This window comes from Centruroides vittatus, unplaced genomic scaffold, assembly GCF_030686945.1.
Source record: "Centruroides vittatus isolate TY-2023 unplaced genomic scaffold, ASM3068694v2 contig_975, whole genome shotgun sequence".
Taxonomy (NCBI): Eukaryota; Metazoa; Arthropoda; class Arachnida; order Scorpiones; family Buthidae; genus Centruroides; species Centruroides vittatus.
In genome coordinates, this window is record NW_027122648.1 from 1 (window position 1) to 122229 (window position 122229).

The 122229-nt window shown below is 34.8% G+C and overlaps 3 protein-coding genes, 1 long non-coding RNA gene and 3 other non-coding genes across 7 annotated transcripts; 3 read left to right on the forward strand and 4 right to left on the reverse strand.

Annotated features, from left to right (window-relative positions):
- Window positions 1-3498: 3498 nt before the first annotated feature.
- Window positions 3499-3880, reverse strand: LOC136985652 (uncharacterized). Its single transcript, XR_010882369.1, has 2 exons — window positions 3745-3880; window positions 3499-3673 (listed from the first exon to the last, which is right to left on the reverse strand). It is a non-coding gene; the product is annotated as an uncharacterized lncRNA (long non-coding RNA).
- Window positions 3881-14171: 10291 nt separating this feature from the next.
- Window positions 14172-14242, reverse strand: TRNAG-GCC (transfer RNA glycine (anticodon GCC)). Its single transcript has one exon. It is a non-coding gene; the product is annotated as a tRNA-Gly (tRNA).
- Window positions 14243-14691: 449 nt separating this feature from the next.
- Window positions 14692-14762, forward strand: TRNAG-CCC (transfer RNA glycine (anticodon CCC)). The gene has a single exon. It is a non-coding gene; the product is annotated as a tRNA-Gly (tRNA).
- Window positions 14763-15301: 539 nt separating this feature from the next.
- On the forward strand, window positions 15302-15372 carry TRNAG-UCC (transfer RNA glycine (anticodon UCC)). The gene has a single exon. It is a non-coding gene; the product is annotated as a tRNA-Gly (tRNA).
- A 2610-nt stretch (window positions 15373-17982) lies between these two features.
- Vti1b (Vesicle transport through interaction with t-SNAREs 1b) lies at window positions 17983-18784 on the forward strand. Its single transcript, XM_067283036.1, has one exon. It carries the CDS (start codon window positions 18030-18032, stop codon window positions 18702-18704), a length of 675 nt encoding a protein of 224 aa, XP_067139137.1. The 5' UTR covers window positions 17983-18029; the 3' UTR covers window positions 18705-18784.
- A 13868-nt stretch (window positions 18785-32652) lies between these two features.
- Ube3a (ubiquitin protein ligase E3A) lies at window positions 32653-94927 on the reverse strand. The gene is made up of 10 exons (XM_067283014.1): window positions 94692-94927; window positions 76562-77112; window positions 65825-67044; window positions 60456-60600; window positions 54053-54258; window positions 48718-48885; window positions 40971-41126; window positions 38848-38921; window positions 37214-37357; window positions 32653-33354 (listed from the first exon to the last, which is right to left on the reverse strand). Exons 1-10 carry the CDS (start codon window positions 94739-94741, stop codon window positions 33234-33236), a joined length of 2835 nt encoding a protein of 944 aa, XP_067139115.1. The 5' UTR covers window positions 94742-94927; the 3' UTR covers window positions 32653-33233.
- Window positions 94928-108861: 13934 nt separating this feature from the next.
- LOC136985653 (uncharacterized) lies at window positions 108862-109662 on the reverse strand. Its single transcript, XM_067282977.1, has one exon. The coding sequence runs from the start codon at window positions 109660-109662 to the stop codon at window positions 108862-108864; it is 801 nt and encodes a 266-aa protein (XP_067139078.1).
- Window positions 109663-122229: the final 12567 nt, after the last annotated feature.

Sequence of the window (122229 nt, forward strand, 5' to 3'; positions counted from 1 at the left end):
AATATTATTTCGATTTTCCGGAAAGATTTCTCGGTCGCCGTCGGGGTTGCCGGGTTCGCGGATTAATGTAACATCACAAACTGGATAAAGTTTTAATTATTAAAAATACCGAAAAACCTTTATAATACGGCCGAACCGAAAACCAAGTCCGGGGAAAGTCCCGACACATAGGATTTTTTTTAAAGCCAGAAATTCGAGGAGAAAGAATGGTGGCTTGTCCCTGGCTCAATCTGTTTATCCTATGTGTCGGACTTCATTTTCGTTTGGCCGTATTATAAAGGTTTTTCGGTATATTTAATATTAACTTTATCCAGTTTGATGTTGCATTAATCCGCGGAAACCGGCAACCCCGACGGCGACCGAGAAATCCTCTTATGTATCGTGGCAAAACAAAAGATACAAATTGTTGAAATATAGTTAAATGTCATAAACAAAAGATGATACAAATATCTATCTTGAGGAACACCGTGTTTTGTATGTTGCGTGTCGTTTCTTTTCTTTCGAAGACTACTTTGTACTTGTCCACAAACGAAGTCTTACGTTGGAGAAACCGGCAGGAAGTTGGAAACACGTTTAAAAGAGCACGAGGCAGCAATAAGATTAAAATGAGAAGAATCGCCGTGGTACCTACATTATAAAAATAAATTTTGTAAAATAGATAGAAATAATGTGAAAATACTTTATAAAGAAGAAGATTGTTTAAAACGTAGAATAATAGAACATTTTTGTATAAAAGAATATGCAAATTTAATTAACCTGAATGACAGTATGCAGATAGATGCATGCTGGGAAAACATCACCCAGCATAAAAGGAATGGGTTACCGAGACTCAACTACCCACTGATGAGGCGTTGCGAAATGCATTTGGGAAATGAAATAAAGAAGTTGATCAAAGTATAGCATTTTTTCGTTCTTTATTGTCTAAATAACTCACTCGAAGTCGGAGCTAAAGAGTAGTTTATTTTACTTGGATTATAACCTAAAGTTTTTTAGTGTTTTTAAAGAATTAATTTGTTTTAGTTGTGCTTGGTCTTAATACTGTATTTTATATTGTACGGGTATTATTCACCTGCTGAGATTGTATGGAAATTTGGCTCGGAGATTTGATCGATTGATGTGATATTTAATTTTTAAGTTTCTTGAAAATTACAAGATTTGTTTTTTGATACAATAAATTTTGTTGTAATCCTGATGTCTTGCTTTACTCCAGAATCATAGCCAATCATGGGCCGAATTCGCAAACACTACGTTACTAAGAGAAATGTGTTTATTAAAGCAATTGATAATTTATTTCCAATTAATAATTAATTAACAACCCCAATATTGTATTATGCATTAATATTAATTGTAGTTAAACGCAAGCGTTTTCTTTTTACGAGAAGTACAGTCGTCATCTCAGCTTTTTTGTTGATGTTGATCGGAAGTATCAGCAACATTCTCATATTTTTTATTTTTATCATAAGAAATTGCTATAGATGACAAAATATGTTATTAATTAACTGATAATTTGTTTTAGCAGGTCACGTTTGTTCAGTCAAGTACCGAGCGACTGTTTGCCAAAATTTGTGTTCGAACACCGAATTGTTCGAGTACCGAGATATAGCCGTATTTCGTTCGTTATTTTACTCATGATTAAAAAAGTTTAATAACACTTATCGAAAAGTGTTTAACCTTCGTATTTAATAAAGTTTATTTAATCTATAAGTATAAAAACAAAACATAATGACGGTCTGAAAGCAACGACAACAGCATCGGTGAATAGAAGAGCTAGTGCAAGGAAGAAAAAATTATACTATCAGTTTTCATTAAAGCAAACCCGACAAAAGGCACAAAACAAACTGAAAATTTCAATATTCTAAAATCTATGGGCAAATTTTAGACGACACACGTGCTTGCTTGAATAAAAAGAAAATCGAATAACGGAGTTTACACTTAAAAATTGTGAAATTTTGTACGGATTTTCCAAACTGTGTCAGAGCGAAACCGAAAGTCGTATTTTACGTGGGATATCCCCAATTTTCCTACCGTGTTAGAGAGAAACCGTGTTGTAGAAGTTACCGTGTGGTATGAGAAATACCTGCAATTTAATGTTATTCCACTTTTAAACGAAAAACTATTATTTTGCCAATTTCTTTCAAACTTCACTTTCACTTCAGTTCCGTTCATACGGAGGTTCTAACCCTTGGTCTTATCCCCCAAAATTGACGCTCAAGTAAGTATGAAGCAGCCTATATGGCAATAAAGAGCTCTGGCACAGTTCTATGCTTACCAGATAATCACAAAACACTACCTCCATCCATATCTTCCCATCATACTCAATGTGCAAACTGAAAATCGTGAACACTATAACCATATATATACGTAGGGTCTAACTCATAATCCCTCGAGTTAACTGGAAAAGACTCGTCTTAATTTCTTCCATATACACTCTGGTGAACGTATACCCTTCGAGTGTTATATTTGTTTAAATATTTCTTGTCGCTTCCCATTTTCTGCCGTCTTGTTTATTACTATCCACGTACAGAACCACCATATCGGCTCTTCAGTCCGATGGTCTTGATTTTGTAATTCTGGACTCATCTACAATATATCAGACTTTCGGTTTCAACATCAACTGTTAAACTCAAAAATTCCTATCGACACATCGGAGAGGTCGCAACCGTCGTATTCAGCCTAAAACGTGAACGGCGGGTCGATAAATCCCCAGAAATTTTTCAAAGGATGGTCCGTCCGAATATGTCGGGCCCCGTCCCTCACCACTCGGTCGCCCCATTGTGGGACTGGTTAAACCCATAATAGGATTGCTTACGGCAGTGGCGTGCCGTCATTGGAAGCGCTGGAAGCAGCGCTTCCACCGAATTTTCTAAAATATAAATTTTTTATATTTTAACGTAGTTTGAATTAATTAAAATTAATATTTTATTATAATTGCATTATGTATCTTATTACAAATTTCTATACTACATGTGAAATAAATGATAAGATTCAGTGGCGTGCCGTGTTTGATGGCAGGGAAGCTGCGTTGCTGTAAAAAGCCGACTTCTAGAGGCAATCAGTTAATTGCGCGTCAGTGATGGTCTAGGGCAGGGATGAGCAACCTGCGGTCCTCGGGCCGCATTCATATATTTTGCGGCCCGCGACGCATAAAATGTGAATAAATATATCAATTTTCCAGCTTAAGACAGTTCTCGATGAACAAAACCAGCTGCCATGATGCTTGTATGATGAAATATACGATAAGCACGAAGATCTTTAACGAGTTAGCGATACTGAAATACGAGCGAGATTTGTGCGCAGATAATTTCTTACCACACTAAATTTAACAGAAAAATTCATCACAAAACGATTATTTATGCTAATGTGTGAAATTCCATTTAATCCATGCAAGAAGTGTGATTACCAGAGCCCCTTCGGCCGCCAATTTAAAGTACTTTAATCTTTAAAATTGGCGTTTCCACTTCCCGGGACGAGGACCCAGGGGTTGGATTTGTGGGAAGCGAGTGTTCGGGTTGTTTCATTGTGTCGAATTACATACACAGAACGAGGCGCTTGATGTGTAAGTGCGTGAGTGCGAGAATTCGAGTAAAGCTTAAACGGTGTATATCTTCGTGTACAGTGATGTTATGTCCGTGTGTGTGTGTGTGCGTGTGATCGAAGAACATTTTCGGCATGTCTAAAAACAGAAAAACAGTAAATTACGTACGAGAATAAGATGTGTTGAAAATGAAACGAAAGAGATCTTACCATCGGAGACTTCGGAAAATATTCACTTTTACGATAAATGGCCACTTCGTCCTCTTCGTGGTAAAGTTGGGGAGGGAGAAGTATCTCCCTCCCAAATGTTCCTACAAAACACAAAGACAGTGAGAAAAGAAGAAGTTCATTCATTTATTATCTAAGCTCAACATTATTACCTGTATCAGCTAGTCTTTCTTCCCGAACAGTGTCATGAGGAGAGCGAAGGACCTGACCTAACCTAACCGGAAGCTCAATCCTCGTAACAGCTGTTTGGGAAGAAAGGTCGGTCAAATGTCACGTCCGGTGAGTAAACGTGTCACGTCCGGGTGGTCAGAATCGGGAGTCAAATCCGTTGTCGTCTATCGAGTGTCACGTTCGGGAGACAAGTCCGTGGGTCACGTCCGGGTAGGAGACAGTCACGTCCGGGAAAAGGTGTCGAGTCCGGGAGAAAAGTGTCGAATCCGGTCAGAATGTCGCATCCGGGTGCAAAGGACGAGTTGGGGAAAATCGAGGAGGATCACCGCCTAGGCCAAGGGAAACGCAGCCACCCGCAGCAACAAAACCGCGGTCCCTCGACTTCGGCGGCGCTCTCCTCCGATTCTTCCCCGTTCCGACTTCCGAAAGACGATGGCGACGACGTCGCGAGCGTGGACGAAGAGGCAGACAACCCGAACATACGAAGTAACAACGAATTCCGAGAAACCTCGTAGGTGTTGTTACGCCGTACTTCTTCCACAACAAGGTCTGTGGCTGGCTGATCCCTGACGACCTTGGCCAAGTGGAATGGACTCAGAACTCTCCCGCCTCCGGGAGAGTGCCACGCCACACGCACTGGGGGAAGGTCGTCACCACCCGCTGCCTCTCGCTCGACGGTCTCCAACGACACCGAACATTCGGCAGAGACCAAGTCCACCACCGGATCCTCGAACGTCTCATCGGAGCCGTCCGAGGAACCCCCTCCCTCCGGCGCCACCGCATTCTTCCGTCGGAACCTCCGGCGAAACCACTCCAACATCTTCATTCTGAAAAAAAAAGTTTGCAATTAGTCGATTAAAACAAAAGCTTAAAAAATTAATGTCTAAATTCTTCCGAGAAAAGCAAAATGCTCACCGCAGCTGCCTTTTTAAATCTAAAAGATTCGAATCCGAAGCGCAAACGGACGACCATCGAACGATGTGCCGAGATGTCTTCTGGGACCGATTAGCGCAGAAAAAGTCCAAGATTATACTCACGACGAATCGGAATTCGGATAGTTTGCGTTAGATCCTACCGGAAATTGCTAGAACGTTCCAACTGTATTTGCAGTAGAGACGACCGACCCGAAACGAAGAAACTCTCTTACGTGTAATTTGTATTTGTACGACAGTAAATTAAAGACACGCCGCACGTAGCCACGAGGAAAAGGCACTCGAGCCAGAGTCGTAACAAGTGTTTCCTTCTAGAGCAATTTACCCTAACGTGTACGTCACATAAACGCAACGACGGCATTTAAAGAGTTTCGTACAAAGAAATTGCCAACGAGTCGACCAAAACACAAGAGAAACGTACGAAGAAGCGAAACGTGCCCACATCCCAACTCGCCATTCGGGACACGAACGTTTAACTGGCACAAAGCATTGGCAGATCGACTGTACTCAGAAAAGACCACCTCGTGGAAAGAGACAAAGAGCCTAAGGAAAAGAATTCTTTGTGTCCAGCCTGTATAGATAACTGTTAAGTGTATTAGTATTAGATGTGTTTGCAGACAATTTAATTCTGACAAAATAAGCCATTGAAAAGCGTTGTAAGTAGTACATAAATTGCATGGAAAAGTCGGAGGTCAAAGGGCGAAAGTTTTGACCTGTCCAAGGAACATCCCATGCTTCGGAATACGGTCTCCGTCCATCAATGTTACCAGAGTATATTTCAGTTAAAATTACGAGGAATTCTATTTAAACTTAGTATTAAATAATTTTTAATTGAATTTCTATAAATAATCCTTATTCTTTGACCGTGTTTATAAAATATAAAAGAATTAATTACGAAAATAAACCAATGAGCAAATACTTAATCCGTTTCCGGCGCTTCGGTCGCTTTCCAATGTGGCGGCTCGTTTAAAAGTCATTTGGGATCCTGATTCACAAGCGACGTCTGTTCGGAGAAAGAGCATACAAGGCTAACATCTCCATATAAACCAGGAAGAAGAAGAAGAATTCACAAGCGACGGCACATTTAAACGCAAATACGCCGGCCGATGTCGTCTTTGAAAGTTGGACTAAACGAAACGAAAATAAAATCTTACAGCTAGCTAAATTCTAATTAAAATCTTACTTGGTATAATGTAGGCGTCCAAAAGTCTTCTTAAAACCACGTTCCGGTAGCAAAAAACACAGCGAAAACAAGAGCACAGAGCGCACACGTCCGTCCGGCAAGCGAAAAACGTGCAAAGTGACGCAAAATCGTGTTGCAACAATAGAAACGGCAATTGTTGCCGTTTCTATGGAGATTAGAAAGCGCCTAACGAATTCGAATGCGATTGACGTAATGGATTCTTTTTCAATTTTAAGGCTAAATATCTGCATTTTTTACGTTTCTATCCCCCGAGTGACGACGGATTGGGATCGAGAGACTCCCTACCACCCTCCGCCTTCGGTTTCCATTCTCCACAAGGGGTTAGAAGCAAGATTTTCTATAATCGAACGTCATCTTTACCTCGCCACCCCCAAAACTAGAACAAATCATTCCTCTCGTTCGTCCAGTATTCTCCGATCGACCGACAACGCTATTGTTACCAAATTTCCTAATATTTCGTTTGTTCAACGCCATTTTAAAAGCACATAAGGAAGAACATATAAAATTAACACGAAATAAACTTGAAAAATCTTTTAAAAAATATCATAAATCTTTCGATAAACTAATTCGAGCTTAAATTAATCCTTAAATTCTTCCGAGAAAAACAAAATGCTCACCGCAGCTGCCTTTTTAAATCTAAAAGATTCGAATCCGAAGCGCAAACGGACGACCATCGAACGATGTCTTCTGGGACCGATTCTCCAAGTAATATTAAATAAATTCTTACGTCTAGGGTCAATATGGACTAAGACTTACCTCAAAAATCTTCAGTCTTCTCCGCAACAGTCCGCAAACCGCAAAAAAATCCAACGCAATCCAAGAGCACAAGAAAAGCACGTCCGACCACAACCAGAAACACAATCGAACTGCGAATCGTCATGCGTGACGTTTTTCGAACAAACGTTAAAAGACGCGTCAACAATGTTCGAATAACGTAAAAATTCGAATTTAAAAAATCAATTTTATTTTTTTTAATTCATTTATATATATATTTTTTTTCTTTTTAAATTTTGCTTCAGTCATTTTCTTGTGTTCGGAATTTGATAAATAAATTATCTTCTGCATTTACATAGTGCAGAATGTCCAACGTGGAGATCTTTTTCAATTCTACGTCTGGAGGCTTGACCATCTCCGAAAATCGCCCGAAATTCGTTTGAATAAACATCTTTTTCGTTCATTTTCGGCCATGGCGTGAAATAAATCAAATTCCTAGGATTTCGCCCAATATTATTTCGATTTTCGGAAAGATTTCTCGGTCGCCGTCGGGGTTGCCGGTTTCGCGGATTAATGTAACATCAAACTGGATAAAGTTAATATTAAAAATACCGAAAAACCTTTATAATACGGCCAAACGAAAATGAAGTCCGACACATAGGATTTTTTTTAAAGCCAGAAATTCGAGGAGAAAGAATGGTGGCTTGTCCCTGGCTCAATCTGTTTATCCTATGTGTCGGACTTCATTTTCGTTTGGCCGTATTATAAAGGTTTTTCGGTATTTTTAATATTAACTTTATCCAGTTTGATGTTGCATTAATCCGCGAAACCGGCAACCCCGACGGCGACCGAGAAATCTTTATGTATCGTGGCAAAACAAAAGAACAAATTGTTGAATATAGTAAATGTCATAAACAAAGATGATACAAATATGTTAAACAAACTTGATGTTGCAGGTGTAATTTATAAATTATCTTGTACTTGTCCACAAACGAAGTCTTACGTTGGAGAAACCGGAAGGAAGTTGGAAACACGTTTAAAAGAGCACGAGGCAGCAATAAGATTAAAATGAGAAGAATCGCCGTGGTACCTACATTATAAAAATAAATTTTGTAAAATAGATAGAAATAATGTAAAAATACTTTATAAAGAAGAAGATTGTTTAAAACGTAGAATAATAGAACATTTTTGTATAAAAGAATATGCAAATTTAATTAACCTGAATGACAGTATGCAGATAGATGCATGCTGGGAAAACATCACCCAGCATAAAAGGAATGGGTTACCGAGACTCAACTACCCACTGATGAGGCGTTGCGAAATGCATTTGGGAAATGAAATAAAGAAGTTGATCAAAGTATAGCATTTTTTCGTTCTTTATTGTCTAAATAACTCACTCGAAGTCGGAGCTAAAGAGTAGTTTATTTTACTTGGATTATAACCTAAAGTTTTTTAGTGTTTTTAAAGAATTAATTTGTTTTAGTTGTGCTTGGTCTTAATACTGTATTTTATATTGTACGGGTATTATTCACCTGCTGAGATTGTATGGAAATTTGGCTCGGAGATTTGATCGATTGATGTGATATTTAATTTTTAAGTTTCTTGAAAATTACAAGATTTGTTTTTTGATACAATAAATTTTGTTGTAATCCTGATGTCTTGCTTTACTCCAGAATCATAGCCAATCATGGGCCGAATTCGCAAACACTACGTTACTAAGAGAAATGTGTTTATTAAAGCAATTGATAATTTATTTCCAATTAATAATTAATTAACAACCCCAATATTGTATTATGCATTAATATTAATTGTAGTTAAACGCAAGCGTTTTCTTTTTACGAGAAGTACAGTCGTCATCTCAGCTTTTTTGTTGATGTTGATCGGAAGTATCAGCAACATTCTCATATTTTTTATTTTTATCATAAGAAATTGCTATAGATGACAAAATATGTTATTAATTAACTGATAATTTGTTTTAGCAGGTCACGTTTGTTCAGTCAAGTACCGAGCGACTGTTTGCCAAAATTTGTGTTCGAACACCGAATTGTTCGAGTACCGAGATATAGCCGTATTTCGTTCGTTATTTTACTCATGATTAAAAAAGTTTAATAACACTTATCTAAAAGTGTTTAACCTTCGTATTTAATAAAGTTTATTTAATCTATAAGTATAAAAACAAAACATAATGACGGTCTGAAAGCAACGACAACAGCATCGGTGAATAGAAGAGCTAGTGCAAGGAAGAAAAAATTATACTATCAGTTTTCATTAAAGCAAACCCGACAAAAGGCACAAAACAAACTGAAAATTTCAATATTCTAAAATCTATGGGCAAATTTTAGACGACACACGTGCTTGCTTGAATAAAAAGAAAATCGAATAACGGAGTTTACACTTAAAAATTGTGAAATTTTGTACGGATTTTCCAAACTGTGTCAGAGCGAAACCGAAAGTCGTATTTTACGTGGGATATCCCCAATTTTCCTACCGTGTTAGAGAGAAACCGTGTTGTAGAAGTTACCGTGTGGTATGAGAAATACCTGCAATTTAATGTTATTCCACTTTTAAACGAAAAACTATTATTTTGCCAATTTCTTTCAAACTTCACTTTCACTTCAGTTCCGTTCATACGGAGGTTCTAACCCTTGGTCTTATCCCCCAAAATTGACGCTCAAGTAAGTATGAAGCAGCCTATATGGCAATAAAGAGCTCTGGCACAGTTCTATGCTTACCAGATAATCACAAAACACTACCTCCATCCATATCTTCCCATCATACTCAATGTGCAAACTGAAAATCGTGAACACTATAACCATATATATACGTAGGGTCTAACTCATAATCCCTCGAGTTAACTGGAAAAGACTCGTCTTAATTTCTTCCATATACACTCTGGTGAACGTATACCCTTCGAGTGTTATATTTGTTTAAATATTTCTTGTCGCTTCCCATTTTCTGCCGTCTTGTTTATTACTATCCACGTACAGAACCACCATATCGGCTCTTCAGTCCGATGGTCTTGATTTTGTAATTCTGGACTCATCTACAATATATCAGACTTTCGGTTTCAACATCAACTGTTAAACTCAAAAATTCCTATCGACACATCGGAGAGGTCGCAACCGTCGTATTCAGCCTAAAACGTGAACGGCGGGTCGATAAATCCCCAGAAATTTTTCAAAGGATGGTCCGTCCGAATATGTCGGGCCCCGTCCCTCACCACTCGGTCGCCCCATTGTGGGACTGGTTAAACCCATAATAGGATTGCTTACGGCAGTGGCGTGCCGTCATTGGAAGCGCTGGAAGCAGCGCTTCCACCGAATTTTCTAAAATATAAATTTTTCATATTTTAACGTAGTTTGAATTAATTAAAATTAATATTTTATTATAATTGCATTATGTATCTTATTACAAATTTCTATACTACATGTGAAATAAATGATAAGATTCAGTGGCGTGCCGTGTTTGATGGCAGGGAAGCTGCGTTGCTGTAAAAAGCCGACTTCTAGAGGCAATCAGTTAATTGCGCGTCAGTGATGGTCTAGGGCAGGGATGAGCAACCTGCGGTCCTCGGGCCGCATTCATATATTTTGCGGCCCGCGACGCATAAAATGTGAATAAATATATCAATTTTCCAGCTTAAGACAGTTCTCGATGAACAAAACCAGCTGCCATGATGCTTGTATGATGAAATATACGATAAGCACGAAGATTTTTTAGTTAGTATAAGTTAGTGTAAGTGAATACGGTCCTCGTCAGATTGTCGCGTGTGTGCAAGATAACTGTTTTTGAGGACAAACTTTTAATTCCTGTATATATATAAATTCTGGAAGTTGTAAAGTTGGGATCCTATGTAAAGAACCTGTTCAGAGAGAATAAAACTACTTTGTATTAAGTTTTATTTTGTACCATTTCGCTCGCGGGATCGTGTACCTCTTGTTACGAACACCACAAATGGCGTCCGCGACAGGATCCCAACTGTAACACGAAGACATTTTGTCGTATATCTTTCTCCTTGTAATATCCCATTGTAATTTTAGTCTATCTTATTTGTATATATACGTATTGTAATGGCCACGAACAACCAAGTGGGGAGCTCGAATTCTGGTGAAGGTTTCGATCCGAGCCCACCGTTAGTCGTTACAGGATTCTTGGGCATGATCCCTATGTTCTCTGGAACGCAGGGTGATACGGTCAACATTAAGCAGTTTTTCCAGACAATAGAAAATATAGCTAAGTTGGCCGGATGGAATGACGAGGTCAAGGTAGCGGTACTGCAGTCGCGGTTAAAAGGTGAACCATTGGCCACATTCTTATGTTTGGTAGAGCAATACCCTGGAAAATACAAGGAGATAAAATGTGATTTAATAAAATGTTTTGGGAAGAGAGAGGCTGCAGAAAAGGACTTCGTAGATAAGTTGTTAAGTTTGAAGCAAGGGCATAGCGAGTCCGTAACGGACTTCACGATCCGTACAAAGACGTTACTGGCACGGGCTACCAGGGAAAATAATAAAATAAGCGTACTGTGTGATGATATAATCTTGGAGCGATTTATAAAGGGATTGAGGGGGAACCTTAAGGCCAACGTACTAAGGAGAGCGCCAAAAACGCTGGAAGAAGCTTTCGAGGTAGCGGAAGGAGAGGAAAAAATAGAAATGGTGTGTGGTGGCAGGTTCGAACAAAGAGGGGCAAATGTGAACATTGGGGAACAATCTGCCGTGGGTGCCGAAGGATGGGAAGATCCAAGAATTCAGGATAATAAAAATGAGGAAAAAATTAAGGGGTTGGAAAAGAAAATCGAATCATTAGTAGAAGCAGTGAATAAGATATTGGATAAAGGGAATCAGGATAGGAGGGTGAATGATAAAAGATGTTACGTATGTGGTGATGCTAGCCATTTTGCCCGTAACTGTCCAAAACGTAAAAGGGAATCGGTTAACCTGATAAAGGAGTGCCATACAGGCCGGCATAGCGCTCCTTGTGTAAGAATTAAGCTGGCCGACAAAGCTTTTAAGTCACGAAAAGGTCTTCCACTAATTAATGGTGAAGTTGAGGGTACTAGACTGTGCTTTCTTATAGATACGGGAGCCGAAAGGTCAGTCTTGAGTTCCACGGTAATGAAACGTATCTCCAGACAAGACATAGCTAGGGCAACTATTGAGGGTGAATTTTTAGGGATAAGAGGCATAAATGGCGAAGTAACAGAATGTGAGAGAGTTTTGTACACCGAGGTGGGATATAGGGATAAGGCATCCAAGATAACCGTAGCATGCATGCAGCTTCCTGGACACACAGAATACGACGGTATCTTGGGAATGGATATACTCGGGAGAATGTATGAAATAATCAGTAGTGTGAGAAGGGCAATGGAGGAAAGTGCAAGCAGTAATGGGGGAAGTAAAGGTGTGTACGATGATTATGCAAATGATACTATAGGTAACATGAGAAACCACAATAAAAGGTTAATGAGGTGGTCAGCAAAGATAGCGGACTGTAATGTTCAAATAAGTCACATAAAAGGGAAGCGCAATAAGGTGGCGGATACTTTATCACGGATGAACGTTAATAGCAATAGGGCTGAGAAGGTGAATAATAATGTAAGAGAGAATAAAGAACTCTGGAGTAAAGTAGTGGAATCACAAGGAGATGGAGAGTTCTTAAGGAAGACGAGGGAAAACTTTAAGGGTCATATCGGAAGGGAAGACATCAGGAAAGTTGCATATGAATTAGGAAGGCAACGTAACCTAAAAAATAGGGGAAGAGAAAACGAGGGTAGGAAGGAAAAATTATGGGAAGAAGGGCAGCGGGTATGGTTACTCCGGAGAGGGAGGAGAAAGAGCACCGGAAAATTTTCTCCAAAGTACTTGGGCCCATATAGAATAGTACGAGTGTTGGGTCCTGTAACTGTTGAACTTGGTAGTAACCGCCAAGATGAGAGATGGGTGGTACACACCGACCGGATCAAACCATGTTACGCTCCAATATATAAAGAAGGTAGGAGGAGGAACCCTCAGTATGTGAAGAGAAGAGAGTCACCCGTAAGAGATGAGGAAGAAGATGAAGATCCCACTGATTACATACGGACATGGTTACCCAGGAGAAGACCCGTACTAAATTCACCCACACAGGATGTGGAAGAGGTCGAGAACGAGGGTGCCGGTGAAAGGTGTACTGAAGATGATAAAGAAAAAACGCCGCAACACCCCTATAATACGCGTAGATGTAAAGTCAACTACCGTAGATTGCACTACGGAGTGTGACTCTTATGAGGGGGGCGTATGTGGCCGTCGGCCATGATATTGTATATTTTGTATATTTTATATTGAATTAGTCTTAGATTTTCTTTGTTCCTTTGTCTAACTCTTTCTAGAACTTTCTTTGTCTAACTCTTTCTAGAACTTTCTTTGTCTAACTCTTTGCCCTTGGGGGAGGATTATCTTTCCCTCAATAGTAAGAACAAAAGAGGGAGTGAGGCCCTGAAGCAAAACAGACAGAAAGAGTGCCAGTCTGGGTCGAGCTCTTGACGAGAGAAGGTAGAGCTCCAGATCGAGTGTCCGACGATTGGAGGCTACGAGGAGCCAAGGAATCGATAGGAAGGAATTCCTATAAGAGAACTTTGAAGGAAGTCTGGGTTGGAATCCCGAAGAGGTAGGAGCTGAAAAGGAGTGCTCCAGAAAGGGAGAAGGGTGATCTAAGAGGATAAAGTGCAGAGAGAGATCATCGAGGAAAGACGACTCAGTCTGAAAGAAAAAGATTATAGACGAAAGATCTATAAGGAAAAGGGCTACAAACGTAACAAAAGAGAGAGATCCGAAGTTGTTCCCCACCAAAAGACACATCGCAAAGAAACCCGGGTATTTCTACTACTTTTCTTATCTTTCCTTATTTCTTCTATTCTTCCAATTTCTTTTAGTTTTAAGTTAGTATAAGTTAGTGTAAGTGAATACGGTCCTCGTCAGATTGTCGCGTGTGTGCAAGATAACTGTTTTTGAGGACAAACATTTAATTCCTATATATATTAAATTCTGGAAGTTGTAAAGTTGGGATCCTATGTAAAGAACCTGTTCAGAGAGAATAAAACTACTTTGTATTAAGTTTTATTTTGTACCATTTCGCTCGCGGGATCGTGTACCTCTTGTTACGAACACCACACTTTTTCTAATTATTTTTTGGCGACTTCGTGCTTAAAATCTGCAATGCAGGCACAGATACGTTCAAACTGCGCTTTTGCAGAGTCACAATTCGATGCTGTTTGCTTTGTTATTAAATAATTTAACAATACGTTTAACGAAAAAAATGTAACAAACTTCTAAAGAAAAAATGCATTTTGATAAAACGAAAGCGCCACGCGTTAACAGCAGGTTAGACAAAACGAAACGCCAGCACGCTGCATCGGCCGGGAATCGAACCCGGATCACCCGCGTGGCAGGCGAGTATTCTACCATTGAACCACCGATGCCTGTTTCTCAAACCACTGACTATTTATTACTACTGTATCAATCTCGATGACGTTCGCGTATAGTCAGTTAGAGCTGCAACGTACGAATATTTAATGCTCTGCTGGTGTGTCACCGCGATTGTCGTACATCGAACTGATTCAGACGACGCAACATTCGAAGCTTGCTCCAACGACTGCCACGTATTCATTGCTTGATATTAATCTGCCTGCCAAACTGAAACTGAAAACTTATAACAGTTTACTCTTCAACTTTCGAACTGCTGTAAGAAGGAGGGAAAAATTGAACGCATTAAATTAATTTTACTGATCGTTTTTGTGTTTCGGGTAAGAGGAAATCGCTGCAACGCTTAGCGAGCCGTCTTAGTGGATGGTTCGACAATGAAATGCTGTTGGTGAAAAGTCACTGACGAGTTTAAGTCGAATTTCTTGTAGAGATGACAGCGCGAAGAGCATTGGTAGTTCAACGGAAGAATACTCGCTTCCCAAGCGAGTGATTCGGGTTCGATTCCCGGCCGATGCATGCGGATAATTTAACTTTTGCGGCTTTGTACGATTTTCTTCGCTGAAAGTAACGGTATTTTGCAGAAATTCGACCGCGTGGTTTAGCTTCGTTTTGCATTGTGCAAGAAAATATGGCGTTCCGGACTGGAAATTGCAAACTGGTCACGACCGATGCAGAAAAGCATATCTGGTGTTTAATTGACGGACAGCGAAAGTCGACAGAAGGGTGGCCGCTGACGATAAGCTTAAACTTATACATCTGCTTTCAAAAACACAAAGCAACACTTGCTGGTTATCCGCAACGTTCGGACCGGCTCGAAATTGGATTAAAGTTGTATGGCTAACTCTGGAAATGAAGCGACTGACGATCTGACAAGATGCAACGTAATACGAAGTGACACGGGCTTGTTGACACCAATTCTGGATGATGCAGTGAGTTTAATAACGCGAGTAATAACGTTAGTGGGAAGGTAATGTACAGTACGTAAATACATATTTACGGCTAAAGCATCGGGCCGATTTTACCGTCATATGACGAAGCAAAGAATCCGAACAGACGCATCGGTGGTTCAATGGTAGAATACTCGCCTTCCACGCGAGTGATCCGGGTTCGATTCCCGTCCGATGCAATCGGAGCTTATTTTTCGATTCGCCCAGTCGAATTCGTTTACTTTTATGGCACTAACGAGTCAACCGATCGAAGACAAGTGCAAAGCAGATACCAACGAGCGCAGAGACGGTTTACCTTTCTATAATTTTGCAGGTGAGGAATGAGCAGTGTTTCGCAGTTCGACATTGCTATCAAGTGATTAAAAATTGAAGCCCGGCATTGTGACGATGCCACCATAAATAATTGCTCATATATTGAACACTATCCATTTTCGCGACTTTAAAAAATATATCTTCTTCACATTGACGATATTTCGATGGCATTTAAAGTATTATCAATTTCCTGGTTATTTTGTCGTACCTAATTCTGGGCCTAAAATGTACCGCAGGCACTGCACTTCTGATATATTCAATTAACATTATCTGTATTATTATTTCACTTCTCTAGTCGACGATAATTAAGAGATTTCATTCTAAACGCTATCTCTATTATGAAATCCATAATTATACACCCATAAAAAGAATACGGAGGAAATATAATATATTTACAAGTATTGTGGTTCCTAATCGTTTATAATTTGTTTGTCAATCACTTTGCTTCCATATGCTGAATTTATTTGTAGTAGATTTACTTATATTTTCATAGTCTAGTTAGCGGCTTAGTTTATACTACAGTAGAGCATCGATTATCCGACTCCCAATTAACCGTCACATCGGTTAACCGACCGCGTTCTAGTCGGCAAATTCAATTGTTGGCTAGTGATGTGGCGCTACAATATTTGGCTATGTCTTGGCTACTTTAATATTATTTTTGTTAAAATTTTGCGTGTTTTAGCTGGCAACACTAGCTCGACCATGAAACGGAGGCCAGTATTTAAACGAGATTTAATTTTCTACTTTGTCTTTATTTTTGTATTTATTTTGTGCAAAATAAAGAAATAATTTAACGATGATTATTATTTAAAAAAAAGTTTGTTCGTTTTAACATCGATGAAAACTCAACGCGAAGTAGGTTTTTTTTTCAACTCTTTCCGCCCTGTGGGCACTAAGAGGGCCTTTTTTTAGAAGGCCTATTATGGGTTCGGCCAGGCCCACAATGGAGCGACCGGGTGGTGAGAGATGGGGCACAACATATCCGAACAGACCACCCCCCGAAAAATTCCAGGGGATTATTCGATCCTGGGTCCCCCAGAGCGGTTGGCTGCCACCTTGACCGCTCGGCCATCCGGCCGTTTGACGCGAAGTAGGTTAACAGCGATATACTAATATACTAATTACATGGGATATACTAATATATCCTATATACTATACTAATAATGTATTTTTTCATACATTTCGGTTATCCGTTTTTTCAGTTATCCGACAAACCCCAGTCCCCCAATTGAGTCGGATAATCGATGCTCTACTGTAATAGCTATAGTCTTTAGCCCAAGAGCTTAACTAATTAAAATACAATAGTGATATTGTATTTAAAAAATTATAGGCGCAGTTTAAATGAAGAGATTATTCACCTATGAATACCACCCCTCGGAACTAGGGAAAAAAATCTTACACATTTTTAATGAAAATGAAAAATATAAAGACGTTTCAATTTAACATTCTATCCGAAGATATTCAATTTTGATATCTTATTAATCGAGAAATATTAAGTTACCTACGTTACAAAAGTTTTCATTATTAAAATTTATACGAAAAATGTTAAAATAGAGGGAAAAATAATTCACAATTTCCTGAAAACGTTCTATTCCAAGATGGCGCCGGCGATACGAATTGAAACGAATTCGAATCGTCAAACGTTGCAATGCGTCACGCGTTACGTCACAAGTTCCACGTCATAGATGTAATATTTCAGGTGTTTTAATTGCATTTTTTAAAGAAAAGCTTCTTTTTAACAATTTTTTAAATGTCGGATTTGGCAAAATATTTGTTAAATGTAAAACTTCGTTAAAAAGAAAATTTATTCAGATAAACGTAATAAAATCACACAATAAAAATAATATCTAATAAAATACGTGTTAGTATTTATTTTTTCGATTCTAATGCGCATCTTTTTTGGACTTTTCTGATGTTCAAAATTAGGGAGGCTCACCAACGGCCAAGCGGTCTTTGTTCCCTGAACACTGGCAGCCGATTGCAGAGACAGAGTTTACGTTAAACGACGTTTAACAACAGAACGGCCTATAGACGTTGGCTGGCTGAACCGCGGTTTAAAATGCGTTGCAAAGATGACGAGCGTCTATTTCCAAACGTCCTCTACACGAACTTCGGCAAAACATTGGCTCTTACTTTCTTGGCCATTACTCCCCTGTTTTAGGAGTCGTTCGGCTAATCGGGTTATTCGTTTGTGACGTCAGAAAAAGTCGCCAACTATATTCCGAAAGCTTCCGGAAATAAAATCTTAAAGCCGTCAACAACCATTGTTCGACAGTTAAAATCCGAAAAACCAACAAATAATTTTCAACTTGAGCGTTCAAAAAATATCTTATTAGCAACTAACCAAACTTTAAGTTATTAATATAATTTTAAATTGTGTTAATAATAAAATACTAAGAATTTTAAATTTTACGATTAAATTTATTAACTTATTAAACTAGAGTTTAACAACCGATAGAGGGATTTCAAATCGAAGTCATATGACATGTCGAAATCGGAAGTAGATGTTTATTAAACGAAGAAAATGTCTTCGGAAAAATTGGAGAATTTGCAAGAGGACTTAGTTTCTGCTTTAGAAAAGATATTTCAGAAATTGGAATATCTTCAGAAATCTGTAGGTGAATCGAAAAAGGTTCTTTTGAGAGAAGTGGAAAGAGAAATAGATGAAGTTGATTCCGTGCTGAAAGAAATACAGACAGAAAGTGATAGTGCTCCTATCTCTTACAGACAACAAGTCAATCATAGAATCAGACAATATAAAAGTGATCTAGAGCGAGCCACCAATAAATTGAATGTTTTGTCAAATAATTCGTCGCGTAAAGAGTTGTTCGGGCAAAGAGCGCAAGCTGCGGGACCTGCAGATTTTGGAGAGAGATCCAAAGTTTTGCAAATTAATGAAACTCTCACCAATACTAGCAGAGGAATAGAAAGAACTCATCAGATTGCGGCAGAAACCGATGCCGTCGGTGTTACCGTTATTAGCGAATTGGATACGCAGAGAGAAGCGCTTCTACGCACGAGAGAGAGATTAGACGCCACAGATGTAAATATGTCGCGAAGTAGGAAAATCCTGAGATCTATGTATCGAAGAGTGATTACCGACAAACTTATTTTAATTGTCATCATATTGATCGAATTGGGAATTGTCGGTTTGCTTATTTATCTGAATGTGAAAAAGCATACTAAAAAAAGTTCGTGAAAAGTGTTTCTATTCCGAGATAGATAATTTCAATACATTTCAAATTAATGAGAGTATAATAAAATATTTTCAATATCTAATGTACAAGGATATGATTTACAATTTATTTTAATGATAATGAAAAACTTCAAATAAAAATTATTTAATGATATGACCTGAAAATATGATGCTATCCTTTTGGAGAATTTAATGAATTTTATTTGATATGTCTTTTTGTATAAAATAATTACATTTATTATTGAGTACAAGTAGAAGATTACAGGCTTATTTATTTCATTAACTAAATGTTAAATGAAACAATTTGTTATAACTGGCATCTGCTTATATATAAATTTTACCACTAAATATTGTAATTATGAATTTTATTCATAATTATTTTTTAATATCTTTTACCTAAATTTCATTATATACAACATGTTAAATAGTTATGCTTTAAGATTTCATAATGAAAGCCTTTTATTTAAAAATCTTAATCCAGCTTGTATTTTAAATGATGAAATAATTTAAATTAGAATAAAAAAGCCTTTTTTAAAGAAAAAAAAAGGCTTTTTTCTTTAAAAAAGGATCAAATTACAAAGACCACGTACACATCAAGTTGGAACTTGTAAATTGCTCATGTATGTATACATGTCATACATGCATGTTCATACCCATCGCTATAAACGCAGCGACATAAAATAATAGGAATAGTTGTATTACATTTTTTATACTGTCGGTATTTTCTTAATGTATAAAATTAGTGCAATGTGATTATATAATAATTAAAAAAATTTACATTTATAATTACAGTAAAAATTCAATTAGTAATAGTAAGGCTTACTGTTATTATTCCTTTGGGTGGAGGGGTTGTGAAATATTAATTTATATTTATATTTACTATTTGGGGGGTTGCGGAGCTAAAAAGGTTGAGAATTGCTGATCTAGAGAATGGAGTTAGGTAGATAGGAAAATTGAGACAAGATATGGAAAGCTTAGGGAAAGGAGGCCCAGATTTAACTATATACGAACTTCCAATTCAAAAATTTTCCCCTGAACAGAGTTAGATGATTGTCACAACTATTGCTAATAAGAAAAGTGTGATGTGCAGGAGCAAGACAACACTAAAAAAAAAAACAGAACATTGTGATGAAAAATTGCAGCTGGCATTGTGACTATATTACAATAAATAATTGCTCATTATTTTTTGGATTTTCCCAAGAAATGTATCATTTGCAGACATTGTTGCATTTAACAACAAATTAAATATTAAAAGATAATATCTTTTATTTTTATAAAAAAAGCTATAACTGATAAAATCTTGAAAAACTATTGTGTTGTATATGTACTGTTCATACATACATGCATATGTTAAACTTAAAACTGTATTAACTAAATTGTAATATTAATACATAAGCTGAAAACATCTTCAAGTTTGTATGTGACATTTGAAGACTGTTTATTCATTTACATATCTTTTTCATATAAAACAAGTGCTTTTTTTCAAGGAATAAATGTATATTTGCATTTTAAGTATTCAGAAGTTATAATTATATGATGATTGTTTTTTTTATAAGTGAATTTAGTGAAACTCTTTTTTTTAAACTGTAATTGTCATATTTTTATTTTTAGCTTTTTTTTGTAATAATTAGCTTATCTCCAGGATTTTTTAGTGCTTTTTTAAAATAACTAAGTAATTTTCATTTTTTCTTTCTTTACTGAATAACATAAGTAAGTTGCATTCCAGAAATATTTGGTATTTTATCTTTTCCATATTTTTAAATGTTACTGCAAGTAGACTACTATTCTTTGACTTGAAAAGCATTTTATTTTAAAAAATTCTTCAAAAAAATCTTTTCAAAACAAGAAATAATACATTCAATAAGAAAATGATGATAAAATTTTATATTCAATAACTTTGTATAAATATTTTGTAAGAAATTTGAAGATATTTTATTTTAATCACAGATATATTTTGATTGATGAATTTTATTTTTCTTTTAATAACATTTATCTATTCAAATGTGTATTACTTGTTTCATATTTAATATAATGATATGTCAGTTACATCATATTATCCATTAATTAAAATATTTCTATCTATGCAATTTTGAATAGTTCATTTGTACATCAAATCATACCTAATTAAAAATATACATAAAGAATGAGTGAACTTGATTTATTCTAAAATACGGTAAAGCTGCATTATCTGAATTCCTGCTATAACAAATGATATTTTAACACATGTTGCAACAAGAAGCATAATTTCACCCTTCCAGAAAAATCTCAAAAGTATAAAAAAATATAACACTAAGTAATTAAGTTAATTTGAATATAATATAATTGTATTATGCTTAAAATTTTTATATGAAAGACATTTCTAATGTATTTTTAAAATTGTGCATTTCTTGTACAAGATGTCCCACTCGGGAGTGCAACTTTAAAAATGCCAATTACTCGTGAACGCCTGACTATGCTGTTTTTTACTGTGAAAGGCTCCTGGATATTAATAATATCAGCGTGAATGTCTTTCGCTGTTTTCATAAGCACTGAACATGCTGCCTTGTATCTTTGTGCGTTTATCTGCAGAATATTAAAGAGGTTTCCTATTTTGTTATTATTTGTAGAATTGGGGTTCCTCATATTCAGGATCATGCAGTAGATTTTCTCAGTATGATGCAAGTCTTCGAAATACCGCCCCTTAAATGTTTTTATGCCATCCCCTTATGGTGCCGCCTGATGCAGCTGTCTCTCTGCATCATAGCACGGCACGGCCCTGCTCATATTATTTCTGAGTTATGTTGTCTTGTATGTTACAGGTTATAGTCAGTGGTTATTATAGCTTGTTCCTTAAGTTTCTCCAGTATCTGGCATTGTCAACTAAATGTGTTATGTGTTGTGGTTAGTTGACCTTTTCTTGTTATCTTTTCTTGCTACATTTGTCTTATAATTTTTGCACATTGGTGTGTGATGCCTGTGTGTACAGTCTTTATACATGTGTGTCTTTGCACAATGACTACATCACTGTTCCTGGGTGCAGTCTCTCATATAGTGATTGAAACCACAGCATTCAAAACAATGCGTAACCAGTATATAATCGTCTACATACACATTTCTCCATGACATCAAGATGTGCCTGTGTTTTATTAGTATATTTCACACTTTTGGAGGGACTGTGATGACAACATGTCTGTTATTGTGCTTGACCTTTCTTATATTTATAATGGTACTTATTTTGCATTCCTCTTTTAGTTTGTTTGTGTCCAAGTCTCCTCATATATTGTTTTGTTCTAGTAAGACTTGAATTATTTTTTCGTCGATAATAGACTCAGGAACATTTAGAAGGTTGACTCTTGGTATTCTTCCTTTGGATGTTCTACAGGTTATTTTGTTTTTCAACTCTGGTATAGCTTCGATGGCCTGTTTTAGTGTTTTTCCATCCTCTTTGCTATCCACCAGAATGCATACTCCTTCACTTCTGACTCTCTTCACTTTGATTTTTAATTTATGGGGGTCTATTTTCTCCATAATTTTGAGGTAACTTCTTCCATATTAGGTGCTGGCTCTTCTGTTGTTTCCTTGGGATATAAAAGGACAGCATAGCTTCTGCCGTTGCCCTCGTTTTCCATTTTTGTGTTTAAGGATTTTGTAATGGTTTTCGTGTTTTGGCTTGGCCTGATCCCTGTTTTTGTGACCTCAGAATATGTGCGTGGCTGGTGGATTTTTTTTGGTTGTTGACACTGTGTTGATCGTAGTTCACGTGAAGTAGGATTCCAAAGAGTTGGCCTATGCAGGAATGCAGAAGAAAGACCCTCTCCTTGACCTCCTTCATCTCCTCAGTTCTAAGATTAGATTTGTGAGTGGCCGGAAGGTGGTCTAGAATCATCTGCAGTTGTTGTCTGGTTTCGGAAAGGACTGTGTCCTCTGGTGAGGTAACTTGGGTGTCTGAGAGTGTTGAAGGTTCAAAAGACTCCATCGTGAGAAAAACACCAAGCGAAAACAAAGCAAAGCCAAAATAAGTGAGATAAAACCACACAGGGGTAAAAGGAAACCTAACCGTGTAAGTGACCTGAGAAAGTAGCTAGAAGCAGTGCCGTAACTAGCCATTCTTTTGCCCTGTGCAAGAACTTGCGTTTAGGCCACTTAATTAATTAGGTTTGCGAAAATAATAAAACAAATACATGCATTTTGGGGCCCCTTCCAAGTGGGCCTTGTGCGGGTGCACCTGTTACACCTGCCTAGTTACGGCTCTGGCTAGAAGGGTGGTTGAAAGGATGGGCCCAATTGCCCAGGAAACTCTACACGGAACAGCTGTGCGCTGAACTGGAGCAGAATGAAAGATAGGATTCAAAGCGAAAAGAGACCCATCAGACAAAGTACCACCCTGCTTAAAAGGTAAGAAAAGATAAAATCCAATACAAAATAAAGTAGAAACAGCTTAAGGGCCGAAAACCCCGCTTTACGACTTAAGCTCGCAGAGCGACCCCATCACTGCCGTAATAGGTTCGATCGGAGTAGGTCATTGACCTTGACGACTACTCCCGACAAAAAGCGTTGAAACTCCTAGGGTGCGTTCTTTTATTCCTCCATGTAACTCCGCGCGAGCGACATCCATTTAAAAAATCCTGCGGAACGCGTACCTAAATTCCGGTGGGAGTGCACGCCGTCGAACGGCAAAACCGGTTGCTTGTAGCAGTAGTTTACGGTGGAAAGCAACATGGCGTCATCCATGGCTTCAGATGGTTTCGTTTTGGGATCCATTATGCGGTTTTATGAATGAAAATTTAGAAGTTGTGAAAGCGTAAGTTAGTGTACACAGTGATGTAAATGCCTTTTCGAATTTTTTTCGTGGCTATTTTGAATGCTCTTTCAACAAATAAGCCATTTTATGGTTAAATTTTACAATTGGGACCCTTCTTTTGCCTTTAAATGCTCATATTTTAGAATTATAGATTCCTCCATCATGATACTATCGATAGAGCGGGCGCCGCCATCTTTCTTTCACCGTCGTTCGTCTGATGCCTACGAACAGCAACGCACTCCCGTAGTAACGGAGACGCAGAGCGACCGCTATTAATGAACGCACCCCTAAACTAATTAAGCTAGAAGCGTGAAACTTATGCTAATTATAGCTAAAATTACTACAAAAGGCACACCCAACGTACGGCCCGCAAACGGCCGCATTGGGTGTGCAGGAAACCCACAAGCGACCCGCGAAGCGCAAAATTACGACCTTAGTAAATGGCCAAAAATTAGGCTTAACTTAAAACTAAAAACGGTTTTCAGATCCGCATAATATCTACTAAGCGTTAGTAAAAGCCTTTCCGGATGAATTAAACAGGAAACGAGGAATTCTAAAATGAAGTTCGAAAGTTGACTGTTAACGCTCGCCGCATAGAGGTTTAAAAACGGCCTAAAAACCCAAAAAATTGGGTCGATTGAAACAATTTAAGCGTTAGTATTAGCCGGAATACTTCAGCAACAGAAAAAAACCGATTAACTTACAGAAAGGTGCAAAATAATTCCAAAAACGCAATCCAACGCAGAGCCAATGTTTAATCATAACCGAACCAAGAAACCCGATCCCGATTCCAAGCTTGAAGAAAGTTGGAGGCATGCTTTTCAAAATGTCTATTACTGATTCTGATGTTTTACCAATTGTATTTGGAATGTATAATTTTCCTGCATATAGTCTTGTTAAAAACATAGAGTTTTAAAAACATTTTTTTCCTATATAAACATTTACTGAAAATGTATCAAGAGACATTATGTTGTATGAAGTTCAAGTATTAAAAGTGTAAGATTCGCCGACTTTAAAGGGGGATACAATTAATCCCGCGTCACTGACACCAGTGTAAGATTTGGACTGGTGTAGACTGGGCTTAAATATCCCGCGTCAGCGGCTGGATGGCCGAGCGGTCAAGGTTAGCAGCCTGCCGCCCTGGGGGACCCGGGATCGAATCCGGACGGGTCGAAAAGTCCTTAGGAATTTTTCGGGGGGTGGTCCGTCCAGATATGTCAGTCCCCGTCCCTCACCACCCGGCCGCCCCATTGTGGGCCTGGCCGAACCCATAATGGACTTGCTATAAGAGGCCCTCTTTGTGCCCACTGGGTGGAAAGAGTTAAAAAAGAAAATATCCCGCGTCAGGATGAGCTTAAGGAAACCCATGTATGTGGGCGGTTGTGAAGGAGGCAAATGATGACAAGTGTTTACATGCGGAAAACCATTTATTTGGGCGAATTCATGCTTACATCGGTTTGATTGTTCCAAATCTCAGCGATCTTCAGTAACGTGCACGAGTTCGGTTGGTCGATCTATCTAGTCCCAGGCAGACGAGAAGTGCTGTTGGACAATGGTGACGGGCGGTGACACACTTAAAGTTCCAAGTGACGACACTACACACACTGTCTTAATCCACAAGAGGCATGTCCGTCCTTCCGGAAAACTTCTCCTTTGACCTTGAAGTCCCAGTTTTTATACGTTTTTCTCGTGTACTATCCACCTTGCGGATTGGTCCCTCGTCCCTTTCCTCGCTTTCCGATTGGTCTCCCCTTTGTTTTCAAGCACAAAACGAGACCATGTCGGGTCGTGGGAAAGGTCAGATTCGAGGTGTCTATTTGACACCCTTTGACGACTATGCTCCAAGATTGTTGATAGAACCACAACACCTGCACTCATAATTTAATCTGTTGTTTGCAATTAATGTCATTTGGGAATTCTGACAATCACGCGATATTTTTCTATCTCTTCAGTTTTTCTCCTTTTCTGAAATTGTTTTCCTAAGTTCAATTTTTTTCCTTGAGTACTTGTGTCAAACTTATACCTCTTTATGAGCGCGTATGTCAGAGTATTACCTTTGGATTGAACATTAACAGGTCATTTAACACATGTTGACATCATCCCGAGACTCGTTGTTTACATTTTTCGTTACATTGTTTTGATTAAGAGTTTTTTTTCTCTCTCTCTCTCTCATATAATTTATCGTTATTTTTTTTCACAACAGAATTCTGCATTTTTTTGCGATTTCGGACCTCGTCTGGGTCTTCACAAAAGCTAGGAGACTACTGGAGACATTCTGCAGGGTATCTGTATTAAAAACAATTTACACAAATATATATATCAAACAAAAAAAAATGTATTCAAATTCATAAGATGTAATTGACAAATGCGTAATCTATGTATATAATCGAGACGAGTTGATAATAATAATAATAATAATAATAATAACTCTCCCGGGGTCACCACCTGGTCGTGGTGAGAGAGCCCAGTAATTTTACTGATCCATAGGGCAATGCAGGCTGGAGCACAAGCTCCTGATAGGGACACCCGTGCCAGTAAGGTCTATGGGGAGAAATGAAGCTAAAAGTGACCACACCCACATTCTGTGGAGATATTTATTATAGTAATAACCAGATCAAAGTGTGATACCGGCACAGACGTCGCCCGGGTTAACAAGGTCTGCATTCGTGGGTTAGGCAGAGGCTCACAGTTCGAAAAATAGGCCACAGTCTCCCTTGGTTACCGGTGGCGAAAGCAGCACCGGCCTAAGCATGGCTACTGCAATGCCCTCAATAGATGTGAGGAACCAACCCAGCCTTGGTGTTTCTGTGGTAAGGCATCCACAGACCACAAAGGCTAGAAAACCACGCCAACGGATGAAATGGACAGTAGAAATGAACGAGTTTATCATCCATACTTACTACACCATCAAAAAACTTAAACAAACATGACAGCATACAGACAACAACTACACCATAGATTCACACAACAGTGTGAGAAAATTCCTGAATACAGACACACACACTGATACACTTCTTTAATTTCTGTTTTGGTTACTATGCCTTGACTTTGGTCCGGCATAGTACACAGCCACCGGTGTTAACCGAGTATATCTCACTTAACCCAACATAATAATAATAATGGACTCACACAGATCTTGAGCAACTCCAAAGGAAAACAAGAACAACACTTACTAAGCATAAACAACATCATCCTAAATATGCCACAGAAAGATTAACCCTTCCACGTAAAGATGGCGGACGTGGCCTGATTGACATAGTTAACCTTCACTACAAACAAATACAGTCACTGCGAGAGTTTTTCTACAAAAAACAAGAAACATCACAATTACATAAAGCAGTAACTCTAGCAGACTCAAATAACACACCATTAAACTTACACTCACATCATATGGACACAACACAACATATAAAAAGCATAGACACCATTAAGCAATCGTGGGCTCGAAAGGCACTCCATGGCAGGCATCCTTACGATCTGGCCCAGGATTTTGTTGACAAAACTGCGTCAAACAGCTGGTTAGCTCGGGGATGCCTCTTTGGGGAGACGGAAGGATTCATGATTGCCATACAGGATCAGGTCATAAATACTAAAAACTACAGAAAACACATACTCAAAGATGCAACACTCACAAATGACACATGCAGAAAATGTCACATCATGCCAGAAACTATACAACACATCACCTCTGGTTGCAAGCTCTTGGCACAGACAGATTATTTACACAGACATAACCAAGTAGCAAATATAATACACCAAGAGCTTGCAAAGAAACACAAATTAGTAGACATCCATGAACCATACTACAAATACATTCCACAGACAGTATTGGAAAACAACACGCACAAAATGTACTACGACAGAGCCATAATCACAGATAAAACAATTTACCACAACAGACCAGACATCACACTCATTGACAAACACAATAAAATCACATACATTATAGACATATCCATTCCAAACACTCACAATATACAAAACGCATGCACTGAAAAAATTAGCAAGTACACAGAACTCGCCCAAGAAATAAGGCATCTGTGGAGGATGGATAGGGTGCTTATTGTACCTGTTGTTCTCTCCTCTACTGGTGTCATACCACACACACTACATAAAAGCCTGGGCACGTTACAATTGAATAGAAACACATACATCACACTACAGAAGGCTACACTACAGTATATTGAATACATGTCATATTGTGAGAAAATTCCTGAATACAGACACACACACTGATACACTTCTTTAATTTCTGTTTTTGGTTACTATGCTTTGACTTTGGTCCGGCATAGTACACAGCCACCAATGTTAACCGAGTATATCTCACTTAACCCAACATAATAATAATAATCAGTGCTCAGCCCAAATGGTCAGGGGTTGAAAGTTGAAATTTGGTACATAGTTAGGGTACATCACGAGAACGCACACTAAGAAGGGATTTTTCGAAATTCCTCCCCACAGGGGAGAGGGACAGGATTAAGTCTTAACACTTCCATCAACGATGGAAGTGTTACGTAACAATGAAAGTGTTAAGAGAAAGCGACGTGCAAGACGCAGATGCAGTTTTTTCGTTTTTGCATGAAATCGAACATATTTTTAGACCTATCTAAAAATTCTGTAATTAGTCTGGAAACAGAGAAGACCCAATTCTTGCATCCTGTGAAAACGGGTAAGGTTGACTATAACGTAATAATCTTAATATTCGCTAAAACGGTTAGTAGTTGAAAGTTGAAATTTGGTACACAGTTAGGGTACCAGATTTAAGTACCAAAGTGTTAAGTAACAAGGATAGTGTTAAGTAACAGTGGAAGTGTTAAGTAACAGTGGAAGTGTTAAGTAACAATGGAGAACAAGAGAAAGCGACGTGCAAGATTTACGGGCGCTGGAAAAAAAAAGAAAGAGTAATATGTTGGAACATATTCGATTTTCAAATTTAAACAGATTAGTTCGGTTTTTCTCGACCTTTCTTCTTTAGAACATTCGATGAAAATCGAACGATATAATCAGAACACGTCGTGAAAATCGAACAATATTAGAACATTCGATTCAAATTCGATCTTTCTTTAGAAAAACTTAGTTCGTTGATGAAATTATTACATTATAGTCACAAAAAAAGAGGTAATCTTAATCTTTGCTATCGTTACTTTTGCCTGAGCAACGCCGGGCCTACTTGCTAGTTAGTATATAATTTTTGACTTATGAAAATAAATGAAAATTATTAGAACTTTTTACAATATGAACAAAATGAAATTTGGAATGAAAATTTGCATATACGAAGGCTATTTTTTAAATAAGGTCCGTTTTTTAATAAGAAGAAAAATACTGTAAATATCGTTAAAATATATTTTTTTCCATATTCTACATACTTTTATCTACTGTTTCTACATAATTTCCATTTTGTTTAAACATTTGTCATACCGCTCAACAATTTTTTGAATTCCGACTTCAAAGAAATCTGCCGCCTGTCAAGAAGCCCAATCCACGACTGCAGTTTTCACTTCTTCTTCGTCGTTGAAATGTTGACCACCAAGGAACTCCTTTAAGTATCGAAACAAGTGAAAATCACTGGGTGCAAGGTCTGGACTGTGTGGATGATCGTATCGAGTCAAAACGATAAAGCACTGTTTAATCTTTTTGTTTTGTGATCGTCAGAAAGCAGTCTTGGAACGCACCGAGAAAACAATTTTCGATAATTCAGTTTCTCCGAAACAATGGTATACAAAACTGATCTTGAAATCTGTGGAAATTCAATTGATAACGTTGAAATCGTGAATCGTCGGTCCTCTCGAATTTTGTTATCCACATCACGAATCAAATCTTCAGAAATCAGAGAAGGTCGGCCAGGGCGTGGCTCATCATGCACATTAACTCGCCCATCCTTGAACATTCTTACCCATTTTCGAACTTTACTGTCACTCATAGCATTATCACCGTAAACTTCACAAATCTGACAGTGAATTTCCGCTGCTACCAAGTTTCTTGCACTCAAGAATCGAATAACAGATCGTATCTCACAGTCGGCGGGAGATTCAATTTTCTTAAACATTTTAAACTTCTACAGCTCAGCATACAGACAGACGATATGGCTACAAATGGCGTCAAAACGCGCGCCAAGCTTGCTCGGAGCAGAAGCGTATGCATACTGCCGTGATTGCACATTATTCTGACTTTCATTCACAAACGGACCTTATTTAAAAAATAGCCCTCGTAGTTTATATAAGTACTTTTTAGTTGAATTTTTCTCATAATGTTATTTTTTTTAAAAAAATACAATATGTATATATTATTCATTGCAGTTTTTTATTTCTTGACATATATATCTAAATTGATTATTATTATAATTTTTCCTCCATTTGAATACATTGTGTAAAGAATGTTTACTAAATTGATATATAAAAAGGATGCAAAAGTAGGTATACAGTTGTTATTATGGAAAAAACCATACAGGAAGAAAATAGGAAGAAAAAACATTTATTTTTATGTAAAAATTAAATCACAAATAAGGAATACAAACTAATAAAAGATAATAAAAATAATAATAAACATCAAACATTTGTATTTCTCAGATTCTCAACTGTATACATACTTTTGCACCAACTCTGTATATATATAATATACTAGCTGACCCGGCAAACGTTGTTTTGCCATATAAATTATTTCTAGGTAATTTCTAGCTGACCCGGCCACGCGTTGTTGTGGCTCAAAATGTATCTATTATAAATGTATAACACTTCCCCCGTGGGGGAATTTCAAAACATCCCTTCTTAGTGTACATTCTCTTGACGTACCCTATTAAAACGCAATCAAAAACGCATCTAAAATAGTATAATAAAAGCCGAGTTCTTCACAGTAAGCCTTAATCCCATCACTTTTCCCGCTGGGGAATATCGAAAAATCCCTTTTTAGTGTATATTCTGTTGACGTAACCTATTAAAACGCAAGTAAAAATGCAAAAAACCGCATGTAAAATAGTATAATAGAAGCCGAGTTCTTCACGGTAAGCCTTAATCCCGTCCATCTCCCCGCAGTGGGGGGAATTTTCGACATGTATATTATATATGCAATGTTGTGTCAAAATTTCAAAGGAATCGGTAGGAACAAACGAACGTTATATTTTATTTATATAGATAGATAGAAAATGATCTGCTTCAGTCCATTCTCACAGAAAAGCATAATGCCTCACAGAAAAGCAAACTTAGGTCGTCGGAAGTTAGCGCCATCTGTTGGACATAAAAGCCTTAATCCATATATAAATATATTTTTGAAAGGGGGAAATGGTGTAGGGGTATGAAAAATAGATAGTAGCCGATTCTCAGACCTACTGAATATGCATATAAAATTTGGTAGAAATCAGTAAAGCCGTTTCGGAGGAGTAAGGTAACTAACATTGTGACACGAGAATTTTATATATAAGATTATCAGTTAAAATGTTCATCTGTAGTATAACATGGTAGATAAAAATTAATCACTTTTTTGACATTTCCATTAGAAAGTGTGTTATTTCAATATTTCAAAAATCACAAATTGCAACCACACTATATGTGTGTGTGGATATACATAAAATATTATGAAAAAGTTGATACTGGTTTGGTAATCATATGTTCAGTGATTATGTTATTGAACTGTTAGATTATTCAAAAGTTTAAAAAAAGTGATTTATGTAATACGAGGTTAGAAATCAAAGTTGGCTCCAAAATATGTAATCTTCATAAGCAGAAATTTCTGTTTTGAGTTCAACTCTAAAAATAAAAATTTTCATTTTTAAATATCGATCTTAATTGTTTCAGACATAATTTTAGTATAAAAATTACATATAGTACCATTTCTCTATTTTTATATGATTTAACACACAAGTTACCATTATTACTGCCAATCATATTTCTATATTTGAAAGTTATAATTATTGAATTTTTTTTATTTAACAGAAATATGTTGCAATTAAAAATGTAATAAGCTAGTGTATGGATACTTTGATATAGTTGGTAATTTTATTAACACTGTTGCTGTCACCACTGAAAAAAAAAGTTGCACCAAATAAGCTGATTTTTTTTTTCCTCCACAAAATATGTCAGTTATACACAAATTAAGAATAATAGAAAGTTATGTTTTTTTTTCCACTTTGAGTAATTTTTATGGAATTATATGTGATGATGTGAAATTCGAGTCATTGGCACCTACTCAAGGATATAAATGAAAAACTTTTATAATTAAATATGTAATGGAAAAGTAAGAAATAAAATATAATCTCTAAGATGTTTCATACACTTCCAAGTAGTAAACGACATCCAAACACACAATTTACCGAAAACTTCCAGCATCCAAATGATGCAAATCACATCATCCATAACTGTAATGAAAGTTGCATGACACATCACAGCAAAAGTATTAATAAAAATAATTTATGTATGTAAAATGAAATAGAATCTTTAACAAGTTGCCACTACACATTTTTCATAATACTACAATTCTCTTTCCACATGAAATAATTTATTTAAAAATATTGTAATAAAATTTATTGACAAATATAGACATATAAGCTTTTTCTGTTTTAAATATTTTTGTTATTATTGAAAGTTGTTTATTTGATCATACTACAATATAAATAAAATAAATAGTTTTTTAGAGTCACATTACTGTTATGTAACATTCTTTTGCATGCAAAAAATGAATTGATTTGTTAGAAATTTATTAACATTCTGAATGAGAAATCAGAATCAAAGCATCTTAAATATAAATAATTGTTTGTGTATAACACACATTTGTATATTTCTTATCAGAATTAAAGTAATAGTAATTTGATATAAGGCATGTATTATGAATTAATGTTATTACATTTGATTTTGATTGATTCAAAAATTAAAGGTTATTATTTCAAAAATTTCAACTTTTATTAGGCATTAACAGTTAAAATTTTCATCTACAGTATAACACTGTAGATAAATAAATTTTATCACTTTTTTAACATCATAAATTTTTATTATTATATAAAGAACATATCTGTTTGGTAACATGTTAAATAAAAATGACTAAATACTTTAAATATAAAAGCACATCTTTTAAATTTTTATTAATAAATTGATATATGAAAATTTTTTGCTTTAGATGTGCTTAAGTAAAAAAAGTTTTAATTATATATAATATTTATATTACAAGAAATGAATATACAATAAATTTTGGTTTTATGTCAACAAATTTATTTTCAAAATTTCTAATCAATGACTAAACAGCACAAATTGTACATAATCTATATACATGTGTCTGAATCAAGACACAATTCCTCTGAGTATACCAATAAACTTAGAAGTTTAAGATATCTTCTGGCAATATATTTATGAATTATTTCTACTTTTGTTATATACAAAGAAACATTATAACAAAAGTTTCTTTATCATCATGTTACACATTTGATGATAGCAATAATTACAAAGTTTTTCAAATATTAATTTCATTTACATAAAAGTTTTACTTAGGTTATGTTAAAAATATAACATCTGTACTTGGGAAAATGATTCACACAAATTTTGTTAGTGACACAATTGTTGATACCTAATTGACAAAATACTTTTGAGGAAAATATAGGTTTAAATTATATTGTCATTTTAATGTGCAGAAAATGTAGGGATGAAGATTATTAAAAATTTGAAATTTCTACAGGAAAAAAATTTTTTTACACAAACAATTATTTAATTTATGTTAAAAAAATTTCACAGTTCCTATATATGAAGCAATTTCCTACACAAATAATTGTGTTATCAGAGCATGCCAAATCCTTTTGAATAATTAATTGCTTTCAGAAGACGTTCTTGTAGTTTTTCTTTACTGGAGTATTCTGGAAGTAACAGTACATTAAAACACGTATGAGCAGTAGGTAACCTGTAAAATTTGAAAATTACTATATTAAAAAAATTGTCATTTAAATTCTTTACAATAAATTATTCTGATTATTATTTTATAAAATATTTTCAGTTTTTTTAGTTTGATCAAAACAAAAATTTTCCTACACCTTATAAATCTATAAAATTAGGATATTATATCAATACTTAGAAAGTAAAGTAATATAATGTATGCTATGCTAAAATGTCCTAATAGTAATTACATATTACATATTATATGGCAAATTTTTGATTTTTGAACTATCAAGATAACTTACTTAAAATTTCAATTTTATATCTGATTTCTTAATTTGCCATTTTAAACTCTGGATAGCCATTTTTATGTTGATTGAAACTACAGTAACAAGGAAGCATCAAGTCATAAATCTCCTGCCAAGGTCACCCGGAGTAAAGTATAGTGTATTTGCACTTGTCATTGTCTTTGATGTTGTGCTGACAAGCAGTAATACTTCATTTAAGCATAGTGGAGCACCATGTTTAAATGAAGTAATTAGAATTAACACTGCAAAGTACACTTACAAAACAGGCCTTTTTCACTATTTTCTTGGTGCAATATTTTATGTAATTATATTAAAGGTTAAATATGTTTAAAATTAATATTGTTGATGTTTTTGAACAGTTAATGTTTTACTTCAATTTACATAGAAGTTATTAAACTTTTTCCCTTAATGCTTTTATCAAAAAGGTTAAACTATTACATGTATACAGTAGATATGCATATCATGCTTACATTTTATGAACATTTTTCTAACAAATATTTTACAATTCCATGTTCTAAATATTTTTAGACAATGTAAAGAAACAATTCAATTCAACTTTTGTTTATTATTATTGAAAACTATCAGAAATTTTGTAATTTATTTAAATTCTATTGTTATAAATATATATACACATTTTATTTATACAAAAGTTTCATTATAAACAATTTATAACAATTCATTTATATTATTTACATTAAAAAATTTTATGTTTATTTTCTTTCTTTGCTCTGGTTATTAAACAACTTCAAGCAACAGTAAATTCTGAGTCTAATGAAATGTTTTAAAAGAAAATCTTTAGGCATACAGGACACTGGCATCACAATATGTTTCATGTATATATATTATGGAACTTACTTTTTCCTTTATGAGCATGTCTAAAATTTGCCATATTTTTTGACAGATAAATACAATCATGTTTCAGTAAATCTTTTCTTTTCAGGTTTATAACCCATTTTACATACACTATTTTAAAAATATCTGTGCAAGTTATCAATTTAGAAACTTTTATAACTCTTTTATTCTTTGCAATTCAAAATTTAAAAATCAGAACAGCCCGATCACTAAAGTATAAACTAATTTTTATGTAAAAAGAATGCAGAATTGTAGAGATTTTCATTACCAAAAATATATCCCAAATAATACAGTAATAAAATAGTATAAAATACAAAAATTTATTTGATTCTGAATAGAAACATAATTATAAATTTCATTTCTAGTAATCGAATTGATACTTTGTCTTCTATTTGTAAACCAAAAATTCAGTTTTATTTTAAAATATCATTTTTTATAGCCATGTCTCTCTATTAAACACTTTTTGATATATTTTAATTAATATTCTAAGTTATTGATTTATTATTAACTTAATACAGCAATAATAAAAATAATTAAAATTATTTTTCTGCATCACAAGGAAAATTGAAATACTTTTATCTTAATTATTTACTTTATAATTATAACAATTGACAGCTAACAATATCTTCTGTAACTTTTGCCATTAAGTCAATATTTATTCAAAAAACGATTAACAAATAATTACAAGACAAAAAATAATAAATACATGTCAGAGAAGAAAACTGCTCAATTTGAGACAATTAACTATACAATAAACTCCAGATACACCATTTTAATATCTTACAAAATGGTGAATACAGTCATGCACATTGATAACTTATCAGGTAGAAAAGCCCGGAGTGCAAGTACTCTATACTTTACTTTGGTCATCTCCTGCAACATATCATCTGAAACAGCATGTAAACAATAGGGCATAAAATTACTTCCCCTGTAGCTAAACAGCTGGAGTTTGTTTTGTTTGAAAGTAGATATATATATATATATATATATATATATGTTACTGGCAAAACCCGATTTTATGCCAAACTAGTTTGGCGAAAGTGTGTCAGGCCAAACTAGTTTAGAATTATTATTCAAGTATATTAATGGTTAATTTAAGTTCATCATAAACACAGATAAGTCCATTTTAAATTTTAGTTTGATTTTAAAAGTTATTTTTATTATTTGTTTGAATTTTTGAAAATATTTTCGAAAGTTAATTACCTTTAAAAGTGCATGGCTTAATTTAAAAAAAATACAAACTGATAAGTACTGATTGCCTTATTTTTATTTTATAGTTTTGTACAAGTGTTGTGTGACTTCTAATCAATATCGTTTTTGGTTAATGTTACCCTAGGTATCGAAGATGGCGGCTCGTCTTCGATTCCAGCGATCAGAAGACAGGAAACAGTGGAGACACATGTTCTAACCTAACCTAACCTATTCTAATAATTTGGTTGCTAATAATTATGGTAATTTATTATAATAGGTTAGGTTAGGTTAGGTTAGAACATGTGTCTCCACTGTTCCCTGTCTTCTGATTGCTGGAATCGGAGACGAGCCGCCATCTTCGATATCTAGGGTAACATTAACCCCATTTTTTATAATTAAGTAGACTATGTTTGAATAAATATTGTTCATCTAATTGATTGCCTTTTAATTTTATTTTAATTATTAATATATTTAACCATTAATATACTTGAATAATAATTCTAAACTAGTTTGGCCTGACACACTTACGCCAAACTAGTTTGGCCTAGGCAAAACTAGTTTGGCGTAAAATTGGGTTTTGCCGGTAACATATATTCTCGGGATGCCCCCTAGTGGGCGTTCTAGCAGCATTACAAATTCCTATAAAGTACATTTGATGCACTTAAAACTTTCATATATTAATTTTTAAAAGTTCGATGCACTTAATATATATAAATGTATACAATTCTTCATCTTAAAAACTTAAAAAATCAATACACAAACAGCAAACAGTATTTCTATATTAGAAAGTGAAGATATTCTTTATTCAAAATAGTTCAAATAAATAGAATTAATATACTTAAGAAATCAAGTATAAATATATACAAATTTTCATCTTAAAAACTAATCTTAACAGATCAATACATTTGTTATTCACCATTAGTGCACATTACAGGCATTCTATGACAATAATAAATTCCTATTACAAATATACTAAATTCTTTATATTGTTATTGGCCAAATGAATAATAATAATTTATATTGGTAATTTAAATAATAATTTATATTGTTAATTTAAATGTTTGAAATATGACACATGATAGGGGCGCCTCTAGTGCCTGTTTTTGGCATAACATTACACGGACAGACACGCATTCAATGGGTTATATATATAGCTGTATATAAGGTTTAAGTAGCAAATAAAGCAGATATTTTTAAATCAGTTATTTTTTTCTTGTTCTTTGAAAATTTGAAATTTAAATATTACTTTAAATCCAAATTATATTATAACTTAAATAACCATAAACTGTCATATGTTTTTGATAAAAAAACAAAAAACAGATCAATTCTAGTGCAATTCTGAAGCAAGATATCACAATTTTAAAAATCTCCCTGCAGTTCTGCTAATGTTGAATATTACTTTCATTTTGCATATCAATTTATAGTGAAATTTATTTTATTGATATTTAAATTAAAATAGTTATCAATGATTAATTTAATAACAATAATAGTAAGTATGATTTATGTAAATGAAATAGTCCTTTTAAAAATAATTACCTGTCAGAATCAGGACCATGTCGAGCTATTACCAATTTTAATTTTGAAAGACCACCAACTGGGACTCTGTCACTACCAGTTGTAAACTGTAACAATTTTCTTTTCTGTTCCAAACTAAAATCATGGACAATTCCCCAGAATGATCTATGAAGAAAGAAAAATATTAAAACTTCTTTTTAAATTAAATTTTAAAAAATCAGTTTATATACAAAAATATTTGAAATTCAATTTCTGAATTTAAGTGATTACTTTTAGTAAAAAGTTTTTTTACATTACTGAAAATTTAATGAAAAAATTCAAACAAACTTAAAAATTAGTTATACAGATTTATATAAATTTTTTATATATATCAGAATAAATTTTTTGGGAGAAAAATGTAAATTATAATTATTACTCTAATTTTATACTTTTGTAACCATACAACTGATATAATTTTAAACAATATTTACTATATTTGCAAATACTACTTAAATCAAATAAAATACAAACTGTATATCATATTTACTGTAATGATGTAACACACATTATTTTGCAAAAATTTTTTTTTCTTCTTGAAGTGTTTTATAATGTAAAATGTTGTTTATATGTTTTGCATTTATATGTTATTTATATTGGTCCCAAAAAATTCTTATTCCTTTCAATAGTTGAAATATTTCATTTAAATGTCTGAATTCATTATGAAGTTTCATTTACACATTATTTCTTTTCTAATGAAAATAATAGACATTGCAATATTCTTTCAGAAAAGATATGCAAATGTCTATTATGCATTCTTTGTGATATTTTTGCACTCCTCTCTAAATTAATTCCTAAGTTAAATGACAAAATTGACTCCACTGTGTATATTCTCTCTTGGAGAAGAATGATTAGCATCTAATAATTGTCTAATGAGTGTGAAGTGATCAAAATATAGAGGAACTCTACATGTTTTTAGAATCTTGTAACAACAAAAAAATTTATAAAGAAAAATGAAAGAATGTCCTTTTAACAAAATTAATTTACAGGGTGTTTCACAGCCTCTCCACAAAGTTTTTTTTGAATAACTTTTTGAAAATTCGAATTTCTTAATGAAATTTTCAGCAAAGATAGAAGATGAAAAAGGAAATTAATGCAAGATATTTTCAAAATGTCTGCGCTCTGTTGAGATGCATTAGCACAGTCTCTCTTGGAAATTAGCAATCACATTACTACAGGTCTGATCTGAGATGCCCTTCATGATGCTTTCTCTCATCTGACTTTGTGATAGAAGCAATTCCTTTTTACTCAAAACGCCACCTACAAAAAATTGAGGCCGAAAACTGCGTGGTTCAAAAGTTATTTTAAAAAAAACTTTGTGGAGAGGCTGTGAAACACCCTGTATTTCAGTAACTATTTCAATGATTCTAACATAGAGCTCCTAATGGTTCTTTTACACATTCTAAAAATAAAAAGTTTGAAAGCAGTATATTATCTATTACCAGTGCCATTTTAGTCTTGAATAGGAAAAAATCATTATAAAATTTATTACTCTTACTCGGGTACATGAATTATGCTAGTCAACAATAATCTACTGAGACTTCAAAAATAAAAGACAAAAATTACGACATTAATTAAACGATGATTAAAAAAAATACATATAAATAATAATAACTAACCTAATAATAGTTGTATCAGAAGTATAGCCACCATCATATTCAGTTGTTTCTTCCAAGGCATTAAAGTCAAAATTCTAAAAACAAATATAAAAAGTATTATTATTATATTGGGTTAAGTGAGATATACTCGGTTAACACCGGTGGCTGTGTACTATGCCGGACCAAAGTCAAGGCATAGTAACCAAAACAGAAATTAAAGAAGTGTATCAGTGTGTGTGTCTGTATTCAGGAATTTTCTCACAATATGACATGTATTCAATATAGTGGCCTTCTGTAGTGTGATGTATGTGTTTCTATTCAATTCTAATGTGCCCAGGCTTTTGTGTAGTGTGTGTGGTATGACACCTGTAGAGGAGAGAACAACAGGTACAATAAGCACCCTATCCATCCTCCACAGATGCCTTATTTCCTGGGCGAGTTCTGTGTACTTGCTAATTTTTTCAGTGCATGCGTTTTGTATATTGTGAGTGTTTGGAATGGATATGTCTATAATGTATGTGATTTTATTGTGTTTGTCAATGAGTGTGATGTCTGGTCTGTTGTGGTAAATTGTTTTATCTGTGATTATGGCTCTGTCATAGTACATTTTGTGCGTGTTGTTTTCCAATACTGTCTGTGGAATGTATTTGTAGTATGGTTCGTGGATGTCTGCTAATTTGTGTTTCTTTGCAAGCTCTTGGTGTATTATATTTGCTACTTGGTTATGTCTGTGTAAATAATCTGTCTGTGCCAAGAGCTTGCAACCAGAAGTGATGTGTTGTATAGTTTCTGGCATGATGTGACATTTTCTGCATGTGTCATTTGTGAGTGTTGCATCTTTGAGTATGTGTTTTCCGTAGTTTTTAGTATTTATGACCTGATCCTGTATGGCAATCATGAATCCTTCCGTCTCCCCAAAGAGGCATCCCCGAGCTAACCAGCTGTTTGATGCAGTTTTGTCAACAAAATCCTGAGCTAGATCATAAGGATGCCTGCCATGGAGTGCCTTTCGAGCCCACAATTGCTTAATGGTGTCTATGCTTTTTATATGTTGCGTTGTGTCCATATGATGTGAGCGTAAGTTTAATGGTGTGTTATTTGAGTCTGCTAGAGTTACTGCTTTATGTAATTGTGATGTTTCTTGTTTTTTGTAGAAAAACTCTCGCAGTGACTGTATTTGTTTGTAGTGAAGGTTAACTATGTCAATCAGGCCACGTCCGCCATCTTTACGTGGAAGGGTTAATCTTTCTGTGGCGGATTTAGGATGATGTTGTTTATGCTTAGTAAGTGTTGTTCTTGTTTTCCTTTGGAGTTGCTCAAGATCAGTGTGAGTCCAATGTATAACTCCAAAAGAATATGTGAGTACTGGGATGACATATGTGTTTATTGCTTTAACTGTGTGTTTTGCATTTAATTGTGTTCTGAGAATAGCATTTAACCTACTTTGGTATTCTTTAATTAATCTTTGCTTTATTTGTGTATGTTCTGTTAGTTTGGCCTGTTGGAATCCTAAATACTTGTAGAACTCGCCCTCTTCCATGGATTCAATAATGTCTCCATTTCCAAGTGCAAAATCTTCTTTCTTCAGGATTCCTTTTTCTATGTGAACTGTTTTGCATTTATCTAGGCCAAATTCCATTTGTATGTCCTTGGTGTATGAATGTGTGATTTGTAGGAGTTGATGAAGTTGTTTTTGTGTGGATGCATAAAGTTTTATGTCATCCATGTACATGAGATGTGACAGTGTAAACTGTGTTGTTTTTTTGTGTCTGATATTGTAACCATATTGCGTGTTGTTTAACATGTTGGATAATGGGTTCAGGGCTAAGCAGAACCAGAGAGGACTCAAGGAATCTCCTTGAAAAATTCCTCGCCTAATAAAAATTTGGTTTGTTTGTATGGAAGTGTTATGGGCCCTGAGATGTAGTGTTGTTCTCCAGTGCTGCATAGTGTTTTGAAAGAATGCAATGAGTGATGGATGTATTTTGTACATGTGTAGGATATGTAGCAGCCAACTATGTGGAACACTGTCGAATGCTTTTCTGTAGTCTATATATGCCATGTGTGTGTTTCTGTGTTTTATTATTATTATTATTATTATTATTATTGATCAAACTTATTAATACAAAAATCTAAAATGATACCTTGCTTCCACAGACTAGTAATTCAATTTCTTCTGGTCGAAACAACATTTTCAAAGGACTATCATCTGTCACCATTTGAAAACCTCTTCTAAATGCTTTGAATTGTTTCTCCACAGATTTATTGAGCAAAAAATCTGCATAGAGGTCCACAAATTCCTGTGTAAAAATTTTTTTAATATTTAATTTATATATATATATATTGAGGATAAAATAAAAGAAAACTGAAAAATACAATCCATCCTCAATCTATATAGAAGAGAAGTGTGATTCATTGATGGTGAATGTCTTTTAAATGCAGGACTTGCTAATCAAAGAGGCAATTTACTCTTCCTGAAATCTGCTTTATTTTTTCTGTTTTTCTTCAGTGTGCTTTGTTGGAGCCATTGGAACTTGAGTTTTTAAAAATAACCAATGCGAGAAACCAAGAACACACACGATGACCGCACAAAGCAGACTGATTAACTACAGCTAGCTGACAGTATTGCCAACTCAAAATTCAAATTTATAGTTAAACATTTTCAATTTATGTAATAAAACAAATATTATTAATTACTTATATAGTTACAGTAAAATCTCACTTATTTGACTACCTTTAAGATGTACAATTTCTAGCCACATAAGTGAGGTCGTCACTTAGGGCAGGGTTTTGCAAAACTTTCTCTACTTGCGGCATACCAAAATATTATTACCCTAAAATACATATGATACGATACTATTAATAGAATTACATAATGCCACTAACCTATTATTATTATCATTCTTCTTCTTATCATTATTATTAAACAGACAACACCTGTGAGCAAATTTATTTTACATTTAATTTCTTAGAATACATAAAAATACATGGCTTGTAATAAAGAATAAACAAACATCATCTGTTCTGTGGCAAAGAATGAAATACAAGTATAAGAAACACAGTAACTGTGATAAAAATATATAAATAAAACTTGACAATTAATAGAATATGTAAAAGTTCATGTCACCTTTCACCATGTGACGGCACACTGGTTGCAGAACACTGACTTAGGGGATTATGAATAAATTGACATACAAAACTATAATTAGAACACCATGCTGATAACTATTTAAACTTTAACAGAAGTTATAAAAAAAATAAAAAGTTCACATAATACCATGCATCCTTTCATATACAGTTGAATGCAACTGTCTGCATTAGAGTTAACTCAATTACTACTAAACAATTCCATTTAGTATTTGTAAAAGGAGCCAATATGTCTATGAAATGGTAGTAAAAATTTTATTCAAATATTGTATTTTAACAGGAAAATTCAGAATTGCCAATCATTCTGCATAATAATGTTCACTGACATGTATCTGCCAAAGTTAAGGATAACTTAATTCTTTGCAGTGGGGCTGGAAAGTACCAGAACAGCCTTCTTTCCTGATATGAGCCATTATGACTAATTTGTTTGCAGAGATCAAAGAACTCTTAAATGGAAAACACTACATGACAGAGATGAAATCATTCATGCTTTCAAAAAGCCAGAGCAAAATAATGAAGGAGAACTACATAGAAGGAATTCATGAATAAGTGATTTGTATAATAAAATTTTATTTACTGAAAAATTCTGATGTCATGACTTAATTCAAATTCACAGCCTTCATAATAAAAGAAAATGTCTAACATAAAATGCTAATAATGTGTAAAAATGATAAATATCTGAAAAATGTTTAGCATAATCTATCATCCAGTAATTCATTTTCATTATGCAAAAGAACTGATGACAAAAGTTAGTAATGGTATAAAAAATTTAATGTATTCACTGATTATTCTGGTTAAACAGTAAAAATGAAAATTGAAAAAATTTTAGTTCAGTTGAATTCCAATTCCATTGCACAGTCAAAATATAATTTAGTCAGAGTTTGTTGTTATAATAATTGTTTTTAATGTCATGTGAAGGCTGTTATTTTCAGCTTATCAGTAAATACAAGGCATGTTCAATAGAAAACATAAGTATTATTTAAAATTCAGGGGGGTGAGAGATATCTTAGTAATTTTGACATGAAACCTCCCAGTCAGATTTAATAGTACAGTAAAACCTTGGTTTTCGTTGACTTCAGTTATCGTTGGTTTCGGTTTTCATCGATTTTTTTCGCTAAAAAATTTGTCTCAGTTTTCATCGATTGCTTCAGATTTTGTCGGTGTGCCCAAGTGACTTCACTGCTAATCTTGCAAAAACAAAGGGCAACCCACGCATTTTCCGGCTCAGTGTGGCGTTATTTCTCATTGTGTGAGCATTACCAACCATTGGCCAACGGTTCCCTGAACACTGGGAGTTTGGTCGTGGGATTGCACTTTGCCAGGATGGGCTGGCCATGTCCTGGTAAGGTTTTACAGGTTTTCTCCATATCTGTAACACCTGAAGAGGGTCCAGTTACCCTTAAATGGACCTCCCGGAAGGCATTATTCCCCCACTGCGATACGACCATCATAAACTCATAGAACTACTATTACATGACAATTACGTCACACTTTACCACGGGGAGATATAGGCTAGAAGCTCATTCCAACTAACTTCTACAATACAAGACATTACCCATCATGTCTAGCCAAACAATTCCATTGCTTTCCTTTAGATTAGTTTTTTAAATTAATTTCTTATTGCTTTTAGTATTTAGCACTATATTAATTCTCTATAAAATGTGTTTTTGGTATGTATTTTGGAGTGTCTAGAACGAATTAATTGGATTTACATTGATTCTTATGGAAATAATTGCCTCGGTTTTCGTCGGTTTCAGATTTCACCGATTGCTTTCTGACGATTTATCAATGAAAAAGAGGTATCACTATAACTGTGATGACAGACACAAGAAAATCGTAAAACCTCTCCAGTAATGCATGATGAAAGAGCAGCATAGTTTGACTTTTGACAAGCTAAAGTATAAAAACCAATGTCCATCAGCAAATGCAGATACAGTATGGAGACAACTGAATGATCCAGGTACATGAATAGAGTTCTACATTCAAAAACCAACCAGAGATCTGTGGAAGATTCTGCATGGCATTCACTGTGGTTGCAGCCATGGTTTCACATGTCAAAATTACTATATTATCTCTTGCCCTCCTGAATCTTAATGACATTTTTCCAGTTTTATATTGAACTTACTTTGCATGTAGGCAAGTTAATTTATATCAAATATTTCCACCTCTGAAAAAAAATTATTTTTGTAATATATGAAAGTTTTTATATTATCATGCAAACACACTGATCCAAACTTTAATATTATTGACTTCAAATTTATTTCTATTATTCCTGTAAGTAAATACCAAATATACTCGAGTAATAGTCAGTCCTGTGTAAAAGCCGACCCTAGTATTTCACAGACAACAGGTCAATATTTGCCAGAATTTTTTTATTGAGAACAAAGATGAAAATTAAATATAAAAATTCACATAATTCTAGTTTCATATTCTTAAAAAAACTGTTACAGAAAACAGACTGCTTTTTTCTGCAACTTTTACTATCACACCTGAAATATGGAAGTTGATTAGAATTTAAATCTACTTTTAAAGTCATACTTAAAAGTAGATTGGCATGATAAATCACTACATTGCTTCCTAGCTGAAAGAATAGCCTGTGTTATTAAAAAACAAATAGCTCCATCTTTACTTGTAAAGGAATCACTTGATTATTTTCATGTGGACAAAAAACTTTTTAAATTTTGCTTTCCTATAAAAAGTGGGCCCCTAAGTTGGGGCCTGTTTGCTATAGGAGTGCTGAATCAGTAATATTTACTGTAATTCATTATGTTTTTGTTTTTATTCATTTAGAGATCAATTGGGCTTCTGCTTTGATACCTTGGATTCTAGCTTGAATTTCAGCCTCTCAAAAGTAGTATCCATGTAATAGTCAACCCCATAAATTTGACCTTAAAAAATGATATTAAAAAAAATTCGACTTTTACATGAGTATATACAATAATATGTAAGATTCGCCGACTTTAAAGGGGGGATACAATTAATCCCACGTCAGGATGAGCTTAAGGGAACCCATGTATGTGGGCGGTTGCGAAGGAGGCAAATGATGACAAGTGTTTACATGCAGAAAACCGTTTATTTGGACGAATTCATGCTTACATCGGTTTGATTGTTCCAAATCTCAGCGATCTTCAGTAACGTGCACGAGTTCGGTTGGTCGATCTATCTAGTCCCGGGCAGACGAGAAGTGCCGTTAGACAATGGTGACGGGCGGTGACACACTTAAAGTTCCGAGTGACGACACTACACACACTGTCTTAATCCACAAGAGGCATGTCCGTCTTTTCCGAAAAAACTCTTTCTTGACCTTGAAGTCCCAGTTTTTATACGTTTTTCTCGTGTACTATCCACCTTGCGGATTGGTCCCTCGTCCCTTTCCTTGCTTCCCGATTGGTCTCCCCTTTGTTTTCAAGTGCAAAACGAGACCATGTCGGGTCGCGGGAAAGGTCCGATTCGAAGTGTCTATTTGACACCCTTTGTCGACTATGCTCCAGATTGTTGATAGAACCACAACACCTGCACTCATAATTTAATCCGTTGTTTGCAATTGATGTCATTTTGGAATTCTAACGATCACGCGATATTTTTCTATCTCTCCAATTTTTCCTTTTTCTGAAATTGTTTTCCTAAGTCAATTTTTTTTCTTTGAATACTTGTGTCAAACTTGTACCTCTTTATGAGTGCGTGCGTCAGAGTTCTACCTTTGGATTAAACATTAACAGGTCGTTTAACACGTGTTGACGTCATCCCGAGACTCGTTGTTTACATTTTTCGTTACGTTGTTTTGATTAAGAGTTTTTTTTCTCTCTCTTCTCTCTCTTATATAATTTATCGATATATTTTTTTTTTCACAACAGAATTCTGCATTTTTGTGATTTCGGACCTCGTCTGGTTCCTCACAATAATATCATTTTAATATAATATATAATAATTGTATTATTATACATAATTAATTTTGATATTTTATAAACAAGATTTAATAAATAAATTAATAATCTTTATGTAAAGAACAATCCATTTTCATTCTGTACAGGCATATATTTTATACATCTATAAATGAAAATTTTTTAACTAACTGATATAAACAGTTATCAAAAAATTTATTGTATTTATAATAATAAAAAAAAATAGAAAATAATGTATACATTTATGCATTATTTAAATCTAGCTATCAATTCTTTTAATAATTTTTCTGTAAAAACATGAAATGGAGTATGTTGACAAATACAACAAAGTTTTATTAAATAATGAACTTCTAGTTTGTTTTAAAATGTAAAAATTGTTTATTTAATTTCATTTTTCATTTAAATTTAGTTATGAGCCATACTATATATCAAAAAAACTTTTTTGAGATGTACACAGTGGGAAATAACAGTAACAACTATTTGTATAAAAGTTAATCTAAAATTCTGTTTCTACCAAATCTATTTATATCACAATAATGAATTCCTAGATTGGGACAGAGCCAATAAAGTTAGTATTTACAAGCTGTATTGACACCATCTCTAACTAGGATAACATTACAGTATAGCTCTATAGAAAAAATTTAAATCTTATCTGATAAAATCCTATTCACAAACTTTGAACTCTTTATATGCTCAATGTTAACAATAACTCTTACATTTTGTAGAAAAGCTATGACTATATCACCGATTCATGACAAAATCCAGATAGCAATTAAAAAATATTTATTTTTTTGAATTTTTTCTACTGAACTTCAGTTTTGATTTTTATGAATAACTGAAACAGAAACAGAGCTCTAAAAAGAACTGAAAAAGAAACTCTGTTTCTATTTAAAAACTTTTTTGACACTATTTAATGGGTGAAATTTCATGTTGGCTTGAATTAAAACAAAATATTTACTCATTCACCAAGTGGAAAATGTAAACTGCATTTTAAAAAAAATTCTGGATTATCTTGATTAAATAGCTAAATACTAAGAAAAATATTAACATTTTATTGTATTTTAAAACATAAAAATAAATAAATAAATAGCAAAACTACAGAAAACACATACTCAAAGATACAACACTCACAAATGATACATGCAGAAAATGTCACATCATGCCAGAAACTATACAACACATCACTTCTGGTTGCAAGCTCTTGGCACAGACAGATTGTTTACATTGACATAATCAAGTAGCAAATATAATACACTAAGAGCTTGCAAACAAACACAAATTACTAGACATCCACAAACCATACTACAAATACATCCCACAGACAGTATTGGAAAACAACATGCACAAAATGTACTACAACAGAGCTATAATCACAGACAATTTACCACAACAGACCAGACATCACACTCATTGATAAACACAATAAAATCACATACATTACCAACATAGCCATTCCAAACACTCATAATATACAAAATGCATGCACTGAAAAAATTAGCAAATACACAGACCTTACCCAGGAAATAAGACATCCATGCAGGATGGATAGGGTGCTTATTGTACCAGTCATTGTCTCCTCTACAGGTGACATACCACACACACTACACAAAAGCCTGGGCACATTACAATTGAATAGAAACACATACATCACACTACAGAAGGCCACTATATTGAATACATGTCATATTGTTAGGAAATTCCTGAATACAGGCACATACATTGACACACTTATTTAATTTTTGTTGTTTTGATTGCTATGCCTTGACTCTGGTCCAGCATTGTACACAGCAACTGGTATCAACCGAGTATAACCCACTAAACCCAACATAATGATAATAATAAATTAGTCAATCAAAAACTCTAAAAAAAGTTTGTCTTTTCGTAAAAAATTGGCACATTTCTTAAATAGTTTTTCAAAAAATAAAAAAACACCATACAACCATCATAGTTGTAAATAAATTTTGGGTTTTTGGATATCAAAAAGTTTATCATTATCATCATGTTCTAAAAATAAATCATTTGTAATATTGACTTTGATTTTATCTATATTAATCAACTTACTACAACAAATTTATAATTGTAAATGCTATTCTAAGAATAATGATGTGTACTTAAATTAAATGTGTGCATTCTTGTTAATTAAAAAATTTTTTAATATTAATTTATGTTTAGTGTTGGACAGTAAATTATACAGTAGGCCTAATTAATTATTTGTATAATTTAATTTGAATTTTCTAAACATATAGTAATAATTATTAACTTGTTTCTAAATTATTATTTTATTTTATGTGCAATAATATTTGGGAAACTTTTGTGTATGTTCTGGGAAAATTTTTGGTCCTGAAAATATTCTGAACATGTGAACATGAGAATTTCATATTGTAGATTTGGATAATTATGTAAAAATAAAGAATTATAAACTATAAAGAAACAGCTATCACAGAAAAAAGAGAAACAGGAAGAAAACTAGACAGATAACAATAAAATATTGATACTGCATTATTATAACTTAATTTCCAATTCAGAATATTAACTTGAATTAGTTTATGTCCACAATTATTTCATGTTATCATATTTAGTCTTTCTTTGTGCACCTCTATTTATTTCTAAATATTATCAATACAGTTACAAATGTATTATCTTTTGTAACTTTTTTTGCAAAATCCTAGAAATTAGTTGTCAAATATTATGATGACATTACTTTCTAACATTTTTGTTAATGTAATACTGTCATACATATATCTATTTCAAACAAAACAGAGTTATATGATTAAATACTTAAAAGAACAAGTAAAATTTTATACCATTACTTTTTAGACTAATTACATTAATTTTTTCTTACTTGTTTATTATCTTGATTGACTAGGATTTGATTGCCACCTTCTTTGAGATCATGAGAAAGAACAGTATCAAAAACATCCTGATACATAATTCGAAAAGTCTGTAAGAAAACTTCCTCCATGTCATCATCTTCATACGCAAGTAACTCTTCAAGACCATTTGCTAGAATCTATGAAGATATAAATGTGGTTATTCAAGAGAAAAAATTTTATTAATATTTGTAGTGCAAGAAACATTTAAAATTAGAAATGCCATTAGAAATGCAGTACAATGGAACCCCGGTTAATGAACTTTTATTTTGTAAAAATTTTGTCTCGGATAACAAATGAAATTCAGATAACGAACTTAACGGCTTTTTGTGTCAAATTTGTAAGCTTGCCGACTTTTAGGGGGAATCAGTTAATCATGCATCGGTGATGGTCTAGGGTCCATTCGTACGTTGGTGGTGGTGGAGGAAACAAAGATGACAAGTATTTTACAGTGAAAATAGTTTATTAGAATGGGAAGATGCTTACATATTTGAGGTGGTTGGAAATGGTTTATCTACAATATTTTCTCCTGGCACTGAGGAGTGGCATATCGCTGGACCTAAGATAGTGCAAACTGATCAGTCATAGCCCCAGAGCAGACGAGATGGGTTCGCTTGGTCACAGAAGCAATGGTAGGTGATGGAGCCGTAACGACTGGACGGTCCGTGAGACACAACACAAATTTTAGTGGGCATGAATTCAGGCTTAATCCAGCTGAAGACGACACAGATTAATCGCTGTAGAATTTTTAGGAGAACTGTGTTTTGATCTTGAGATTCGGGATTTTTATAGTATTTCTTCCTTGAATCTCACATTATGATTAGTCCTGCATCCTATTCCTTGCTTCCAAATTGTTTTCTTCTTTGTCTCCAGGTGAAAACCGAAACCAGATCAGGTCAGGAGAAATGTTTGTTCCAAGGCGTTTATTTGACACCTGTTTGTTGACTCTGATCAGAGATTGTTGATAAACCTATAAGCCTTGCGCTTATAATTTAGCCCGTTGTTTCTACTATCTGTCATTTTAGAACTTTAACGATCATACACGATGTTTCTATACCCATCAAATCTTTCCCCTTTTCCGAAAATTTAACGTAGATCGACTGTTTATAAGCACTTCTATCAGAGTTCTCATCTTCTCCACGGACATTCCACCTGATCCGTTACGTCATTCATTTTCGCGTTGCGTTTGTTTTGACAACTACACTTATTTTCCTTACCTCTCCCTTACATAACTAACATGAACTTTGGTCTGACTTAACAATAATCTTTTTGCTTTTAACATGTGGATATTAAATTATAGTTTCCAGCTGTTCTGGAACCTCACAAATTTCAGTTGCTGTTAGGCATGCGCGAGGTAAGCATTGCTTTTCAAGTGTACAAAACTTTGTTTTTTAGTTTTGTTATTTATATATTTAATCAATGTGGCACCGAAGAAAGAGAAAAGTGATAGTGGCAATAGAAAACGTTTTAGTGTAGCATTAAAAAAAGAAATTATGCAAAATATGAGAATGGGATTCATGTTTCTGACATTGCTAAAGAATATAATATGGCAAAATCGACTATCTCTACAATTATTAAAAACAAAAAAGCATTTAAGGCTGCCAAAGTGGCTAAAGCAGTGAATGTGATATCGAAACAAAGATCTGAAGTTTTAGATGAAGTTGAAAAACTGTTGCTAATATGGATCAATGAAAGGCAACTTGCTGGAGACAGTGTTAGTGAACCTATAATTTGTGAAAAGACTAAAAATTTATGCAATGACTTGTTGACTCAGACACCCAGTACAAGTGCAGACAGGCAGGACTTTAAAGCGAGCCGAGGGTGGTTTGATAGGTTTCGTCGACAAACTGGCATTCACAGTGTCATAAGACATGGGGAGGCTTCAATTTCAGGTGAAAAAGCAACAAAAGCATTTGTGGATGAATTTGAAGAGTTTGTAAAATGTGAAGGATATGTCTCAAATCAAGTGTTTAATTGCGATGAGACTGGTCTTTTTTAGAAAAGAACACCTAGATGAATGTACATAACCCAAGAAGAGAAAGCACTTCCAGGGCACAAGTCCATGATGGACAGACTCACTCTTTTATTTTGCACTAATGCAAGTAGTGACCTCAAAATCAAGTCACTTTTAGTCTACAACACCAAAAATCCCCGTGCCTTTAAGAGCAAAAATGTGATAAAGTCCAAACTGCCTGTACAATGGAAGGCAAACAGCAAGGCATGGGTAGCTTGGACTTTATTCATGGAATGGCTCACAGAAGTGTTTGCTCCTACTGTTAAAAATTATCTTCAGGAAATGGATCTTCCTCTTAGATGTCTTCTCTTAATGGATAATGCTCCAGCACACCCACCAAATTTGGAGGAAGACTTGGATAGTGTACATGACTTCATTAAGATCAAATTCCTTCCACCCAACACAACTCCATTACTGCAACCAATGGATCAGCAAGTGATTTCCAATTTTAAAAAGCTGTATACCAAGGCACTGTTCACCAGGTGTTTTCAGGTTACCAATGATACTGACTTAACTCTTAGAGCTTTTTGAAAGGAGCATTTTAACATCCTGCATTGTATCAACCTTATTGACAAAGCCTGGAGTGAGGTCTCTCACTGCACTTTGCAATCAGCCTGGAGGAAACTTTGGCCAACTTGTGTCCCAGAGTGAAACTTTCAGAAATTTGAAGAAGAGAGCTCTCCTGATGTAGTGCATGAAATCGTGTCCATTGGCAAGAGTTTGAGAGTAGAGGTAGATGATGCAGACATGGAGGAGTTGCTGAAAGACTATCAAACTGAATTAATGATAGAAGAGCTGATTGCCATGCAGGATGAACAGATGAAAGTCTTACAAGAAGAGCATTCGTCAGAGGAAGAGGCTAGGGAAGAAATCACCAGTGCTGAGATCAAGGAAATTTGCAGAAAATGGAATGATGTGCAGGAATTTATCCTAACAAAGTTGTGGCTATGTAGGGTCATTAATTTAATGAACGACACTGCACTATCACATTTTAGAAAAATTTTGATTAAGAGAGTAAGACAATCAACTTTAGACACTTTCTTGTTCCTTATCAAAAGAGACCTCGACTTGAAGAATCTTCCAATGCAATGCTATCCGATATTTTTATGAGGGAGATTCCTCTTCCAAGCATTAAGCTCCATAGAAACAAAGGTATGTACAGTGCTACTTTATTAAATAAAGTTTACATATTTGTTGCTGTAATGACAGATACTACATTTTCTTACATTTTCATCAAAGAAAACCCATTTTACAAATAAAATTACAAAAATACCGACGGCTAGAACAGATTAATTGTATTTGCATTAATTTCTATGGGAAAAATTGCTTTGGTTAAAACAGACTCGCAGAACGGATTAAGTTTGTTAACCAGGGTTCCACTGTACTTTTTATGACAGGCCCCTCAATCAATCAGATTGAGCCATAACGATTTCAAGTTTGTAATTATTATAAAAACTTGCCGAAACAGGTGTTGTTCTTTTATGAATACATAAATTAACCTGTTTTAAGTGTTTTTCTTGGATTTATTTTGAATTGTTTTGATTAAATTTTGCCATATTTCTAAATTAAATAAAATGTTTTGCCTTGAGAAAAAAACCATATAACAAATTCCAAATCCAGATATTCAACAAATATCCAAAAAATATATCAAAACTAGATATCCAACAAATCCAGATATTTATACATACTTGTACTGTACATACATTGCTTGATTGGTCTATAAACATATACTGTAGATCAATCAATTCAGATGATGATATTAAACAATTCCTTTAACCATTTTTGTTTGTTACTCTAAGAGGAAAGTTACTTTTCATTATTATACTAGTCTTAATAATTTTCAAAAATATGGATAGCAAATTGGAGTATACGGAGTACACTGTTACTACTGTGATCAAAAAGTATTAGGAATGTTTCAATAAAATGCAAGATTTGAATTTATTCATCAAAATTTATTCCATTCCCTTCAAAGTAATCCCCTCCCACTGTAATGCACTTATGCCAATGTTTTTTTTTTCCAATCCTCAAAACATAATTTAAATCCAAATAAAAGTTTTTGGATTTAAATTATTCAAAAAACTGTCACTTTCATGAAACTCCTTTGAGACTTGCAGGAGAGAGAGAGAGAGAGAGAGAGAGATAAGATTCATTGAATTCAGTGTTTTGAAGAGATTTCAGTATTATTACCTGCAATTTTAAATTCTGAATTTTCTTCAAGAATTGAAATACCCTGAGATGTCTCTAAGTTTACTGCAGCATCCAAAACACTGCAACATAGGTGTTCAATACTTATTTATTTGGATTTTTTGATTATATATTAATTTTAATAGATAATCTTTTGATTATATCAATATTGTTTTTGAAAAGCTTTTATCTTGTTGGATAAAAAGACAATAGCTGTCAGGTATCTGGAAAAAATTATCAATTAATGTCTATATCTTGCAGATAACTTATTATATTTATCTTCTTACCTATTTTTAGGTGAAGAAATGCATCTTAAAAAGGAAAATACTAACTTAAATTAATATTATTTTCCAATCAATATTTGAAAAGCATATGTTATTCAAATAATTTTTTTAAAGTTAAATAAAAACTGTTTTAAGAGAACATTCATTTATTTATTTTATTATTTAAAACTTTAATAGCAATGTTTTCTATACTGTACTAAAATTCCAAATTATTTGCCTTCATCCAATAAGTATGAACATTATATTATAGTATATATAATTATTTTTACAGTTCTTAATTTGATTAAAGTATCATTAGTACATATTTATATGCTCAAACTAAATCATGAAAAAATTTTCATTTACAAAATTTTGTTTTATAAAAATATTAATTTTAAATCTGTCATCAAGAATAAAAGTGACTATCATATAATTTTCACTATTTAAATAGCACAGAACTTAATGATTTTCAATCTATTCAGATGAATTAATAGTAAAGACTGATTTTTAATAAATTAAAAGTAATAATAATAATAATAATAATATAAATTCTGGAATTTCATCTATTAAAAGGTTTATTGGATATTATTTCATAATAAAAAATTCTTTGAATTATTTGCTTACATAACAGAAATCCTATATACTAATTAGATTAAGATATTTCAAATTTAAAATAAGAAAAATAAAATTATCTATAAATATATATTTTTAATAAAATTATTGATGTTGAATTATGTATATGTATTTATAAAATAAAAATATTGTTTTTTTCTATTAATTATACAAATTTTAAATTTAAACAAAATAGATATCACTATATAATTTATACTAATTAAAATCACTTACAGGATTCCAATCATGAAGATCATGAAAAGTTCCTTTTCTTCCCATTAATTTTCGATAAACAACCATTGGAAAATGAACATCTAAAATTATATTGTTATAAATAGCCAATCCCAGAATGATTCCAATTAAAGTGAATTGTGCATCACTTTCAAATGATGTTGGATTAAACCAATAAGTTTGTGTTTCAGAGTTTAAAGTAAACATTGCTGTAAAATTAAAAAAGAAATTTATGTATAATAATAATGAAAACAAATTTTTTAGATTTTTAAATTAATTATATATTGTATATAAAACTGAAAAGTTTTTAATTATAAAACTTCTATATACAGTTTAGCCCATTTATAACGTCATCCATGGAACTGGAAATTTTTTGACTTTATAACTGAGTGTCGTTATCTGCGGGGTCATAATTTCAGTCTGATAAAACGTACCAAGTGTGTTTAAGAATCTATTATAAACTCCATTCTAATTTTACATTGTATGTTTTACCGTAAAATTATTTCTTAATGGTAATACAGTATACTGTATCTATTATGATAGTAATAATTTATTATCGTATGTATAAAAATGCAAACTACATGTTTAAATAAACTTTATTTACATTGATGTAATTAAAAATTTCAAAAATTACATTTTATAAGAAATTTCTATTTGTCTTAAGTTTCAATAATGGCGGAACTTCCGGTTTTGAGAATAATGTTGAATCAAAAGGCAACAAAAGGTTAAATTAATGTATGCCAATTAAAAATAATTCAATTATTTCTTTATAAACTATTTGATATAATATTTAACAATTTAGCATAAAGTAATTTAAAAATGAGCATGTAATAACTGATTGTCACGTCGTTTAAAGAGGCGAATTTCACCCCACAAAGTCAGGTGGAAAGAGCACCACCCACAGTCATTCTAGGAAAGTGAACTCTAACCTTAGGACTGAACATGTAGTATTTTTTTTGTTAAATAAAATTTGGGAATGCTTCAAATATGACGTTAAAACAGGATTTTATGTCGTTACAAGTGGGTTTTTTAACATTATCTAGTATAGTAAAATTGTGGGACTGATAAAAATTCGACGTTATATTAGGGTTGTCGTTATATCCAATGACATTATAATCAGGATAAACTGTACTTATTTTCAACACACAAATAATAAAATTTAAGTATAAGTAACTTATATTTTAATTTTTAGAGATCGGTGTTAATAACATTGTTATTACTAATTAATACTAATTCATAAATCAAATTTAATCTAAATGTTTCTTTGTGGATTGTGAATATAATTTAAGCTTATTTAAATAACACTTATAACTAATAAAGTAAGAAACATATTATTACAATATGAATCTATTACAAATTTGAGGAAGAGAAAAAAAGAAAAATTACTACTCCTACTACAATATTCATGAAATAATTGCTTGTGATACAAAAAATATACCTAAATTTTTGATGCTCTACAATATATATAAGGACTTCAAAATTGAAAAGAGACATTTAAATAATGTTCATTTTTATGATTCTTATATAAGGTGCATTGCAAAGTTTAGGTCCACTCCATTCAGCTAAGCAAACAAAACACAAACACATCTAAAAAACCAACACACACATTTATTTGTGTAGGTAGCAAAAACATGTAAAAATAATACATCTTCATTAAACTAGCATATTATTAGATGACTGTAAATGTATAAACACACAAAGTGAGATAATCCATGTGTTGCAAAAGTTTAGTTCCACCACATCCCCAGGAGAAATAATGATATGAACCTGCAAGTTAAACATTACAAACTATTTCATACGTGTTAAAAGTGAAATTGTCATACTGCTGCAACTTTGAGTTGTGTGATTTGTTTGATAGAATGTTTATGGAAACATGGGCTATGGCAAGGTGTTATCTGCATGAGAGAGGCAAGATTTATGTATTAAAGCAACAAGGAATGTCCAACAGGACCATAGCAAAACAGATTAATCGATCACATAACGTGATAAATAATTATGTACGTATTAAGAGGATTACAACTAAAAACCCTGTTCAAGAGTCCACAAGCACTGAGTGAATGTCAAGTTTGACGGGTCGTAAACACCCTAAAACAATCAGGATCATCACTTGGACAGTTGGCATGTGATCCAATGGTTAACATTCATAATAACTTTCACCCTATCAAGAACTGTAAGGTGCAACGGATGACTGCTGTACAAGAAGAAGAAACATCAATCCGGATTAACACCAGACCATAAGATAGCACAGGTAAAATGGGCTAGAGAACATTCAAGTTGGAGTACAGAATGAAGATGAGTAGTATTCAGCAATGAAAAAAAATTTAATTTAGATGGTCCAGATGGCTGTGCTACTACTAGCATGACATCAGAGAAAACGAGAAAATCTTTTCCAAATGTCAAATGGGAAGAGGATCAGCAATGGTCTGGGCCAGATTTGGATACAATGGGAAGACTAACATCGCACTTCTGAGTGGGCATATGAAAGCCAGAGACTACCAGGAACTATTGGATGCGCACTTCATGGCATTTGGAGAAAGGGTTGGAGGACCATTTGTTGTGTTCTCCTGTTGGAATGACCATTCTGGACATTCCAACAGGAGAACACAACAATCCATGTAGCACACACTACATGGGAGTGGTTCTTAGACAATAGTGTGCACGTAATGGAGTGGCCTACTAATTCCCCTAACCTTAACCCCATGGAGAACCTCTGGGAAATCCTCGCTAGAAAGGTGTATGACAACAAATGCCAGTTTTCAATTGTTGCAGAACTGCAGACAGCCATTATTTCTGTATGGAATGAGATAAGTCAAGATGTGCTCCAGTGACTTTTAGACAGCATGCCTCATAATGTTTTTGACATTGGGGAGCAAAAAGGGGGACGATAATATGTAATTTTAAACGGTGGAACTAAACTTTTGCAACACATGAATTATCTCACTTTGTGTATTTATACATTTAGAGTTGTCTAATAATATGCTAGTTTAATGATGATGTATTATTTTTATACATTTCTGCTACCTACACAAATAGATGTATATGTTGGTTTTTTTAGATGTGTTTCTGTTGTGTTTGCTTAACTGAATGGAGTGGACCTAAACTTTTGCAATGCACCTTATGTTGTAGAGCAGTGTTCCACAACCGATGTACCATCACAAGGTAAAAGGTGTGACATGAACTTTTACATATTCTATTAATTGTGAAGTTTTATTTATATATTTTTTATCACAGTTGCTGTGTTTCTTATGTTTGTATTTCATTCTCTGCCACAGAACTAATGAAATAAGATGATGTTTATTTATTCTTTATTACAAGCCATGAATTTTTATGTATTCTAAGAAATTAAATGTAAAATAAATTTGCTTGCAGGTGTTGATGTCTGTTTAATAATAATGATAAGAAGAAGAATGATAATAATAATAATAATAGGTTAGTGGCATTATGTAATTCTATTAATAGGGTCATATCATACATAATTTAGGGTAATAACATTTTGGTGTGCCATGTTGAGTTATGGATGTACCGCGAATAGAAAAAGATTGCGGAACACTGTTGTAGAGCTTCAAAAATTAAGATGTATTTTTTGTATCACAGAAAAACATAATATAATAAATTTCAATTCAGTTAATGATGAATTTAAAAATCCAAAAGTTTCTCATTCTTGTTTTTATGTGGTGAAATCAGAAATGTTATATGTACAGTACCAAGAACCTGGTATGTATATCATAATTTAGAGGCCCAGTATATCAAGCCAAATTGCATCCATCCTGATACACTTTTGTATCAAGATTTTCAAATTTTAATATGCTATATTTATGTAAAAATCCTGATTGAAAAAACTAAAAGTTCTAAAGTAAACAGAGAAAACAGAGCATTGCAAGATTATTGTTAAACTATTTTTCATTTTTAAGTTAATTTATACACTTGTATAACTGATTTTTCTTCTGTTACACATTTTTAATAAACTTATATGTAAAAATTGATCTTCTGAAGAATAGCTGATCTCCATTGTAGAACCATCTTTGGGAAAAGTTTAATTTATTGAACTTTAAGAATAAGCATTAGAAACCTGTCATTAGGTTTCTGAATTATCACTAATGCTTTAAATTACTACAAAAAAATAAAAAATAAAATGCATTTTATTGATATTAGTTATGTGCATTAACACATGCAAATAACACAGGAACTACAGCCATTGGACCATTCAAAATGTCATGCATTTGTCAATTAGATTAAAGAACAACCTTAAACAAGATTAAAGATTTCTCAAAAAATCATCTTTTCTGATGAAGCACATTTTGAAATTGGTGGTTATGTTAATAAACAAAATTGTCATATTTGGGGTAAGGAAACTCTATGAGTGATTCGTGAAAAGCCTTTACATCCTCAACGAGTCACTGTTTGGTGTGCATTATGGTCAGGTAGTGTAATTGGACCATATTTCTTTGAAAATGCTGCTGGTAATGCTGTAACAGTGAATGGTGTTCAATACCATGAGATGTTAACTGAATTTTTGTGGTCTGAACTGAATGCTATTGATCTAGAGGATATATGGTTTCAACAGGATGATGCAACACCTCATTTTGCTAATGAAACAATTGCTTTATTGAGACAAAAATTTCCTGGAAGAATTATTGCAAGAAATGGTGATGTTAATTGGCCATCAAGATCATGTGATCTAACACCATTGGACTATTTTCTTTGCGGTTATGTAAAAAGCCAGGTCTATGAGAACAAACCACAATCGATTCCTGAACTGAAGGATGAAATTATTCGTGTCATTGGTGGAATAGATCCTCAATTATGTCAAAATGTCATAGCAAATTTTAACAAAAGAGTGAACCACTGTGAAGCAGCAAAAAGTGGTCATTTGTCAGATATTATTTTTTGTATATAAATGTCATAACTGATACTTCAATTACCAATAAACAGTTTTTAAAAATCAATGCAAATTATGTCTTTTATTTATTTTTTAAAAAAGGTGCTCAATTTGAAAGACCCTTTATAAAACATTAAAAAAAGCCAAAAAATATACATATGCAATACAGATTAGCAAAATACTTTATTTATATGATTAAGATTACAGTAATTTTATTAGGTTTAAACAGAATATGTTTGCATATTTTTATTAACAGCTGTTTTTACTTAACATAAATAAATATGTGATGTAATTACAAGTTGTGAAATTTAACATATTATTCCTGATGTGAGATGGTATTCTTCGTTTTGAAACTTATTTTAAACTTTTTTACATTACATTCATTTAAATAAAATTAAGTTGAAATGTCTGCGAATAAAATGCACATCAGGCATATTATGCACACTTTTTAAGTTTTGTAAAGGATATCATGTTATACAAACAGCAAAAACTACTCGTACTGTGTATGGGGGAGATGCTTCTAAACTCCAAATGTGTCAATGTGGTTTTGAAAGTTTCAATTGAAAAATTTTGAACAGAAGGATACAAAATGTATGGACTGCCAGAAGCTGTTGAAGAAAAATTGCAGGAAGAAATTGTTAAAGATTGACAAATAACAACTTGTGAATTTGCAACAAATCTTAGTGTAGACACCTATTGTTAAAACATCTGGTCATCCACTTGAAATGGTTGTAGAACACGCTGGTGATTGTGTTCCACATGCAGTTAATTTTTTTCATTTATGAATAAAATGAACTGAATTGAGTATAATTTTGTCTGATAAAGTAGGCAGCTGTAAAGTTTTATTTTATTTTTAAATTGATTACTCATTTTTACCTTAGAGAACATTTTTATGGATGAATTAAAAAATTGAAGTTAAAATAAAAATATTTGTTATTAACTGAAAATCTGTTGTAGTGGGTGGTGATTGTTCAGTTGAGTACCAAGGTGCCACTGTATTTGATTAATGTGATTTTGATATACGTAATAACATCAAGAAATTTATTAATCGCATTAATGAAGGGATATCTATGGTAGGTAACCTGTATATAGCGGAAACCTGACTACCCTGCTTGGTCCTTTGGGGTTTCATTATAGACAGGTTTGACTGTATAATCAAATTTTGTAGAATATTTTTAAAATGTTATCATTACAGTATTGATATAAAACTTAGAGCATTAAATATTTTTGCAATAAATTATTTTTAAAAATAAGAATTTGACTTAAACTAATGACTTTTCAAAAAATCTATGCAGGCACATTAAAAGTAGTTTCTGATTTATAAAATACAAGACAATTTCAGTTTTTAAGTTAAACTATTAAATTCTAAAGAGATACACAAAAGAAATAAAATAATACTAGTGTATATACATATTTTAAATATATTAAAAACTCTGATAGAAAAAAAATTTATAAATTTGAATAACTTTATATTAAATATACAATATATATAAATATAAAATAAAATTAATTTATACAGACACATACCAAAATCAGGATTAAATATTTCTTCCACTACCAGCTGGAAAAATTCTTTTGATACTCCTCCTTCATCAATACCTTGCTCACCTTCAAATTCCACAACTAACTGTTTTTTCAAATTATTTGGATTTTCCATGGCAACCATTTCTAACTGTTTTATGTATAAAGTTTAATGTAAAATATTTGTGCAAAACATATTAAAACAATATAGTAATTGAAAACATGAGTGGATGACGATGTTAAATTACAAAATTAAAATTTTGAGTGAATTAATTTATATATGTAATTATTTTGGTGTAAATATCCATGAGACAGATCATCACAGAGAGTATTACAGTGTCATTTAATTTCATAGCTCATTTAATTAAGAGCTTTGGTGAAGGTATGTAAGAAACAGACATTTTACAGATCTGTGCAGGAAAATTGAATAATGATTGTAACATAACATCTTCATCAATTCTTATCTTCAATTGTTTTTCTTATAAATATTTATAAATAAGCATTAATATCTATATTAAAGCACTTTAAATAAACATGAATCAATTACAATATCTGAACTTTGAAAATATTTATTTCTTTTTATCTGAATGAATTACATTATGTGAATTAGCATTAATATATAAAATAATATTCTCAAATGATTGTGTGAGATTGAGAATCTGACTTTAATTTAAGGAGAATTTAACCAATTTCTCCATCACAATCGTTAAGGAAACATCACACAAAAAAAGGATTGAATGTCACCCTTCTCATCAACAAATGCTAAGAAATTATAACAATCTATTGTTAAAAGAGGGGAATGTCAACCTTCAAACGAGTAAACAGGATGAATCTAACATTTCACGAACCAAATATTACACCATCTGTTCCGTTTAGACAACATCTTACTATCATCACCAGCCCACCTATGACCCAACAGCTGCAACTTTGTCTCCAAAAACATCTGATCACCTGATCATTTTCTCAGGCCTAAGGAGGATAAAAGGGTGCTCAAACATGAGACTCAGAGTGGACATTTCCTTAGAAGCCAGAGACCACAACTCACCCACCATACTTCAGGACAATGCTACCAAGTCTCCCTACCAAGATACCTCAACGAAAATAGAAGACATCATTACTCCTCCTCAGAGGTATTATATGTTAGAACATTTGTAAACTCTCTCTTTTTGCATTTAAGGAGAATTACTAGATAGTTGATATTTAGTGCAAGACTCTAGTATCAGACATTATTTTGCACTTATCTTGTATGCTTTAAATTAGTCCATTAAATTGTTATTTTTGTTGTTTAACCTGCTCTCATGTGGACTTATTAGATGCCAACACTCTATCGACGGACTTATCACCCCTCTGTCACTCGGGTCAACCACCCTGTGACAAAGTGAGCGGGTCTTACTGACCTGTTGCCAAATAAGCGGTCTATAGGGAATTCCCTTGGACCCCAGCTTCTCACAATTGTTATCATATATAAAAATCTCAAAGCCTAACATGTCTGTCTGTCTGTCCTCATGCATTACCATACCATTTATCCGATTGCCATGAAACTTTGGGAAGTTGTTTAATACATTCCCGCAAAGGTTTCTGGCATATGTGAAGACCACCATTTCCCCCCTTTCAAAAATATATTTATATATGGATTAAGGCTTTTATGTCCAACAGATGGCGCTAACTTCCGACGACCTAAGTTTGCTTTTCTGTGAGGCATTATGTTTTGCTGTGAGAATTGACTAAAGCAGATCATTTCCATCTATCTATATAAATAAAATATAACGTTCGTTTGTTCCTACCGATTCCTTTGAAATTTTGACACCACGTTGCATTCGAATACGCACGTGTTTTTATATAATATACATGTCGAAATTCCCCCCACTGGGGAGAGAGGGACAGGATTAAGGCTTACTGTGAAGAACTCGGCTTCTATTTATACTATTTTGCATGCGGTTTTTTGCGTTTTTAATTGCGTTTTAATAGGCTACGTCAACAGAATATACACTAAAAAGGGATTTTTCGATATTCCCCAGCGGGGAAAGGGACGGGATTAAGGCTTACTGTGAAGAACTCGGCTTCTATTTATACTATTTTGCACGCGGTTTTTGATTGCGTTTTAATAGGTACGTCAAGAGAATGTACACTAAAAAGGAATTTTTTGAAATTTCCCCCACGGGGGAAGTGTTATACATTTATAATAGATACATTTTGAGCCACAACAACGTGTGGCCGGGTCAGCTAGTCATATATAAAAATCTCAAAGCCTAACGTATTAATATTAAATCAAATGACCACCATAATTAATCGAGTATTTTATGGTACAATTAATAACAAAATCTCTAATTATTAATTGTAGCATAAAATAGCCCGATTAATTATGGCAGTCATTTGGCTTGATTGTTACCATACATAAATGTCAATTAATTAAGAAATTACCACCTTCCATTGCATATATATACAGTCAAGTCCGATTAACTCGACACCATCGGTTAAGTAGTCATTTTTCTGTGGTCCCGGTCGACTTACATAGGCATTAATGTTAAAAAACTCCGGTTTACTCGACACAGTTTAACTCGTCACCACTGGATAAGTTGACATACTTTTGCTGTCCCATGCTGTACTTTTGCTATACATTGAAAGTTTGAGAATAGGTTGAGGTCGTTTTGGCCCCAAGGCCTCTAATCATTCTATTGCGGCTGCGGCTAGGGGGGATTCTGACTTAGAGGCGTTCAGTCATAATCCCACGAATGGTAGCTTCGCACCACTGGCCACTTGACCAAGCACATGTACAAAGTGTCCGAACCTGCGGTTCCTCTCGTACTGAGCAGGATTACTATCACAACGACTAGTCATCAGTAGGGTAAAACTAACCTGTCTCACGACAGTCTAACCCCAGCTCACATTCCCTATTAGTGGGTGAACAATCCAACGCTTGGCGAATTCTGCTTCGCAATGATAGGAAGAGCCGACATCGAAGGATAAAAAAGCGGCGTCGCTATGAATGCTTGGCCGCCACAAACCAGTTATCCCTGTGGTAAACTTTTCTGACACCTCTTGCTTAAAACTCCTAAAATCAAAAAGATTGATAGGCCCCGCTTTCGCGGTCTGTATTTGTACTGAAAATCAAGATCAAGCCAGCTTTTGCCCTTTTGCTCTACACGAGGTTTCTGTCCTCGCTGAGCTCGCCTTAGGACACCTGCGTTACCTTTTGACAGATATACCGCCCCAGTTAAACTCCCTGCCTGACACTGTCCTCGGGGCAGATCGTTGCAGTCATTGTGCGACCGAGCTCAGGGCTAGAATGGTGGATGTGAACATCCGCTCTCCAATTCACCGAGTCAGTAAAGAAACGATGATAAGTCGTCACCCCTCCTGAAAAAATGAATTCACTCTGCATGTGTGGTGCAAACTCATTTTTTTTTTCTCAGGAGGGGAAGTCAATTTATTTATTAATATATAATTAATATATTTAATAATATAATAATACATTAATATTATTAATATATATATATATATATACATATATATACATATTAATAAAAATGCCTTAACATGTTATGTATTTTTATGTATGAAATAATAACAGATAAACAAAAAGAAAATATACAATCTACATTGTCACACCAGAATCCAATTTTGCATTTTCTCATACCAGAGGCATTAAGAATCCTTAGATGTTACTTGCCAATAATTGACAATTGCGAAGATAATGATTTAAAAGCATTCGTGATCGTTGAAAAAGAAAGTCGAGACAGTTAAGTGCTCAAAACAAACAAAACTTTTCAGTTTTTCATCTACAGAGTAATTGTAAATGGAGGACACAATGTATTGTAAGCCTATACTACTATATAACGCACTACTGTACTTTATTAATTGTAGTTTTGTGGGTTTTTTTTCCAACTTTGCTTTAGTTGTCACATCGGATAACTCGACACATTTCCACTTCCCCTTGGGGTGTCAACTTATGCGGAGTCAACTATATTTGGAATCCATAATTTTGAAATACCCTGTATTTTAAAAATGAAAGCATTTAAAGACTTTACTTATGTCTTCAGAGATGAACAAAGCTTTGAAAACTTCAATTAATTATAGATTTAAAACAAAATAATTTAACAAAAATGAAAGCATATGTTAGTGTATCAAACATCCCAAAGCCCAATATGTATATACAGGGTGTCCCAAAAGTTTCCATACAAAGGTGAAATGTAACTTTAGTCACAAAACATTAAAATGTCAGCATTAAGATTTGTGTCAGTGGATTGACGGAGTAAGGCAATGGAGCATGTGAGTGATCTGCCAATGAGGTACCTGCTAGCAGGACTTCCTATGTGGAAACAGGATTATGTTCAGGTGTTAGGAACACGAAGAAAACCCAGAACACTGCATGGTGGCCAGTCCATTGGTCAGGCATGAACCAATGACCAACTACCAGTGTTCAATAGTTTTATTTATTTGGCACTGGTGGACTTGATTTGTGTCAATGTATGGAGACTTTTGGGACACCCTCTAGATATATAACCAAAAAATTGCCTTACATAATTGGGCTAATTGGGCTATAAATCTACTATTTTAATGATTAATACTAAGTAATTTGCTACTAGAGATAGATGTTAGGTGCCACCTCTTATCTAAATTAATAACTATAATTTTAATAATTTATTAAATAATTTAGAATCAAATTAAAATTATTAATTTAGATAGATGGCACCTAACCTCTACTTCTATAGTAAATTATTTAATATTTATCATTAAAATACAGTAGAGAGTCGTTAATCGGAATCAATTGGGGACTGGGGTTGTTCAGATTACCAATTATGTATGAAAAAATATATTAACCTGTCCGATGTTCAAATTTTTCTCCGTTGTCGTGTCACTTCGTGTTGAATTTTCGTCAATTTTAAGTCCAACGAAAATTTCTATAATAATAATCGAGGCTATCGTATCGTTAAAAATCATTTCTTCGTTTTGTACAAACAAAATAAATATATTGAAGAATATAAAAACATGAAAATTATACTTTAGAAGTAAATCTAGTATCAGAAACGTTCGATTCAGCACGACACAGTCCGACTGAAAATCGTTCCGATTACCAGTGATTCTGATTACCGGGGTTCAGATTAATGACTCTCTACTGTAGCAGATTTATAGCCAAATTATTTAAGGCTATTGTTTGGTTATATATCTATAAGCATGTGTTAAGGTAGTAAATTACAATTTTTAAGCTATAGCAACTTTAATAAACTAAAAATAATTAGAGTAACTCAAATAATTCTTAACAATAATCATATTAGAAAATGATATTTAATATTTATTAATAAGTCAACATATTTTATGTAATAAATAAAATGTCATAATTACTATCATACAGATACATACTAAATTATACTTACTCCAACTAAAGCATCATCAATAATATGATCTCTTCTTATTCTTAAACGAAGATAAGGATTTGGTGGTGCACCATGAACAAGACTGTGTATAATAGATTGCCTCCGTTCACTGTACATGCGTATCCGATTGTCATAATAAAGTCCCAAAGTTTTCACTGCTGGAGTTAAAATAAAGGCATAATTCATAAATGAAAAACGACCTGCTTCTGTTTTGTAATTAGCAAAATCTCTATCCATCTCTATTTGATCACTAAGTGGATCATTGCAGAATTCTTCAAAAGGAATTACAGGTTTTCGACAGTTTAAAACTTTTACTCCCAGTTCTTTTCCTAATGGATCTTCTTTAGTAAGTTTTGATTCTTTTGATTCTCTTCCAATTGAACCTGGAAGAAAATCTTGAAATCTTTCCTCCTCTTCATTTTGTTCATTTTCCTCTGTGATAAAATCTTCTTTATCCATTTCTCCTCCATAAATATTTGCATAAAATAATATTTTCATTAATTTAGTTGCAGCTACAATAATTTCTTCTTCATTTACACAATAGTCTCTAGTAAAATGGCCACTAATAACACGAAGAGTTATTAACTGATGAAGTGTATCAAGCATTTCCTTTAAACGAGTTGCTCCAACTTGTGACCAAACTTTTGCCAAATTTGCTTGCGCTTGAAGATTTAGCTGTGCTGCAGCTTTGCAAATGGCAGGCAAAGCTGCTTCTAAATATTCTGGACACTCTAACATTGGAATTTCCATTATAATTATAAATGTATTTAATAAATTTGGATCAATCTGATGGCTTTTCTTATATTTAAAATCAATTTCTAAATTTTCACAAAGAATAAGTAATGCATTAATAAGTGCATGTTGAAAAGGATGATTAGGTATTGCAAAAAGTGCTGAAAAGGCACGCCTTACAGAATATATATCAACTGTCACTTCATTTGACTTTAAATAATGTGCACATTTAACATCAGGATTATTAAAATTTTCTTTAGAGTCCTGATCTTTATCTTCATCTATTTCCATAGCACGCATATCTTCTTTGGTGAGATATTCTTTGTAAGTAAAATCATTTCTTTCTTTTAAAAAGCTAATTTTTAATGATTCCTCACTTGAGAATATCTGACCTAATGTTCTGATAAGTAAGGAATAGGAACCTTGTTGAATACATTTTTCAATTATATCTGTTAGTATCTTTTCATTTAAATAAGGTATCTGTCCTCCTGAAAAATATTCAAATAATTAGAAATTTTCCTTAATCATAATTCCATAATTTATGACAAATACAAATTACAAAATAAAAATATTTTCATAATTGAAAAGAAACAAACCTTTAAACCAGAAAAATTTATTTAAAAAAAACAAACACTTTTAACTTTAAAACTATCACTTTTATTGAAATTTAATAATCAGTATAGATGATAACTAATACTGCATTGGAAAGTTCTTGATATATCAGAATTGTTTTTTTTTTTTTTTTGTAAATTAATGAAAAAGACACAGTCGATCCAAAAAATCTTTTGGTGACCGCCATTTATTTTCATCACATGTTCTAGAATAAAACTGTCTTTTTTATTAATTTACGAAAAAAATTTTTTGCCATCCGACGAAATCCTACAATATCAGAATTGGTTTGTTTTACAAACCAATGCTCTGATTTTTTCCTTTCTATACACATCTTTCACATTGTTTTCCCATGGCAGGCATTCAAACATTACAGACATATCATGCTGTAAAACTAACCCATGGTAAAGAGCATCCTCTTCACACATGATTCACCCCAATGGCCATATGATATAAGGTTGTCATCATTTCTAGAATGTACTAACTTGGTAGGGATGCTGCTCTGCAGGAGACCAAATGCAAATTTTTTATACAATCAAGATATATGATTCGTCAAAAGCTGTCATGACCAAAATGCATGGTTTATGCTGGAGTTAATGTGATCACTAATTTTTGTGTTTTGGACTTGTATCCATCTGATTTCTATCAATTTTTTAAACTTGACATTTCTCATGCAAAATAAGATAATTATCATTGACACATATTCTTAAGATAATGTTAGATTGAGTCATTTTCTTCCAGACCATTCTAAATTATTTACTAAATTAATTAATTATTATTATAATTATTAGTTTAGATAAGAGATGGTGCCTAACATCTACCTCTAATACCAAATTACTTAATTTCTAATTATTAATAATAGCCTGACTAATTATGGCAATCATTTGGTTATGAGTCATTGTGACTAATATAAAATTTCAGAGTATTGATATTTTTTTAAAAGTAAATATTTGGGACATTTAAAAATTGTAATGTTTTACTGAATGTTTTTTTGCTTGTAAATAATAATAAAATGTTACTATACTATGACTAATGTAACATTGGTCCTGTAAATGAAACAGTTACATTTTCAAGATGCATTCAAATGATGAGGTCAATACTAGTTTTAAATATTTAAAGTTAAAAACAAATTCATTGCGCATGCGTGTGGAAATCTGACAGACAGACAAAAGTCCTAACATAAGCACTTCTCCACTACTGTGAAGTGTGCTAATAATTAAACAGCTTCTCATTTTTCAATCTTATTGTGAACAAGTAACTGCTATTAGAACAAGAGAATTGAAGTTAAGCAAAGTTAAATGGAAGGAAATAAAGAACACGAAAAAAATCTCTGCACAGCCAAACCATACAATAATCACACTTTTAAGCTGCTGATGTAATTCCTGGACTTTTCATGAAGAATGATATAAACTCATTAAATATTTGCAAGACAATACAGGAGAAACTGCAATAGGAATTTTATCATCCATGAGAAAACACAAAGGAGAAACTCTTTGAAAACATATATTTTCTTGACAGAGTTTATGTCAACCAGCGCCGGATTAAGCCTCTAGCGGGCCAAGACAAAATTTAAATTGTGGTCCCATTTAAATAAGTTGCTTCTAAACAAATCTTATATAATGTGACATTAGCATAGCTAGCATGGGTGACACCCGGTGCGGATATCGTGGTGTCACCCCAAGTCACACCGTAGTGTCACCCTTTTTAACTCTTTTATAAAACACTTTTCAATTGTAATATCTTCGCATTCGAGCAACTTGAACGCTACATCCAATATGCGATGTCGCGACGTATAAGTTTAGATTTAGAAAATAAATCATAACCATACATCAGTACTACCACGAGAGGCGGCCCTAGGAATATTTCTAGATGGTGCGAGAGATCTCGTGGCGCACATTACTTCTGACGCACGGGTGGCTGTTGACTTTTTTTTTTTCTTTAGATAATGGCTAGTCGAGCGGAGCTTAGTAAGAATTGTTAAATACAGCCTTTTCTTTCCTATCTAATTTCTTAAATAATTTTTAACTCGTTTTGAAACAGAGAAATCTTCTGCACTGAAGCCGGGCCCCTCCGAATTACGGGCCCTAGACATTTGTCTACTTTGCCTATTCGATAATTCGGCCCTGATGTCAACCCATGCTACAGGATTTTACTGAGTCCACAGCAAATAATGAAAGCAAAAGAACTCTTAGATATAGCCTGACAACTTGAAAAACAAAAGATTTTTCAACATTTTAATACTATATAAATGAGTAAAGAATTCTAATTGTCAATAGAACCATCTCAGACAAGTTTTCAATTATCGCAGCAAGAATATGACGCTTCCAATAACAATTCAGAAGATGACAATTTTGAGAAGAAACTCAATAAACAGAATAAACACAGCTGAGTTTTTGAACTACACAATTCAAATGAAGAATTCTAGTGACTTTTTTTTGACGACTGCAATATGATGGAAAAGTATGGACAGGTTCAAAATAAAATTAGTATTAAATAAAATGGCTACAGAACAGAAAAAATAGATGCTCTCATCAAAAAGGATCATAACTGAACACGTGGAATGAATAGAAACTATCCAAGAGAAAAAGTGATCCTCGATTACATTCCTTTTCTTAAGCCGTTAGTTAAGAGGATTTCCAGGAATAGGAATTTGCAAATTATTTATTGATGCAATCCCACAGTATATAAGCTTTTAAGGAATGATAAGATGAAATATGAGCATAACTCCCTAACAGAAATTTATTCGATACCGTTAAGGGATCATAGGTTCGATTCTAAATTAGTATATATAGGGGCAACATTGAGGAATTTAAAAAAGAGGATTAATGAACACAAGCGGTCGGTGGAAAAATCGGTTGATAGTACGGTCCTCGCCAATTATGCTAAGCAGCAGGGCATCACGGTCTTTTGGGACCAAGCCTCTATCATCAGGTCTACAAGATCGAAACACGCAATAAAGTTTTTTGAAAAATTGGAAATCCACAGAGTGCAGAGAAGTACAGAATGCATTAATTATAGGGACGCTGATGGGCTTTCCATGGCTTGGAAATCTTTGTGCGATGATTTGGACTAATTATAGAGGTACGATAATCCTAGAGCTGATGTTGGTCTTGTTTTATGTTGTTGGACTTTCTAGCCCATAGAAGTCTTTAATGACGGATGAGAGTAATCATAAAATACTGCGATAATCCGTGATTGATTTAAACCTCATGTTGTTTTTTGTTATTTTTTATTTTTTGTTTTTCATTTTATTTTTATTTTATTTTATTTTTGTTTATGAAATATTGGCATAATTTTGTAAATTACGATAATCCTGTTTATTTTATTTTATTTATTTTATTTTTTATTGTAATTGTACCGTTAATTTTCGTAATATTTGTTTGAATTTCATATTTGATTTAAAGAAGTAACTGAAGATGGATGCTTAATGCGTTTGAAAACGTTCTTAAGATTAAAGAATTTTTGCTGAAGTTTGAATGGTTGTTTATTTTATGAAAATTTGTATTTAAAGTGATTCAAAATTACCCAAAGAGCATTCAAGCCACTGGTCAAATTCCATCATGTATGCCCACTACTGAAGTCAAAACTGGAAGCCATCTCTCATTTAAAATTATGTGAGATGAATAATATATTTATATTTAATTTTCATTAAAAAAGTAATGCAATATCTAAATTTATTCATCAATTGATGTTTTACAGAATAGTTTTTAGTTTGTATCAATTAGTTTTTTGGACTTAATATTAAAACAAAATTAGAAATAAGAAGACCTTTGAGTGTTCAATTCATAAAAACAATATTGAGATTTTCAACAAAAATATTAGAATTCTTTCTGGCTAATTACAGAATAATTCTGTATAGAACAGTGCTTTACTACATTAAACAAGTCTTTGATAATTCTAGATATATATGTTTGTATAGGAGAATTATGATGTCAAAAATTATTTGTAATACGTGTAATTTGAGTATATAATGACAAATGCTGAATCTTACATCAATGATTGGTGTGTAAAAATAAATGGCTAAGATATATTGAAATCTCTATAGTTATATTTGTTGTCTAATATTAATTATAAAATTAATAATGCAGCAAAGATTGAATCAATATAGAGTATTAATGGGAGAGTCATCATAATACTGAAATACAGTATATGTAGTTTTGTTTTGAATTGGAGTTGAAGAGTTATTAAACCACATTTCAATAGTCTCACTAAAAATTTTTTTAAAATTACCAACTATTTTGCCAGTTTTAAATTTTTTTCACTTGCTTTAAATTATTTATTGCCATCATTTTTACTTACTAATTAATGCAAGTGCTGGTAACTATATGAGTTGAGTCTAGCTTCCAGACTCTATGTTTTTAGCATGTTATGTTGTCACTTAGAAATAGGAATCATTTTTTAATGAATAATTCCAAATAACACATTTAATCACAATGCTTAAACAGTACTTTACAGATTCTGTCATGTCAAAATTTTTATGCTTTAGTCTACTAAAAAAAAATGTCACCCAAAAATATTCCCGAAATTTTCTGTCAGTCAATAAAATGTCTCCAATCTGGAAACACTAGGCAGCATTGCATGAAAACTACCTTCTCAATGTCTCTTTTTGCATTCCTGTCTGAACTTGCTGTGTGACATTATGACATTATGACATTCCTAGATATAGGATGACTCCCATCATACAAAAGCTTGATATTCTGCTGTTTTTCCTGAAACGTGCTTTATGATTCAATTTCACATTAAATGTAGAAATAAGCAGACTAGAGTCACCACTTTTATCATCACTTTAATAAAAATATCACCAAGTGGCAATTTTGGCACTCTGTAGAGCAACCCCTGCATTTGATATGCATTTTAGATTGGAAGCATATTGTAAAAAAACTGCTTGATATATCTCACATGCACCATATGTATACTCTGTTTCTAGCATAACTATTAAGTTGGAAAGTTTATGAAATTTTTATTATGTCCTTGATTTTTTATTCTAACTAAAAAGATTTTCTCTTTCATTGTATTATAATTAAAATTATTTTTTTAATTTTTACATTAAGAGGATAGCCACATCTTGTAATATGCTTTAATACAAATAAAGTTAATTTTAAAAAAATAATTTGTAAATCTTATTAAATAGAAAATTCTTATATAAAAGTTAAAAAATGGTTTAATAAACTTTATTGACTTGTCATTTTGTTATCTAATTTATTTAATACAGACATCAAGGCCAAAACCTTTTTTCAGATGTCAAACATTAATTCAGATTTAACTTGATGCTAACATCACAAAAACTGATCCATATTAGTAATATATTAATCAATGCTTCTTGTCCTTTTTTAATTAATTATTATTATTATTAGTATACTATAACTATAATATATTAATAAGACTTATTACACTGATGTAACCTTCAATAATAATTAAAATTATATAATAATTCAATAATAAATATAATAATAATTAAATAAATTTAATTTCCAGAAGTTTCCAGATGGTCAAACTCTGTTTATCTATGGCTCTGATTCATCTAATTAATAATAAAAGCAGATTTAATTTGTGAAAGTGTGTTCCATATGAGATGTTACGAAACAAGATTGACTTACGTGCTGACACCATTGTAGATTTGTGGAATATCTGTAACAGAAAAATTTTCCAAAAAATACATGCAATACAATAAAGCTGGATTCTGGGCCAGAGAGAACTCTTATTTTGAATAAATTTAAAAAGTGGACATACCCAAGAACAAAGTATAGTAGTTAGTTTTATTTTGAAGATATTTTTCTTTTTTTTTTTGTCATCACCTACATGTTTTCATTTATTTAATTGTTATCTAAATTATTGTCAATAATTTTCTTCTGTATCATATTATATTTATAACCTTTATATGTACGAGTATACATATACAGATAAAGATTTTTTGTTTGTAAGTGTTCCTGAATTTGTTAACCACCAGAAAATGAGAGACATAGTATATATAGATTAGGATGTCCCTTATTTTTCGAATATTGTTTTTTCTAATGCATATGGCTTAGTTTTGTTTATTTTACCCTTAAATACTCACACAATAAATTTCAGCTCATTTTGGTCACTAGAATCCATGTCGACTTGCATCGAATCATGTCCATACATGATGTGCTAGAGAAGTGGAGCGTGTTCGCTTTGTTTGCCATTCTAACATAATTTGTCAGGCTATTAACACATATACTTACCTTGCCTTTTCTTCTTTTTTGGCCAATTTTTTATCTACACCTGCCAAGCAGCCCGGACGCTCCAGTTCTTTCTGTTTCTGTAAGAATTTTTTATTTTCCTCTATTGTCATACATTCAAGGGCATCGGTGTGTGTGATATCAAATAAGTTATCTAAATCTATTTGGAAAGTTTTCTTGCAGCACTTATAAACATCTTGAGTTTTCTTACTGTTTTTATGTAACTCTCTCCATACGTGATAAAGATCCATCAATTTCTTGACATAGTTAGGTATAGATCTTGTAGGTATTCTAGTTTTTTCCCTAAATATGATACACTCGCATATTACAAGATTTGCACTTTCACTCACAGTTAATTTAACTTTGCAAATGTTAAAAAACAAAACTGCGAGTACTTGCCGATTTGACGGTAATTTTGCACCCGTGATTTGGTGGTTTATCTCTCCGACTAAGAAAATATGTTTTTTAGCACTTCGTAATTCCACTGACTGACATCTTCGAAAAATAACAGTAGAGAGAAAAAGGCTCAAAAATATTTATATGAAGGCTGCATCGACTTCTTCAATATTGCACGATTTATCACCACTCCAGGAACTATATGACAGTTCTCATAGCTCTGACAATAGTCTGGATGAGCTTTTTTCTCAGGAATTGAATACTGTGCCATCTGAAGCTAGTGTAAAAAGAGGAAGAAAGGATTTCATTACACCTAAACTAGTCACAGCTTTAGACAGATTAGAGATTCTGTTTATATTCTTCACACTACAGTGGAAGCCCTAGGGCTTTGTATTGATAAATTTTCAATCAACAAATCTTCACTTCAATGGATTTGGACACAAGTGAGGAAAGACAGAGCAGAAGCCATAAAATCCAATTTTCAGGATGATGTGCCAGTAGTAGTCACCATTCATTGAGATGGCAAATTGTTACCTGGCTTGAATGTTAGAAGTTCTAAAGAAGAGCGCCTACCGATTCTTATTTCATTCGGAGAGAGGGAACAACTGCTTGCCGAACCAATATTGGACAGCTCTTCTGGTAAACACCAAGCCAAAGCAGTTTCGAATGCACTCTGTGATTGAAATTTAAATGACAAGGTACAAATAATGTGTTGTGACACAACAGCGTCCAATACAGGTTGCTTAAATGGAGCTTGTGCTTTTAGAACAAAAGCTAGAAAGAGAGCTGTTATGTCTCGTCACTTGTCGCCATCATATATATGAGCTAGTTTTAAGAAGTGTGTTTGAAACAAAAATCCCCCAAGTTACTAACAGCCCCGATATTCCGATATTCAAAAAATTTAAAGACTCTTGGAAAAGCATTGATTCTACGAACATACAAATGTGCATTAATTTTGTAAAACAACATTTCAATGACGCAGAAATTGATCAATTATTATGTTTTTATGTGAGAGAACTTCAAAAATCTATTGAGAGAGATGATTATCGCAAATTAGTCAAGTTATCTATCATATTTTTGGAGAAGATAAAGAAAAAAAAATTAAAATCAGGCCTCCAGGTGCAATGCATCAAGCAAAATGGATAGCTAAAGCTATTTACTCTTTGAAAATATGTTTGCTGATCTCAATTCAGAATGAATGCCAAGGACAAACAAGCATTACAAGATGTTTGCTTATTTATTGTAACAGTTTACGTAAAACCCTGGCTTGGATGCAGTTTGGCAGAACTGGTGCCGTATCAAGAGTTGTGCTTTTTTAAAAACATTAAAAGACTATGAAAAAGTTGACAAATTAATTTCCCAGGCAGCTTTGACCAAGTTTTGTCAACACTTGTGGTATTTATCCGAGGAAATAGCCATATTATTACTATTCAATAATTTAGTCGACAAAACAACCAAGATAAAAACAGTAATTAACTTGGAACGGGAAAGTATATCCAATTTAGGGAAAAGGTTTATTCTATCAAAAGAAGAAATAGCAAGCTCTTTGTATGGTATGTAGAACTACATGTTTTGTTTGTACTTTAATTATATCTTATTTAAACTATACCTACTTTTTGTTTCAGGAAAAACCTTGGATTGTTTTGTGTCTAGGAAGAGCAAAAATCTGTTTACTAGGTTAAAAATTGAAAGCAGTTTCCTTCAGGAAAGCATTTCTTCATGGGAAGAAAATGCTTCTTTTGTGCAAGCTAAAAGAAAGGTTCTCTCTCTCTCAAGGTGGTGAATGATACAGCTGAAAAAGCTGTTAAATTAGTGCAAGATTTTCATGGGTTAATTACCGCGGATGAAGAACTTTCTTTCAAGAAGTTTCTTTTACACTGTGTGCAAGAACACAGAAAACTGTATCCAGACTGTAAAAAGGAGACATTCACAGAAAATATTCACAATAATTTACATTCATACAAATTTTAAATATTATTCTCTTTGTTGTCTGATTTCCTTATTTACCCAATTATTTAATATTACAATGATCTAGTCATGTATGTATGTATGACAATGATGCAGTCGAGTGATAGTCCAAAATGACTATAAAAACTTTGAGGATTAGTCAGCACAGGTTATCGTCATTGTAGGGGATCAATATTTCGTATGTAAGTAAGTCTTAGCAATTTGAAAAGAATTAAGGGATATGCATTTAAAAATTTGAAAAAAATTTTTTTCTCCATATAAGGGACACCCTAATATAGATAGATATAATTTTTCTGTCTACAAAGTTTTTTCTTGATTTCCTGTTTTTTATAACCTTCCTGTATCAAAATGTTGCATAGTCTCAGTAATTATTGGTGGGAATGATATTTTTTCATTAAAACATACTTCCTACATTGACTATACTCAAGTTTAAACTGTCCAACTCCATAGAACAACATGCAAAACTGTTAATAAGTAGTAAGCCCATCTTTCAACTTTTGGAGAAAAACTGATTGACAAGCAAGACTCGGCCATAAATTTGAAATTGTTAACAATGATACTAATTTAAAAAATTCCCTTGCTAGAAATTAGGATATTTTTCTTTAAAGAATGGAATTGAAATCACATCCTAATTATGAAAAAAGTATCATGCAAAAGAAAAGCCATCTAGAATTCATAAAAACCATCTCATTTATAAAAATAGATACTTTAAACTAAATCCAATTATTAATAAACTTATTAAAGTTCAATAAATTTGAAATAATATCAGGAAATGTTTTTATTTAATAAATTTAAATTTTACGTAATAAAACTATTTATATCATTAATATACCTGAATTAGGTATGATATTATCTTCTAATAATCCATAACAAGGTAATCTTTTTGAGTTGGAAGTTGATGGTTGAAATGGTGATATTACATCTACTATTTGAGAAAATTCACAATCGTCATCATCGTCATCTTCATCAGAATTAATCATATTTCTCACTTGGTGACATTGATTAGATTTATTTCTGTTACTGTTTATCCAATCCCCCTTGGGGTCATTAGATATATCCATATAACCAGCTTTATTTGTTGTAGAAGAAACACATCCTTGCATTGTTTCTTGAGTATTATCAACTTGTGAAGACCCAGCTTTATTTGGAGAATTGTTAAATACTTCCGGTAGTTTAGCCATTTTTGGAGAATTTGATTCACAGAGTTTTGCTCTTGGATGTGATACAAAAAGTTGTAAAGCCATTGCTGCTGCTTGATCTGGAGAAAGTTTTTGAATCTTTCCACTTGAAGCACAGTGTATGTTTGAACATTCTGGTTTTCCACAGCCATTTGTTAACTGGTAATAATAACGTTCAATTAACTTCCTGGCAGCAGTTCGTTTTCTGTAAAAAGTTTAATATAACAATAAGAAAAATAGACCATATAATAAATTGTAAAAAATGCATTAAGAAATAACATAATGATGTAAAATTATAAACTGTTTAGAAAGCAAATACAATGGAAATCTTGAATAAATCTTTTCAAAACCAGAGGTTAAGAACTCAGTGTATTTAAAAATTTTTTCTTTTGTCCATTCATTTTCAGTGTAAACCAAGTAAAATAAAGTAGTGAAGTTTTTGAAAATTTATTCTCTAATATAAAAAAAGTCAAAAATAAAGAATTGTGACAGTTTCTCAAATTTAAATTTAAATTAAGAAATTAAGTTTAATAAATTTGTTACTATGATAAAACTTAATATAACTTGAATGTGTGAGAGAGAGAGAAAAATCAAGAAATGATATTCTTATTCTTCTGAAGATCATAATACTATTTCAGGAGATATATAATGTATTAAGTTCCATTTCAATCTTCATAGCTGAAATGACTGAATAAGCATTTATATTTTGATTGTTTGTCCATTCTTATAACAAGATAGTAGTAGCCTAATTCTTATTCCACAGACAAAATGTTTCTTTTATTGTCATGTGTTGAACAGGCTTCGTCTATGTTGATAATGCCCATTCAACAAAGGTGAAAATGTTTGCACTTGTTATAAAAATTTGCTGGTTTATAGGTTTAGTGTTCTTAATTCTAATTTAACCAGTTTTAAGTGGAGGTTTTCTTCTTTAGACTATGCATTACGTGAAAACCAATGTTTTATAACAATACTAAAAGCAAAAGAAGGTTACTAACAACAGTCCTAACAACAGTGAATACTGAATTTGAGATCAGTTTCTCAGTAAGAATATTATCAAAATGTTCTCTACAGCATATGCCATTCATTAGCATTGCTGGGTGAAAAAAAAAACAATAAGTTGCAAACATTCAAACACAACTATTTAACTTTATAAGCTAATAGCAAATGAACAGCCAATAAAAAAATCAGCAGTAATATAACACATCACTCAATAAGTTTCCGGTCTGACACATATATGGCAACATTGTAATAGTACCAACCTTCAAACGATACGTGTCATACATGTCAAAATTTCATGACATTCTGACAATTAGTTTACAGGTTACAGTGGTTTTATTGACCCCAGTTTTGTAATTTTCAAAACAATGAATAAAAAGCATTTCATGTGTTGATTAAACATTGTTTTTTAATGGGGAAAAATACTGTTGAAACCAAACAGTGGCTTGATAAGCGTTATGGAGACTCTGCATCAGGGATATTAACTATTATTGACTGGTATGCTGAATTTAAATGCAGTCGTACAAACACTGATGATGCTGAATGTTCTGGTCTCCCAAAATTGGCAGTTGTTCCGGAAAACATAAAAAAAGTCCACAAAATAGTTTTGAAAAACCGTAAAGTGAAGTTGCGTGAAATAGCTGACACCTTAAAGATATCAGAAGGTAGTATGTTTACAATTTTACATGAAAATTTGAGCATGTGTAAGTTACTTTCAAAGTGAGTGCCACGTTTGCTCACACTGGACCAAAAACAATTCAGAGCACTGTTTGGAGCTGTTCAAGCGAGATAAAAAGGATTTCTTGTGAAATGTCGGTATGTGACAATGGATGAAACATGGATCCATTACTACACACCTGAATCAAAAAGATCATCATCTGAGTGGACAGCAGCTGTTGAAAGTTGTCCAAAGCAACCAAAAACTCAAAAGTCAGCTGGCAAGGTTATGGCATCCGTATTTTGGGATGCGCATGGTATTTTGTTCATCGACTATCTTGAGAAAGGTAAAACTATCAATAGCGAATATTACATGGCACTATTGGATTGATTGAGTGTAGAAATCACATGCAAAAGAAAAAAGTGCTGTTCCACCAAGACAATGCCTCGTGACACAAGTTGATGAAAACGATGATTAAATTGAATGAATTACACTTTGAATTGCTTCCTCACCCACTGTACTCTCCAGATCTAACCCCCAGCGACTACTGGCTTTTTGCAGACATCAAAAACATGCTCCAGGAAAAGAAATTTGGCTCAAATGAAAAAGTGATTGCCAAAACTGAGGCCTATTTTGAGAGCAAAGACAAATCGTTCTACGAAAAAGGCATTGAAAAGTTAAAGGAGCATTGGAATGAATGTATCACACTTGAAGGAGAGTATGTTGATGAATAAAGTCAAATTTCTAAAAAAAAATTGTTTTTCTTAGTTAGACCGGAGACTTATTGAATGATGTGTTATCATTATATTTTTATACAGATGATCTAAACAACAACACACAAATGTCCCATGTCACAATGCCACCTATTTTTCACAATGGCATGGAAGTGTGATGTTACAATACACCGAGAATGATCATTATAGAATTTTTAACTTTATACGATATTTCTAATCTCAAACATTTCAACTATGCACTCTTGGTAAATATTGCAATGACCTGTAAAGAAAGAGTTAAAAATGATTTGTATACTGTTCACAAGGTACATGAATCAATTTAGCAATAATCTGAATTGAGAGAAATTTATCCAATCAACTGAATTTTCAAGATGGCATGAACACTTCTGCAAAATTAAAAGCCTGCAGAACTTTTTAAACAACAAGCTGTACGTTAACATGTAAAAATTGTTTTATAAATTAAAAACAAAAATGTAAATAAAGTTTCTACTAAGTTAGTATCTTTTTTTCAATTCTCATTCTCATTACATGTATTACTAAAAGCACTTTCTGTAGTTTTAGTAATACATGTAAGAAATATTATGACACTTCTCAGCACCTATATTTTGCAGCACCCCAAGTTGAAAACCATTGCATTAGGTAAGGATAGACTATGTGATAAAATATTTCCAATAGCCTAATATAAAGATATATATATATATATATATAATGCATGAAAATTTATTTTCTCTGGATAAATGGTAGCTGGTTAATTTTTTCCCAAGAAATTGATCCCAGGACAATTCTTCTCAGACAGCTCTTCCCCAAACAGTTTTTCTCTGGACCATTTTCCTCCAAGCTGTTCTACCTCAGATAATTTACTCAAAATGTTTTTTAGATGATTCTTCGTTTCAAAAGTTTTTCTCCAGACAATTTTCTATCATACTTTTTTCTCCAAACATTTTTTCTTTAGAATATTATTTTTCTACACACTCTTTTGCAACATTACTTTTTAATTATTCTTATTCCTAAATAGTCACCAAATGCCAAATGGCATAGAAATGACATCACCGTGTCAAACAGATAATAAAATTACATACTTGGTCATATCTGCCATGTATGATACAACAATTTTCATCACATATACATTTTTGACATGTTATAAAAATTAATTATAATACCATTAATAGTATATTAGTTCAGTGAAATGCATTAAAAAACTGATATATAATGTTTATTTTGACAAACTCTTGCCATGGTTTTTGCATACTACTACAAAAACTTATAAAACTAATAAAATAACTCATTCTAATATGAATGATTTTTTAAAACTCGTGCCCTGTTGGCACTAAGAGCCTTTTTAGCAAACCCATTATGGATTTAGCCAGGTCCACAATGGGGCAACCAGGTGGTGAGAGATGGATATCTGGACAGACCACTTTCCAAAAAATTCCTGGATGTTTTTTTGACTCAGTTGGGTTCAATCCTGGGTCCCCAGAGCAATAGGCTGTCACCTTAACTGATTAGTCATCTGACCATGTAAGTTATAAATAATATCATACACATATTCTTTAAAGATAAATTTTATGGAGATGAAGTATGTACACAACTTAACTATTTTAATCTGTCATAAAGATGTCTGCAGGAAGATTAATGAAGACATAACTATCTGGTATAATAATGGAAACAAATGACCAAAGCAACATTGCAAAAATTACATTTTAAAAATGTAAGGAAAAACTGTCCAGGGCAGAACTGTCTGGAGATGATTAGCCAGGGAATTACTGAGAAAGAACTGTCTGAGAAACAATTGTCAAGGATGAATTGTCTGGAAAAAAATTGACATTGGATTGGACAATTAAATGGTACCAATTAAACAGCACTGAATTGCATTTTGGAAAAATGGTTAGGTCATTAATCATCCAACCATCAGATAAATTAATTGGGCAATATTATGCTACAATTAATAATTAGAAATTACATCATTAGAAATTAGAGACAGATGTTAGGTACCATCTCTTATTGAAAGTAGGAACTATAATTTTAATATAATTTAGAATAGTCTGGAAGAAAAGAAGCATAATATTGCCTTATTAATTTGGCTGATGGTTGGATGATTAATATTAAATTGGGTTATTGAGATGTTTATATATGATTAGGTCAGTCTGCAAACCATCTGGCACATTAAAATATGGTTCACTGATCTAAAATGTTCAACAATTAGTTTTTTTCTTTAAATTTCAAGTGATTAGTGATTTAGTGTAGTCACTTTTACTTTTTAAAAAGTAAAGTGACAAATTATCTTAATTATGAATGTGTTATTGTTATTATGCAGGTGGGAGCCATTAGGCCAAAAGCACTAAATCTAAAAAGTAATTATGAATGTAAGTAATTTCTTGCAATTCAGAGAAAAATTTATTTTTAGTTTTCAATTTTAAAAATAGACACCCACAAGTGCTGTAAATAATCGGGCTATATTTTCAAAATAATAATTATAAATTACAAATGTGCCTAAAACCTCCATGTGCCAAATTCATTTGTAATTCATAATTATTATTTCCAAAATATAGCCCAATTATTTACGGCAGTTGTAGGTGTCTATTTGCTAAGCATCGGGTTTCAGTTGGTGTTTACATTTGAAATTTTAAAAATAAAAATTTTTTAAATGAAATGAAATAAAACTCTCTTAAAAATTATTTAAGGTTTCATTTTGTTTGTTTATAATCAAGACTAATACTTTGTGACCGAAATACTTTGTGTTTATAAAATTACAAATAATACAAGATATTAAATAATGTTCAAAAATTCATATTTTCTAGTAACACTAATTTCTAACTGAATGTTAATTTTTTTATTTTTAGTTAGTCAGCTATATCATGGATAAATCTGTACTTAAGAAATAAATATACTAAAATTGAAAATACAGGAAAACATTTATAAACTGGAACCATTTCTGCACCATCATCTATTACAGAAGATAGCTATTTAGAAGAAATATATATTTTTGCTGCATTTATTATAGAAATAAATATAAATAAAAATTTATAAGAAGAAACTAACTCAATATTAATAATAGATGAAAATATAAAAAATAAGAAATTATAGAGTATTTTAATTGCAGCTTATTAATTCTAAAATAAAACAATGCATCTTAGCATTGATCAATTTAAGTGCAATCTGCTTATTTTTATAGATGTTTATGAATTTTCTCTGCAGTTTTTTAAATTACATTTTATTTTATCTTATAATCAATTAGTCTTTCTTTTATTTTTTTTTACTTAATCAACATTCATAAACTAATACTGCTTATCTAAAACAGTCAATAAACTTTTGATTAATTAATTGTGAAGAATATCCAAGATAAAAGTAGAAAACCACTTATTCACAATTAATTAATATTGCTTATACAGTGTGATTGTAAAGTCTCTCTACAAAGAGCCACGCCAGTGTGGCTTGGCCAAGTAGTGACATCAGGGACACCTGTACATTGGGGCACTTTGGGCATGTACTCTTTTTTTGTGTTTTGCCCTTTCCCTAATCCCCAAAAGGGCCCAAATTCCATTATCAAAAAACAACAGAAAATTCACGACTTTTCCACAAATGTAAAAGAATCTAATGAACAATATTTGTCCACTGTCCCATGCAACTTAGTCATATAGTAACCAAAGCTTGGTCTTGAAAACAAGTAATGTTCCTTGTATCAAGACCAAGTTAGCCCTACTTGTAACCAGTGTCATCTTGTGGAAAATGCCGATCCAACATTGAATCACAGTTTGAAGCTTCTTGCATAATGTATGATGTCTTTTTTATACCTTCTGCTCTCTCTTCTTTATAGTCTGCAAATGCTGCCGAGTGACATCATAATTTACTTTAAACTCTTAACACGTGGGGTCGTATTCTGGTCACCATCCTTGGTCTCTCACAAGCTGGTTGCTGATTGGCTAATCATTTGGATTAGCCAATCAGCGACCGGCTTGGGAGAGACTGAGACCAGAGATGGTGACCAGAATATGGCCCATGGTCTGCCTGTAACATCATTACTTCATTCCTGGAAGCTCTTCCCATTTCCCCACTCACTGCAGAAGGACTTTAAAATCACACTGTACAAAAAATTATTATGTAAAAAGTTCAATATGGAGGACAAGAATATCATAAAATGACATGAAATATTGGTATTGGACTGCCAAAAGTGGTCAGAGACAGAGTCCTTAGTATTCACATAAGTTTACACAATAAATAAGAACAGTAAAATCACTACTGTATATTCCAATTCAATTTGAAACACTGAACGTTTGGTTATAGGGTTGCAAATCAGACAAATACTTGGAATCATGGAAAAGTCAGTTGAACTGAGTGTATTGAATGCAGACAGAGCTGAAATTATTAATAGAGCTTTAATAAAGTGAATGAAATTAAAAGAATACTAACATTTTCTACCCAGTTAACACGCCATCCTCAAGCATGAGCAATTGAAAGTGGAATACAGTATGTTGTATGATCACATACACCTAAAGATCTCTCAATCAGAGATTTGTCAATTATAAAGATGAAATTAAACAGGAGGGTTTGCTAGTTTTATTTTCCTATACACAACCTCAAAACAGAGGTACTGTACATTGGTAGGCAGCCAAAATCATCAGAATTATCTCTCATCCTTCTCATACCATAAAGACGCTGAAGTTTAAATCCACTCCATTACCAACACAAGTATAAAAATCTGGGATAAGGACTCCCTTATCCCAGATTTTTATACTTGTGATCCCTAGCAATATTGCTTTACTCTTTCATATCAATTGCTGCCATCATAGCCTACTTTCCTTGCTTGTTTACTCTATTGAGCCTAGCTCTTCATTCTTCCAACACTAGCCTTCAAATTTTGACAGTCCATGCCTGAGGATGGCTCATTAACCAAGTTGAAAATAATAAATAATGCATGTTTTTTGTATTCAACAAATTGAAATCTTTGACTGTTATTGAATGTGTAACCATTATATGTTGTTTTATGTTATGATTGTTGTTGTGAGCACGAATGCATAGATGGACAACGCAAGAAGGTGAATATTCATCTCCTTTGATTCAGCACAAATTACTGACAAGAATCAGGAAAAAGTGAAGATCAGACACTCATTGAGTAAACCATCCACATTACTCAGTATTCTCCAAATGTTTGTGATCAAACACGTAATCATTATATGTTGTTTTATGTTACGATTTGAATTTTTGAGTCAATCTGAATTGCTTCTTTTTATGCATTGCAAGCAACTGAGGCAGATCCATCATAGAAATCAAAATCATTTTTGATTATTAAAAATTTTGCTGGAGTTTGTTAAGATGTGGTTTTGTTGACTTAATTCTTCAGTTGTGATTATTTTTTGTTCACCTAGATCAGGGATGGGCAACCTGTGGCCCTCAGGCCGTATGCAGCCCACAGTAATATTTTCTGCGGCCCACGTCACATATAATATGAATAAATATATCAATTTCCCAGATTAAGGAAGTATGCAGCAAAAATTCAAATGTTATTTTCTACAACTTATATATGTGAATAGTTTTCCCACAATGAATTTAGTAAAAATTAAAACAAGAAACCGGCTAACAGACACATCAAAACTAATTTAACACTAGCAGTGACTAATATTTAACCAAATATTTCCAATATATTATGTTTACATCAGTTCCAGAAGCTAAATTAAGTATACTTATGCTAATTTATAATTATATATGAATAAATAATTGTGACTTATTGACATTTCCCCCTCTTTTCTTTTCTCTTGTTTGCGGCCCACATAAATTCAAAAGTATTGAAATGTGGCCCTTAAATAGAAAAAGGTATGGAAAAAGTTTTACCACTTTGGGCACGCAAACCTATGGCATGCGTGCCCAAAGTGATAAAATCAATAAGAAGAAATCATCTGGCATGCAACATATCATACAATTTTGATTTATCATCTGTGTTTTTTCAATCATCCTTTTAGTTTATCATCTGGTCACCCTTTTTTACAATTAGCTTTTTTACTTTTATTCTAATTAAAGCATATTTGTTTAATTTCATTAAATATCATTATTTGAAGTTTAAAATTTTGGCACACACAAACATCTTTAAATGCTTACTACATGGCACACAGACTCAAAAAGATTTGACATCCCTGATCTAGATCATTTCAAGCTTGAAGAATTCCACCTTTGTTGGATTATTGTAACTGATGAAATATGGGACAGGTACTACAAACTGGCACTGAAATATTAACCAAATGAGGGACATTGCCAATCACCTATGTCTGAAGAAATTGTGCAACGAGAACTAGGCAAGGTGTTTATGGTGCATATGACTTCAAACAGGCACTCTTGTCTCATTGTGTACCATAGAGACAAACAGTTAATACTAGATACTATTGCCATAACTTGAATATCATCATCATCCAGCAATTAGCTGCTGCAGTCACATCCTAGCATGTGATTACATGTGTGCTTTCACCATTCTGAATGGCCCTTCTATATACTCAGCATTAGTCTTGTTATAGCAAAATAATATGGCAGATCGATTAACATTAATTCATCATTGGGTTGGTGGATTTAGAGTTTCAAGATAAAATCAAATTGATAATGAGATACATGAATGATATGTTTATTGTTTGAAAAAACCAGAATAGACTCCATGACTTCATATGACATGGTAATGAAATTCAGCAGGGTGCTCTTACTCTAAATGATACTAGTTTTGTCAGTGTTAATTTTTTAGGTTTAACCATATGTAGGAGGATAAAAACCCATATATGTACGTATTCCATAAGTCCATGACAGTCAACTCTTTTATATGCTGGAAGCTGGACGACACCATCAAGCTTGTAACTTTTAGGACCCTAATTAGGAGGGCTATATTGCACTCCTCACTGAAAATTGACACAGCAGTAGAATTTAAACAGATAATAAATATAGCCCATTGTCACAGTTTTCTAGATGTCATGGATATTATTATTAAAGCATGATAGACAGAATGATGGTAAGGGTGGGCCAGAAGTTCTTGCTGAAAGATAATAAGGGTAAAGCTGTGGCTACTTTGGTAACACCATTTGCTAGGTGTATCAAGTATACATTGAGTATAAGAAGATTACCTTCTTATGAATAGTCTTGACCAGCAGTCGGCAACCGATGGTCCACGAGAAAATATGGGTGGTCCGTGGAGAAATTTGGATATTGACGAAAGAAATGCAAAATGCTTAGTTGGTTTTTTCACTCATCAGGGGTTTTTATTTGAATCTAAAACCAAATACGAAGTGACTGTTATCAATAAATAATGAACAATAAACAATATCGTGAGTGCGATTGTCGTCCTTGGTGGAAAGCGCTAAGAATCCATAAACTTATTTCAAACAAGCAGCAACGAACTGTAGGCTTGCATTAATTTGTTATAATTAAACACGCCAGTTTCGTATTAATATAGTAAAATTGAACTTTTACAATCATTATTCTACAGATTTTGCATCATTTAAAAAAATTCATTATAGTGGACCAAAGGGATTCAAAGTTACAAGTTTAGTGGTCCGTGAGGTCAGAAAGGTTGCTGACCACTGGTCTAGACTCCTTATCTAAAAAACCGACAGTGAATTCTTTAAATCAATTTCACTTTACTTTATGTTCATAATTATAATTGTTAAGTACTGAAGTTAATTAATTTTAAATTCAATTTTTATGCAGATATTATACAATTTAAGTTGTATGATTTGGACAATACCAGGTTGTTCAACAAGTTTTGTCGTTCGATAAGAAAAACATGATTTTATGGTTTGAAATACATTTTATTATTCAATATAATCTCCCTGAACTTCAATACACTTGTTCCAGTGATCATCTAATTTATGGATTCCATCCATGAAGTAAGAATCCAAAAGACTGTCAAAATACGCTTCCATGGCTGCTATTACCTACTACTATTCATGCATGGGAAATGATGAAAATCGTTTCCCACGCATGAATTTTTTGAGATGTGAAAACAGCCAGAAATCAGAGGCAGCTAAATTTGGTGAATAGGGTGAATGTTGCACCAATTCATACTTTAATTCACTGACTTTTTTGAGCTGTGTGAGAGGATGCATTGTCTTGATGAAAAATGATTTTTTTCTTCTGTAAACCAGATCTTTTCTTACAAATTTTTACATCCAGCTAGTCCAAAACATTACAATAATAATCTGAGTTTATTGTTTTACCAGTTTGGAGGTAATCCATGAACAAAATTCCTTTTGCATCCCAAAAACTGATAACAACACCTTCTTGGCCAATTTCTGGACCTAACTCACTTTGGAGCGAAATTCACACCACTTTTTAGCTTGTTTTAATTCAGGATCATGGTGGTAGACCCAGTCTCACCCATAGTGATGAAATGATGCACAAAATCCTTTTTATCCTTTCTAAAATGCTCCAAATGTTGCTGAGAAAGTCGCATTCGAATGTGTTTTTGTTCCATCATTAGCAAAGCGGCACCCATTAAGCACACAGCTTTCTGTAACCCAAAACTTCAGCCAAAATATTGCTCACACCACGTAATGAGATCCTTAGGGCTTCTACTAAATTTCTCTCAGTTAATCAACGATCTTCCAAAACCATATGCTGTATTATGCTATGATTTATGGTGTTGATGCACTTTTTGGGTGTCCTTCACGTGGATTGTCTTCAAGACTTGTACGACCATGTTTAAATTCAGCAACCCATCTTTCTACTGTTCTAATTGAAGGTGAAGAGTCCTTATACACTTTTAACAATCGTTCATGAATTTGTTTTGGTGCGACACCTTCCAAAAGTAAGAATTTTATCACTGCACGATATTCAATTTTTTCCATTGTAAAAAAAATATAGTGACATGTCAACTTTGAACAGCTGTAAATATACAAATGAGTTGACAGATCTACATGAAACTTCACTCGTGTTCATAAAATAGTAGTACTATTTTTAAAGAAATAAAGCGACAAACCTAATAGCACCATCTCTTATCGAACAACAAAACTTATTGATCAATCTAGTATATAGAATTAATTTTTGTATCTAAAGACCTGCTTTCAAAAAGCTTACTTCTAACATATTAAAATTTTTATAAATAACTAAAAATTTATTAATGAGAGACAGTAAAGTGCAAAATCATTAGAAAACTTGGAGACTTGGGATAGAACTGTCAACTAGTGACGTCTTCATATTTTCCATGTCACATGATCTGCCAAATTATCAGGCTATAATAAGGCTAATTTAATAGTTAGATATTAAGTAATTTGACTAAAGAAAGGCAGTTAGGTTGTCATCTTGTGATAATTTAATAACGACAATAAAGTCATTTTAATTAAGAATTTCTGGAAGAAAAGAATCAGCCTGGAGCAGGACTCAAGCAGGAGTTGCAGGTTCCTGGGCCAATTCTTTTCTTCCAGAAATTCTAATTACTTTATTGTGATTGTTAAAATTATCACATGATGGCAGTCTAACTGCCTTTCTTTAGTCAAATTACTTAACATCTAATTATTAAATTACACTTATTAAAGCCTGAAATTCAGTAGATTGGTTTTGTTTTACTTAAAAATTAGGTTTATGGATTATTGTTTTCCCATGTCATTCATTCTTATCATTTCTTCCTTGACAGTTCTTTCCCAGCATGAATAATATAGGAAAGAACTGTCAATGGAAGAAATGCTTAGAAGTAAACTTGCTTGTAGATTAACTTTCTAGAACAGAATTGATTAGTCACTAATTTAGCAATCCTAGCATTTTAATATTTAACAGAACTATCAGTCTTTAAAAATTTCTGTAAGATAACTATGAGAACTAACTATGAGAAAAGCAAATGAATATTTTTTTCATTTCATGCACTTCCTCTTCTATTTGATGACAATCTTTTGAATATTATACACTTAATCACTTTTCTGTATTTTTCATATATGTCTTTTTATTATAAATTGATTCTCTTTTAATTTGAAAAAATGAAATGAAATAAAAAAAAGATGATGTAAATCTCAAATGAAATTTCAGTATATGAGGGCTATTTTTTAAATAAGGTCCGTTTGTGAATGAAAGTGAGAATAATGCGCAATCACGGCAGTATGCATACGCTTCTGCTCCGAGCAAGCTTGGCGCGCGTTTTGACGCCATTTGCAGCCATATCGTCTGTCTGTATGCTGAGCTGTAGAAGTTTAAAATGTTTAAGAAAATTGAGTCTCCCGCCGACTGTGAGATACGATCTGTTATTCGATTCTTGAATGCAAGAAACTTGGCAGCAGCGGAAATTCACCGTCAGATTTGTGAAGTTTACAGTGATAATGCAATGAGTGACAGTAAAGTTCATAAATGGGTAAATGTTCAAGGATGGGCGAGTTAATAGAGAGGTTTCAAGGTCTCATGCTCACATGATAAAACACACGTTTGCTCCACCCATTCGCCATTTTTGTGATAGTTTTCGCTCGCTTAGCTTGCACGTGGTTTGTTGTTCGACGTCTTTTTTTAGTTTAAACGTACAAAAATACTGCAGTTCTATTATCATGGATTAAGTTAAAAAAGATTTTTTCTTGCGGGCTATTCTAGCAGTCTAACAGGACGAGATGCAGCTCTATACGAAGAGAAAATTTCGTTATGTCAAGGCGATCCATACGAAGCCAGTTTATCAGACTAAGTCGTAGATCAAGAGTTGTGGCCGAAAGTAGAATTTGGTGATATAAACTAATTGGTTTTGACAACAAATTTCTACACCCTGTCACAAATGAAAGCTTATAAATCTTTAGAGGCCCATAACTATTTAACAAGTGGCTGGGTTTCTCCTGATATAAAAGTAAAAGTAATGAATAACAGCAAAATAATATTGCTTGGAAAGATATGTTTTCTTTTGTTTGTACATAAAACTCGTGTTTTTACGTATTTCTTAACTAAGAATTTATGTCTGAAAGTAAAAAAGTCTAATTAAAACCAGCTGTGGCAATTTTTTTAATTCAAATTGTTCCTTTATTTTCTAGTTGAAATTAGCATATAATAAGCCTACTTGCTTTTAGTTTTAACGTGTAACGTTTATAAGTTTGCACTAGCTAAAGCTTGAAATTACATTAGTTATTCATTTATAAATGCACTATACCAAAATAAATTAATATAAGCAAATCAGTAAACTTTTAGGTTTTAAAATATAACTTAGTGTTTATTAATGTAAATATTGAAATGAAATGTTTCTGACAAACTCTTGTATTGATATTCACTTTATTTGTATCGAAATTTTTCTGGTTAATTCTCGAGAGCCATGCAGTTTGCCTTCGTCATAAAAGTTTCTCAGTTTGGGATCCTTGATGACAAATAATGCCGGGAATTTTAAAAAATGATGTTTCTTTGTTCTTGAGTGAACTAGCATCACACCCAATTACACAACAAATCACCATAGTGATATACGCGACGAAAAAAAAACAACACAAAAACTCCAGTTAAAACGCACGTGAACACACACAAAACGTAAACAAGTCACAAAGAGTCACAAAGATGGTGCTGGACAATTGCGCATGCTCATGACGTCACTCGTGATGTCGACATGAAACCTTTCTATGTGCATGATGAGCCACGCCCTGACCGACCTTCTCTGATTTCTGAAGATTTGATTCGTGATGTGGATAACAAAATTCGAGAGGACCGACAATTCACGATTTCAACGTTATCAATTGAATTTCCACAGATTTCAAGATCAGTTTTGTATACCATTGTTTTGGAGAAACTGAATTATCGAAAATTGTTTTCTCGGTGCGTTCCAAGACTGCTTTCTGACGATCACAAAACAAAAAGATTAAACTTCATCGTTTTGATCGTGGATGATCGTATCGAGTCAAAACTTTATCGTTTTGACTCGATACGATCATCCACACAATCCAGACCTTGCAACCAGTGATTTTCACTTGTTTTGATACTTAAAGAAGTTCCTTGGTGGTCAACATTTCAACGACAAAGAAGAAGTGAAAACTGCAGTCGTGGATTGGGCTTCTTGACAGGCGGCAGATTTCTTTGAAGTCAGAATTCAAAAAATTGTTGAGCGGTATGACAAATGTTTAAACAAAATGGAAATTATGTAGTAAAGTAGATAAAAGTATGTAGAATATAGAAAAAAATATATTTTAATGATATTTACAGTATTTTTCTTCTTATTAAAAAACGGACCTTATTTAAAAAATAGCCTTCGCATTTTAACTGAAAAATAATAAAATTTTCAGCCTAATGCTTTTATATCTAAAAATAAGCATTTATTTAATAATTAAGTACAAATTTTATTTTGATGAAAAATTTAACGTTTTCAGTAAAATAAACATTTTACAAACTATTTTTAACCACATTTTATCTTTTATTCTGAAATAACAACTGTTGTCTAAAACAAAACTCAGAATAATCAAACAGTAATCCAATTAACAATATAGCAGCCATGCAAGTAGCATTAATTTTTTAAATCAATTTTTGATATTATGTTTGATATGTTACCACTTTTTCGGGTAAAGGTATTTGTCATTAGTTATTCATTTATAAATGCACTATACCAAAATAAATTAATATAAGCAAATCAGTAAACTTTTAGGTTTTAAAATATAACTTAGTGTTTATTAATGTAAATATTGAAATGAAATGTTTCTGATAAACTCTTGTATTGATATTCACTTTATTCGTATCGAAATTTTTCTGGTTAATTCTCGAGAGCCATGCAGTTTGCCTTCGTCACTACAGATGAGGATAAAAGAATGTAGTTTTATACTTTTAAATTATATTTTTCATGTTTGCACATAAAAAAATTTTTGGATAGTTGTTCCATATGGTATTCTGTCAGGTAATTCAACCAAAAATATTCTAGTTCTAGATATAACAGAATTTATCAGGAATGGTTGGTCATTATGGACTAGTTGAGACAATCCTCACCAATAATTTCATTAAACCAAATTAGTCAATGATTAAAAAGCATCTTAATTAACAAATTATCTAGTCTTTTTTTCATAATCTAAATTATCATCATAAAAATAAAAATAATTTCCCACAAAAACAAATATATTTATGATTGCATTCTTCCATACTCAAGGTTGGTCTTCAAGAAAATAGCATGAAATGATTTTAGAGGTAGGACCATACACCATTTCTGATAGTTATCATTAATTGGCATATTGGTAGAATACATGAGTTTATGTTTCATTAGGATCAGCTCAACTAAGTCCTGTTCACAATGTACTCTTAACTGCAAATGTGGAAATTGCATTTTGCTATACATTTTATAATCTTTTGTGATTTATTTTTTTTTTTACTGATTGAATAATTTAAAATTATTAGCGAAGTTGAGGCCAAAGTTTCAACGTGAAAATGTGTACGTCGATGTTCCTGTAAGCCTAGAAGTTTGGCAATGGCGTAAGTCAGTGGAATCATTCTCAACATTCCAAAGGCCATTGCCAAACTTCTAGGCTTACAGGAAAGCGGTGCCAAATGTCCGACGTACACGTTTTTGCGTTGAAAACTTCGGCCTCAACCTCGCTATTAAGTTTATTTTTTCCCATATCTTTTCATTTCATGATTTATTAATATATATCATTTGTTTATGTAATGTTTCTACTTATTTTATTACAGAATTTTTTAATTATAGCATTTGTTTCAATTTTAAGTCTCTCTTAAAAATTGTCATAAGTTTTCATTATTGTTCACTTTCAACTACTAAATTATTGATGTTAATGCTTATTATAATTATACTGGTATATTTTCAACCTGTCAATCATGAAATTCTTCATAACTTTGTCAATTAACATCATAAACTTTTATACACAAATAAATAAAATCATGCAAAAATAGGCATGTTTCTTTTTTATTATTACTTTTGTTAAAATTATAATTTTCTATTATTAACCCCCACAACTTAATTTGGCACCACCACTTTCTGGATCAACAAGCCATTTGAAATTTATTTATTAATCTTAAATATTGTTATAACATAATATTGAATAATCTGCAAAGAAAAATGTAATAAATAGAAATAAATAAAAGTGGAAATTTTACAAGTTTGACTCCTCTTTTCAATTATTATATCCAATATCATTTTCATGAATTTTCCAAAACAGGAATAGCTTATTCTGTTGTTATTCAGTAATTACTTAGCTTGAAACTAGTCTAGATACCATTATATATATATATATATATATTATATATATACAGTATATATGTTATATTAAAAGACAACATAAAACTAAGATTTCATTATATATTTGAGTGAAATTATATCAATACAACTGACAGATCTCAGATGGTAACATTGAAGACAAGTGGATGAAAGTATGTTATAAAATCGAAGTTTTAAGTGAACTAAAGCAAATTAGCATGCACATAAAATAAAATTACATAGCTCCTTCATGCACTGATAAATCTTAAGTGTCATTTAATTTCCGATAACTTTAACAATGCTAGGCAATAGGCGGATGCATTATACCTTCATCTAAGCAGAACAATCAGATTTAATAATTGTAACATATCTGTCATATACTAGTGTGTTCAATAATCACCGTAGTCATAAGTATCCACATAATTTAATTTAAAACAGAAGCAAAAATTATACAAAATTATCAAATTAATTTTAAAATAATTAGAAAACTGAACCGATAATTAAACCATTTATACAATCAATCATTAAAACACAATAAAAATAATTATACAACTACACCAAGAAAGATAAGAGATAGAAATCAAGAAGATATGATCACAAATAACCAATATTGATTTTTAAAAATATAACTCAATTGGAACAAGTTTTTAAGCTATTTTAATGTGCAAAATTTAGTTCAAATATACACTGGTAATTCTTAGGCAGGTACTCAAAATAAATAATCATGTTTATACCATTTATTTTTAATTTGTTTGTAGAACTACTGTATGTATGTATGTATGTATATATATATATATATATATATATTTTGTATTCAGATGCAAGTCTGTATATAAGTTTTGTATTTTTAGATTTTAAATTATGAAATTGAAACATCAAAACATGTTTACATTGTTAAATTGGTAAAAGATTAATGGTAATAAATGCATGGAAGTTTACTACGAATTATTTTTAAATTTCGAATTTTGGCATTTATCCAAAATCTGGAAAAGGGTAACAACGTTGATGACATCTATTTTCAAAGGATCGAATCTACAAATATCGTCTTATCTAACCAAAACATACATTCAGACATTTAATTATTTGGGATTTCGTAAACAAACAATCTAATCTGAAGGATTCGATTATTTAATCAAAGTTCGATTTTTCTCCCGAAGAAAACGACGATATTTAAAAACAAAACACAACATCGAACTCAAATCTTTTAAATGATCGATAACATTAAAGACGTTACGTAAAAATTAAATGATTGAAATATTGTTAAAAGTTTTGCATCGTAATTGTGTATCTAAGCCTAAGCTTACCTCGCTGCTTCTGCTGCGCAAGAGGATTGATCATTCAAATTCGAACTCATAGATTTCAATATTTGTATATATGTTTTTTGTGCAGATCGTTTAATTTATGACTTATGAAGCTATTCTAATCTCTTTAAAAACACGTGAAAATAAACTATAATTCCAAACACGATAATAAACTATATAACTGAAGATCATTTCGATGATTTTCGGCCATCTGTCGGCGAAAAGTCTGGAACAAAGAAATCTTGGTACTAAATTTAAAATAAACATACTTTTTATTCCTAAATGCGTAATTAAAGAAAGTTTTGTTTACTTCTATTTTTCGGGTTCCTTGACTTTTTTCTTATATATTTTTATATATTCGATAAAAATAAATATTTGTTTTTTTTTTCGTTAGTTAAAAGTTTTATTTTTAAAACGTCTCTTATTATTAAATATCACATTGGTTTAGCTTTAAAATCTGTTTTCTTTTATTACGGAATAATTAAATTAATACAATTAATAATATGCATAAAATATAACAAAAATAATATTTTTAAAATTTTAACTAAACAATAAATATATATATACTAGCAGGTAGGCCCGGCGTTGCTCGGGCAAAAGTAACGATAGCGAAGATTAAGATTATTACGTTATAGTCACAAAAGAAAAAGAGTAATTTCATCAATGAACTAAGTATTTCTAAAGAAAGGTCGAATTTAAAAATCGAATGTTCTAATATTGTTCGATTTTCACGACGTATTCTGATTATATCGTTCAATATTCATCGAATGTTCTAAAGAAGAAAGGTCGAGAAAAACCGAACTAATCTGTTTAAATTTAAAAATGGAATATGTTCTAATATATTACTCTATTTCTTTCTTTTTTCTCCAGAGCCCGTAAATCTTGCACGTCGCTTTTTCTTGTTCTCCATTGAAACTTCACAGTATCATCGTTACTTAAACTTTGGTACTTAAATTTAGTACCCTAACTGTGTACCAAATTTCAACTTTCAACTCCTAACCGTTTTAGCGAAGATTAAGATTATTACGTTATAGTCAACCTTACCGTTTTCACAGAATGCAAGAATTGGGTCCCCCTTGTTTCCAGACTAATTAGAGAATTTTTAGATGGGTCTAAAATATGTTCGATTTCACGCAAAAACGAAAAAACTGCATCTGCGTCTTGCACGTCGCTTTCTCTTAACAATTCCATTGTTACGTAACACTTCCATTGTTGTTGGAATGTGTTAAGCCTTAATCCCGTCCCTCTCCCCGTGGGGAGGTATTTCGAAAAATCCCTTCTTAGTGTGCGTTTTCGTGACATACCCTAACTGTGTACCAAATTTCAACTTTCAACTCCTAACCGTTTGGACACGTCTTGATAATGTATATAAAAGCTTTAATCCTGTCCCCCCGTGGAGATGAATTTCGAAAAATCCCTTCTTAGTGTGCGTTTTCGTGACATACCCTGACTGTGTACCAAATTTCAACTTTCAACTCCTAACCGTTTGGGCTCTGCGCTGATTATTATTATTATTATTATCAACTCGTCTCGATTATATATATAATAGTACTGCTATATATATATTTTAAATAAAATGCACTTTTTAACACTAAAATTTGTAGATGGCCGAGCGATCAAAGTGGCACAGCCTACCGCTCTGGGAGACTGGGGTTCGAATTCGGACGGGTTGATAAATCCCGAGAATTTTTTGAAGGGTAGTCCGTCTAGATATGTCCCTCGCCACCGGCCGTCCCATTGTGGACCTGGCTGAACCCATAATGGGCTTGCTAAAACAGGCTCTCCTAGTGCCCACAGAACGGAAAAAAGTTATTTAAAAAAAAAAAAAACATTAAAATGTTTAATTGCCATATTTAATCTATTTAATGCCATTATGGTTCTAATGAATTTGTCTGCATGCATTCAAAAATCTTTACCATTATACAAAATCTATACGGATTCAAAGTTCAGTTAAATTCAATGAGCGATGCGGATAATCTCTCAATAAATTCGCTAAAGTATATTTTTGTTATAAATAAATTAAAATAATTTTGGGTTTTATATAGTTTACATGTGTTTTGCATAAACTTCATTATAAAATTTTTAATGCAATCTGTATTATGATTAACATCTTTAAAATTGTGTACATTTTTGTAATATAATTTTTTTACTTCACAGGAAGCCTTTGTAAAACATTAAATATTCAAAACTTTTTTCATTTGTGAATTTCTACATATTTTGTGGACATTTTAAAGAACTAATAAAGAATAAACAATAAACAACAAAAAAAAATTATTAAAATTGACAAAAATGGTCAAAGACAATTACTTTTTCTTACTAAGCCTATGCCAAACTTAAAATTCTTTTATAATCTTTTGATTTTATTTTACTGATACGCTGTTTATTTCACGTGTAAAAAAATGTATACGTTAGTGTAAGTTTGTATACGTCATTGTAATTCAAAATTCAAATATATAACATGTGCACTCGTTACTGTAAAACAAGTGTTCTACGAGGGATCAACTTGTTTCTTCTTGGAGACAACTGCAGCTTTTCTCTCCGATGAACATCGTCGCTTTCGGAGCACTTTAATACTTAGATGGACAATTGGAAAATTTAGATGAAAAAGCATTCGGAGTCGGTGCTCATTTATCGCGTGCAATCTGCAGTCATCGCCGTCGATTGCGTGAACGAATGATTTTATTAACAATTGATCCTCAAAATGCTCGTTACATATACAAGCCTTTGCGGTTAATTTATCATCTTCACGTAGAACGAATCTCCTCCAGAGTTTCAGACGATTTTTCGGCACTCTGAAAAAACTCTATCATCTTTTTCACAAGGGTATTTAGAATTACACCCGGAAACAAAGCACGTTGGCATGTTTGCTAATCACTGAGTCAAATCTAAATGCCTTAACGATTAAATGCTAATAACTAAATGACTAATAAACTAAATAACTAATTCATTAATAATAGATAGTGACTAAATGACTAAAAATGAAAAGATTAAACGACTGAAAAATAAAAATATCTTCTACTGTTTTCACATTGTAGCGGATCCCAAACATTCGAAGCGTCCCTAGCGGCCAATGCAGTTATTTCCAATACTTTTCTGCTTACAGTCGGTGATCAGATATTCCATTGACACTGCCCTACGTACTCTTACCTACCGTTACCCTATACTATACAAGAATAAAAAACGATAATCAGATCAATTTTATAAGGTATAACTTTGATGATATAAATAAAATTTTGTGTACCATAAATTTGCAAAATTTTTCATAATAGCAAATTATAAAAGAAGAAAAAAATTATTACTTTACTACCAAAGCACTTTTTTTTTTTTTTTTTCATTAGGAAATTTATAATTTTCCCTTTCGGGGATCAGAAAACCCCTCTGCCCCGCAGAGCACTACAGAGGGTTTCCCAATCTTTATTTCAATCAAGCATTATAACAAACTTCTTATAAAAACAAATGTAACAGAGATAGAATACAATACATAAAAATACATTGGTGCGTTTTGCAGTTCGCTGAATTGTGTGGCAACTCGCCGCACGAAACCCTTGGGTGGCTTACCCGAGGTTTGCATCGTTACAGTTAAAGATGGCTTTAGCTAGCCTTCTGAATTCAGGTAGACCGAATTCACTTGGTCCTGACAATATGGTAAAGGTTGAGTGGAGTGTTATCATTGTCCATGTAAAATGAGCATTCTAGCTCGGTCCTCAGAGCTGCGTACCTCGCACACTCTAGCAGCAGGTGTTCTACGGTTTGCCTATTTGTTCCGCAGATGCACTCTTCAGTGTCGTACTTATTTGTCTTTTTAAAGTAGGCCATGCATTTGGCGTGGCCAGATAGGACTTGAGTGAGGTAGAAATCCACTGGAATCCACTTAAGATCACTAAGCCCTTCTTCTATATTTGGTAGGACATCGTAGGTGTGTCTACTTTTATCAGACTCATTCCATCTTAATTGCCACCTCTTCCGCATGCTGTCTCTAATTTCCCGTTTAATATAGGAAGCGGGAAGTTCTGTGTAGTCAATTTCGGTCTTATTGGTTGCCTCTTTGGCCAACTGATCGGCCCTTTCATTCCCGGCCACACCAACGTGTGCCCGGACCCATTTAAAGCCGATGGTGCCTTTGCCGTTATTCTGTTTGATCATCATTTTAATGTCGTTAGTTATTCTGTTGGTATCCCTATATTGGCATAGGGCATCAAGGGCGCTTCTGCTATCTGTACAGATTAGCACCGTTTTGTCAGTCATCGATTCAGTGTAATACCTCACTGCTTCTCTAATAGCCATCAGCTCGGCTTGATAAACCGTGCAGTTATTGTTTAGCCGGTACTGCCTATGGTCAACTTCCACACCCTCCACAAAGACCACCAGAGCCGCCCCCACTCCTGTTTCGCTTTTTGAGCCGTCTGTGTATATCTCGGCATCGTTGTTCCGGCTCTCGCCATACTCTTCAATCCTTATGCGATCAGGAGGACTCGGTAACTCAGTAAAGGCAGGTTTAGTGGAATAAGTCCCGGCTGGAAAGATTCTGTCACCAACACGGACCGTTAGGCCCTTCCTCACTTTATAATTTTGAGCCTTTTCATGAACTACTAGATCGATGGGAGGTACCCCGCAGATGACAAGCAGGGCCTCGGTGGAGATGGTGCAAAATGCCTTAGCAATCCGCAGAGTAGCATGCCTTTGGGCTGTGCATAGCATTTTCTTATTCCGTACTTTGTCCGTGGCCGTGTGCCAAGCCGCTGCTGCGTAGGTAATCTTTGGGACGATCACCATATTATAAATTTCTTTAACGGCTTCTGTATCCAGGCCCCAGTTGGCCTTAGCGACTCTGGCCAGATTGTAATACATGAGGTCGCTCCTAGTTTTAAGCATTTTGATGTGCTCATACCAATTTAGGTTCTTGTCTAGGACAACGCCCAGATACCGACGGCCGGATGGCCAAGCGGTAAAGGTGGCAGCCTACCGCTCTGGGGGACCCGGGATCGAATCCGAACGGGTCGAATAATCCCCAGGAATTTTTCGGGGGGTGGTCCGTTCGGATATGTCGGGCCCCGTCCCTCACCACCCGGTCGCCCCATTGTGGGCCTGGCCGAACCCATAATGAGCCTACTAAAAGAGGCCCTCTTAGTGCCCACAGGGCGGAAAGAGTTAAAAAAAAAAAACACGCCCAGATACCTCATTGTCAGAACAATTGCAATAGATTCATTCTCCATCTTAATGGTCGGCACCCGTTTATACAGGTCTGATTCACCTATCTTGTGGAAGATGATCCCTTGAGTTTTCTTGGGATTAAACTCTAGTTTATATTTTCTGCCAGTGTCGTCCGCTGTCTTCAACAGACTGGTCCCGTGGGTTTCAATCTCTCTTCGGGAGTTGGCCCCAAAAAGTAAGATGGTGTCGTCAGCGTAAGCGTATTCTTTAACGCCTTTATCGTGAGCCAGGAAACTATTAAAAAGAATGTTCCAGAAGAGGGGCCCAGAGTTAGACCCCTGGGGACACCCTCTGTTAATTCCTCTTGTAACGTGAAGCCTCCCATAGACAAACTCGACGGTCCGGTTGTGGAAGTAATTCTCCACGAGCTTGTACATGTTAACTGGGCACTTTGCTCGCCTGAGATTCAAAAGAATCTGGGACCACCAGGCGTGATCGAACGCGCCCTTTATATCGAGGCTCAACAGGCAACAATACTTGTAATCAGAAGTAGTCTGTTTAACATCGTTTATGACTTGACATATGATGTCTTCGGTGGACTTCTCAGGCAGGAAGCCAAACTGTTTCGGGCTAAGGGCCCTGTCTTTTATAAGTTGGTATGTGAGCCTTTGGACTAGCAGATAATCCAGTATTTTCCCCATCACTGGGAGCAGGCTAATGGGCCGATAGCTCCCGGGATCGCTTTTGCTTTTGTTCGCCGCCTTTGGGATGATTACCAGTCTGGCCTTCTTCCACCTTTCCGGGAAAATCCCGTATTCCAAGCACATGTTGTAAACTCTCACCAGATCGTCTGGGATTATGGTCCACAGTTTGTGGACGATTTCGCTAGTTAGTCTGTCTAGGCCTGGGGCCTTCCCTTTTTTGAGGTGTCTCACCCCTTCTTCCACCTCTGCGTAGGTGAACTTAGGCGCTTTGGCCTCTAGATATTCTGTTTCCAGCTCTTCCCGTACGATCTCATGGTCGTGGGTGTCCATTTCTGGGTTGTCTACCGGAAAAAACCGGTCCATTAGTACATTGATAGTATCTTCGGTGTCACAGGTGTGGCCGCCTGTAGTAGTTAAACTCTTCAATGCCGTGGGCATCTTAAGTTTGTTACAGCAACTCTTATAAATGTAGCCCCATGGTTTGGTGGAGCTTTCAGAGCAGAAATCCCGCCATGATGATAGTTTGGTCTCTTTAATGGCCTGCTTATACCGCTTTTCGAGCTGTTGGTACTCTTGGTACCTAGTGCTCCGCTCTTGTTGTCCTCTTGCCCTCTGGTACCTCCGCCTTAGGCGGTTGTTCTCCCCCCTCAGCTTGGTGAGTTCGGGGGTTCACCAGGGAACGGCCTTGTCCCTTTTCTTCTTCCTGGGGATGTGTTTGTCACATAGGTCTTGGATAGTATCAATAAAAGTGTTGACCTTTTCACTTGCTATTATGCTGTTCTCAGCTGTTTCGAGTTGGATGGTCCAAACTCGTTGGATAAGATTAGTCTCGAGCGAAGCCCAGTCCGCCCTTCTAACATCATACTTCTCAGTGTGCTCGTCTATCTGGTCTTCAGTGCCGAGCGTGTAGTAAATATAGGCATGGTCGCTCAGGCTGACGTGCGCTGAGACTTCCCAGTCAGAAACTTCTTTATGGGCTCTGTTGTTACAGCAGGTAATGTCTAACCAGCTCTCCCCGATCGGGGCATCAAACGTGGGCAGCGAGCCAGGATCATTAAGGACATGTAGCCCTTTGGAGTTGATAAATTGCAGGATGTCGTCCGCCCGGTCGTCATTGTCCGGGTCGCCCCACAGGTGGGAGTGGGCGTTAAGGTCTCCTCCTATGATTATCCATTCATGTGGGAGGGCACGGATTATGAGGTCCAGTTGTTTCAGGATTTCTTCGAGTTCTTCTGTTATGGCGCAGTAAACACTGACGAGGACGTATTTGTCTTGTCCCGTCCCGATTGATGCACAGGCAACTCTGGTTGTGCTCAGGTGCTCGTAATAGAAAGAGGGAATCCTATCGTTCCGGACTATGATGGCTGCGAGGGGCGCAGGCTCATGCAGAACGAGGAACTGTTTTCTCAGGCCCCCAATAGCGGCCCTAACCCGGTAGGGTTCTTGTATTAGGGCAACGTCTACCCTTTCCATGGTTTTGCAAAAGGCTGCCATAGCCACTTTCGATTTTTGTAAGTTCACTTGCAACACTTTGGTGTTTTTACCATTGACCGCTAACCTACTACTGGCCATAGTCGATTTTGGTCATTATTTTCTTTCTTATACGTTGTATGGCCGGACAGCTTTTGTCGCAAGCATTGTGATGGTAGTTCTCGGCCTTGTCCCTTTTACAGTTGACACAGATCTTCACCGTCTTCTTATTGGGGCAGTCTTTATAGGTGTGGTCTTCCCCACACTGGCTACACACTCTTTTGGCCTCTGGGCAATCTTTGGCAAAGTGCCCGAGGCGACAGCATTTATAGCATTATATGACGGAAACGAAGTCGTCGACTCCGCACCGTATCCATTGTATGTTAACTTTCTTGACCTTTTTTAGGACATTCCGGTAGGTCGGGCTGACCTCCAGAACTCAGTTCGTACTGGGTTTCTCTTTGCCACCAAGCGGGAACTTGGCCGTTACTTCTTGCTTAAATTTTTCGAGGTTGCCGTGTACACTGGCAATGGCCTCATTCTGGTGGAAGAGGCTTTCCACAACTTCCTCTTTAGTGTATTCCTTAGGCACTCCATAAACCATAATGCGGGGCTTTCGTTTAACAGGTTCTGAGGTTTTCAGGCCTGCCCCTTCTATCTGCTCCTTAAGTTTTGCTTTCTCCTCGGTGGTCGCTACTTCAATAGCAACTCCCCCTTTCTTGAGTTTTCTTACTCCCTGAATTCTGACCCCAAGGCTTCTGGGGTTGATTTTTTCCTTTAGTAACTTCTTGGTTTTCTCAGGGTCGTCCCCTGGCTCTGCGGCTCTACGAAAATGACTTCTTTCGCCGTCGGTGGGCGCTTGTTGGCCACAACTTGAGAGAAGAGCGGCTTGCTCCCCTGTCCGTTCATGGTGTCTATTTTGGCACTCATTTCTTGCAGTTGTTCGAAGATGTCGTGCATCTCTCCCTCTCTGAAGACATTGATGATACTTCCAACAATTTCCATTATATATTCGTAGTGTTCCCGCGTACCTAAGCGGGAGTTTCCGTTCTTCGCCAGGTATCTTCCTAGCTGCTTCCGGTAGCTCTCAGCTACTTTAAACCGTTCCTCTTCTAGGTTGATCTCCATTTCCTCGCCGTCGCTTGCAGACGAGGCATCACTACTACTGTCCTCTGGCTTTGGCCTTTTGGCCATGGCGTAGCCTTGAAAAAGGCTTTTTCTGCTTGCTTTTAGTTTCGCTTTGGGTAAAGGTACTCACAGGACGCACCTCGAGAAGGTAGCAAGCTTCCCAGAGTCAATACGCAAAAGATAATAGCTAAAGCAAAATAACGTAAAAAACGCTACAAAAAACCGCTTCGAAACTAAAATATACGCTAGAACTCACAAGTGGGATCGCGTCCCACTACCAAAGCACTGTTAAAAATCTAAAGTTGCGGGTTACGGATTACGGTTGGGCAGAAACTACGCGGCCATATCGCCCTAAGGCCGCGACTCCACTAGCCGTAAAAGGGCCGTAAAACCCCTTGCCGTAAAAGCTTTTAATCACGTGACCATGATATTTTACGCCTGAGCAGGTCGTAAAACCAACGTAAAAGCGAGTTGAGCAGTGTTCAACTTTCGAAGTGAATACGATCGTAAACTGGTACCATCCACCAATCAGAAGTCAGTTAAATCTAGGTCATCGTGACACGGTGCGAAAATGGCGGAAAACGAGCTTTTGTGTACGTTCTCTCGTGGCTACTCTAGAAGATCTGGAAAGATTTATCGAAAACATCCAAAAGTATTCATGTATCTACGACAAGAGGTATTCCGATTGTAATAATGGATGCCTAAAACACGCGATATGAACGGCCAAAGGAAAATCCTTCAATTTAGAGGAGTATATAATAAAAAAGCTAAGCTTATAAATGCTGTATATTATCTTAATAATATAATAATAAAAGTCAATATATGAAAGTAAAGATATTACTTTTACTATATTTGTAATTATAGTATAGAGAAAATTCGTAGAATATAATTATTGTCTTTATATCGATATATCACGTATACACCGTAATAGTACTGTCGCCGTAAAAAGCTTCGCTAGCCCGACCTCCACCGCAATCCGAGCGCAAACGCAAATAGGTCACGTGATTAAAAGCTTTTACGGCGAGGGGTTTTACGGCCCTTTTACGGCTAGTGGAGTCGCCGCCTAACAGTCTAGCGATGGAGCGGTGGCGCTCCTTGGTGATGAAAGACTGAAGTATATTCGATGACGAGGACAGTAACTTGTTGCCGCTGTAGATTAAATGAGAGATGGAGCAGTAATGCTCCCTAGTAACGATAGTGTTATGAGTATTCGTTGAAAATCCTTTTTCAACGAATACTCAAAACACTGTGATGTTCGTTATGAGACGTACTGGATCCCGCGAGCAGAGTGGTACAATAAATAAACTTTGATAACAAATTTTAGCACAAAGTATTTTATTTATTCACGACGAACTGGTTATTTTTACAAGATCCCAACTTTACGACCTTATCCTAGGCGTTGAACATTTTAGAATCAAACCAACAAAAAAAAACTTCCTAGCACGTGACAAATAAACCCGGAACGATCTAACTTGCTCTAACTTAAAAACTAAACTTACAACTATCTTATAACTAAAGGAAATGAAAAAAGATGGAAATTAATTAAGGATAAAGGTTAATGTTACCTTAGGTAGCCAAGATGGCGGCTCTTCTCTGATTCCAGCAAGGAAACAGTGGGAAGCACGTTCTAACCTAATCTAACCTATTCTAATAAATTACCATAATTATTAGCAACCAAATTATTAGAATTAGTTAGGTTAGGTGCGTCCCATTGCTTCCTTGATGAAATCAGAGACGAGTCGCCATCTTGGCTACCTAAGGTAACATTAACCAGGATAAAGGATAGAGAGAAAGACTAGAAAATACCCGGGATTTTTTTTGGATCAATGTGTAGCGCTGCTTGTACTTAATTACTTACGAAATACAAAGCAAGACTACATACAAAAAACTTAAATTTATTACATATACGATTTATGGCGCGATTGTACAGTACAAGTCGGACATAGAATGGAAAACACGCGTATACACGGCGAGGTCCACACCCAAAGTAAAGTCACAAGCCGAGAGAAGTCGAAGATCGGGCTGCCAGTTTGTTGGGTTCAGTGTTCCACCTGGTGGCGGCCTTTGGAATTACGACCAAAGCTATCGCCACAGTACTCCCCTCCCCAGTACCGTAGGTACAAAGTTAAAGGTATCGGGGGTTGAATCTGACTCGTCTTCCAGATCGTGTTGTCGTCGTCGTGTTGGTAGGCGCAGAGTCATTCGGAGCGTTTAGCGTTGGTCGCTCTGGGGAGTCTGGACGTGTTGTCCTGCACGAGTTTGGCGATGTACTGACGTTCTCCACTAGCCGTCTAAAAATGCTGGCTTCAGTCGGTCGATGTTAACTGTTGTTTCTCCGTTGACTAGGATCGTGAAATGCTTAGGTGTCCGCGTGGTAACTGGGAAGGGGCCGTCGTAAGGGGGGTCAGGGAAGTTCTATGACCTTCTCTCCGCACAAAAACGTGGGAGCAGGTGTCGAGTGCTGGATGAACGAAGTGTGAAGGTTTCACATGTGCAGATGTTGGGGTCGGCGTAAGCGACTGCATTGTGGACCGTAGGCGATGGAGGAAGGATGATGGATCTGCTGACGGTTCCCGCGAAGGATGAAAGAACTCTGCCGGGAGACGAAGGGTTGTGCCGTACACCATCTCAGCACAAGTACCATTTATGTCGTCTTTTAACGCTGATCGGAGGCCGAGGAGGACGATTGGAAGAGATTCTGTCCAGTGTTGTTGGTGGCATCTGAGAGCTTGTTTTAGGGAACGATGGAATCGTTCAACTAAACCGTTTGCTGATGGGTGGTATGGTGTTGTGCGTATGTGTTGGATACCCAACATAGTTGTCAGTGAAGCAAACAGATGAGATTGAAATTGTCGGCCTTGATCGGTGGTGATGATGGAGGGAACGCCGAATCTGGAGATCCAGTGAGAGACGAAGGTGCGAGCGACTGTTTCAGCAGAGATGTCGTGGAGGGGAATAGCTTCCGGCCACCTCGTGAATCTATCTATGCAGGTGAGTAGGTAGGTATATCCATCTGAAGGTGGAAGTGGTCCGACGAGGTCAAGATGCACATGTGAAAACCGATTGGATGGAAGGTCGAATCTCTGAAGAGGGCTGTTTGTGTGCCGATTCACTTTGGACCGTTGGCAGTTTACGCAGGAACGGGTCCAGCTGGCGATGTCCTTCTGCATCGAAGGCCACACAAAACGATCTTGGACTAGACGTCTCGTGGCACGAATTCCTGGATGGGCCAAATTGTGCATGGAAGAGAAGATTTGACGGCGAAATTGGAGAGGTATATATGGGCGAACCTTGCTGTCCTTTACGTCACAATATAGTTGTAGTGATGGGTTGATTCGAAGTGGCTGTAGTGTGAGTGATGTTTTATCATCCGTGAGGAGTGCAGTTAGTTTATCGTCGTTTGCTTGAGCTTCCGCTATGGCGGTAAAGTCTGTCACGGGAAGTCGAATCTCGTTGATCCGAGAAAGGGTGTTTGCCACAATGTTGTTCGCGCCAGTGACGTGCCTGATGTTGGTGCTGAACTGCGCAATGTAATCGAGATGTCGCAGTTGACGTGGGGAGCAAGTTTCTGGTTTTTGGCAAAAGGCAAAGGTGAGGACGATGGTCCTTAAAGATGACGAAGTTTCGACCTTCGATGGTATGGCGGAAGTGTTTGATCGCGGAGTATATAGCTAACAGCTCCCTGTCGTAGGTGCTGTATTTTTTTCGGTAGGCGTTAACTTCCGCGAAAAAAAGGCTAGTGGACGAGTTCCTTCAGCAGTGTGTGTTTGTAGTACAGCGCCGATGGCGACATTAGACGCATCTACCATTGAAGAGAGATTGTCGTGTGACGAATAGTATGCAAGAGTCGTTGCATTTGTGAGATCTGCTTTACTTTGACTGAAGGAGTTTAGAGCAGATTCGTTCCAGCAGATGATGCGTTTATCATTTTTCTTGGAATCCTTGAGAAATTCGAGTAGTGGGGCTTGAGTTTGAGCTGCATTTGGCAAAAAACGTCTATAAAAGTTGAGCATGGCTAGGAAGCGACGAAGCTCAGCGACAGTTTTAGGTTGAGGAAAATCGTTGATGGCCTTGGTTTTTGATGGCAAAGGCTTTACTCCTGACGATGTGATCATGCAGCCGAGAAATGGAACTGCAGATTTTCCGAGGATGCACTTGGATGGGTTTAATTTTAGGCCGTGGTCTTGCAAGCGGACAAACGTTTGGCGGAGATGGTCCTTGTGTTCATCTGCGTCCTTGGACGCGACCAATATACAGTCAAACCTGTTTTTATGCGGTCGATAGGGACCGCATAAAAAATCGCACGAAACTTCACGACTGGCTATAAAAAATAGTTTTTGCAACACAATTAAAAAAATATTTTTTTATGCGGACAATAGGGACCGCATAAAAAAGTCTCACATAGAAAACAACTCAAAACCGTACAAAATAGAATTTATTGACAACAGATGTCAGCACTTTACTGCATCGTCTCGTCTATCGTCTGTTTTACATATTTTTGTCCAAGTGGTGTTTTGTTGACTTAAAAAATAAATTATTTCATTTTTCGCATATTTATGCAATAATATTACTATAATAAGTTCATTTATGAAATAATAAGTTTATTTAGCTATAATAAGTCAACGTGAGACATGGCAAATCGCACGAGACTAGTCGCCAACTATACCGCACAAAAAAATCGCACAAAAAAAAAGACCGCATAAAAACAGGTTTTACTGTATCGTCGAAATAGGGGATGCAGAAGTCGAGGCCAAGTAGGACCTGGTGGATGTATCGCTGGAAGGTTTGGCCAGCGTTTCGTAGGCCGAAAGGCATATAGACGTATTCGAACAAGCCGAACGGGGTTGTTATGGCAGTTTTTGGAATGTCCTCGGGGAAGACTGGTATTTGATGATAGGCACGGGTTAGATCCAGTGTGGAAAAAATGATTTTGCCTTTAAGGAGTTGCGTACAGTCCTGTATATGAGGAACAGAGTAGCGATCGGAAACGGTTATAGCATTGAGACGGCGGTAGTCACCGCATGGTCGCCACTGGCCATTTGCCTTTTTAGCCATGTGTAATGGGCTGGCCCAGGGGCTTTTGGATGACCTGATGATGCCTTGAGACATTGAGAATTGGAATTCTTCACGTGCTGCTTGGAGCGTATCTGATGGTAACCGTCTGGGTTTCGAGAAGACAGGTGGTCCTTTGGTCTCGATGTGATGGAAAATGGTTGGTGTTTTTTTGGTTTCGGGAATTATCGACGGATTTGTAATAGTAGTGAACTCGGCCAAAATGCGGTGGTAGGGAGAGTCATTAGTCACGGCGGTGATGTTAGTGACAGTTGTGGAACGGTTTTGTCGGCAGCCAGGAGACTCAAGTTGCGTGACTCCATCGATTAGTCGATTGTTTTTGACGTCCACCAGTAGGTTGAATTTAGTTAAAAAATCGATTCCTATGATGGGTTGGGTCACGTCAGCGATTACAAATGGCCATGAAAAACTCCGCTTTAAATTAAAATTTAGTGTTAATAGCTTTGTGCCATAAGTTGGAATAGGTGTCCCGTTTGCAGCAAAGAGGACTAGCTTCTCGGGTTTGCTTAAATATGTGTTGGGACTTTTTGGAATCACTGAGATGTCGGCGCCTGTATCTATTAGGAATTTATATTTCGTAGTAGGGTCGGCCATGGTGATTCGGTCGATGTGGCGGTTGCGACTTCTGGCCGTAAGTGCCCGCCCAGTCAGTTTTCCGCCGGTAGAAAGGAGCAAGGGGCTTTGCATTTTTTTGCCTGCGCCCCAAAGGTAGCGTGATAGTAACACATGCCGTTTTCAGGGGTGCTTTGCCGTTGATTATGACGTGATTTGCTGCGGTGCCTCGTGTTGTTAGAAGGGTATTCGGAGCGTCTAAAGGAGCGGCGCGGGTTGTTGATGGACATGGAGAGGTTCTTGACCTGTTTGGCTAATTCCGCAACTTGGTTCTCCAGGGTGGAAATGGCGACAGAGTCATGTTCTACAGTTTGGATGTGTGCGGGGGAGACTAATTCCATTATTTTGTCGGCCATGGCGGCTAATTGTTGGAGTTTCTCGTTTGATGCAGCTAAAATGGCCTGAATATTGTGAGGTAACCTCGACAGCCAGAGAGATTTCAAGAGATCTTCACTGAAATGGTTACCGGCCAAGTCGCGCATCCGTGTTAAGAGGAAGGATGGACGTTGATCTCCCAGTTCTAACCCTTGAAGAAGCGTTCTGATTTTTGAGGACTCGCTCTCAGCGTAGATGTCGATAAGGCGAGCTTTTAGAGTGGCGAATTTATTCTGCTCGGGCGGGTTGAGGATTAGATCATGCACCGAATTTAAGATTTCCGGCTCTACCGCCGCAACGACGTGTTTAAATTTCGTGTCGTCGGCGGTTATGTTGGAAATGGAAAATTGCGCTTCTAACTGTGCGAACCATAAGCTGGGGTTGCTCTTCCAGAAAGGTGGAGGTCTGATCGCGACGCGTGCTATATGACGGTGATCGTCGTTATTTTCTGCCTCAGCCATGATTTTAACGTAGTTGTAGCAGTGTGAAGGTGGTTATCCGTAAATGCTGTGTGCGCAGTTCAGCACGTGGCGAGAGGACAAAGAAAGATGGCGCTTAAAGGCACGTGGCGCAAGAACAAAGAAGGATGGTAATACCTTTTCATTGAACTGTCGACCGTCGACGAAAAATATCCGTGGTTACACTTTTTGAAGGTCTAGATCAGTGTTTCTCAAACTTTTTGGACCGCGACCCCCCTTCTGCACTTAAAAATTTCAACGGACCCCCGAAGAATAAGTATGTGTCAAAAAACATCCCGGAGGGAGGGGTTAGGCTCGTATTTAAATATTTATATTATTTTTATTATTTATATGTGCAATTTATTTAAGTAAAAATTATTTTATATATTTTTTTATTTCTATTATTTCTAAACATGAATCCATAGTAAATTTATAAAATATTTGAAAAAATTATCTGGCATCAATTTTTCAGCGACCCCCCAAATATTTTTCACGACCCCCTTGGGGGTCGCGACCCCCACTTTGAGAATCACTGGTCTAGATGAACGATTACACAGTTCCAAAAAAGATGAATGTCCGACGTTTGTGTTCGATGCGAATGGATTGAGTTTTCATGTCGTACGGTAGAGTTCTTCTTCGGATAGTAAGCACCATAAATCATATATCACGTTCGGGTCACCAGTTTGTAGCGCTGCTTGTACTTAATTACTTACGAAATACAAAGCAAGACTACATACAGAAAACTTAAATTTATTACATATACGATATATGGCGCGATTGTACGGTACAAGTCGGACATAGAATGGAAAACACGCGTGTACACGGCGAGGTCCACACCCAAAGTAAAGTCACAAGCCGAGAGAAGTCGAAGATCGGGCTGCCAGTTTGTTGGGTTCAGTGTTCCACCTGGTGGCGGCCTTTGGAATTACGACCAAAGCTATCGCCACACAATGAATCTTGGAGTAAGACACCCTCTCCGATTCTTTTTTCTTTTTATATTAATATTCTTTTCATTTCTCTTTTCCGTAGACCTTTTTATGTTTTACTGGTCTCGATATTCTACTTAGATGTTCGCTGTTCTCCACTTCTTTCTCGGATCCCTCAACACCTTGCAGTCTCTCGTATTCTTTTTCTTTCTTTTACACACTCTCGAGCACTGCCTTCCTCGTGCCTCCTCTTCGGGATCTCACCACCAGAATGGATCTTCTCTGGCCGTTTTGCCTCCGGGCTTAACCCCCTCTTTTGTTTTTCACATGTTCTAGGAATTGGTAGTCTTAATCCCACGGGAGAAGGATTAAGAAAGAACGTTCTAAAAAGAATTTTAGAACAAAGAAACAGGAAAAACTTAAAATTAATAAATAAAAGTACAAAAATATATAACAAACATGGCCCACGGCCACAACACTATTGTTACTAGCAAGGTCTATATAAGAAGGCCAGGACACGCGTACTGGAGCTGCCATTTTGGGTCCTTTTTGAGTCGCATGTTTAAAACAAACTTGCACGAGCAGTCAGTTTTATACGACATTAATTAAACTAATTTATACAATTTTTTTAGAAGGAAAGAAGGAAATAAATGTCGTTTTCGATTTTTAGAATTAATTTTTACTATTATTATTTGTTTATTTAAGAATCGTACACCCAAATGAAAATAGAAGCAAAATAAAAAAAGTTTCATTAAAAGCACATAACAGATTACCGAGCTATAGCCGTATTTTCTGTCTTCTGTGGCGTCTTCCCTTATAGAGAGTCCGCCATGTTGTTACTAATAGCAACGCCATTCTTTAACGTTGCTATGATTACTGTCTTAAAGCGTGAGCTCTCATCTTATTCCGTCGGATCAAGGTTCAAGTCAAAGATAATTCGAGTTTTTTTTTTTTTTATAGGGGAAATCAACCCAGATATGTTAGGCTTCACTCCTCACTGTTCAATCGACTCCATTGCGGACCTTCTTGAACTTGCGATGGGTAAAAAACAGTGGCGTGCCGTGACATTTGTGATAGGGAAGCTGTGTTTCTGTAAGAAGCCGACTTCCAGGGGCAATCAGTTAATTGCGCGTCAGCGATGGCCTAGGGTCCATTCGTACGTGCGTGGTGGCAGAAGAGACGTATCTGACAAAAACCGACAAAAGAGAAACATAAAATAAACATATACTATGTACAAAATAGTTTGCTTTAGGACAATCAGCCGTTCGGGCATCCTGGGCGTCGATGTGGTTCTTCGATGGTCGATCGAAGGTGGCCCCAGGACATTGGCGTTGACAAGTCTGTAAGGCACGGAGTAACTTCGTCCGTTGGCGTCGGGGACACGGTCTAAGTCCGAAGTGGCACAGCTTACAGGTTGGCACAATAGACGAAAAACTTTTTTTTTTTTCTTTTTTGCGCGTTGACACACGGCGTTATGGTTATTCGGAACGTTAACCGAGTGCCAGGTGTCCTCGATTGTCGGGATTATATCAATCTCCGTTCTTTCTTTCATCCATTTGATTGGTCGTTCTCTCTCAATCACGCTTCCCGAGTGGTTGGTCCCTGGTTACTAAACGTAACGAGACTCTTACCTGGAGCGCGAGAAAAGTCAAAATCGAAGACGAATTCGATCTTCCACCGATCATAGGACGACTTCCTTCCGCGATTTATGGTTTCTGCCTCGCAGTTTGATATAAACAATGGGTGTCCGACTACAAACGACTTTTATCTATGTTTTTTTTTTTTTAAACTAATAAATTTTTCTCTAAATTAACCGTTTTTTCGCGTCTTTCGTGACGGGTCAGACCTGTCCGGTACATGACATTTCCATAAAAGTTTTAAACAAATACTGGAAATGACAAAAATAAACAATTTGTGTATTTTAGTTCTAAAATACAAATAATACATACATAATACAAATTGATATGATACAAACAATGACAGAAAGACTTGTTTTTTTTTTTAATTTTTTATAAACTAACTCTATTCGGCGACTTTTTTCGTAATGTCATTAATTACCTTATCATAAAAGTCGCTGGTCGTGAACTCCATCGACATATTTGAAAGCTCTTTTTTCTATCGAAAGCAACGCTAGCGACCACAATTTTTCCTCCGACTGAGTGTTCCTGGCCAATGTATGAATTCACTTCGTGGTCGAAAAACTGCGCTCAACAGACCCACTGGTAGATGGTACCGTAAAAATTAATGATATTAAATCATATAATTCTTTTAGTACACTTTTGTTCGGATCGACATTAATTGTAATATGTTTTATGTTTAAGAGTTACTTGTCAATAAAGTCCGGACACGAATATAAATATTGCGATTCGCTATGTAATTTAGATAAATCAAAAAATTTCCCATAAAATTTACTTAATTTAAAGAATTAAAACACGCTTGGAAAAGTTGTTTTACATATTAAAATTATTAACATCTAAAAGTGATAAAAATTCTAAAGATTTTATGTCTGAAAATCTATCAATATAATTACAGATAATTAAAAGAAAATTACAGTCAAACCTGTTTTTATGCGGTTTTTTTTTGTGCGGTATAGTTGGCGACTAGTGCGATTTATCATGTCTCACGTTGACTTATTATAACTAAATAAATTTATTATAGCATAAATGAACTTATTATAGTAATATTATTGCATGAATATGAGAAAAATGAAATAATTTATTTTTTAAGTCAACAAAACACCACCTGGACAAAAATATGTAAAACAGACGATAGACGAGACGATGCCGTCAAGTGCTGACATCTGTTGTCAATAAATTCTATTTCGTACGGTTTTGAGTTATTTTCTATGTGAGACTTTTTTATGCGGTCCCTGTTGACCGCATAAAAAATATTTTTTTAATTGTGTTGCGAAAACTATTTTTTATAGCCACTCGTGAAGTTTTGTGCGATTTTTTTTATGCGGTCCCTATCCACCGCATAAAAACAGGTTTGACTGTACTTAACCCCAAATGCATTTTATTGGCCTCTTCAGTAGTGTTTGTTCTAAGGTTTGTTCTAGGTTTTGAACACCTAACCTAACCTGAAGGCTGTGTTGATAGTCTACCGAAATTAATTTTTAATTCGGATTAAAGAGAGATACATTTACAGATTTAATAAAATACAAAGGGTTTACCTACAGATTGTACCCTATGAAATTTTGGGACTTTGAGTATATATCTGAACTTGGGACTGAGACAAGTTCAACAATACCCTACTTTCAGACAGAAGACCAAAAATAAATTATGATATTTACGATTTCTTGCCATTCACAATCCATTCTATGCCATTTTAGAGTTTTCCACTAGATTGTTCATGCTCCTGACGGACTCTTCCCGGAAGGGAGCCACTGGGTGTTTAATGTCACTAGTTATCGATTCTTCTTCGGGGGCGCAAGTTGGATGCTGGCTACGAGGCTTTTGCGTCCCGTAGATGTTTGTAGATGGGAGCAGTGATGGCAACCTCTAGTAGTAGTACACTTTAGTGTACTCCTTGAAGTAAGTAGTCAGGGCCTCCTGACAGGTGGAGATGGAGAAGAGATTAAGGTAGTCAGAAATCTTTGTATTGTTTTGTGTGTTAAGTGGGTAATCATTTAGAATTTTTTGCCAAATGGTGTTGAATTTGGGACAGTAATTGAGGCGGTGGGAGGTTGTGTCAATCTGATCGGGGCAGTGATTGCATTTATTAGTACTTTTGATTTTCCGGGTGTAAAGGAAGTGGTTAGTAAGTAGTGAGTTGGTCCTGACACGGTTGACTAAAACGTTTATGTAACGATCAGTGATGGTAAGCTGGTATGTGGATTGTCATAGAGCCAAAGGTAGTTAGTTAGTGCAGTTTGGGTAGTGATTCCAGGAGTCTTCCATGTTGTGATGATGGTCGGAGTTTATGACTGCAAGGATTCTTCGGAGGGTTATGTAATTGGAGTTAACGAGTTAGGCGGATTATTTTGGGCGAGGGCGTCAGCTTTTTCGTTAATGTCGATGCCTTAGTGGGCAGGAGTCCAGATGAGGTGCATGTGTTTATCATGGCTGTAGTGGATGCGTAGGAAGTTGTGGATGCTGCGGATGATAGTAGGGGAGTTGACGTTGTAGTTTTTTTTTTATGGCGGAGAGGATGGATTTGGAATGAGAACGCGTTGATGCGGCTGGCTGTAGCATAAGTGATGGCCTGCAGGATGGCATAGCTCTCAGCGGTAAAGATGGACGGAGTCTGGGTGAAGTAGTGTAGTGAGCCGTAATATTGTGGGTGTCGTCGATATACGCAGCAGTGACTGTATGATGTTTTTTGGAGCCTTCGATGGCAATGAAAGTGAGAGCAGGAGTAGTCGGCTACACCAGATATTGAAATATTGATGGATGCTGTCGCCAAGGCTATTCAAATGCTGGAAATCATAATCATCGACTGAGATGTGATGGTGTGTGTGAAAGAGGACACCGTGAGGGGGAAGATTGTCGAGAGAAATACAGATATAATATTGTATTTCTCTCGATGAATGTTCCAGCTACGGATGAAATGAATAAGCGGGACTTTAACCAAAGTGGCTCCAGCGGGATAGTGAATATGATGTAAAATCTCGAGGAAGAGATAGTCATTGTTTACCTTTTTTAGGTAATTGCTGCACTGTTTGATGATGGTCTTTTGGAAGCAGAGCACAATCGTAATCCTTTTAGCAGCCCAAAGGGTAACAATGTTGTTGGTAGTGAAAGGGAGACCCAGACATAATTTAAGATATTGAGTTTGGATGGAGTCAAGGGCCTTGGTTTGGGCGGAAGTGAGGGTTGCAATGCTAAGAATTATATAGGTTATAATACTACCTGATGATGCTATCAGCTATGGTGAGATCTTTGGGGAAATCGCCATGTTTTTTATTGCAGAATATTTTGAAGATGTTAAGAAGACGTTTACAGTTGTTGTGGAGATAATGAATGTGGGCAGTCCAAGTTAACGTATTAGTGATGTGTATGCCGAGGAGTTTAATACTGCAGACAACAGGGAAGGATTGACTATGAATGGTGAGGTTCTGGGCATATTGCGAATTGTAGGGGATGGAGAGAATGGTGTATTTCTGAGGTTGACAAGCAATTTCGTTGTGGTCAGCCCAAACAGCGAAGGAGTTAAGGAAGTGATATGTGTGACAAAGCAGGTCGTTAGAGGTGTTGGTGTGGCTAATCTCAGTGATATCATTGGCATAAACGTGAATGTGTGTGTGTGGATTTTCAAGGAGAATGATGTTATGCATGAAAATGGCAAAGATGAAGGAAGAGATGACACTGCCTTGCAGGATACCATTACAAAGGATGTGCTCGGCAGAAGTGAGACCCCTCCATTTCACAGTATTAAGCCTATTGGTGAGGAAATCCTGAAGCCAAAGGAGGGAGTTAACTTTGAGCCCTTTCTGAATGGCTTTTTGAAAGAGAAGGTGGTGCTTGATGGAGTTATAGGCATGGCAAATATCTAGGGTGATGATATTCAGGCGTTGGTTGGTATTGCGAGGGATGTGAACGTAGGACATTAGATGGATTAGGAGGTCCCTAGTGCCTTTGCCAGATAGGCCACCAAGATGTTTGTAGTTAAACCAGTTATTTGTAGCAGCTAAGTGAGTCCAACGTTGGAAGATCATTCTCTACAGGGTCTTAGAGATAGTTAACGTAAGGGCAATGGGACGCTAGTTGGAAACATTGCACGTATCTTTCTTGGATTTGCAATGGGAATAATAGTGGGTTTTTTCATAGTAAGAGGGATTTTACCAGTGATCCAAATATGATTGAGGATGGTCAGGAGATGAATTCTAGTGGCCTGGCTGAAATTATGCAGGGCGGACATGGGTATGGCATCCGTGCCAGGGGTGGAGTTTCTTGCATTTTCAATGGCCACATTCAACTCCTGAATCATAAAGGGAGAGTTGTAGTCAGCCTGGCCAGTCGACGCATTAGCAGAAGGAGAGTGACAGATGTCTAAGGTTATTTCAGTAGAATGTGGAATAAAGTGATGTGCGAATGCTTCTGCTTGGTGTATGGGTCCGTTAAGATATCACCGTTGATTTTGAGAATGAAGTGGTCTGGCAGAGTGGTGACGGTCATGCGTAGCTGACGGATGATTTTCCAGATGTTGATTTTATAATGATGAGTGGTGGCCATACGTTTCCAGTAATCGCACTTGCTATCTTAAATGGACTGTTGTAGCATGGAGTTGGCCTGTTTGTAAGCCATCCAGTTCCTCGTGTTAATGTTTTTTTGTGAATTTATAGTACAAGTGCTTAGTGGTGCTTGTGGGCTAGTTTTTTCCTGCATTAGCTGGTCTACCAAGGCAGAGTAGAATGACTACTGTGGGGATTGGCAGTGCAAAGAGTAGCTGATTGGGTCTGAAACTGATTCACAAGATCGTCGTACATCCAGTTGTTGCTATCGAGCCAATTATGAGTGCCTCGAGAGTCTGCAGGTTTCATAGCAATAGTGAATGATGTTTTTGGGGAGGAGCGATGACCTTTAATAGTGGGGGAAATTGATGGTGATCATGTGATGCCTACTACCATGACTGAAGAATAGAGGGTAAGCATGTGTAGCGATCGAGGCAGAGACAAGGGTCAGGTCGATTGCTGTGTTGTGATTGTTGAGGTTATAGTAAGTGAGTTGACTTTTGTTGAGGGAGACTTGATCAGAATAGGTAATCAGATGGGCAATTCTGCGACCTCCAGAGTCAGTGGTGATGTTGCCCAACATATCATAATGAACGTTAAAGTTGCCACAGATGATAGAGGGGACGTGGGGATGCATATAAATAGGAATTTATGAGCCAGATGGGGAAGGGAGTGTAGATGATTAGGATGATCCACTTGGGATTGCCACCGAGGAGGAGAGACTGTTTAATATTAACAAGGGTACAGGGGAATATGTTTATGAACGTAGGTGATAAGACCGCCACCTTTATTATGGGTGCAGTAAGTGTCATAAGCAATATAATCCAGAAAATCTAGTGTGCGAGTTGCTTGTAACCAGGATTCCTGGATAGTGACAATGTTGTAATTTTTCCAAGTGCCCTCAGTTTTAATTTGTGTGATTTTGTTAGTAAGACTGGTAGCATTCCACTGGAGCAGTTTCACGATAGCTTGGTTGGATTTTTGGACTGCGGTGTTAGTGGTTGACATTGTGGTAAAGAGGAGAAGGAGGTGGTAGAGGTGTATTGTTCAGATCCTTCTTTGGTGGGTTTGTTTTAGGTTTTTTTTGCTTTTGTTGTGGTGGCGTCGTCTTTTAGGATGTGCGAGGACTCTCTTGCGCGATGTTTTGTGGAATATGCGGTTTCCTCAGTGCTAGGTGTTTTGTGGTAGTTGGTTGGGGATGGTTGTTGGCGGAGAGTAGTCTATGGCAGTCATGTTGGGAGTATCTTTAAAGTCGGTGATTGGTGAGGGTGAGGAATTGGACACCTGGAGGCTATGAAGGGAGTGGTCTGAGAGGTTTTCTGACGGGAGTTGGGTTGTGGGTGTTCTTGTTGTTGTTATAAAGGATTAAAGGGCTGTCTGATATGTAAACTGACTTTGCCCTAAGAGTTAAAAAGAAAGAAGGCTGGGAAGAACTTAAGATGGAGAAAAAAAGAGAAAATTTGATTGGAAAGTGAAAATGAAGGAGAAGGGAAAGGGGGGCCCCAAGAGCTGCATCGGAATTTGTAAGGATCAAAATTATACAAAAGTTACAAAAATGTGATGAATACATAGATAAGTAGGACCTCGATTATCCGGATTGTTCAAAATAAACAAAAATTTTACAAATTTGCTGATTTGCACTTGGCGAATTGCGATACTGTTTATGTACGTGATGGAATACATAACTTTTTTTTGTTCCAACAACATCTCACCCGGCATAGTGGTTGTAAACATTTTAATACATTTTGCGTCGTAATAAAAATATAACTTGACATACATATTTATAAATAATTTATATTGAAATTACATCATTTCTATGGCCAAGGGCAGCGTAAGGCATGGGCGATGTGGTCCACTGCCTACGGCCTCACGTCTCAAAGGTTTATGCATTACGGTACTTAAAGCCATAAACACGACAAAAAAATTTTACTTGTCATAAAACAATAAATAGTTTGCATTTTTATGAATAAAAATTTGACAGTTTCAACTGCTTTTTATTTTATAAAATCCGTCTTCTTGCGCCACCAGAGGGCCTGGCGAAATGTACCTTGCCCAGAGTTTAGATGTTGCCATGAAGTGGTTTGAAAGCCAAGAAGAGTGTAACTCAGGACAACTTACATGTCTTAAAAGTATTCGCGATTTAGCAGCTTCAAAAAGAACAGCTAGCTTTAAACAAAAATCGATAATTGAATTTCTTAATAAAAAATAATTTAATATTGAAGCTATATGTAAATCTAGACAAATAAAAATTATTCATACTGTATGTACGTCTTTCACTGTCAATTATTATTTTTTTCGATTATCTGGATTTTTCCTTATCTGGACTACCTTCATCCCCAATTAGACCGGATAATCGAGGTTCTACTGTATTTACAAGAATGGATGGGTTACAACATAGAAAACAAAGAACAAAAAATTCAGTAAAAACAAAAAGCAAAAATAATAACAGAAATAAAGACATGTAACATTGTAGTGAAAATAACAATAAACCAAAGCAGTTAGGAGGGCACAAAAACTTCACATACAGTCAGAGGTGGATGGGCAACACAATGTTCTGGTCTTGTTCACTGATGGAAAAATTGCAGACCACAGTTTGAGTGTGAACTTTGACAGCCAGAATAATGGATCATCACTTTTGCCACCATTATCATAACAGTTGTCTTTGTCCTTGTTATCATTGTTGATATCAGTAGAAGATGGTAAGTCATTATTGTTCATTTAGTTGGGCTCAACATATGTTGGCGTAAATAGGTGATCTGCGTGAGAGTCCTGATCTTGGTGATAAATTTGTTGAATGCCCTAAAAAGGGTACTGTCCATGACTAAGTCCTTTTCATTAGGAGGCCAGTTGTAGCTGGCATGGAGGCATGATGTCTTGAACTGAGAGCGTTGATTTTCATATTTGGTACACTCGTACAAGAAATGGTTTACGTCATCATCTTGGTCATTGTCGATATCACAATTTTTATAGCTGGTTTTCCAAAAGCGGTAAAGGTATCTGTTAAAGTTCCCATGCTGGGTGAAGCACTGGGTGATACCAAAAGAGGGTTTGAAATGTTTATTATTAATCCTCTCATGAATAGAGGAGAAGAATTTGTAACAGTGTCTACCCATAGTTGAACTGTGCCACTCTTCCTGCCATAGCCTATTGGTAATGTCTTTAATATTTTTATTGATGTGTTTCAGAGGGATCCTATTGTAAGTAACTCATGTATTTGAATCAGTCGCCCTTTTAGCCAACTTATCGGCCTGTTTGTTGCCATCACGGCCCTTGTGGGCTGGGATCCAATGAAAAGTAGCATGGTGTTTGGTATGAATGGCTTCAGCGATTTGGATAAGGTCTAATGCCAGCTTGGAGTTGGCAGTTTTATTCTTGAGAATATGCAGTGTAGCTCTGCTATCTGTGAATATTTCTATTGGTCCTGTGTAATAGATGCTATTTTTTTGGATGTGTTTTAGAGCATTGAACATGGCCCACATCTTTGCTTGGATGACTGTGCAACAGTTAGCCATTTTCATGGAACCTTGGTAAGTTGTATGGTTATTATTGTTTTTAATTATTAGCAAGATTGAAGCCAAAGTTTTCAACACGAAAACATGTACGTTGAATGTTCAGCGCCACTTTCCTGTAAGCCTAGAAGTTTGGCAATGGCCTTTGGAATGTCGAGCATGATTCCACTGACTTTCCAAATGTCATTGCCAAACTTCTAGGCTTACAGGAAAGTGGTGCTGAACGTCGAACATTCACGTTTTTGCATTGAAAACTTCAGCCTCAACCTCACTATTATCCCACTGCCAACTCCTTTAGTTGTGAGAGACCCATCAGTGTAGATTTTCCAGTAGTGAGTATTGTTTAGTTTTCCATCAAAATACATTTCTATCTCATAACTCCCAATCTCCGCTGGGTCACTTGTCGTCGTTTTATCTGAGATAGTATCAATTTCATTATAAAATATCTTTTTAATAAAATCAGTATTGGGAGGAAGGTCACCATTCTTAATTTTAATTTAGTTTCCTTTTTATTATTATTTATTAGTTTCTCTCTTGTAATATGCCATTACCACCTTTGAGGTGGATAGGTTTAATGTTGGCAATTACCAGAAGAGCATCTGTAAGTGCAGTCCAGTGGGCCTTACAGACCCTTATTGCTGCTTTCCTTTAAAAAGAGAAAAATTTCTTCCTGTTGTGGACATTATCCAGAGCCTTTCCCCATACTTGGACACCATATAAGGCGGCCAGCTCTATGGTCATGTAAGAGGCCTGCTTCGTAAGGTCTTCAAGTATCTGTATCATGTGGTTGAGTATGAGGTTTTGTTTGGTTATAATGGTTTGAATGGCGGTAAATTGGGGGAAGGATGTCAGTGTGATCAACTAATTTTTGTTTTTGTAGTTGGTGAGTCGGACATGGGTCGTCTTGTCTAAGGCCATTTTTGACCGTTTCACTGAAAGTGGGTTGAGATTTACTGGTGCGTAGCCTATGGGATCGTGCTTCATGTCTGGAGCAGTTATATTGTTTTTCATGGCAAATGGTAAGTTGTTCCAAGTAATAAGATGGGCAGTTTGGAGAGGTGTATAGATGACCGGAGCAATTGACACAGGTGGGCTGTGATGCCGGGCACAAGTCTCCAGTATGTTGGTTGTCCCACCTGGTACAGCAGGACTTGCTTCTACAGAATTCTTGGGTGTGGCCAAGACGGCCACAGTTGTGGCATATCTGCAGCCGGTCTTTGTATTCGTCTGTGCAATATGCTGCCAGAAATAGGCAGACACACGATGGCACATGATCTGTCGCTAGATCTATTTTAATTGTTCCAGTCAGAAGGCACTGACTGTTATGTGTTCTGCTAAATATCTTCACTCTAGTTGGGTGATGGCCATCATCTTGGAGAAGTTCGTAGATTTCTTCTGCATCCAGTTCATTGGGGACGCCTTTGATTATGAGAGTTTTAGTGTAGGAGTTGCAAGTCAAAGTAGTTTGTATTGGGGTGTCACCTATCATCTGTGGGTGAGTTAGTAGCGTAGCGACAAAGGTCGGAATTGTGGAAACATAAAGTTTTCCAGCTTTAGTGGTCGATATGTTAGTGATTTTGGCGTTGAGATCAGGGTGGAGGCATTTTAAGTGTTTGTATAACAATTTACCGTCAAGTGTTTGATCTGCCACGGCTGATTGTATTATGCAAGTAGGATTATTTAAACTGATATTCCCAGAGGAAAGCCAATTTGTAATGTCATCATGAGTGGAGTAGACATGGTAAACCCAGTAGTTCGAGTGTTGTAATGTCAGAGGAAGTTGATGATTATCGGACAATGTGTTGTCCATGGGAGGATGGTTTCGTTGTGTTGATTGATGGGATGTGGACTAGTAGAATTTTTTGGTATCAGGGAGTCTTCTAGGTTGGGAGGGTCATAACTGCCCTGGACCATGGTGGATTCCTTCCATGTTACGGGATTAGTTCATGAAAATACTTGTTGC

Excerpts from the sequence above, each read along its gene's own strand:
- Vti1b (XM_067283036.1), top strand. The coding sequence starts at position 18,030 with ATGTCTTCGGAAAAATTGGAGAATTTGCAAGAGGACTTAGTTTCTGCT.
- Ube3a (XM_067283014.1), bottom strand. The coding sequence starts at position 94,741 with ATGAGTTCGAATTTGAATGATCAATCCTCTTGCGCAGCAGAAGCAGCG. Across the intron at positions 41,127-48,717 it reads TCAATCAAGATAATAAACAA|GAATTTGTGGACCTCTATGC; the intron begins GTAAGAAAAAAT and ends ATTTTTACACAG. Across the intron at positions 37,358-38,847 it reads TCTGATACAACTATTATTAG|ATCATTCTGGGGAATTGTCC; the intron begins GTTAGTTATTAT and ends CTTTCTTCATAG.
- LOC136985653 (XM_067282977.1), bottom strand. The coding sequence starts at position 109,662 with ATGGCTGAGGCAGAAAATAACGACGATCACCGTCATATAGCACGCGTC.